Below are 143678 nucleotides of genomic sequence, written 5' to 3' on the forward strand. Positions count from 1 at the left end.
GCAGCTACACATGTGCCTGTGCACCACACCGTCACCCTGCTGCTTCACACACCCATCTACAGCATGTCGAAGGAACAGGGTGAGTTCCAGGTTACTCCACGGGGGTCTGATCACTGGAAGTGATGACTGCAGGACTCAAAGCGTCACATCGAATGTTCATCGGCGACTGGACAAGGAGCCGACATGTTCGTACTGCGGGTAAGAAATGAACTCGCTGTTGTTTCTGTGTTTGACACACTGGACATTGAGGAGCCCTGGTGCTCAGAGGTAGAGAAACTCATCAAGATGCTCTGATGTTCTTCTAAGGCTCCCCTCTTGTTTTACTGTGGTACAGGAAGTAAACTGATCTGTGGTCAAGAAAAAAGGACACAAATGCCAGGAATAGGAAGTATCATGCAGAGCATACACGCGCACAACAACAATGTGAAACAACAATATAAAATGCAACCACTTAAGTATAAAAACAGAAAATGGAACAATTTAAACAAAATACAGTAAAACAGAAAGACAAACAATAAAACCAACTTTTGAAGTACATGTGCAATGACATGTATTATGTGTGTTTTTAGGAGGTAAAAAACCAGGCAGTGTTCAGCTCCTCTTCTACAGCTCTGGGGAAGAAGCTGTTTGTCACGCTTGTGGTGTGTGAGCGAACGGCCCTCTATCGCCTTGCGGAGGGGAGCAGTTTAAAGAGGTGGTCTGCAGGGTGAGTGGAGTCCCTCATCGTGGCGGAGGTTCTGCTCTGACATCTGGACGGACGAACGTCCTCGACGGCCGGTTGCCGCGTGCCGATGATGTTCCGAGCCGTCCCGATGACCCGTTGCAGAGCCTTGCGGTCTTCTCTTGCGCAGCTGGCGTACCGTGCTGTAACGCGGTACGTCAGCACTCTCTCCGCTGTACGTGGGCAGAAAGTGACGAGAAGGTCCTGGGGCAGGGTCGCTCTCCTCGGTCTTCTCAAGAAATAGAGGCGTTGTTGCGCCTTTCCGATCACAGCGGAGGTGCGTGTGGCCAAGAGAAGAGTTGCGTGATGTTCACTCTCACTGGGGACTCTCTCCACAGCCTCGCCATTAATGAGCGCAGCACTGAGGTCAGTCATCCGTTTCTTCCTGAAGTCCAGCACAGTCTCCTTTGTCTTCCTGGTGTCAAGAGCGAGATTGTTGGCGGAGCGCCGGGCTGTCAGGTTTCGTACTTGTGTACATTTTGTACCAGCGTCTGAGTGGGTTTTCTCCGGGTGCTCTGGTTTCTTCCCATACTCCAAAGACGTGCTGTTCAAGTTTACCTATAGTGTGTGAGTGAGTGACAAAGAGAGAGTGTGTGTGTGTTCCACTGATGTATAGATGAGTGACCACGGTGACTAAAGTGTGTGGGCTGGTAACGCTACATGAGTTCATCTGAAGTCGCTTTGGAGAAAAGCGTTTGCTAAATAAATAAATATAAATGCTCATCTACTTCTGCTCGCTTGGTGGTCCCGCGCACGAAAGGCAGAGCTCGGAGGTTCTCGGTTCTGGGTCCGTTGTGGTGGAATGACCTTCCCCTGTCACTCAGAACTGCGAAAACTCTGTTTTCAAGAAGGTCTGAAAACCCACCTTTTCCAGATCCACTTCTCCCAAGATCCCTCCAGATCATCTATGCTGTAATTGTTCATGTATCGTAACTCCATAAGCATCCCCAGATACAACCTTTATTTAGCCATTATTCTGGCATTGTACTTGCTTGTTTCTGTTTTTTTCATTATTTAAAAAAATTGGTGGGAGGGTATCAGGATTTGTCTGTCTTATGCACGTACTCGATCGATGAACCTCGGTGTAGCAAGTGGTAGGTAACAAACTGGGATTACTTGAAACTTACAAGTCTGCAGCTATGTTTCCTTCTCTTAATGTAATGCATAAATTGTACTTTTGCTGAGATGTATGTCGCTTTGCACAAAAGCGTCTGTTAAATGAGTAAATGTAAATGTAAATGTTTGAGAAGCTCTGTCCACCAGAGGGCACTGCCACTGTGGACATTCACTGTCTCTTCTCTATCCCCAAGCAGAGAGTCACTTCCATGTTTCACTTCAGGGCTCCTCTGGGGAAGGAAATACACACACACACACACACACATACAGGGTTTGGCTTCTTTACAGCCCAGTTGCTGGTGATGGGGTCACATCTCTTGTTTTGACCCCTGTTCCACAGTAACTCCATGGTCCAGGCCCACTTCTACAATGTACAGAGGTTACTGCGGTGTGGGTGTTTACTACAGTCCTCCTGGTCAGAGTAGTTAGGCCATCCGCAGCAACGCACCCTCCAGGAAGCAGGAACACACCTGGCTCTGCTGGAGATTCAGGAAGTGTGTGTGTGTTGGAGGGGTGGGCGCTGAGGGTAGGGTTAGGGTAAAACCCTCAAACCACAAACCATTAACAGCCAGATTGTCTGATCACACAGTGTGTTGTGTGTGTGAGGGGTTTTTCATGCTCTGTAAGGGTAAGCAGGTACAATATATGAAGGATCCAGGTTCACCTCCCTACTCTGTTACCTTGGAGAAGGGTACTTACCCTGAACTGGAACTGCTATACAAACCAAACAGCTGGGAACAGCAGGTAAAGGTAGTAAAAAGCACCAGGTGCAGCCAATGAGCTCATGAAGAACTATGTTCCTACTAAGTGTCAGATGGTGAGACGTGGAGGAGAAGATGGAGGTTCTCATATGGGTGGTAGATGCATGGACTCCTCCCTCGGCCTGGTCATTGTCTCCCATGGATTCAAATACCCAGCTCTTCCTTTCCTTTCTAGCTGGAGCATCAGACATCTCTGCATGCATTGCTGCCCGCCTGATGGATATCTCCTTGTGGATGTCTGATCACCACCTCCAACTCAGCCTCTCTCTTCACCTCCCAGCTGGCCTGTCCTCCTGTCACTATCTCTCAACCAAACTGGAAAACTCACTCATTTTCCAACCTCCTTAGCTAAGAGTCTGGGAGTGACAGTTGACTCGGGTCTGTCTTTCTCTCAGTCCATTTACATTTATTCACTTAGCAGACACTTTTGTCCAAAGTGACTTACAGTGGATACTATGTAGTGTTTCTAGCCCACACACCTTATTCACCAAGGTGACTACATTGCTAGAAACACTACTTACAAAGGGTTATTCATCCATGCATCAGTGAAACACACTCACTCTGTGACACTCACACACTAAGGGGGAACCTGAACAGCATGTCTTTGGACTGTGGGAGGAAACCAGAGCACCCAGAGGAAACCCACACAGACACAGGGAGAACATACAAACTCCACACAGACTGAGCAGAGATCAAACCCACGTTCTCTCGCACCACCCAGGCACTGCGAGACATCAGCACTACTCGCTGTGCCACCGTGCCGGCCTCAGTACATCAAACCCACAACCCAGTCCTGCAGATACATCCTGCATAACATCCGCAGGATCCGTCCTTACCTCACAACTGAGTTTTCCCAACTACTTGTCCAGGCCATGGTGACATCCTGTCTGGATACTGCAACTCTCTCCTGTGTGGCCTTTCTGCTACTGCCACCAAACCTCTACAGCTGATACAGAATACCACGGTACAAATTGTGTTTGATTTGCCAAAGTGGTCCCATGTATCTCCTCTACTTGTTTCTCTGCACTGGTTTCCTATTGCTGCCCAGATTAAATTCAAGACCCTGGTTACTGTGTACAAATGCATCAGTAGAACTGATCCCAGATATTTACAAAACTTGATCAAACGGTACATCTCAACCAGACCCCTTTGCTTGTCTACTTCTGCTCGCTTGCTGGTCCCGTGCAAGAAAAGTAAAGCACGGAGGTTCTCGGTTCTGGCTTCGCTGTGGTGGAATGACCCCCCCCCCCCCCCCCCCCCCCCCACTGGAAACTGCTGAATCTCTGTCCACATTTAAAAAGGGTCTGAAAACTCATCTTTTCCTGACTCACTTCTACCACGATCTCTTAAGATTATGTAGGTGTAAATGTTCATGAAGATGCTCGGATCAGTCCTTTAAAGAGCCACTGCTACAATGTAACATCAATGTTTATATGCATCTCAAAAAAAAAAATTTAAGTTTTATGCAGCTACTTGTGTGATGAACACAAGTGCAAATGGTGGAGGAAACAAATTAACCGTACTTAAGAATCACGTGTCTGCAACTATGTCTCTCTTGCTCCCAATGTAATGAACACATTTTATTTTCTATGAGATGTTTGTCGCTTATGAAAAAAGCATCTGACGAATGAATAAATGTAAATGGTGGTGTGTCGCTCTGCCCCCTGTACTGGATTTGTGTTACTTGTCCTTATGAAGTGTGTGAGGGAAGAAGTAAAGGTGTTAGAAATCCTGCCTCTGCTGTTCCCAGCCTGGTCTCCACCTCAACTCAACTCACTTCCACGGTGTTTACAGCTCCGGTCTGCTGTGCAGTGTCCACATGAGGAGCGATGCTCATGTTCAGGGGATGAAGCCATCAGTCGACAGTTAGCGCTGGATATGAGTTTGCAGAGATCATGTTTTGCTTTTGCTCAAGTTCACTTTCAAAGCACTGAATTCACACACACTCAAGACACTGAGTTCACACACTGAACGCACAGCGACGCACACAGAGACCTTGTGGAGCCATTCGCTGGACAAAGGTGTGTGTGTAAAGAACCCCGATGACATAATTACCCCCCCCGACAACAGAAGGTGCATCTCGCCACACCAGGCTGGAGGCTCTGAAGAGGGTAGTGAGATAGAAAGTGTGTCCTGGAGCCTCGGCCGTTTCCCTTCCTTCCTGGGCGCAGTCATCATGAAAGTAAAAGTCCCCGAATTAATTAAGAAAAAATGCAAGGCTCGGGGTGCCTTGCGACGGACTGGCGTCCCGTCCTGGGTGTGTCCCCTCCCCCTCCGGCCTTACGCCCTGTGTTGCCGGGTTAGGCTCCGGTTCCCCGCGACCCTGTATGGGACAAGCGGTTCTGAAAACGTGTGTGTGTGTGTGTGTGTGTGTGTGTGACCTGACACTTTTCTACAAAGCAGCTCACAGTTATTGATCCATTTATACAGCAGAGTAATTTTTACTGGAGCTATTTAGGGTAAGTATGCACGTGTATTTATGGGTCTTTCTGTGTGTGTGTGTGTGTGTGCGTGTGTGTGTGTGTGTGTGTGTGTGTGTGTATGACCGCATTCTGCCCTGGATTCTCTCTTTAAAGTCGAACTCTTCCTCCCAGACTCACTGCAATGAAACACTGACACTGCAGGCCGATGACATGAAGAGAAAATAAGACAATGAAATATTAATGCGCAAGAGCAGCTCTGACACCGTCCTGCTCCTGTGACTCACAGTGACACAAGGAAACACTGAAATACTGTGTTCCCTGCGTGTCCAGGTGAGCGACACTCGCTGTCTCTGTCCATGTCACACACTGCGCCTCATGGTCATGTGTGTTAAAGAACCTTCAGGTAAAATGTTTGCAATTTCCCTACATTTTTGGCATCATGTTCATGTTTCAAAAATACTCCAGTACATTATGTCCACGTTGATCGTTGATTTGAGTCCGACGGCAAATATGAATATGGTTCCCGCGACACCTGGGGATACAGAATCAATCTGACTGCACACACATACGCACGCACACACACACACGGTCACACATTCCGCTCATTCCCACACACCCCTCAGAACCAGTGAGTTGTTGTATCTGTGGATCTGCAGCTATCCAGCAATGCAATGTGTCCGCCGAGGGGTCGCGACCCTACGAGAGACCGGTAACGGCACCGAGGCCGCGGAAGAGGAGGAGGCCGAGCGCGAGCGCCGGAGGCCCGTGCTGGATGTGACCCCCTGCCGAGTTTCACAGCTCCGCCCACGGGCCCTTGTTGTTCGCTGCCGTGACTCTCGACCGCATCTCCAGGCGCGATTGTCTCTGCCGCTGCTGCGCTCAGACAGGAAGGAGGAGGAGGCCGTGCACCGAGCGCGCTGAGAGTGAACTCACACCGCTTACAGAAAGCGCCCTGGTGCTGGGGGATCTGCGGTGAGACGAACCTACAACCAACCGGGTTTCAGTGAAAGCTGCATCAGCAGGACCAGAACTTCAGTGCACTGTGGCACTTTATTAATGTATGCAATAATAGTTCTTCTTCTTCTTATTATTATTATTATTATTATTATTATTAATCAATCTATTAGCAGTAACTGTTTGCCCAGTGCAATTTAGAGCCACTAGTTCACCTGAAATACATCAGTGGATTGTTACTGTTTTTTTTAAATGTGTATCATGTTATATAGCATATAAATAAATAAATCAATAAATAAAAATAAATAAACACATCTATATATGTATATAAATAAACATATGCATGTTTTTTTAAAGGAGCAAATGTTTTCAATCTTTCAAAGTTTGTGTTATATAAGAAAAGCTGTGGAAGTGCTTTGACTCACAGATTTACTCCAAACATCCTGAAGTTGACAGAAGGATACTTATTATAACTCACTTTCTGGTAACTGGACACCTTTATCCAGACCAGTTTGCAATAATAGACAAAATGTACACTGATTTACACATTTGGATTATTTTTACTGTACTGAGCAGGTACAGTGGACAGATGCCCAGGGGAGCCGTCCCAAACCCAGAAGGGGCAACGCGGGACACTGGACGCATGAAATTTTATGAAAGAAATGTGGCTTGTTGCTTGAACATAAAAATATTTTTTTAAAAATACTACTTTTCAGAGTGAACATATGAAAAGCAGGTCCATAAAATATGTTTATTTCTAAATGTGCATCCTGATCAGGATGGTGAATAACAGGTATGCTGTATGTGATTAAATATTTCGCCAAATAACTCAAAGCATAGTGCAGCATACATTCAGGTGATACAAACTGTCAAAAATACAGGGCATTTTCTTACATTTCTGCTTTTTAATGAATTTATAAACGCATGTATGAAAGTATAAATGGCACCTATAAGTATCTGTATGGCACTGCAGGAGAAAAAAAATAGCAATTGCGAAATTTAAATATTTAGTTAAAAGTTAAAATATTTATTTTAATTGGTGTTCCTAAAAACGCTGCTTCGCATCTCAAGGCTGCTTGGTGTTTCCACACATCGGTTTCTCAGGGCTCAGGGAGAAAAAGGTAGAAATGAGCGAAACAACAAAGAGTGGGGTTTGCAAACAGTTAAAGAGTGTGAAGAGCAGCTACTTCTTCTCAGAGTGAACAAGCGCTGCTCTCCGTGACGACTGGCGGACCCTCTGGTTCGAACCACGACTGCACCGGTGTCACCGCTCTGCGACGGACACCGTGGCTCTAACTGCGGTTGCCGTGGACACTGGTCACTGAAGAAGGGTCTGGAACCCATCTCTCTGAGAGCCACTTCTCTCCTGATCTCCTGAAAGCTCCATCGAAGAGTCCGACACCATCTATGATTAACTGTGTATTTGCTGTTTGAACGTCACTTCTATAGGAGCCGCTGGAGGGATGCGAACCAGCAATACGGTGGCGTCACACACACAAGCGTGTGTCCATCATCCGGTGTGTGTGTCTAAAGCTCTTTGTGGGTTGATGATGCACTTTGTTTACTCTGATTTGCACGTCACTGAGGAGGAGAGTTTGCTGAAGGGAAATGAATTCATAAGTAACTCTTTCTGTAAATGAAATGGGCGGTTCTGGGGTCGCTGGCCTTCTCGGTAGCGCACGTTCGCGGCCTAGCGGTTGTGCCGGGGCGCCGACTGCCTCGGCCTGGGTCGGGGTGGCGGCTGCTCCTCCGCCCCGTCCTCGGCGGGCACCGGCGGCGGTCTGGAGCGGGGTTTGCCTCTCGACCTGGGCGGCGCCGGCGTCTGTCCGTCTCCGTTCTGCGGGTGGGGGCAGGGCGGCGCGTGTCCTCGCGGGGGCGCCTGGTGCCGGTGCTGCCCGTGCGGGTGCGCGTACGGATCCTGCTCCTGGTGCCGCTGCTCCTGCCGCTTCTGCTGCTGCTGCTGCTGCTGGGTGACGGCGGCCAGTCGGAGCTCCTCCTCATCTGCGGGGAGATTCGACGGCGGGGTTTGCTCACAGCCCGACACCTCGGCCCGTTTTACACACCGCTCGGGTTACATGAGCGCTTGTTTGCTCTCCTTGCGTTTGTTGCGCTGACGCTCCATGGGTAACACACCACCTGATACACACGCACACACGCTGTCTGAAACTGCTCGTCCCAAAGGGGGTCGCAGCGAACCGGAGCCTAACCCGGCAACACGGGACACAGGGCTGGAGGGGGAGGGGACGCACCCAGGAAGGGACGCCAGGCCATCACAAGACACCCCAAGCGGGACTTGAACCTCAGACCCCTTGCTACGTTATAACTGCTATATTTAACACACACACCACGTCCCCCATCTTTAAAAAGCTGCAGTAACACAACGGTGCTCTTTTGCGCACCACGGACAGCAGCTGTCATCGCACCCTAGTGTCCCCGAGTGGCGAGCGTCTCCGCCGCCCCGTTCGGACTCTCCGTCCGCCGGAATCCTCGTCCCCGTCTCACGCCGGGCGACGACCACTTGCGGGTTTGCGCGGGAGCCGATCGGGGTGTTCGCAGGCCGTACGCACGTCGTGTCTGGGAGTGCGGGAGGGGGCTAAACGCCGACTGAATTTCGGCGACAGAAGTGAAGCACCTGACACTGTTCGCACGCTAAACTACACGACTGAGCGACGGGGCAGCGCTGAACTCTGTCGCCTGAGCTCTTCACACACTGGTGTGTCTTTATCGACTCGGATTCAGCCGACCGATGATGAGTAGAGCGTTACGATTTGGAGAATCGTAACACGGACTTCGAGGACGTCATGAAGGACTTTGCCGAAAAGATATTTGCTTAGGAAAAGCCTAGAAATTCCAGAATTCGATTTTTCAAATGTAACTTTTAAGTTGTATTTGCATCAAATTCCTGCCTCACAAATTCTTCCCTAATCTGTTCCCTCCTTTGTAGGTCCTAAAATCGTCACACGGCGTCTGCGGTGCCTCATGGGAAATAGAGCACTGGCCTTGCGCCCGAGCTGCAGGAAGAATCCGACACGAGAGATGTGTGGACTCCTCCTCCTCTTGGTTTGCGCTGCTCTAACACACACACACACACACACACACACACACACACGCACACACTCACACACACGATTTCTCCGAATCAGATAAGACATGTGAAACGCCTCATTCTGACTCATTCCTTCCTGCAGCCACAGTTTCTTTCTGCCGTCTCTAAAATGACACCATCTCCGGGCTGCAGCTCAGGAAGCGTAATCACTCTTTTGTGAAAAGACTCTTTACCATAAAAGAGTAATTGTGTGTCTATTTCTGCGGCTCCACAACATGACGTTTCGCATTCTCGAACGTGTGGAACAATACAGACACGACGGGATCTACCTAAGAGGAGTAACTGCGGTATGTGCCGTAACAAAGGGTGTAACAGCAGCACACCTGTGGTTGGTCGAAGGGACCGCCCCCCAGCCGCTGCGCCCCCTGCCGGGTCGCGCCGCGGCCCTCATAGAGCCCGTTCCTCCGCAACCGACGCTCCTCCGCGTCACGTCGGGAAGAGCTCGGTGCCTCCGCATCTGCGGCTCGGAGGCGGAGGACAAAGAACTGCGCAACGTTCCGCTCGTCACTGCTGGAGGCGGAAGCCGGCGGGACGAGGCTCGAACCCTCAGCCGCCCGTGTCGTTGCTGCCGCCACTGCGGCTTGCGGCCCACATGAAAGACCTGCCTGCATGAGACCTTTGGCAGGAATGAGCTCCACGTGTGTGTCTTCACACACAGTGTTGCTTAATACAGTGGGCTGTGTTTCCGTAACTCTCGGCGTGTTTCGGTCCGCAGTTCCGGCACCGATAAGGCCGGGTGTCCGTCAGCGCTTGCCGGGCCGGGCCGGGCCGGGGCGCGAGGCCGCACGCGGCAAATGTCCCGAACCGCCGCTTGCGCGTCGCTAAACGGGCCGAGGACACGCTTGCCATGGCGACGGGCCCCGCTCCTACCTCTGAACCGGTTCTTGTTCTGCCTGTAGCGGCGGAAGCAGCAGAAGACCAGGACCCCGACGAGGATGAGGAACAGGCCGCCTCCTCCCGCGAGGATCGCTATCATGATGTACATGTCCAAGCCGAAGAGTTTTCGTTCTGAAACGCAAAGAAGGTTCAGCGGAAGCTGCTGTGGATGCTGTTTTCTAAATCCTGCGTGTGACACATAGAGAGCGCAGTAAAGCGAACGTGGACCAGGAGACACACCTGGAGTGAGACCTGGACATGACACCTTGACGGCGTCGCTCTGCGCCGAACGGATTTTGTTTGAGATGCTGCAGGAGAATTCATCAGCTGCCGTTATTTCGGCGAGCTTCAGCGTCAGAGCTGTGCCCGTCTTCTTCGTCTCTTTGTTGTTCTTCAGCCACACGATGTCCGAGCTGGTGCCCTGCGCATCGCAGGTCAGTTTGACCGAGGAACCCGAGCACGTGAACGAGGGCTTGCCGGGTTTCGAAACTTTCTCTGGAAAAATGAAGATATGAAGATGAGCATGATGAACAGCACAGTGATGGTGATGATGATGCTTAATAATATTGTTGCCTTAAAATATAGCAGGAGACACTTAATGTCATGATCTCTGTCAGTTGTGTGAAAACGCAATACAAAGTGTGCAAAATTACTGCGTTTTTTACAAAAGGAGAATATCACAGTCCGTCGGAGTGTCCATGTTCTGCTCCCCTCACCTCTCACGCACAAGTTCTTCGTTACTGAGTACACCTGTTTTCCACCACTGTTAAACACTTCAGCAGAATATTCTCCTTTCTGCTCCATCGTCACATTGTGCAGGACAACGGATCCATTATCCTCTACATCTCCTTCTTTTCCTGTTACGAGTTTTCCTTTCTTTTGCTTAATGATTGTCACTGTGCTGCGTTTCCAGACCAGTTCATCTTCTGCTTTGGTGTACGGATAACCCAGATCAATGGGCACCCTGTCTCCAACCTCTCCGCTCACATCGCACTTGGCGTCGGCTGTTACTGCAGGAGGTAGAGAAGGTCAGGGAATTAATAAGAGACGCATGCAATGCTGGGAGAAACACCCAGTGACCACATGAACGCTGACCACAACACAAGCACAGATCATCCACACAGTTATTGCATTTAGTGACCAAAAAGTTGTACAGCAGGTGTTTTTTTGTTTTCCTCTCCTCAGCTGCCAGCTGCCTCATCCTAACAGACAGCAGTGACTGCAGCTCCCCTGTGCTGTGTCTTCATACTGTGTTCTGTCTCTTCACGGAACGATTTGACTCAGAAAGATGGAAAGAGCTCAGAGGACCACCGATTTGGACGGAACGGTATTTATTGGACCGGCTGCGGACAAACAGAGCAAGAAGTTGAACCCGCAGCCTTTTCGTCCTCGGCTTCACGGTAAAAAGTGCGGAGGCCTCTCTCCCCAACACCGGCTTTCGTTTTTAGAGGTACTCGAGCTGCGGAGGAGGACGGCGCACAAAATGGCCGCGCTGCGCTGCCGCCAGCTGTCTCTCCACCGGCCGCCCGTGTGGCGTGTGGCGTGTGGCGCCCTTGTGTGTTTCACAAAGGTCAACGAGGAGGTCGAGTGCCGTCTTCATGTGAGAAAACGAAACGGTCCCCACGTGTCCCCAAGCGTCCCCAAGCGTCCTCCCATCCAACTGGTCACCTCTCGGTTCTGAGGGACACCATGAAGGTTATTTCTAAGCAGTGCAGATATTTACAGATTATCAATCTGCAGTCACATGTTCCCCACATTACTGCACTCACAAATAAATAGAAAAATATTTTTTTAATTTATTTTTAAAACTTTCAGCTTTTATAGATCTTTCTCAACTTTCTAACTTTAAAAAATTAAGTTTTTTTCACATTTCCCAAGTGATTTCAGATGTCTACAATGTTCTTTGTACTGACACTAAATTGCACTTTGAAGATAAAAACCAAAACAACTGATTATTGTTTTCAAGAAGCTTCTTGAGCTTGTGAACAATTTAGTGAGGGGAAGTGAGAACTTCATACTTGAGGAAGTTCATTTTTTCCATTTGTGGAAAAAACAAGTTTCCTTATCAAGCACAATCTCTGACTTTTATTAGTCTCTTAAACCAAAATACATCACAGATTTTGCCTCTTTTTTAAAATTCGTTTAAATTCTCGTCCTTCATTTTATACCGCCATATACAGTTAAATTCCATTAAGACCACACTGTTTTCACTGTCATTTATAGCACTTACTGGTTCATCACAAATTTAAAAAAACTTAATCTTATTGTAGAATCACAGTCCTGCACAAACTGTCACACCTTTGCATGGATTTACTCCTGATTTATTAATTTCAGCAGAAAATGCGTAAAAACCTTTTCGGAACAAGAGCTCCAACTGAGGTCAGAAAACCAGCGAGTCGCAGAGCAGGAAATGAGCACGAGATTTTAAAGCAGCTCAAATGGTCCAAAAGGTTGAGAAATTTATGTACATGAGTTCAACAGACAACTGGGTGACTTTTCCACACTTACCTCCGAGGATGAAGGTGGTTGAGCAGAGGAGCAGCACGGAGAGGATGGTGGCCCTCATCGTGTCCCCGTGTGCATGTGTGTGTGTGCGTGTGTGTGTGCGTGTGTGTGTGCGTGTGTGTGTGTGTGTGTGTGTGCTGGGCTGAAAGAGCGGTCAGGGCTGCGCAGTCCTCTAACACACCGCACTTCAGACAAAGCGAAAGAGGCGCGCTGGTGAGTGGGGAGGATGACCTGAATGAGCGGCACGGAGGAAGTGCCGTCCTCCTCTCCTCTCCTCTCCCCTCCTCTCCACCAGCTCGAACCCGCCGCCTGCCTGGGGCCTGTACGCAGCAGGCTCCCTTTGCTCACGGTGTCGTTGCACGGGCCACCTGAGAGGCCCCGCGAGCCCCCGTCCTTCACGCGCAGCTGGGGGTTTGGCGCGTGCCGCAGGATGCGCTTATCGGCTAGATCCTCCTGTGGTCGTCATGGAAACCAGGTGTGTCTCAGGCAGCGCGGCGGGACGCTGGATGTCCGGGGGGGTCGTCTCCCACACGCTCGCGGTGCCGCACTGTGGTCGGCTTAGACGAGATCTCTGTAGAAATTAGTCAAAACTTGACATATAAAGGCTTTTAAAGACTCGACTGATTAGAAAGTTAAGGAGAGCTCTCAACCATCAGCGCTGCGTTTACTACAGCAACGTTTGTTCACCGCCTTCCTGGATCTGAGAAACAGCGAATGGAATTTATTTGGCTTTTTTTTATTTCATATGGATATATTTTCCATCATACATTTGACAGTTAAATCAGAGAAGTGTTTCTACTGCAATAACAAGTGTTAAAAGATCCAGGTGAAATTTAAAGCATGTATGAAATCATAAAAGACACACAACAGCTTAGTGAGCTGAGCAACTTTCACAACACACACACACACACACACACACACACACACACACACACACACACACACACGTGCGGCAAAGTAGCTAAAAGCACGTGAAATATTTTCAATATAGGGCACTTCCTGACTTTGAAACTGCTGAAAATATGACAGCGGGAAACCTGTATTTGCATCTGCACCTCGACAAAGGAAACGCCACATTGCCAGGTCTTTATCTGTATCCCATAATGCACTGCAGGGCCCACGTCCCACTTTCCATAATTCATAGCGCACTGCACGTTACACGTCCATATAGCGCATCCCTCTCATGATGCAGCACGCTGTAAGTGAGGACGGCAAGTTCTCTACATGTTTGTATATGTTTTTAAAAAATTATTAGGAGGAAATTGGATAAAGTTTTATGCAGCTACTCGTGTGAGGAACATTGGTTCAAAGGGTGGAAAGAAAAACTAACTGTCCTTAAGAATCACATGTCTGAATCTAAGTGTCTCTTTCTCCTACTGTAATGAACACATTGTATTTTCTATGAGATGTTCGTCTCTTTGGAGAAAAGTGTCCTATAAATGAACACATGTACAGGTAGATGTAAATGAGCGGTAAGTGTACTTTTGGGACAGCTCACCCGTTGAAAAGGAAACGCTGGCACTGCGAATACGAGGCTCCGGTTCTCTCTCTGGATGGACGAAGTTTTGAGAGTTTCACCGTTCTCACAAAGAGCTGGGAAATTTCTGAAGCAGTAAATCTGTGTACAACTTCTTCTGGTAAACTGTAAAAAATGAAAAAGTTAATAATTTAAACATCAGAAAATATGTGGACTTTATCTGACCATAGTTTTGGTAGTTAAGCACTTAGAAATGTTCTGAATTAGAGAATTTTAAACATGGAGCAGGTCTTTAGAAATACTCCGCTGTTGAGAATGAGTGCAGTGTTCTTTACGAGACTCTTGCAAACCACCGCTGGGATCCGGACTCCATCTAGAGTACTTTGTACTGAACTCCCCAGCAGCTCTTGGGTGCTCTTGGTGCTTCACACACACGGTCTGAAACCACTTGTCCCAAGTGGGATCAGGGCAAACCAGAGCCTAACCTAGTAACACAGGGTGCAAGGCTTGAAGGAGAGGAGACACACCCAAGACAGGATGCCAGTCCGTCGCAAGGCACCCCAAGCGGGACTCAAACCCCAGACCCACCAGGGAGCAGTACCCAGACAAACCCACTGTGCCACCTGCCACCCGCCCCCCTGAAATTGTAAGCTTGTACAAGACATAAACTCCACTTCATTCAGCCGTTTTTTTTTTACTAGTTCTTGAAACTGTATTATTTCTTTAAATATCTAACAATATGAATGTGTTTACCCAGTTTCAAAAGTGTCACAATCAGTGTTGCTTTACTGCTTTATGCACACAGGAATTTGACAGGAAAAAAGTGTCCCCTCTCGCTGCCACGTGGTAATCGTAGAGAAGCCACTCCCGTTCCTTAACCACTTTTTCAGGTCAAGGTCACGGGGGTCTGGAGTCTATCCTGGAAGCACAAGGTCAAGCCCAGATAGCACACTCCCTGTGTACAATACACACATTGGCACATGGTGGACAGTTAAGAGACACTTGGTCTAAAACTCACTCAGACACACGGGGAACACAGTGTTCAGAGCTCCTGCTTTCGCACCCAAGGATCACAGGTTTGAATCTCACCTCCAGCTGTCAGACCCTTGATCAAGGCACTTACCTTAAATTGCTCCAGTAAAATTACTCAGCACCGGTGCTGTGAGGCAACTGTCCCACTATTATGAAAGTAAAAAGGTAATTTTCAGTAAGGTTGTATCTTGCACACTTTTAAATCGTGGAATTAATTTTCTCATATTAAATACAGGCTGACACACCATCTGTGTGCTGTGTCTCGCACCTCAGACCCATAATAACTACGATGATGTGGTTGAGTTTACGTTTAAATGCGCGACGTATTTTCTGTAGCAAAATGTGTCAGGAGAAGTGGCTGGTGTCCTACTCAGACTCTGGACAAAGAAAGGGAAAAAAGCATCACCACTGTGTGTGATCATATTGGGGGGGGGGGGGGGTTCAGGAGGTCTCTGCGTGTTTTTTGACTCCAGCCCAGTAACATTGTGTTGATCGTGGGAAATGTACTCAGAAAAAAGTGAGTACTGGCACATTTTCACTGGGAATCACCATAATGAGCTCGAGAGAGGACATGGACATTGACAAACAGAAGGGTTTTGGACAGGAAAAGTAGCAAGACTGGGCTGCACTCTGTCTCCTCACCTTCTCTGCTTGAGCACAAAACACATCCTGGGAGAAAGCGGCAGAAGAGAGATGCAGATGAAACTTCGGAAGAAGTTAAAATTCCTGAAAGCGCAGAGTTAGAAAATGGGAACACGGTTACATGTGAGGGAAACGGTCGCTGTGGACGGAGGGGACACGAAGTAGGCGACACGTCCTGCTCTTGGCATCGGGGACGAAGAAGTAGTGGTGCAGCAGCTGGGAGGTAGGCTGAGCACCAGCAGTGAGGAGAGAGGAACATCTGGAGAAGGTGCTCAACATGTGCTGATGGAGCCACAACTGCAGAGAATAAAGCTGTTGAGTCAGAGCTTTTTCTGTAACATGGGGGGGCACGGTGGGTCTGGGGTTCAAGTCCCGCTTGGGGTGCCTTGCGACAGACTGGGTGTGTCCCCTCCCCCTCCAGCCTTACACCCTCCGTTGCTGGGTTAGGCTCCGGTTCCCTGCGACCCTGTATGGGACAAGTGGTTTCAGACTGTGTGTGTGTGCTCTGTAACATTGCAGCACGGGAGAGGAGAACGATGGACTCCTCTGGACTGTGCTCTTCTGGGAGACCTGTGAGGACACCGTGGACATATGGCTGAGTGTCCAGTTAATGTCGAGTTCAACCGTGACAATAAAAACTTAGTCGCGAGCAAAAAGCGACACCCTAGATTAAAAACCTGTTTAATTTCCATTGTAACAACAATAGCACCACCTGGCGGTTGCGTCGTTCGAACTTCCGTTCTCTCTCTCTTATGTTTTAAAATATGGGTGTGGGTGTAAAAAATGAGGCGTGACGTCACCCCACAAACCGGAAGAAACGGAACACAAACCAATGAGACCGAATTCCATTTTTTTAAAACAAACTTTACTGACAAAAGCAGTAATCACAAAAGTCTGGATCATAAAAAACACGGAACTGGATCGAAATATTACAACAAACAAAAATGCAAGAGGGAATTAACAAAGAGGAGAACCTTTAAAAGTAAATACATTTGCATTTATTCGTTTAGCAGATGCTTTTCTCCTAAGCGATGTACATATCAGAGAAAAATCAATAAATAAAGACACTAAACAAGCAAGAAATACAAAAATATAAATATGCAGAAAATAAAGTAAAGACTTACTCATCACAAATATGTTAAGGGGTCAGTAGAAGTAGGAGGGGCATCATACCAGAAGTCTGGGGGACCCTGGTGCAGGTTAGGGTTGGGGTTGGGGTTAGGGTTAGGGTTAGCTTAGGGTTAGGGTTAGGGTTAGTGTTAGTTGTTAGGGTTAGGGTTGGGGTTGGGGTTGAGGTTAGGGTTAGCAGTTAGGGTTAGGAGTTCAGGTTAGTGTTAGTTGTTAGGTTAGGGCGGCTCCCTCACAGTACAAATCAGTTTAGTCTGTGTGGGTTTCCTCCATTAATAATAATAATAATAATAATAATAATAATAATTTAAGTATTCGGAAAGATGAAGAATAATTATTTAATGAAAAGAGCCTGTGTTACATTGCAGTACTACAGGAAAGTGCTATGAAGTAAAAAGATAATTTTTGTCGCTTATTGTCACACATGTTCAAATTGGGCAAAACACATTTATACTGAATACATTTGCAGAAATAACCTGAGGTGAGAGAAGACTGGGTAATTCATCAGGTGAAATTTAGATCCTGATGGAAGCTGACAAACAACGAAAAAATCGAGTAAAACTTGAACAGACAGGAGAAATATTTTAGGTATGAAAAGTACTTGTTTCTTTAAAATGAATTATTGTCATGACTATGAGTAAAATAATGAGAAGATGAAATGTGGTTATATCTGTCTTTGCTTTGGAATCTCTTGTGTCATTTCCCTTTAAATGTGAAGCTAAATAGGAAGAGGTGGAATTCCAAACTGCCTTCACTTTCACTTTTACTGAGACTCACAAAACCAGGATGGAAGGAAAACTCTTAATATACAGTCATATCCTCTTTATTCTCATGGATTTGACATCTGGTGAGTATTTTATTGGCCTTTTTAGTGCAATTGAATAACAAAGTGCATTTTCTCTGCTCAGTCACTTGTCATTTTCATATATGAATTACTGTACATGTAGCAGGAACTTGGCCTCAGTCCACATCTACTGTAAATTGTTATTTTTAATAACATTTATGTTTGAAATTGAGAATGAGAGTTTTGCCGATTCAGTTTTTCTGTGCCACCCCATTACTGTTCACACTTATGATTACTGATCTAGCAAAAACTCTTATGAACAATAAGGACGTATCTGGTATGAGAGGAAGGGGGAAAGTACCATGGTATTTCTCTGTACGCTGGTGATACCTGAGTAACCCTGAACCACTGGGTCCCAGCAGTACTCAAGGCCGCGTCCTGTTGTGTGGAGCACGGTCACGGTGCCAATGGGGATATGAACACACACACTAGTGTTTTCCATAGTGCAGCCTTTACTGAAACACAAGGCAGTGGCGAGGAGAACTTTTTATTGCTGAATCACAATGGACCACCAAAACAGCATGTGTCCAGACTGTCCATCATGTCAATTCTAATCTTTTGGTTCATCACATCCCTTTATTGAATAAATTAATACATACATTTTGTTATGCGTTACCTAAAATCACACACACACACATTTTCAGAACCACTTGTCCCTTACGGGGTCACGGGGAACCGGAGCCTAACCCGGCAACACCGGGCGTAAGGCCGGAGGGGGAGGGGACACACCCAGGACGGGACGCCAGTTCACCGCAAGGCACCCCAAGCGGGATTCGAACCCCAGACCCACTGGAGAGTAGGACTGTGGTCCAACCCACTGCGCCACCGCGCCACCGCGCCCTACCTAAAATCAATACAATAATAATAAAACTTCACAGTAAAACCAGTAAATGTATCAGCTGCAAGGTGGGACCTTAAACCCAAACGAAAACCACACCCCAATGCTGCAATATTTATAAGTGCATATTAGTGTGTACAAAAGCCCCTTATGATGACTATTAAATCAAAGTTTTCGTTTACCCCGCCCGGTATGGGGTCCCACCCTGGAGCCAGGCCTTGGGGGGCGGGGGAGCTTGCATGGGAGCGCCTGGTGGCCAGGTCTATGCCCACGGGACCTGGCCGAGCTCAGCTCGAAGCCATGACGGGGAGCCGCTCTTCGGTGGGCTCACCACCTGCCAGAGAGACCGTAAGGGGTCGGTGCGCCCAGCTGACCCAAACCTCGGGCGCCAACTCTGGTTTTTGGGACTTGGAATGTCACCTCACTGGCGGGGAAGGAGCCTGAGCTGGTGCAGGAGGTTGAATGATACCGTCTAGATATAGTCGGGTTCACTTCCACTCAGAGCTTGGGTTCTGGAACCACTCTTCTCGACCAGGGGTGGACTCTCCACTATTCTGGCTTTGCCCAGGGTGAGAGATGGCGGGCTGGTGTGGGCTTATTAATAGCCCCCCAGTTCAGCCACCACATGTTGGAGTCTACCCTGGTGAACGAGAGGGTCGTCTCCCTGCGCCTTCGGGTCAGAGAACGGTCTCTCACTGTCGTTTGTGCTTATGCGCCTAATGGCAGTGTAGAGTACCCGGCTTTTTTGGAGTCCTTGGGGGGCGTGCTGGAAAGCGCTCCCACTAGGGACTCTGTCGTTCTACTGGGCGAGTTTAACGCCCACGTGGGTAGCGACAGTGACACCTGGAGGGGCGTGATTGGGAGGAACGACCTCCCTGATCTGAACCCGAGCGGTGAGTTGTTATTGGATTTCTGTGCTAGTCACGGTTTATCCATAACAAACACCATGTTCATGCATAAGGGTGTCCATCAGTGCACGTGGCACCAGGACACCCTAGGTCGGAGGGCGATGATCGACTTTGTAGTCGTTTCTTCTGATCTTCGGCCATATGTCGTAGACACTCGGGTGAAGAGAGGGGCTGAGCTGTTAACTGATCACCACCTGGTGGTGAGTTGGATTCGATGGCGGGGGAAAAAGCTGAATAGACCTGGCAGGCCCAAACGCATAGTGAGGATTTGTTGGGAACGTTTGGCAGAGGCCCCTATCAGAGAGGTTTTCAACTCCGACAGAGCTTCAACAACCAGGTCCCAAAAGAGACTGGGGAAATTGAGTCCAAATAGACTATGTTCCACACCTCCATTGTCGGGGCGGCAGTCCGGAGCTGCGGCCGTAAAGTCTCTGGCGCCTATCACGGCGGCAATCCCCGAACATAGTGGTGGACACCGGAGGTAAGGGATGCCGTCAAGCTGAAGAAGGAGTTCTATCGGGCCTGGCTGGCTCATGGGACTCCTGAGGCAGCTGACGGGTACCGGCCGGCCAGACGGAATGCAGCGCTGGCAGTCGCCACAGCAAAAACTCGGGCTTGGGAGGAGTTCAGCGAGGCCATGGAGGAAGACTTCCGGTTGACCTCAAAGAGATTCTGGCAAACCATCCGGCGGCTTGGAAGGGGGAAACAGTGTTCCGCCAACACTGTTTACAATGGAAATGGTGCGCTGCTGACCTCAACTGAGGATGTCCTCGGGCGGTGGAAGGAGTACTTTGAGGATCTCCTCAATCCCTTCGACACACCTTCCGTACAGGAAGCTGAGACTGGGGACTCGGAGGGGGACTTGTCCATTACCCTGGCTGAAGTTGCTGAGGTAGTCAAAAAACTCTTTGGTGACAAGGCTCCAGGGGTGGATGAGATCCGCTCCCAGTTTCTCAGGTCTCTGGATGTTGTGGGGCTGTCTTGGCTGACACGCCTCCGCAGCATTGTGTTGAGTTCGGGAACGGTGCCTCTGGACTGGCAGACCGGGGTGGTGGTCCCTCTTTTTAAGAAGGGGGACCGGAAAGTGTGTTCCAACTATAGGGGGATCACACTCCTCAGTCTCCCTGGGAAAGTCTAAGCCGGGGTACTGGAGAGGAGAATCTGACCGATAGTCGAACTTCGGATTCAGGAGGAGCAATGCGGTTTTCGCTCTGGCCGTGGAACACTGGACCAACTCTATACCCTCACTAGGGTGCTGGAGGGTTCGTGGGAGTTTGCCCAACCAGTCCATATGTGTTTTGTGGACCTGGAGAAGGCATTCAACCGTGTCCCTCGTGGCATCCTGTGGGGGGTACTTCGGGATTATGGGGTTCGGGGCTCGTTGCTACGGGCTGTTCGTTCCGTGTATGACCGGAGCAGGAGCTTGGTTCGTATTGCCGGCAGTAAGTCAGACCTGTTTCTGGTGCATGTTGGACTCTGCCAGGGCTGCCCTTTGTCACCGATTCTGTTCATTATTTTTATGGACAGAATTTCTAGGCACAGCCAGGGAACGGAGGGTGTCTGTTTTGGTGGCCGCAGGATCTCATCTCTGCTTTTTGCGGACGATGTGGTTCTGTTGGGTTCATCAAATCAAGACTTACGGTGTGCACTGGAGAGGTTTGCAGCCGAATGCGAAGCGGCGGGGATGAGAATCAGCACCTCCAAATCCGAGGCCATAGTTCTCAGTCGGAAAAAGGTGGATTGCCCCCTCCGGGTTTGGGGGGAGTTGCTCCCTCTAGTGGAGGAGTTTAAGTATCTCGAGGTCTTGTTCACGAGTGAGAGAAAAATGGAGCGGCAGGTTGACGGACGGATCAGTGCGGCGTCCGCAGTAATGCAGTCATTGTACCGGTCTGTTGTGGTGAAGAAGGAGCTGAGTCGTAAGGCGAAGCTCTCAATTTACCGGTCGATCTACGTTCCTACTCTCACCTACGGTCATGAACTCTGGATCATGACCGAAAGAATGAGATCGCGGATACAAGCGGCAGAAATGAGCTTCCTGCGCAAAGTGGCTGGGTGCACCTTAGGGATAGGATGAGGAGCTCAGTCACCCGGGAGGAGCTCGGAGTAGAGCCGCTGCTCCTCCGCATCGAGAGGAGCCAGTTGAGGTGGCTCGGGCATCTGTTCCGGATGCCTCCTGGACGCCTCCCTGGGGAGGTGTTCCGGGCATGTCCCACTGGGAGGAAGCCTCGGGGCAGACCCAGGACACGTTGGAGAGACTACGTCTCCCGTCTGGCCTGGGAACGCCTTGGGGATCCCCCAGAGGAACTGGAGGAGGTGTGCGGAGAGTGGGAAATCTGGGGGGCTCTGCTTGGACTGCTGCCCCCGCGTCCCGGCCCCGGATAAGCGGAGGAAGATGGATGGATGGATAATGTGCACAAGTAGCTCCAGCACTGAGAGAAAGGCATCCCCCATCTCCGCACAGTGCTGCCGAACCCCTGACCTGCTTGTCATTGGGTTTTTACTCCTTACCTGTGTTTCGGAAATGTTTCCACTACAGGTGTGACCTACAGCAGACTGAATGGAGACGTCACACTCACACCAGCCATCAGGGACACTTGCGAAGAGATCCTCTGGAAACACAACAACGACAAAGTCATCGAGTTGGTCAGAGGTCAAGGAATCAGGGAGTTCGGTAAATTGAGAGGGAGGACGACGCTGAACCAGGAGACAGGAGAACTCAGAGTGAGGAACCTGGAGAAGAGACACTCTGGACGGTACACAGCCGAGGTGCTGGTGGAAAAGAGGCTCCAGTACTTCACGTTTAATGTGATGGTCATTGGCGAGTGTGCGGCCACACTGTTACGCTGTGAGGTTGAGCACCTTTCTTAATGTGGTTCGGCCTTTGTACAGTGTTTACTACTGCGCCCCCTGGTGTGTGACTCTCTTCACCTGTGTGTATCCTGTGTAGACGCTGTGACCCGACCAACTGTGCAGTGTGAGCAGAGGGATTCTGTAGGGATTCTACGCTGTCACAGCGAAGGAGAGATGGGAAAGTATCGGTGGGAGGGGCCTAATGATTTATTAAGGAACTGGACCGATCAGCCAATAGAACTACAGGTCAGCAGCTCTGACTCCGCATACACCTGTGTGGTGAAGAACCCTGTGAGTGAGGAGAGCAGTGAGGCCTTTCCTGCTGAACGCTGCTTTAAAGGTGAGCAGAGATCCAGCTGCAGCCAGATGTTTGACTCGGAGTCCTAGAGACACACTCTTCTGAGTGTTTCCACATGTGCGGTAAGAGGTGACACAGCAACACTTTTCCTCTCTTTCTTTTCTAGAACGTTCTGCTGTCGGTGCTCTTATTGCTGCTGTCGTTGCTGTCGCTGTTATTGCTGCTGTTGGTTTGATCGCTGGGGCTTACTGTGTTTACCGCAGAAGAGCAACAGGTACCTTCCTTTCACACCATGTTATAGTGTATTTGGGTGTAAATAAACATGTTTAGGGGTAATTAGCCAAGTGTTTTGCTCTGTGGTCTCCATGTGCTGAATTGGAACAGTGTTGCGTCGTCACCTTTTACCATCTCTGCTTTATGTGGCCCAGCTTTTGCTGACCAGGAGGAAGGGAGGAAGCTACCGGAGCGCATGGGGCCTCTGTGCCAGCGGGGGTGGAAACGTATTTGGGAACCAGGTCAGAAACGTGAATACATTCACAGCTGATCGGGAGGAGGGTCCTGGGGCTGGACGCCATGTGGGGAGTTCAGGAGATCTGGGCTGTCTGTGTCTACACTCCTGTGGAGGCCTCGTCCCACACGAGTCCTTTAGAAGAGCAGGTCCCCTTTAGTGTCACAAATATACACTTAATTCTCGGAGGGAACTTCAGCATCTTCTTACACAACATGGGACTTAAATATTGTAAAAGTTTTATCTGGATGTTTAATGTCATTGATGGTTTTAAGGCAGAAGCTGGTGGAACAAAGTGTGGCCATGTTACCTGTGTGATCTGATAGCACTGTAGGGGTTAAAGTCCTGGGTGAAAAGACAGAAACTGGTCTGATCTCAGCGCAGACCCTAAGTGGGACTCATTTTGGTATTCCATGGGGTAAACTGAGCTATGGTCCATATCAAGAAAACATATATAAAATAATGATGAATCATTCTAAGTTTAGAAAGAAAACAACCAGAAATTACATGTGGAATCTTAAATCACCGGTGTTGGAATTGATCTTTTTTGGCACTCCAGAAATGAGGCACAGCAAGCTCAGAAAGTCGGTTTATTACACTTCTCACCAGGTGTTCTCCATCGTGGATTCACACATCTACACATCTCTGCGGTGTCCTTTTGTACTACTCAACCTGTATTACCTCCTCGTACCAGAGACAAAGGCCTCCCAAGGTCTTCTTCTTCTTCAGCCATTCCCAGTACAGTGTAATTTTACCAGTGGCAAAAACACTGTTCTAGAAACTTCTACAGCAGGTCATATTACACACACGAATGAAACACATACAGAGGTGAAAATTATGTGATGAAAAATGTGAATAATAATAATAAGATAAAAGAGAAGTAAATGTAAAAGTAATGAATTCTGGAATTCTGTACATTTGGTGTCTGAAAGAATTGTGTCTTTGTGTGACATTTTAAGATAAAAGCCAGTTTTAATGTGGAACTTATTAATTTCAACATTAAATATTCAATATTCGATAAAGATATTTTGGAAAAAAATCACAAGTTGGGAATGCATTTTGTTCAGGTCTGAAAGTGAAATATACATAATGAATTATGTTTTAAAAAATGTTTTAAGATGCTGCTGTTCCTCTGTCCTCGCAGACCAACATGTAAAAGATGAAAAATTGATGGATGAGGAATCAGCTCCACTGAAGACTAATGAAGGTAATTTGGTATTATCGGAAACCAATGGCTATGGTGGGATTTTCATGGGTCATGTTACTATCAATACCCTAAGAGTCAGCTAGAGCAAGGATGGAAGATAATTCATGGGTGGATATAATGGTTTCAGACCTTGGCGTGAACTTGACCACGAGCAGGGGGAGAGGCACGAACATAACCACGTATTTACGGTTGGAGGAAAGTGACTTCAGTGAGAGGCTTAAGAATACATCAAGGCAAGAAGAAATGCTTGGGGGAATGAAGGCAGGGACCCCACATTGATCACCACAGCCTACAGAGCGGTTCAAATAAGTCGGGTGAAGTTCAGTGGGAGGTTTCACGCCAAAGTCCACAGGACATCGAAACCTCTGTCTTAGACGAGACAAGACCAAGCACGGATACACAAGGCAGCATCGATCATGGGGAGGACGTGGGGCAGTCGATATTTAGGCAGGTATGGAAGGAAAGGTGTCGAGAGCAAAACCTAAGATAAGATGGCCAGGTGCAGCCAAATGCAAAGAGTGGACCCCCATTCATGACAATTTAAGAGGGATTTTAGATTGTTGGAAGGGTAGGGCTGAAAGTAAGATTAACCAGTTAGGTGAGAACGTTTATGATTATGGAATGAAGAGATTTGGGGTGTATCAGGAGAAGAGAAAGGAGTGCAGGTTATGCCGAGGTCAAGACGGTAGGTAGAAATTGAGGGACTGATTTGAGAAAAAAGGCAGTTAGAAGGACTTTGGAAACGAGCAAATGAGGAGGGGAAGAGAGGTATTAACAATCTGCAGGAAGAATTGAAAGGTAGGTTTTTGTGCTGAGGAGAGCAGAGAGGCTTAGGTGAAGGGGGAAGAAGAAAGCAGGCTAGAGTAGTGGTTTTTAAGAACTTGTTTAAATTTGTGAAGTCGTTGCTTAAGCAGGAGAAGTCCGGTTGTTTAAATGCTGGAAAGCAGGAGCTGGAGAGTTACCTGCAGGAAATGCACACCGATGGAGAGAGAGGGAGAGTTTTTGAAGTGCCTGCAGATATTCCTTCACTAGAAGAGATTGTAGTGCAAATGAATGAATGAATGAAAGAATGAAAGAATGAATGAATGAATGAGCTTTATTGCCAAGTATGTTTACACATACAAGGAATTCGTCTTGGTGACAGGAACTTCCACAGCACAGACAGAATGACAGTGACAAGACACAGTTAATAAAAGTAGAGTGGGCTAATAGAAGATAAAAAAAAAAATATATAAAGTACACAATATACAAAATAGACACTAGACATTATATGTTTGGGTGTGAGTCCCCCAAGGTTGAAAGAGGTGCAAGAGGTGGTTCGTTGTGCAAGGGCAACATCTGCACCGGGACCTAATGGGGTTCCTTATCAGGTTTACAAAGGCGCCCCGGATGTCCTAAAGTCTTTGTGAACGCAGATGGTGGTTGTATGGAGGAAGGGAATTACTCTGAAGACATGGCTGAGAACGGGAGGGGTATTTATAGCCAAGGAAACTGTTGCTGCAGAGATATGGCAAATCAAGCCTTCTTAATGTTGAGGAAAAGATAGATTTTAGTGTAGTGGTACAGAGATTGTCTACATATTTGTTAGCAAACAATTTAATTGACACATCTGTGCAGAAAGCAGGAATTGTGGGATTTTCAGGATACCTAGAACATTGCAGTATAATCTGGGCTCAGATTAAGGTAGGTAAGACATTACAGCATATATGGACAACATGATCATGCTTCCTAGTACTGTTCTGTGTACCTGTCACTTACTAGGAAAGCTAAATGACAATCTTAAGTTAGCCAGGTTGAAAGCGAAACCTAGTAAGTGTAAGAATTTGTCAATTGTTAAGGGTTAGTTATTGCAGAAGAACTTTCAGAGTGATGGATAAAGGATTCTGTTGGTGGTTGAAAAGCCAATTAAGAGCTTGGGTAGATGGTATGATTCTTCCTTCAGCGACAAGGAACAGGGAAAAGGACGTAGACAGGATGTTCTGCAGGCATTTAATACGATTGACAAGTCCTTTTTACTTGGGATGCTGAAGGTTTGGTGTCTGCAGTTTGATATATTGCCTCATATTAGGTGGCCACTTGTCATGGTCGCCAAGGTGCAACAGACTCAAGGGCGGCTGCACAAGCTCGCCAAATGCGGAAGCCGAGTAGGGGCAGACTGAAAGGAGAACCATGGGGCAGGCAGGAGATCTTCGATGAGCAAACGTCATTTGTTGGAGGATCCAAAAGTTGAGGTCAGGAGACAGGCGAGAGTCAAGGGGCCAGGGAAGCACAGAGATGGGGTAGGCAAACGTGGAAACAGGGAAAGCGAGGTAACCGTAGGAAGCGCTGGGCATGGAAGTGTCAAGTGAGTGTCGAGTCTCGAGTGTCAAGCCTGTGGACTTGATGGTTTGGGTTCTAAATGGGGTGACGCACAAGATTGGAAGTTAGTTGCTGATGTAGGAAAACAGCTGCAGATGCCGCAGTGCGTTGCAGTTACGGCTCTGAGACCCGATTTTGTACTGTACTCCGAGGCCGCACGAGTAATGTACTTCAACGAGTTAACAGCACCTTTCGAAGATGCAATGGAGGACGACTTTGAGAGGAAGAAGTTGAAGTACGCTGATTTGGCTGCTGAGGTGAGGGAGCAAGGCTGGCAGTGCTTTATTAGACTGGTGGAAGTAGGCGCAGGAGGGTTTGTTGCAAAATCAACCACGTCGCTGTTGTTGGACTTTGGTTTTAGGGTTTAGTCGTTAAAGGCAGCGGTAAACAACTTGTCTGAGGTAACGGAAAGATCCAACCAGTGGTTGTGGCTTAGGAGGCAGCAGAATGCTTGGGGAAAGCAGACCTAAGCCTGGGGGTATTTGCTTACGTGAATGGTGATTGTTAGGTCTTGTTGTCACCTCCATACGCTTAATGTGGTGTGTTGGTTGTGTGGTGGTTGGAGGGTGGTTAACGGGTGGTTGGAATGGAATATTTGTCTCTTCTGTTTCAAGTTTATTGTCATAGGTACAAGTACCGTGTACAAGTATCATGAAATTCTTTTTGAATGCTTCTCCACAACCTAGGGGGTGCGGTGGTGCAGTGGGTTGGACCACAGTCTTCCTCTCCAGTGGGTCTGGGGTTCGAGTCCTGCTTGGGGTGCCTTGTGATGGACTGGCGTCCCGTCCTGGGTGTCTCCCCTTCCCCTTACGCCCTGTGTTGCCGGGTAGGCTCCGGTTCCCCGTGACCCTATACGGGACAAGCGGTTCTGAAAATGTGTGTGTGTGTGTGTGTGTGTGTGTGTGTGTGTGTGTGTGTGTGTGTGTGTGTGTGTGTGTGTGTGTGTGCTTCTCCACAGACTATTGACAAAGAGAAAAGAAATACTGCAAAAAAACAAAACAATGACAGTGTTTAATACAACAGCAATAACAATAACACCAGTAGACAGCCAGAGAGCTCATAATGTGGGAATGCTTAATGTGACAGTGTAATGTACCAATGTGTTTGGAGGGAACAGTCCAACTCTAGTTACTAAAGGTGGCACATTGGTTAGTGTTGTATAGTCTTAGAGCAGTGCGGTAAAACCTGTTCCTGTACCTAGCTGTGCGGGTTCGAATAGACCTAAGCCGTTTTGTAGATGGCATGGAAGAGAGAAGTGCCCGTGCGGGGTGACTATGATCTCTCATGATGCGCATCGTCTTTCTGAGGCAGTGTGTAGTGTAGGTGTTCTCGAAGGCTGGTAGCTGTGTGCCGATTTCCTGAGCTGTTTTCACCACCCTCTGTAGGGCTTTCTTGTCCTGTATGGAGCAGCTGCCACCCCAGGATGTAATACACCCTACTGAGGACGGACTCCACAGCACACCTGTAGAAAGCGGTGAGGACTGTAGTGGGGATCCTGGGTTTCTTCGGACGCCTGAGGAAGTGGAGGCGTTGATGGGCCTTTTTGATGGTCGATGCTGTGTGTTCAGTCCATGTGAGTTTGGCAATGAGGGTGACCCCTAGGAATCTGAAGCTGTTGACCCTCTCTGCCGTGTCTCCTCCTATGTAGATGGGTGCATGAGCCATATCCTGTTTCCTGAAGTCAATCACCAGCTAAAAGATGAAGCAGGAGGTACTGTGATTCTCTCACTGCTCACATGAGATACACATCAAACAGATGGTCATGAGCACAGTGAAAATCATTTTTCAGGAAAGAATGCAGGTATGTTAGGAAGGACATTTGCTAACTGGAAACAGTAAAAGAAAGTACATGTGCTCTAATTGTATCTGACGGTGTGTCTCTGCACTGTCTGTCAATCAGGAGATCAGTGACTCGTTGTTGCTCTTCAAATTTGAGAGTAAAAGATGGTGTGAAAGAAAACAATGAGGAAAGAAGCCCTTTCATTGCTTTACTTTTCTCACTCTGTGCAGTAATTCTTTTTGGTTCTCTTCATAATGACTTGTTCCTTTAAATGAACTTACAACAAAAAGGCCCCCTTCTTAGGAGCACAGGGGGGACCAGAATGCAGCCTGGACTCGGAGCGCCTGGGTGCTCCAAAAGGCTGTGGGTTCCATCCCCCCTCTGTCTGTGTGGTGGTTTCATGTTCTCCCCATGTCTTGCTGGGTTTCCTTCCAGAGCCTAAAGACATGCTGTGTATCTGAAAAAACCTTCCAACATCTGGTGACATGTGCTGGAAACCAGTTTTTTGTCTTCACAAGTAATGACAACAGTTTTTCATCATATTAACCTCTGGATGTTCACTTCTAATGTAGTTGTTCATGAAACGTTGCTTTACTGATTGTTCACATAGTGCTGTTTTCTGGTGCCCCACAGATGTAATCGTTAAACCTGTAAGTGAAAGAAAGAAGCGGTTTGAACCACCTGCATGTAGCCCAAATAATGTAAAGCATGAGCGCAGAAGTATTCAACAGAAGGACAAGAAAAGTGAGACTGAAGCGCTATAGTGCTATACAGGAAAAAGTCATTACTTGTTGAATGATGAATATATTAATAAATGAAATTTACTGTAATCAACTGCTATGAATAGTTGCTCAGCACAGCTTGGCAGATTTAAAAGCCCATAGAAAACTTCACACTGGCAAAATTAACACACACAGTTTCTGAACCGCTTGTCCCTTATGGGGTCACGGGGAACCGGAGACTACCCGGCAACACAGGGCATAAGGCCGGAGGGGGAGGGGACACACCCAAGACGGGACGCCAGTCCGTCGCAAGGCACCCCAAGCTGGACTTGAACCCCAGACCCACCAGAGAGCAGGACTGCGGTCCAACCCACTGCACCACCGCATCCCCGAAATTAATACTTAACATCTAAATATGTTTGCAGAAATGAACACACATTCATCCAACCAAAATGAGTCACACGCTGGTGGTCCGACAGTGGGACGCAGTGATTCACCAACAGAGACCAATGAGAAGGAAGGAGAAAAAGAGACGGATAAAAAGCAGGAGAGCAGAGTATCAGGTACTGAGATGGTGTCATTGTTCAGGTGGGGTACAGGCCAGTGAGACAATGTTCGACATGATTGTTCTTATTTTCTTTGCTCACATGATGAGGAATATTCAGACTAACAGTTTCATCCGGAAATAATCAGAGATTCTACGTACAACTCTGAAAAACCCCAAAGCATTTATTACTTCAGTTAACAGAGTAGTTTTGATTTAATTTTTTGCCTGATGGTTCCTCTTCAAGTCCTTCCTGATTTTTATCAAAACAAAGTGCACAGTACAGTGTTAGTTCTGCATCACAATGTCTGCGTGACACTGACAAATAGCAGGAGTAATAAACACATCACATACATATACAGAACTGTGCACACATCTTAGGCACTTGGATATTTCACAGAAATATTTCTTTTAGTGAGGGGGTGTGGTGGCGCAGTGGGTTGGACCACAGTCCTGCTTTCCAGTGGGTCTAGGGTTCGAGTCCCACTTGGGGTGCCTTGCGATGGACTGGCGTCCCATCCTGGGTGTGTCCCCCTCCCCCTCCGGCCTTACGCCCTGTGTTGCCGGGTAGGCTCCGTGACCCTGTATGGGATGAGCGGTTCTGAAAGTGTGTGTGTGTGTGTGTGTGTGTGTGTGTGTGTGTTTCTTTTAGTCTGTTATTTAATGTCTTCTGCATTAGTGTCAATGGGAAAGAACATATTTTAGATTTCCAAGCATTCCTTTTGCAAAAAGTTACAGTATTACAGTAAGGGTTTTGTATGTTAAAGAAACAAAGTACACACACGCACACAGAAATCACCTGCAGCCTCGATGTGCAACACGGTCTTCTGAGAAAATCACCGGTTGGACACGGAACTCTATGAAACACACAACCGTCTCATAGTTAAATTTTCATAGTGACTGTGATGTGTTTTTTTTTTTTTTACATTATTGTCCAGCCTTAGGAAAACAGAGTGAGTGTGATGAATCGATTTGACACTGGCCATGTGACACTGTCAGTGTTCACACTAAGAGTTTCATTCCGAGAGAATCACAGGTTGGACCTGCAATTTAAAACCTCAGATGCTTTTAAAAATAAAATTATCATGCTGGTTACATTGTTAAATTAAGAGTTAGTCTTGATAAAGATTTTTTCGTACCCAAACACAGGTGAGTCCAGCACAAATCAAAAGACGGCTGAGACGGAAAATCTGGATCAGAACGACACACAGACAGGGACTGATGTGACACAAAGTGCTGGAGAGACAGATGGCGAAACACAGTCAGAACGCAGAGATACAGGTACTGTGATGATGTCACTGAATTGATGGGAACTGGTGTGAATTAAATTTAATCAAACATGAATGATGGGCTGAATTATTATGAATTTAAAGTTGTTCACATAAAGCAGTGTTTTGGTAACAACTCGTTTGGTAACCTGTGTTTGCATGGGTTTCCTGTGGGTGCTCTGGTTTCCTCTCACAATCCAAAGACATGCAGTGCAGGTGGACTGGTGTTGCTAAAGTGTCCTGTGTGTGTGTGTGTGTGTGTGTGTGTGTGTGTGTGTGTGTGTGGTTATCCTGGAATGGACTGGTGTTCCATCCAGGCTTCACCCCCTCAGCCTTATCCCCAATGCTTCAGGGATAGGCTCAGGATCACCAGGACCCTGCTCAGGACCAGCAGTAACTGGAACCGGGTGGATTAACGTCTTGGTCCTTCAGGATGTTCAGAATCAGCTATGAGATCCAGGAGACAAACACACATGCCAGCACAGTTAATTCACAATAATAATAATTTCTACTTTTAATTACAGTTTATTTTCTTTGTGTCACCACTGAACAGTGTGTTACTGTAGCTGTATAAACTGGAGAAATGTCTGTATCTGCAGAAGAACAGTCTTACATATTTAATATACTGGCCTTAAAAAGAGATGTTAATATTTTACCAGATTAAATCACAACCAAATAATTACTTTCTCAGAATAAAAAAAAAATTACTAAATAATTGCTTTTTCAAAGTAAACACCACTATATTTCTCAGGTATGTAGGTAAAGTTATTTGTAGGACTTTGAGTTTAACCTGTGTGTCTGTGTCTCACAAACTCTTTACTCCACAGCAGATCCACAGCATCAGGGGACAGAGGGAGGGGAGGAGAGCTGTGACCCTCAGTGCAGAACGGAGGGACAAGGAGGAGGTGGACAAAGGGGGACCGACAGGCAGGTGGACAATGAGGAGCAACGAGGAGTGTTGGGAAGGACAGATGAGACAGAGGGCGATCACTGACCACAGCACACAGTGACATGTCGGACAAAATTTCATAGACACACACACACACACACAGGAAAGCATATACAGAGGTACATAGGACACCGCTGATAGTGCAGTGGTTAGAGCTGCTGCTTTTGGACCTGAAAGTTGCAGGCTTGAGTTTTGCCCTCAGATGTCATACCCTTGATCAAGGTACTTACCCTGTATTACTCCAATAAAATTACCCAGCTCTGTAAATGGCAAAGTAGCACTTTACATCACTTCGGAGAAAAGTGTTCGCTAAACAATTAATCACTCAAAGTTTTACTTGTCAAATGCAAGAAAATACAGTGTACAGCAGTGGTTGCTGGCAATGAAATATGTTTTCTGCAAGCTCATGGGGGGGGTGTGAGTAACAAAATACAGTAAGGATACAGTGAATAATACGTTAAAAACAGATCCCAAAATAGAACACAAAAGGAACTGAGTAACACTAATAACTATTAAAAGTATTTAATGGAAAGCAGAGGAGCTGCTGAATTCGGATCCTGCTTGACTTTTCAGGAGTCTAAGAACCTGGAGGTAGAAGCTACTCTGAAGTCTGTGTGATTTTCATTTGATACACTGGTAACGTTTGCACGCTGTGTGTGTGAGAGACAGTCAGGACTCTATGCATCTTACCACAGTTAAACGGTACCGTCCAAAGTGAGCAGCTGAGACACTGAAGAACTGCTGAAGGTGCAGAGTCCTGCTGTAACTGTAATATTTCAGCGTAATTTTGTGAAACACTGTATTTATGTACTTGTTTTTTTTGTCTGTGCTGTAATTGTAATTTGTGTTGATTTGTATTTAATCTCAGTGTAAATGTAATTTGCACTGTGTTTATAGTCACTACAATGTTTATTGTACTGCAGCTGAGCCTTTGTTTTGTTCTGCTCATTTCCCACCGAGGTCTTATCATGCTTGTGACTCCATAACGATGGTAAATTATGGTAAATACTTGTCTTGTACTGAGGTATAATAATAAACATATACAACAAACATTTTGCGTGACTGTACAGTTCCGTGCAAATCAAATCTAAGTCAACATGAACAAGTGAACAGTTTTTCCCTTATTTTCTCCCTCTTTTTTTGTGTAATATAATAGTGATAATAATAATGCAATTACTGGAATGAGCACAAAACATCACTAGGGGTCATTCCTAAGGCCTGTGGATCATTGAGGTTCTGATCAGTAGGACGGACTGCTGTCTCGTCCACAACCACCGACACCGACACCGACACCTGTACGGCCAACGCGGACGGAGCGCTCCCACGCATGCGCACTCGCACTCGCACTCGCACACCTCTTACGTCACACGCATCATCCCGGCGCAGCGCTGGGGTACAGAACACAGTGATAATGCAGTAATTCAGAAGTGTAACTAAGAGGGACTAACAGAATAAACACAAAGGTAGCAACAACAACAACGTACAGTAACGTTTAAATAAATAATACCGAACGCCGGTATACAATAATAACAATAATAAAAACCGAGTCGGGCCGCGGACACGACCCCACCCACCCACTCACCCACCCACTGTCACGCAGTCAGTGTGTCCTTCACTTTACCTGCGACAGGACTTTTCCAGGGAAAAAACACAGTAAATGAAATGTATTGATAATCGCGATGCCACACACGTGACGTGTAGAAGTACATGATTAGTGACGCGTCGCATATTCGTACAGCTTTTTGACAGACAGGTGGAGAAGAAGCGCAGCCGCGGACTGTTGTTTGTCAGTCCGGTTAGAGACGGAATTCATGACGGAATCAAGAAATTCCTGCTGGATCCACATGATGATGATGATGATGATGAACTCGGAGAGAAAACGGAACCGAACACAACAATCGGCCCGGGTCATCATGAAATGATCAACTCAAGTCATTCTCATCATTTGTCACACATGAAATCATGGTACTGAACTTAGTCGTTTTAAACTATATAGATGTAGGATTATTTCAATGAATAAAACAAGTCAAGCGCGCTGCCGCTGCGCTGGTGACTCATCATCATCAATTAATTATTATTAAGAGCTCATGATCGCGGTACGAACTGCTTTGTAAGTTTGTTTCACTTTCGTTTTGCTTCCCGGGAAACGATCCGATCGGGATCATGGAGGGAAAAGTGTGGAAATTCCTTCTCCTGCTTCTTCTCACTAAACACACATTTGGTGAGTGTGTTTTTTCGCTTATTCTTGATTCTTATTGGTGTGATGGATGGGTGTGTTTCCATATGAATGCTGCTGAAACGCAGGTAAAATCAGTGTAAAACACTGTAATGCGCAGGAAGGCCAATGACACGGACTTTACGTCATTAAACCGAATTATTACAGGTAAACGGACAAATTCTGTGCCTCTAAAACAACTGGAGTCTCTTTCTTTGTTGCATGATGTCTATAGTGGAATTAAATTATTACCGCGGTGATTTACTGTGATATCTGCTGTGTGTGAGATCTGTGTCGCTGTGACGTTACTGTATTAATACATTTTACAGACACTCTTCTCCAGCCCTGAAGTGTACAGCTGATGTAAATTACTGTGTCTTCACTGCATTTCAATAATCATGTCCGTGTCGCTACTCAGTTTTTACTACATTGACTGTGAAGCTGTCAGTAACACAGGAAAGAGCTGCTCATTCATTGTGTCTCTCATATGAATATTAATACTTCCTCGGTCACTTTGTGCTTCTGTACAGCCCAGGCAAATACTGTATAACCCTCAGATATGAAAATATACCTGATGCAAGTCATCCAGCAGTGTAGAGGCCCACGCTACTCAGCGACGTCCCCTAGGGAAGAACGGGGTTGAACTGTAATAGTGTGTGTTGGTGTGTGGAAGATGTAGATCAGTTGTATTTTTTGAAGCCAGGAGGGGATCTTTTTTTGAGCTTTGAATGTTTGTTACTGGAGAGAGACTTTGTGTGACTGTATTGTGACAATGTATTTCGTGAAAAGATCTCTTAGTTAGTTTTGCTGATCCACCGTAAAAAATGTAGTTGTTTTTAAATTTGGTTAGTTGTTAATTAGGGGGTGCGGTGGCGCAGTGGGTTTGACCGAGTGCTGCTCGCCTGTGGGTCTGGGGTTTGAGTCCCGCTTGGGGTGCCTTGCGGCGGACTGGCGTCCCGTCCTGGGTGTGTCCCCTCCGGCCTTACGCCCTGAGTTGCCGGTAGGCTCCGGTTCCCCGCTACCCTATATGGGACAAGCGGTTCTGAAAATGTGTGTGTGTGTGTTTTTAACTGTGTGTAATATTAATAACTTTATTCTAATAAAGTTAAAAACAAAAAGCAAAACTGTAAATAGTTCTTGTGAACAAGAGACTTTTGGGAAATATAAATAATTTTGCAACCGTGGAGGGGACTGTGAGGGACTCAAATGGGAGAAACACCTGTGTGGTGATGTTTTTGTACCAGTAGTCAGACTGTAAATAAATTGTAGCTCAGCACTGGGTGTGGTGGTCCCAACCCTCAGAGTTATCATGCCGTTGCTCTGGCGCTGTTGTAGACATTGCAAAAAAACAAAAAAAACAAACATATTGTATTGTACAGCTTCTGAATAAGTGGCCTAACTGGGTAACTAAAATAGTCCATCTTATATAAAACATATTGTATCTGAGAGCAGGCAAAGTCCTATAGCTACAGTTATGATTTTGGAAGCTCACCCACTTTGTCCACTAACATCTCAGTCTGAGATACACCCTGAATTTATTGCCTTTCATTTACCTGATGTGTTTCGCCAAAGCAACTTAACAGTTTTAAGATCCCTGCAACCTTTTACACGGCTGGGTAAACTTCATGCAGCAGTTCAGGGTAAGTACTTTGCTTAACAAAGCTCAACTTTGCTCAGGTACTACAACAGCAGGTTAGATTAGAACCAGCAACCTTTGGACCCAACCACAGAAGCCCAACCCACTACACTATCAGCGTATGTCATGTATCACACATCTGCCAAACCGGTGGGCGGACTCTCTGTGGACAGCAGGGTCCTTCGGGGTTGTGGTCAGTGCCGTGGAGTCGGACTTCACCGCACTTTTTGCCAGCACATATTACACAAGTTGGGGCATATAGAAGTGATAGGGAGCACATCTTTTTAAAACACATAATGCAGTGACCCACTTGGGCCGTTCTTACCAAGGGGGGAATGTGTGTAAGTGACTGATCCCTGCGTTCTTCGTCTCTGGATTGTGAACACAGTGAAAACAGTCAAACTCTGCTCCTACTGAGCTGGACTGAAACCGACACCCAAGCAAACAGCTCAGGAGCACTGGGGCACCAGCATCACCTGCTGTGCCACCGTGCCTCTGGGCATGAGCTGCACAAACGATGAAGGAGCACATTGCATAGGTGATCCCCCCACCATAAAACTTGGGTAACATTGTTTTCTATGAGCTGCCATTTGCTTGAGCAGCACAAAGAGTACAAGTTACCATAGTACTTTACAGTTCTCACCTGCTGTGTCTTTAACCAAGAATCAGTTGGTTATTACTTTGACACATCTTCCTCTGCCGTTTTACTTTTACTTCCTGCTTTTTGACTTCACCTGTCAAATATGTTCATGTCATTCTCAGACTTTTACATGTATTCATTTATCAGACACTTTTCTCCAAAGCAACATAAATCCATCCATTGTCTAGAGCCGCTTGTCCCAAGGAGGGTCACAGTGAGCTGGAGCCTGAGCTGGCAACGCGAGGCGTGAGGACACGCTCAGGACAATCGCAAGGCATCCCAAGCAGGGCTCGAGCCCCGGACCTGCCACACAGCAGGCACCGGTCAAACCCGCTGCGCTACCGCACCCCCCCAGCAATGTGCACCTCATAGAAAATACAATGTATTCGTTACATTAAGAGAAAGAGACACTTAGATGCAGACCCATGATTCTTAAGTACAGTTAGTTGCTTTCCACCATATGAACCAGTTGTTCATCACATGAGTAGCTGCATAAAACTTGATCAGAATATCAACGATTTCTGATCACCTTCCTAGTAATTTTTTTTTAGATGTATATAAACATGACTTTTGTTCATATTTTATTTTTTAACTAGTTTGTCCCTGAATGTCGCAATGCACGTGTGTGCTGCAGAAACATCTCAAAGTACGAAACAGACTGTTTCAAAGTCTGAGAGAGAAAAAGAGGATGTGTCGCAGGTTCCGACCCCACAGCCGATTTCCCTCTGTCCTTTAGCCACAGACTGGGAAATATACCCCAAAATATGAAAGTGGGATGCGGTACCGTCACCATGTGATCATTAGCTGACCAATCGAGATTCAGTTTGGACTGTTACAGTCTGAGAAACGCTGTTCCTCCTTGCCCTGATTGAAGTGGTCAGTCAGCGTTCTGTCCACTCAGTCAAACCCTGACCGGCTCGGTGGGGACAATCCTGCCACTCCAGCACTGCTCCCCTCTGTGCACCAGTTCATTCACTGATGTAAAGTCCAGTACAACCAGTGTTGTTACCTTCAGTCCAGTCAGTGTTGTTAAACTGACTCACACACCCACCTGATCACTGACCGAGTCCCTCTAGATGGACCTCATTCTCACCCCTTGTACCCGCAGTCTGACTATTGTGGCCGTAGCTGAGGGTGAAGATGTTGACTGTGATGCAGGTGTAAACTGTGCCTGAGGACTCAGCTCAGTGTCTTCAGTGCTGCAGCTGGGAGAAAATTCAATCTGTGGATCAATGACAAACACTAAAATTCACAATTTTCCTCCTGGATCTGAAGGTGGATCATCCAGCACTTGTTTGTAGACTTGCCTCTAGTATTTATACGATGTTCAATACTTAGAGCACACTCTGCAGTGCCCTTTTTTAAAGATGGGAACGATACTTGACCCACCAGCCCCACCCCCACCCCACACTCCACCAGGTAGGTGGTGACTCCAAAAGGTACTTCCTCTTCATCTTTTGTGGTCATGACCAACAGGACTGTGCTGGTGTCCAGCCTCCAGGCAGTCACTGTGAAAAGCGAACACGTTCCACCATGTTCAAGACATCCGCTGTCATGGAGCTCAGTCCATTCAGTGGTGTACACTGTATTTTACACCTCACTGGTGTTCACTGACGTGCTGAGACTCTTTCACCGATCACTGTGGACAAGAGCTTCACTCATCTAATCAAATCAACATTTAATCTGATTGTGTGTTAAGAACAACTTTATGTGCTCCTGAAAGAACCTCTGATATCTGCAGGTCAGCATGTGATGTACAGCAGACGAAACGGAGAGGTCACACTGACCCCAGCGGTTAACGGAACTTTTGAGGAGATCCTCTGGAAGTGGAACGGTGACAAAGCCGTTGAGTTTGCTCCTGATGAAGGACTAACAGAGTACAGGAAATTCAAAGGGCGAACGACACTGAACACTCAAACGGGAAAATTAACGATCAGAAACCTACAGAAAACAGATTCTGGAAGGTACAAGGCCGAGGTGCTGGTGGGCGGGACCCTTCAGTACTCTGTGTTCGATGTGACGGTCCTTGGTGAGTCTGCTGATCACTGTCCAGTTGTGGAAGGAGGGGTGCAGATCATGGGAGGAGTCTGGGTTCCATTAATGTATCATATAGTGTGTTATACTGTTACACTTTTTAACACTTCAAACCAAAACAGTTTCTCTGAACACCACGTTTCATTAAGGCCATTATATACATATTTATGCATAGTTCTGGGGCTTAAAATGTTTCACTTCCATCTCTGCTGCCAGACTGTTACTCTGTGAGGTTGAGCACCTTTCTAATTATGGTTCGGCCTTTGTACAGTGTTTACTACTGCGCCCCCTGGTGTGTGACTCTCTTCACCTGTGTGTATCCTGTGTAGACGCTGTGACCCGACCAACTGTGCAGTGTGAGCAGAGGGATTCTGTAGGGATTCTACGCTGTCACAGCGAAGGAGAGATGGGAAAGTATCGGTGGGAGGGGCCTAATGATTTATTAAGGAACTGGACCGATCAGCCAATAGAACTACAGGTCAGCAGCTCTGACTCCGCATACACCTGTGTGGTGAAGAACCCTGTGAGTGAGGAGAGCAGTGAGGCCTTTCCTGCTGAACGCTGCTTTAAAGGTGAGCAGAGATCCAGCTGCAGCCAGATGTTTGACTCGGAGTCCTAGAGACACACTCTTCTGAGTGTTTCCACATGTGCGGTAAGAGGTGACACAGCAACACTTTTCCTCTCTTTCTTTTCTAGAACGTTCTGCTGTCGGTGCTCTTATTGCTGTCGTCACTGTTACTGCTGCTGTTGGTTTGATCGCTGGAGCTTACTGTGTTTACCGCAGAAGAGCAACAGGTACCTTCCTTTCACACCATGTTATAGTGTATTTGGGTGTAAATAAACATGTTTAGGGGTAATTAGCCAAGTGTTTTGCTCTGTGGTCTCCATGTGCTGAATTGGAACAGTGTTGCGTCGTCACCTTTTACCATCTCTGCTTTATGTGGCCCAGCTTTTGCTGACCAGGAGGAAGGGAGGAAGCTACCGGAGCGCATGGGGCCTCTGTGCCAGCGGGGGTGGAAACGTATTTGGGAACCAGGTCAGAAACGTGAATACATTCACAGCTGATCGGGAGGAGGGTCCTGGGGCTGGACGCCATGTGGGGAGTTCAGGAGATCTGGGCTGTCTGTGTCTACACTCCTGTGGAGGCCTCGTCCCACACGAGTCCTTTAGAAGAGCAGGTCCCCTTTAGTGTCACAAATATACACTTAATTCTCGGAGGGAACTTCAGCATCTTCTTACACAACATGGGACTTAAATATTGTAAAAGTTTTATCTGGATGTTTAATGTCATTGATGGTTTTAAGGCAGAAGCTGGTGGAACAAAGTGTGGCCATGTTACCTGTGTGATCTGACAGCACTGTAGGGGTTAAAGTCCTGGGTGAAAAGACAGAAACTGGTCTGATCTCAGCGCAGACCCTAAGTGGGACTCATTTTGGTATTCCATGGGGTAAACTGAGCTATGGTCCATATCAAGAAAACATATATAAAATAATGATGAATCATTCTAAGTTTAGAAAGAAAACAACCAGAAATTACATGTGGAATCTTAAATCACCGGTGTTGGAATTGATCTTTTTTGGCACTCCAGAAATGAGGCACAGCAAGCTCAGAAAGTCGGTTTATTACACTTCTCACCAGGTGTTCTCCATCGTGGATTCACACATCTACACATCTCTGCGGTGTCCTTTTGTACTACTCAACCTGTATTACCTCCTCGTACCAGAGACAAAGGCCTCCCAAGGTCTTCTTCTTCTTCAGCCATTCCCAGTACAGTGTAATTTTACCAGTGGCAAAAACACTGTTCTAGAAACTTCTACAGCAGGTCATATTACACACACGAATGAAACACATACAGAGGTGAAAATTATGTGATGAAAAATGTGAATAATAATAATAAGATAAAAGAGAAGTAAATGTAAAAGTAATGAATTCTGGAATTCTGTATATTTGGTGTCTGAAAGAATTGTGTCTTTGTGTGACATTTTAAGATCAAAGCCAGTTTTAATGTGGAACTTATTAATTTCAACATTAAATATTCAATATTCGATAAAGATATTTTGGAAAAAAATCACAAGTTGGAAATGCATTTTGTTCAGGTCTGAAAGTGAAATATACATAATGAATTATGTTTTAAAAAATGTTTTAAGATGCTGCTGTTCCTCTGTCCTCGCAGACCAACATGTAAAAGATGAAAAATTGATGGATGAGGAATCAGCTCCACTGAAGACTAATGAAGGTAATTTGGTATTATCGGAAACCAATGGCTATGGTGGGATTTTCATGGGTCATGTTACTATCAATACCCTAAGAGTCAACTAGAGCAAGGATGGAAGATAATTCATGGGTGGATATAATGGTTTCAGACCTTGGCGTGAACTTGACCACGAGCAGGGGGAGAGGCACGAACATAACCACGTATTTACGGTTGGAGGAAAGTGACTTCAGTGAGAGGCTTAAGAATACATCAAGGCAAGAAGAAATGCTTGGGGGAATGAAGGTAGGGACCCCACATTGATCACCACAGCATATAGAGCGGTTCAAATAAGTCGGGTGAAGTTCAGTGGGAGGTTTCACGCCAAAGTCCACAGGACATCAACACCTCTGTCTTAGACGAGACAAGACCAAGCACGGATACACAAGGCAGCATCGATCATGGGGAGGACGTGGGGCAGTCGATATTTAGGCAGGTATGGAAGGAAAGGTGTCGAGAACAAAACCTAAGATAAGATGGCCAGGTGCAGACAAATGCAAGGAGTGGACCCCCATTAACGACAATTTAAGAGAGATTTTAGATGGTTGGAAGGGTACGGCTGAAGGTAAGATTAACCAGTTAGGTGAGAACGTTTATGATTATGGAATGATGAGATTTGGGGTGTATCAGGGGAAGAGTAAAGGAGTGCAGGTTATGCCGAGGTCAAGACGGTAGGTAGAAATTGAGGGACTGATTTGAGAAAAAAGGCAGTTAAAAGGACTTTGGAAATGAGCAAATGAGGAGGGGAAGAGAAGTATTAACAATCTGCAGGAAGAATTGAAAGGTAGGTTTTTGTGCTGAGGAGAGCAGAGAGGCTTAGGTGAAGGGGGAAGAAGAAAGCAGGCTAGAGTAGTGGTTTTTAAGAACTTGTTTAAATTTGTGAAGTCGTTGCTTAAGCAGGAGAAGTCCGGTTGTTTAAATGCTGGAAAGCAGGAGCTGGAGAGTTACCTGCAGGAAATGCACACCGATGGAGAGAGAGTTAGAGTTTTTGAAGTGCCTGCAGATATTCCTTCACTAGAGGAGATTGTGGTGCAAATGGATGAGTCCCCCGAGGTTGAAAGAGGTGCAAGAGGCGGTGCGTTGCATCTGCACCGGGACCTAATAAGGTTCCTTATTGGGTTTACAAAGGTGCCCCGGGTTCTTAAAGTATTTGTGGAGGCAGATGGTGGTTGTATGCAGGAAGGATATTATTCTGAAGGAGTGGCGGAGAGCGGGAGGGGTATTTATACCCAAGGAGACGGTTGGTGCAGAGATAGGGCAAATCAGGCCTTCTTAATATTGAGGGAAAGAAAGTTTCTAGTGTAGTGGTGCAGAGGTTGCCTACATATTTGTTAGCAAACAATTTAATTGATACATCTGTGCGCAAAGCAGAAATTGTGGGATTTTCAGGATGCTTAGAAGACTGCACTATGATCTGGCATCAGATTAAGGTAGGTACCTTAAATACCTGAAATACCTTCACGTGGTATTTTTGGACTTGGCAAATGCTTTTGGTTCAGAGCCACATGATCTCTTGTGGACGGAATTAGATTTTTTTAAAAGTCCCAGAGTGCATTGCAAGACTGTTTAAGGTGTGTTTTGAGGACATTCAGTTTTATTTTTGCACCAAACAATACACCGCATCCTGGCAGTGGCTGGGGATTGGCATAATGGCTGGATGCACAATCTCACCATCGGCTTTTACCATGGCCATGGAGGTGGTAATAAGATCTTCGAAATGGATGGTTTGAGGTATGAAGTTGAAGAAAGGCACCCGCCCCCCACCAATTACAGCATATATGGACAACATGACCATGCTTCCTAGTACTGTTCTGTGTACCCGTCGCTTACTAGGAAAGCTAAATGACAATCTTAAGTTAGCCAGGTTGAAAGCGAAACCTAGTAAGTGTAAGAATTTGTCAATTGTTAAGGGTTAGTTATTGCCGGAGAACTTTCAGAGTGATGGAGAAAGGATTCTGTTGGTGATTGAAAAGCCAATTAAGAGCTTGGGTAAATGGTATGATTCTTCTTTAAGTGACAGGGAACAGGTAAAAGGACGTAGACAGGATGTTCTGCAGGCATTTAAAACGACTGATAAGTCCTTTTTACTTGGGATGCTGAAGGTTTGGTGTCTACAGTTTGATATATTGCCTCATATTAGGTGGCCACTTGTCATGGTCGCCAAGGTGCAACAGACTCAGGGGCGGCTGCACAAGCTCGCCAAATGCGGCAGGCAGGAGGTCTTCAATGAGCAAACGTCGTTTGTTGGAGGATCCGAAAGTCGAGGTCAGGAGACAGGCGAGAGTCAAGGGGCCAGGGAAGCACAGAGATGGGGTAGGCAAACATGGAAACAGGGAAAGCGAGGTAACCGTAGGAAGCGCTGGGCATGGAAGCAGCAGTGTGCTCTAAGAGGTTCTGTGACTGGAGTTGGCTGGGTGCTGTGCTTTTATGCTCCTGTGCCCTGATCTGCTACAGGTGCGACCGCTCCATGCGAGAGCGTGACACCTCTGACTGTGTACAAGGTCTCTATATCAGAGATGGAAAGATTAGATGGATGTTCCTCATTATTTGAGTGGTGTGGCACTGTATGGAAAGGGGGTCCTGGAGTTGCCACTGACTAGTGTGGTAGAAGAATTAAAGTATGTCAAGGTTGGCTTGGAACTGACGTTGTCAGGCACAAGGGACACAGTGGTGAGATCTGCACCTATAAGATTAAAAGCAGGACGTAAGTGGAATCCGCAGGAAGCGGTGGCACATGGCCAGAGAGCGCTGGAACACAGAGATGTGGTTGGCCAGGTGCAGGTGGGTAGGGCGGGGCTCGGCACAGGTGATCTGATAAAGTTATGGAGTAAAGCTAAGTTGCTTGTTTGGCTTGTTTGTTGGAAGCAGAATGAATTGCGGCTAACGCTCTCCTGCGATGCAGGAAAAATAACACAATTTCTTTTGTGCTGGAGGGGAAGAGCATTGCGTGTCAAGCGTGTGGGCGCAGTGGTTTGGGTTCTAAATGGGGTGAAGCGCAAGATTGGAAGTTAGTTGCTGATGTAGGAAAACAGCTGCAGATGCCGCAGTGCGTTGCAGTTACGGCTCTGAGACCCGATTTTGTACTGTACTCCGAGGACGCACAAGTAGTGTACTTCAACGAGTTAACAGCACCTTTCGAAGATGCAATGGAAGACACCTTTGAGAGGAAGAAGTTGAAGTATGCTGATTTGGCTGCTGAGGTGAGGGAGCAAGGCTGGCAGTGCGTTCTTAGACCAGTGGAAGTAGGTGCAAGAGGGTTTGTTGCAAAATCAATCACGTCACTGTTGTTGGCCTTTGCTTTTAGATTTGGTCCTTGAAGGCAGCGGTTAACAACTTGTCTGAGGTAACGGAAACATCCACCCATTGGTTGTGGCTTAGGAGGCAGCAGAATGTTTGGGGGAAGCAGACCTAAGCTTGGGGGTATTTGCTTACGTGAATGGTGATTGTTAGGTCTTGTTGTCACCTCCATATGCTTAATGTGGTGTGTTGGTTGTGTGGTAGTTGGAGGGCGGTTAACAAGTGGTTGGAATTGGAGGCTTTTGGCAGTCGCCAGGACTGTGCCTCAAGCATGGAGGGGGGTGGGTCTGGGATGCCAAATCTTGCCTTTGAGCCTACTGGAGGTGTCGTGGGCTCAGCTCAATGAAACATCAACGAAGAAAGGTGTCCACTTGACAACCCCAACGAAGTGCTCGCGGTGATCCCTGGTGAGGAGGGTAGTGCCCATCCATAATGTGTGCTCGTTTGAAGGTGGATGGAGATATTCTGCAGAGGTGTGGGTGGTATACAGGTGTTGAGAAGGAAATCAGTACTGGTGGCATGGTTGGTTTGTGTCCAGCCCCCATAATTTTAGCACAAGGGTTTTAACATCTTTTCCTGTGTGTAATTGTATGGTGAAGATACTGGGTTTGTTTAGCTCTTCTGTTCTTGTATTAATATATCTTTCTTCCCACTGTTCTGTAAATGTCTGGATTGTATTTTCATTTAATGTGCCGCAGGGGTGATTCCAGGATTTTTTAAGTGAGGTGGCATGGGGGGTGGGGGAACCAAGAACCAGTCTGGGTAGGTCCATGGACAGGTGGGGGTTGGAGGCACCTCAGCTAATCTAAGTAGCAACGTAATAATCCAATAGCGTTGAGCTCTGTCAGATTGACAGTACTCTGGTCAAATGGCATTGGGGGGACCGGGGGGGGGCGGTGTCACCCCATGTCACCCCTTGAGACACACCCCTAAACTGCACCGTAAGTACAGTTATTCTATTAAATTCAGAACAAAGTTTCATACATTATGTATTTTAATAATAAAACTGAGCTCAAGTCTGAGGGTCAGTATTCAGTTTGTAGGCTGAAAATTAACCAACTTACAAAATTTCAGAAATTGTCATATTTCTTAAGTGACACTTTTCCCTTCAATTAATGTGTTTACAGAAATAAATACAGGTTCATGGAGCAAAAACACATTAGAGGATGACAGTAAGACAGTGAGACACCTTAATTCACCAGCAGAGACTCTTGAAAAGGATGGAGTAAAAGTGAAAGAGAATAAGTCGAAACAGAAGGACAACAGTAAGAGTTTGGAGCAGAATGAGCAAAAACTAAGAGATAATGAGAAGGAAAGTGAAAAAGTGATGGATTTGAAAATGAAGCAGGAGAACCAAGTATCAGGTACTGTGATGATGTCATTTCATTATTATTAATGAACAATTGTCTTTTTACATTATTGTACTGAGAGAGTCAAAGTGAGTGCAATGAATCAATTTGAAGGGTACAGTAAAGATCTCTAATACATTTTAAATTCTACAAAATAAAGACTTAAAATGTGTGTTCACAGACACAAACACTGAGATGTGCAGTCAAGATAAATCGATGGTGGGATCCATTAATACAACAACAGGGGCTAAAGAGAATGAAGCCACAAAAATGACGGATGTGGATAAAACGGAGAGAAAAGGATCAGCAGGTACTGTGATGATGTCATTGTATTATTAATGAACAATTGTTGTGACATTGTGTCCCTAAGTGCTATACAAGAAAATGTGAGTACTTGTGTAAATGATGAATAAATTAATAAATGAAATTTAGTGTAATAAGCGGCTATGAATAGTTGCTCAGCACAGCTTGGCCTTACGCCCTCTGTTACCGGGTAGGCTCCGGTTTTCCGCGACCCCGTATGGGGACAAGCGGTTCTGAAACTGTGTGTGTGTGTGTGTGTGTGTGTGTGTGTGTGTGTGTGTGTGTGTGTGTGTGTGTGTTTCCAGAAACAAACCCGGAGCAGGGGAGTCAAAATCTGTTGGTGGATGGTAATAATATACAGGAACACAGTAAATCAGGAGCAGATGGAAATGAGGAGGAAGGTGGAAAAGGACAGAAAGAGAAACAGGAAAAGAGAGCAGAAGATCCTACGAAGGACTCAGTGATGGAGAGAAGTGAACCTGCTCCAGGTACCGTTCTTAGTGCTCACAGCGAGTGTCTCTGTGCTCCTCACATACTGTCAGTGTTCAAGTGAACAACAGGTTCGGACAGAAATCACCTGTAGCCTCGATGTGCAACACGGTCTTCTGAGAAAATCACCGGTTGGACACGGAACTCTATGAAACACACAACCGTCTCATAGTTAAATTTTCATAGTGACTGTGATATGTTTTTTAAAAAAAACATTGTCCAGCCTTAGGAAAACAGAGTGAGTGTGATGAATCAATTTGAAGGGTACAGTAAAGATCTCTAATACATTTTAAATTCTACAAAATAAAGACTTAAAATGTGTGTTCACAGACACAAACACTGAGATGTGCAGTCAAGATAAATCGATGGTGGGATCCATTAATACAACAACAGGGGCTAAAGAGAATGAAGCCACAAAAATGACGGATGTGGATAAAACGGAGAGAAAAGGATCAGCAGGTACTGTGATGATGTCACTGCTCAGGTGGGATGGAGATCATTCACACAAAGTTCTCTCAGGCCATGTGACGCTGTCAGTGTTCACACTAAGAGTTTCATTCCGAGAGAATCACAGGTTGGACCTGCAATTTAAAACCTCAGATGCTTTTAAAAATAAAATTATCATGCTGGTTACATTGTTAAATTAAGAGTTAGTCTTGATAAAGATTTTTTCGTACCCAAACACAGGTGAGTCCAGCACAAATCAAAAGACGGCTGAGACGGAAAATCTGGATCAGAACGACACACAGACAGGGACTGATGTGACACAAAGTGCTGGAGAGACAGATGGCGAAACACAGTCAGAACGCAGAGATACAGGTACTGTGATGATGTCACTGAATTGATGGGAACTGGTGTGAATTAAATTTAATCAAACATGAATGATGGGCTGAATTATTATGAATTTAAAGTTGTTCACATAAAGCAGTGTTTTGGTAACAACTCGTTTGGTAACCTGTGTTTGCATGGGTTTCCTGTGGGTGCTCTGGTTTCCTCTCTCAATCCAAAGACATGCAGTGCAGGTGGACTGGTGTTGCTAAAGTGTCCTGTGTGTGTGTGTGTGTGTGTGTGTGTGTGTGTGTGTGTGGTTATCCTGGAATGGACTGGTGTTCCATCCAGGCTTCACCCTCTCAGCCTTATGCCCAATGCTTCAGGGATAGGCTCAGGATCACCAGGACCACATACAGAGGTGACAATTATATGATGAAAAATGTGAATAATAATAATAAGATAAAAGAGAAGTAAAAGTAAAGAATTCTGGAATTCTGTATATTTAGTGTCTGAAAGAATTGTGTCTTTGTGTGACATTTTAAGATAAAAGCCAGTTTTAATGTGGAACTTATTAATTTCAACATTAAATATTCAATATTTGATAAAGATATTTTGAAAAAAAATCACAAGTTGGGAATGCATTTTGTTCAGGTCTGAAAGTGAAATATACATAATGAATTATGTTTTAAAAAATGTTTTAAGATGCTGCTGTTCCTCTGTCCTCGCAGACCAACATGTAAAAGATGAAAAATTGATGGATGAGGAATCAGCTCCACTGAAGACTAATGAAGGTAATTTGGTATTATCGGAAACCAATGGCTATGGTGGGATTTTCATGGGTCGTGTTACTATCAATACCCTAAGAGTCAGCTAGAGCAAGGATGGAAGATAATTCATGGGTGGATATAATGGTTTCAGACCTTGGCGTGAACTTGACCACGAGCAGGGGGAGAGGCACGAACATAACCACGTATTTACGGTTGGAGGAAAGTGACTTCAGTGAGAGGCTTAAGAATACATCAAGGCAAGAAGAAATGCTTGGGGGAATGAAGGCAGGGACCCCACATTGATCACCACAGCCTACAGAGCGGTTCAAATAAGTCGGGTGAAGTTCAGTGGGAGGTTTCACGCCAAAGTCCACAGGACATCGAAACCTCTGTCTTAGACGAGACAAGACCAAGCACGGATACACAAGGCAGCATCGATCATGGGGAGGACGTGGGGCAGTCGATATTTAGGCAGGTATGGAAGGAAAGGTGTCGAGAGCAAAACCTAAGATAAGATGGCCAGGTGCAGCCAAATGCAAAGAGTGGACCCCCATTCATGACAATTTAAGAGGGATTTTAGATTGTTGGAAGGGTAGGGCTGAAAGTAAGATTAACCAGTTAGGTGAGAACGTTTATGATTATGGAATGAAGAGATTTGGGGTGTATCAGGAGAAGAGAAAGGAGTGCAGGTTATGCCGAGGTCAAGACGGTAGGTAGAAATTGAGGGACTGATTTGAGAAAAAAGGCAGTTAGAAGGACTTTGGAAACGAGCAAATGAGGAGGGGAAGAGAGGTATTAACAATCTGCAGGAAGAATTGAAAGGTAGGTTTTTGTGCTGAGGAGAGCAGAGAGGCTTAGGTGAAGGGGGAAGAAGAAAGCAGGCTAGAGTAGTGGTTTTTAAGAACTTGTTTAAATTTGTGAAGTCGTTGCTTAAGCAGGAGAAGTCCGGTTGTTTAAATGCTGGAAAGCAGGAGCTGGAGAGTTACCTGCAGGAAATGCACACCGATGGAGAGAGAGGGAGAGTTTTTGAAGTGCCTGCAGATATTCCTTCACTAGAAGAGATTGTAGTGCAAATGAATGAATGAATGAAAGAATGAAAGAATGAATGAATGAATGAGCTTTATTGCCAAGTATGTTTACACATACAAGGAATTCGTCTTGGTGACAGGAACTTCCACAGCACAGACAGAATGACAGTGACAAGACACAGTTAATAAAAGTAGAGTGGGCTAATAGAAGATAAAAAAAAAATATATAAAGTACACAATATACAAAATAGACACTAGACATTATATGTTTGGGTGTGAGTCCCCCAAGGTTGAAAGAGGTGCAAGAGGTGGTTCGTTGTGCAAGGGCAACATCTGCACCGGGACCTAATGGGGTTCCTTATCAGGTTTACAAAGGCGCCCCGGATGTCCTAAAGTCTTTGTGAACGCAGATGGTGGTTGTATGGAGGAAGGGAATTACTCTGAAGACATGGCTGAGAACGGGAGGGGTATTTATAGCCAAGGAAACTGTTGCTGCAGAGATATGGCAAATCAAGCCTTCTTAATGTTGAGGGAAAGCTACGTTTTAGTGTAGTGGTGCAGAGATTGTCTACATATTTGTTAGCAAACAATTTAATTGACACATCTGTGCACAAAGCAGAAATTGTGGGATTTTCAGGATGCCTAGAACATTGCAGTATAATCTGGGCTCAGATTAAGGTAGGTAAGACGGAAGGTAAAGACCTTCACATGGTATTTCTGGACTTGACAAATGCTTTTGTTTCAGAGCCACATGATCTCTTGTGGAAGGAATTTGATTTTTTTAAAATCCCAGAGTGCATTGCAAGACTGTTTAAGGTGTGTTTTGAGGACATTGAGTTTTATTCCCAACATTCATGAAACGTTGCTTTACTGATTGTTCACATAGTGCTGTTTTCTGGTGCCCCACAGATGTAATCGTTAAACCTGTAAGTGAAAGAAAGAAGCGGTTTGAACCACCTGCATGTAGCCCAAATAACGTAAAGCATGAGCGCAGAAGTATTCAATGGAAGGACAAGACAAGTGAGACTGAAGCGAAGGTGGACGAGCAGAAGGACAAGGACACAGATCAGGAACCCAGAGCAGCAGGTACTGTGACCTTCCTACCTGTCAGGTGAGGTAGAGGATGGCCAGGTAACACTGACTGCTCAACATACTGTATGTTGCTCTCATGTCTTCATTTATTCTCCATCTTCAGTGGAGAAAAAGGTGAGTTGAGAAGTGCAGGCTGGAAACGAGGACGTGACAATTTGTTAGAAGACCTTTCTCTCACTTCTATGGAAGTTTACACATTTATTTTTACAGTTATGCCGGAAACTTACAGGACGTACCCAGCACGAAAATAAAACTTTGTGTCTTTTACCATTTTATAAACTCCTCCTTTTTTTTTTTTAAAGAGTGACTAGATGACAACAAATGTGTTTCTGTAAGGAACTGATTGTGAAAAGCTGAAAAAACTCACATTAGTTCAGGGATAGAAACACAGATTAGGAGAGAAACGCAGGTCAGATTCACTCAGTGAGACTCATTTCTGAATGAAGTGAATTCAAGTATTTTAGGGTAAACAATTCTCCCCGGTTCTCTGACTATTTTTACATGGAATTAGAGTAAAATGAACCCCATGTCCTGCTGCTGGTTAAACTCGGTAACTTTCCACCGTTGAGCTGAAACAAGGGGCTCAGTGATATGTGCTACTCTGCTGTTTCAGTACCAGTTCCTATGTAACAATTGTTGTTACATTGTGTCCCTAAGTGCTATACAGGAAAAAGTCATTACTTGTTGAAATGATGAATATATTAATAAATTTAAAGCACTCTTATCCAATAGCGTTGAGCATTGTCAGATTGACAGTAATCTGGTCTAAAGGCATTGGGGGGACCAGGGGGCCAATCATATTTTGGGGGGGGGGGGTCACCCCATGTCACCCCATGTCACCCCTTGACACACACCCCTACACTGCACGGTAAGTCCAGTTATTCTATTAAATTAAGAATAAAGTTTTATACATTATGAATGTTAATAGGGGGCGCGGTGGCGCAGTGGGTTTGACCGAGTGCTGCTCTCCTGTGGGTCTGGGGTTCGCGTCCCGCTTGGGGTGTCTTGTGATGGACTGGCGTCCCGTCCTGGGTGTGTCCCCTCCCCCTCTGGCTTTGCACCCTGTGTTGCCGGGTAGGCTCTGGTTCCCCGCGACCCCGTCTGGGATAAGCGGTTCAGAAAGTGTGTGTGTGTGTGTGTGTGTGTGTGTGTGTGTGTGTGTGTGTGTGTGTGTGTGTGTGTGTGTGTGTGTATTTTAATAATAATACTGAGCTCAATTCCAAGAGTCAGTAATCAGTTCGTAGGCTGAAAATTAACTAACTTACAAAATTTCAGAAATTGTCATATTTCTCAAGTGACACTTTTCCCTTCAATTAATGTGTTTACAGAAATAAATACAGGTTCATGGAGCAAAAACACATTAGAGGATGACAGTAAGACAGTGAGACACCTTAATTCACCAGCAGAGACTCTTGAAAAGGATGGAGTAAAAGTGAAAGAGAATAAGTCGAAACAGAAGGACAACAGTAAGAGTTTGGAGCAGAATGAGCAAAAACTAAGAGATAATGAGAAGGAAAGTGAAAAAGTGATGGATTTGAAAATGAAGCAGGAGAACCAAGTATCAGGTACTGTGATGATGTCATTTCATTATTATTAATGAACAATTGTCTTTTTACATTATTGTACTGAGAGAGTCAAAGTGAGTGCAATGAATCAATTTGAAGGGTACAGTAAAGATCTCTAATACATTTTAAATTCTACAAAATAAAGACTTAAAATGTGTGTTTACAGACACAAACACTGAGATGTGCAGTCAAGATAAATCGACGGTGGGATCCATTAATACAACAACAGGGGCTAAAGAGAATGAAGCCACAAAAATGACGGATGTGGATAAAACGGAGAGAAAAGGATCAGCAGGTACTGTGATGATGTCATTGTATTATTAATGAACAATTGTTGTGACATTGTGTCCCTAAGTGCTATACAAGAAAATGTGAGTACTTGTGTAAATGATGAATAAATTAATAAATGAAATTTAGTGTAATAAGCGGCTATGAATAGTTGCTCAGCACAGCTTGGCCTTACGCCCTCTGTTACCGGGTAGGCTCCGGTTTTCCGCGACCCCGTATGGGGACAAGCGGTTCTGAAACTGTGTGTGTGTGTGTGTGTGTGTGTGTGTGTGTGTGTGTGTGTGTGTGTGTGTGTGTGTTTCCAGAAACAAACCCGGAGCAGGGGAGTCAAAATCTGTTGGTGGATGGTAATAATATACAGGAACACAGTAAATCAGGAGCAGATGGAAATGAGGAGGAAGGTGGAAAAGGACAGAAAGAGAAACAGGAAAAGAGAGCAGAAGATCCTACGAAGGACTCAGCGATGGAGAGAAGTGAATCTGCTCCAGGTACCGTTCTTAGTGCTCACAGCGAGTGTCTCTGTGCTCCTCACATACTGTCAGTGTTCAAGTGAACAACAGGTTCGGACAGAAATCACCTGTAGCCTCGATGTGCAACACGGTCTTCTGAGAAAATCACCGGTTGGACACGGAACTCTATGAAACACACAACCGTCTCATAGTTAAATTTTCATAGTGACTGTGATGTGTGTGTTTTTTTTTTTTTTTTTTACATTATTGTCCAGCCTTAGGAAAACAGAGTGAGTGTGATGAATCAATTTGAAGGGTACAGTAAAGATCTCTAATACATTTTAAATTCTACAAAATAAAGACTTAAAATGTGTGTTCACAGACACAAACACTGAGATGTGCAGTCAAGATAAATCGACGGTGGGATCCATTAATACAACAACAGGGGCTAAAGAGAATGAAGCCACAAAAATGACGGATGTGGATAAAACGGAGAGAAAAGGATCAGCAGGTACTGTGATGATGTCATTGTATTATTATTAATGAACAATTGTTGTGACATTGTGTCCCTAAGTGCTATACAAGAAAATGTGAGTACTTGTTTAAATGATGAATATATTAATAAATGAAATTTAGTGTAATAAACTGCTATGAATGGGTGCTCAGCACAGCTCAGGAGATTTAAAAGTCCATGGAAAACTTCACTTGCAAAATTAATACTTAACATATAAATGTGTTTGCAGAAATGAACACAGATTCATCCAACCGAAATGATTCACACGTTGATGGTCAGACAGTGGGACGCAGTGACAAACAGAAAGAGAAACAGGAAAAGGGAGCAGAAGATCCTAAAAAGGAGTCAGTGAGGAAGAGAGAAGGATCAGCAGGTACTGTGATGATGTCACTGCTCAGGTGGGATGGAGATCATTCACACAAAGTTCTCTCAGGCCATGTGACGCTGTCAGTGTTCACACTAAGAGTTTCATTCCGAGAGAATCACAGACTGGACCTGCAATTTAAAACCTCAGATGCTTTTATGAATTAAATTATTATGCTGGTTACATTGTTAAAAATGTAGGGGGTGCGGTGGCGCAGTGGGTTGGGCCGCAGTCCTACTCTCCGGTGGGTCTGGGGTTCGAGTCCCGCTTGGGGTGCCTTGCGACGGACTGGCGTCCCGTCCTGGGTGTGTCCCTTCCCCCTCTGGCCTTACGCCCTGTGTTGCCGGGTAGGCTCCGGTTCCCCGTGACCCCGTATGGGACAAGCGGTTCTGAAACTGTGTGTGTGTGTACATTGTTAAATTAAGAGTTAGTCCTGATAAAGATTTTTTCGTACCCGAACACAGGTGAGTCCAGCACAAATCGAAAGACGGCTGAGATGGAAAATCTGGCTAAGAAGGACACACAGACGGGGACTGATGTGACACAAAGTGCTAGAGAGACAGATGGCGAAACACAGTCAGAACGCAGAGATACAGGTACTGTGATGATGTCACTGAATTGATGGGAACTGGTGTGAATTAAATTTAATCAAACATGAATGATGGGCTGAATTATTATGAATTTAAAGTTGTTCACATAAAGCAGTGTTTTGGTAACAACTCGTTTGATAACCTGTGTTTGCATGGGTTTCCTGTGGGTGCTCTGGTTTCCTCTCTCAATCCAAAGACATGCAGTGCAGGTGGACTGGTGTTGCTAAAGTGTCCTGTGTGTGTGTGTGTGTGTGTGTGTGTGTGTGTGTGTGTGTGTGTGTGTGTGTGGTTATCCTGGAATGGACTGGTGTTCCATCCAGGCTTCACCCCCTCAGCCTTATCCCCAATGCTTCAGGGATAGGCTCAGGATCACCAGGACCCTGCTCAGGACCAGCAGTAACTGGAACCGGGTGGATTAACGTCTTGGTCCTTCAGGATGTTCAGAATCAGCTATGAGATCCAGGAGACAAACACACATGCCAGCACAGTTAATTCACAATAATAATAATTTCTACTTTTAATTACAGTTTATTTTCTTTGTGTCACCACTGAACAGTGTGTTACTGTAGCTGTATAAACTGGAGAAATGTCTGTATCTGCAGAAGAACAGTCTTACATATTTAATATACTGGCCTTAAAAAGAGATGTTAATATTTTACCAGATTAAATCACAACCAAATAATTACTTTATCAGAATAAAAAAAAAAATTACTAAATAATTGCTTTTTCAAAGTAAACACCACTATATTTCTCAGGTATGTAGGTAAAGTTATTTGTAGGACTTTGAGTTTAACCTGTGTGTCTGTGTCTCACAAACTCTTTACTCCACAGCAGATCCACAGCATCAGGGGACAGAGGGAGGGGAGGAGAGCTGTGACCCTCAGTGCAGAACGGAGGGACAAGGAGGAGGTGGACAAAGAGGGACCGACAGGCAGGTGGACAATGAGGAGCAACGAGGAGTGTTGGGAAGGACAGATGAGACAGAGGGCGATCACTGACCACAGCACACAGTGACATGTCGGACAAAATTTCATAGACACACACACACACACACACAGGAAAGCATATACAGAGGTACATAGGACACCGCTGATAGTGCAGTGGTTAGAGCTGCTGCTTTTGGACCTGAAAGTTGCAGGCTTGAGTTTTGCCCTCAGATGTCATACCCTTGATCAAGGTACTTACCCTGTATTACTCCAGTAAAATTACCCAGCTCTGTAAATGGCAAAGTAGCACTTTACATCACTTCGGAGAAAAGTGTTCGCTAAACAATTAATCACTCAAAGTTTTATTTGTCAAATGCAAGAAAATACAGTGTACAGCAGTGGTTGCTGGCAATGAAATATGTTTTCTGCAAGCTCATGGGGGGGGTGTGAGTAACAAAATACAGTAAGGATACAGTGAATAATACGTTAAAAACAGATCCCAAAATAGAACACAAAAGGAACTGAGTAACACTAATAACTATTAAAAGTATTTAATGGAAAGCAGAGGAGCTGCTGAATTCGGATCCTGCTTGACTTTTCAGGAGTCTAAGAACCTGGAGGTAGAAGCTACTCTGAAGTCTGTGTGATTTTCATTTGATACACTGGTAACGTTTGCACGCTGTGTGTGTGAGAGACAGTCAGGACTCTATGCATCTTACCACAGTTAAACGGTACCGTCCAAAGTGAGCAGCTGAGACACTGAAGAACTGCTGAAGGTGCAGAGTCCTGCTGTAACTGTAATATTTCAGCGTAATTTTGTGAAACACTGTATTTATGTACTTGTTTTTTTTGTCTGTGCTGTAATTGTAATTTGTGTTGATTTGTATTTAATCTCAGTGTAAATGTAATTTGCACTGTGTTTATAGTCACTACAATGTTTATTGTACTGCAGCTGAGCCTTTGTTTTGTTCTGCTCATTTCCCACCGAGGTCTTATCATGCTTGTGACTCCATAACGATGGTAAATTATGGTAAATACTTGTCTTGTACTGAGGTATAATAATAAACATATACAACAAACATTTTGCGTGACTGTACAGTTCCGTGCAAATCAAATCTAAGTCAACATGAACAAGTGAACAGTTTTTCCCTTATTTTCTCCCTCTTTTTTTGTGTAATATAATAGTGATAATAATAATGCAATTACTGGAATGAGCACAAAACATCACTAGGGGTCATTCCTAAGGCCTGTGGATCATTGAGGTTCTGATCAGTAGGACGGACTGCTGTCTCGTCCACAACCACCGACACCGACACCGACACCTGTACGGCCAACGCGGACGGAGCGCTCCCACGCATGCGCACTCGCACTCGCACTCGCACACCTCTTACGTCACACGCATCATCCCGGCGCAGCGCTGGGGTACAGAACACAGTGATAATGCAGTAATTCAGAAGTGTAACTAAGAGGGACTAACAGAATAAACACAAAGGTAGCAACAACAACAACGTACAGTAACGTTTAAATAAATAATACCGAACGCCGGTATACAATAATAACAATAATAAAAACCGAGTCGGGCCGCGGACACGACCCCACCCACCCACTCACCCACCCACTGTCACGCAGTCAGTGTGTCCTTCACTTTACCTGCGACAGGACTTTTCCAGGGAAAAAACACAGTAAATGAAATGTATTGATAATCGCGATGCCACACACGTGACGTGTAGAAGTACATGATTAGTGACGCGTCGCATATTCGTACAGCTTTTTGACAGACAGGTGGAGAAGAAGCGCAGCCGCGGACTGTTGTTTGTCAGTCCGGTTAGAGACGGAATTCATGACGGAATCAAGAAATTCCTGCTGGATCCACATGATGATGATGATGATGATGAACTCGGAGAGAAAACGGAACCGAACACAACAATCGGCCCGGGTCATCATGAAATGATCAACTCAAGTCATTCTCATCATTTGTCACACATGAAATCATGGTACTGAACTTAGTCGTTTTAAACTATATAGATGTAGGATTATTTCAATGAATAAAACAAGTCAAGCGCGCTGCCGCTGCGCTGGTGACTCATCATCATCAATTAATTATTATTAAGAGCTCATGATCGCGGTACGAACTGCTTTGTAAGTTGTTTCACTTTCGTTTTGCTTCCCGGGAAACGATCCGATCGGGATCATGGAGGGAAAAGTGTGGAAATTCCTTCTCCTGCTTCTTCTCACTAAACACACATTTGGTGAGTGTGTTTTTTCGCTTATTCTTGATTCTTATTGGTGTGATGGATGGGTGTGTTTCCATATGAATGCTGCTGAAACGCAGGTAAAATCAGTGTAAAACACTGTAATGCGCAGGAGGAAGGCCAATGACACGGACTTTACGTCATTAAACCGAATTATTACAGGTAAACGGACAAATTCTGTGCCTCTAAAACAACTGGAGTCTCTTTCTTTGTTGCATGATGTCTATAGTGGAATTAAATTATTACCGCGGTGATTTACTGTGATATCTGCTGTGTGTGAGATCTGTGTCGCTGTGACGTTACTGTATTAATACATTTTACAGACACTCTTCTCCAGCCCTGAAGTGTACAGCTGATGTAAATTACTGTGTCTTCACTGCATTTCAATAATCATGTCCGTGTCGCTACTCAGTTTTTACTACATTGACTGTGAAGCTGTCAGTAACACAGGAAAGAGCTGCTCATTCATTGTGTCTCTCATATGAATATTAATACTTCCTCGGTCACTTTGTGCTTCTGTACAGCCCAGGCAAATACTGTATAACCCTCAGATATGAAAATATACCTGATGCAAGTCATCCAGCAGTGTAGAGGCCCACGCTACTCAGCGACGTCCCCTAGGGAAGAACGGGGTTGAACTGTAATAGTGTGTGTTGGTGTGTGGAAGATGTAGATCAGTTGTATTTTTTGAAGCCAGGAGGGGATCTTTTTTTGAGCTTTGAATGTTTGTTACTGGAGAGAGACTTTGTGTGACTGTATTGTGACAATGTATTTCGTGAAAAGATCTCTTAGTTAGTTTTGCTGATCCACCGTAAAAAATGTAGTTGTTTTTAAATTTGGTTAGTTGTTAATTAGGGGGTGTGGTGGCGCAGTGGGTTTGACCGAGTGCTGCTCGCCTGTGGGTCTGGGGTTTGAGTCCCGCTTGGGGTGCCTTGCGACGGCCTGGCGTCCCGTCCTGGGTGTGTCCCCTCCCCCTCTGGCCTTACGCCCTGAATTGCCTGGTTAGGCTCCGGTTCCCCCGTGACCCCGTATGGGACAAGCGGTTCTGAAAATGTGTGTGTGTGTGTGTGTGTGTGTGTGTGTGTGTGTGTGTGTGTGATTTTAAATACTGTATAACCCTCAGATATGAAAATAGGCAGTAAAGTGGTGTTTTATCCTGTTTCTACCACAGTCATCAGTTACTGTTGTTCTACATTCATGGTGCGATGTTTTTACATCACTTTTGAACTTTAGTTGATGTAAGTTTACCATGATGTTAGATATGTTTGTGGATTCAGTGGATTACTCAAAATCAGTGTATTTTACTCCTCACTGCTGTTCACGGAGATGTTCCCATTGACCATCTAACCATCTTGTGTTCAGCCTTGTGGGCAAGAGATTCTCCTGTTTAATCACATCAACATTTAATCAAACTGTGTACTGTGAAACTTTTTGTGTCCTGAGAGCAACTCACTCCTGTATGGCAGGTCAGCTGTTCAGCAGACGAAACGGAGAGGTCACACTGACCGCAGCGGTTAAAGGAACTTTTGAGGAGATCCTCTGGAAGTGGAATGATGACAAAGCGATTGAGTTTGCTCCTGATGAAGGACTAACAGAGTATTGGAAATTCAAAGGGCGAACGACACTGAACACTCAAACGGGAGAATTAACGATCAGAAACCTACAGAAAACAGATTCTGGAAGGTACAAGGCCGAGGTGCTGGTGGGCGGGACCCTTCAGTACTCTGTGTTCGATGTGACGGTCCTTGGTGAGTCTGCTGATCACTGTGTCCAGCTGTGGAAGGAGGGGTGCAGATCATGGGAGGAGTCTGAGTCCCGCTAATGTATCATACAGTGTGTTATACTGTTACACTTTATAACACTTCAAACTAAAACAGTTTCTCTGAACACCACGTTTCATTAAGGCCATTATATACATATTTATGCATAGTTCTGGGGCTTAAAATGTTTCACTTCCATCTCTGCTGCCAGACTGTTACTCTGTGAGGTTGAGCACCTTTCTAATTATGGTTCAACCATTGTAGAGTGTTTACTACTGCGCCCCCTGGTGTGTGACTCTCTTCACCTGTGTGTATCCTGTGTAGACGCTGTGACCCGACCAACAGTGCAGTGTGAGCAGAGGGATTCTGTAGGGATTCTACGTTGTCACAGCGAAGGAGAGATGGGACAGTATCGGTGGGAGGGGCCTAATGATTTATTAAGGAACTGGACCGATCAGCCAATAGAACTACAGGTCAACAGCTCTGACTCCGCCTACACCTGTGTGGTGAAGAACCCTGTGAGTGAGGAGAGCAGTGAGGCCTTTCCTGCTGAACGCTGCTTTAAAGGTGAGCAGAGATCCAGCTGCAGCCAGATGTTTGACTCGGAGTCCTAGAGACACACTCTTCTGAGTGTTTCCACATGTGCGGTAAGAGGTGACACAGTGACACTTTCCCTCTCTTTCTTTTCTAGAACGTTCTGCTGTCGGTGCTCTTATTGCTGCTGTCGTTGCTGTCGCTGTTATTGCTGCTGTTGGTTTGATCGCTGGATTTTACTGTGTTTACCGCAGTAGAAGAGGAAAAGGTACCTTCCTTTCACACCATTAGTTGGGGTAAAAAGCCATATGAAGAGGGTGGTAAACCAGGTGTTTTGCTCTGTGGCTCCGTGTGCTGCTTACACTGTACCTGTAAAGACACATTGACACTGTTGGTGTGAATCAGGAGGTCAGTGACTCATTGTACTTGTCGCTGTTCCTCTGTCATCACAGAGCGGCCTGTAGAAGATCCTGGAGAAGCGAAGGAGGAGGAAACAGCTCTGCTGTACAGCACTGAAGGTACTAGAATGTTCTCTGCTTCTGGTGGTTGTGGTCGGTTTCTCAGAGCTCATCTTGCTGCTGTACAGACAGTCGACTTCTTTGACACTTCAGTTCTTACACTATTTAGCATTTTTCTGTCCTGTAAAATTCACACCTTTGGGCTGTATTTCTGTCTGATGCTCCATGAAATTACATACGAACGAAAATGTTTACATATCACACGTTAAATAACAATAAGCTCAACTTCAAGAGTCAGTATTCATTTTGGGGGCTGAAATCCCTACTGAGAGCACAGAATAGAGGTAAGAACAGACCAAAGTTTACTGTTATATTTACTGAACTGACACTTTTCCACTGATTTACCCATTTACATGGCAGGGTAATTTTTACTGTATCAGTTCATGGTAAGTACCTCCATCAACCTGGTTCCTTAGAGGACAAGGGAGCATTGTACCCACTGCCACACCTGCATCACTGACACTCATGATGATCCATGATGTTCATGAGCTCTGCCCTGTGTTACTATCAAGGTGTTACACTGTGTTTTTATCGTATTCATCATCAATCAGAGATCTCTTAGAGAAAAATGTCAGTGTGACCTTACACTGCTTTTTACCACATCTCTCTGTGGATTCACTCCTACTGTACATCTGTGACATTTTTCTGCTACACAAAAAGCAAAATATTAATTTCTCAAATTGCTATTAATTGAGTGATAATGACATTGTGTCCTGCAGAATCAGGTCAGACGGAAAGAGAAAGGAAGGAAGGAAACAGAGCAGATAAACTGAAATACGAGAATGAGAACGGGAAACAGAACGAGTGTGAAAGTGCAGAGAATGAGAATGAAGGAGAGAAAGAGACTGAAGTGGAAGAAAAGGTGGAGAACAGAGCATCAGGTACTGTGATGATGTCATTGCTCAGGTGTGTACAGGTCAAACATAATAAATAAATAATAAATAAATTTAATTAACATACTGTACTGTTTTTCAGAATTAGACACTGGAGATGGAAGAACGGTTTCAGAAGAGGACAAGAGGAGCTCAAAGACACAGGATGAGAACAAGAGTTTGGAGCAGAATGAGCTGAAAGCAGATTCTCCTGAGAAGGAAGGAGAAAAAGTGACGGAAGTGGAAGGAAAGCAAGAGAACAGAGTGTCAGGTACAGTGATGATGTCATTGTTCAGGTGTGTACAGATCACACAGGTAACGATGTGATTGGTTACAGTGAGTGTCTCTTAGGTCTGTTAACAAGACCTAACAAGACCTGATGGTGGTTGGTAGTGTAACACTTATAGCTGCTGCCTTTGGCCCTGAAGGTTGCAGGTTTGAGTCCCACCTCTAGCTGTAGTACCCTTGACCAAGGTATTTACCCTGAATAGCTCCAGTAAAGTTACCCTGCTATATAAATGGGTAAATTATTGTAAGTAACTTAACACTGTATGTCACTTTGGAGAAAAGTGTGAGATGAATGTAAACCAGAGGCTGGATAAGTGACAACATCCCATGTAAAAAGTTCACAGCCCAATAAAGACTCACAGCAGTGTCCATGTGTTGTGTCACTATGAATTATAACTGAAAAATAATGTGTTTACAGACACAAACACATGTTTGATGGCCCAAACTACACCAATGGATGAGAGTAAGAGACTAGAAGACAGTGAAGCAGCAGCAGCGTCTGAAGAGAAGGAAGGCAAAAAAGGGAAGAACAGTAAGAAGGAGAAGAAGGACAAGAGGTCAAGAAGTACCGAGAAGAAGGAGCCAACGTACAAGACAGGTAAACATGGTCCAGTTACTGTTCTGAGTGCTCAACCTGTTAACAGTGAGCAACACTGGGACACACACTTGTTGATCTGTGATCCTTTAGCAGCTGGTGGCCTCTTTCCACCCGTCTTTCAATTTCATAATAACAGGTTACAGTGGAAAATATAGAAGCACAAGTGACAGCGTTTCCATGACTGAACGCTGAGGGAGGAGACAGCGGGGCAGCAGCACGTCATTGTTCAGTGTCTCCGCTCCACCAATAGGGGCAGCACTGTTCACATAAACAATAACGCTACTTTTCTGTAGTGCAGAATTTCTGTCACTGACCCTTCATTCACATATTATATCACTCAGAAACCCCCTGTACATCTACAGTCTGAATGAAGAAGTTAGAGACTTGAGTGAATGACAGTCCAACCACATATAACACAGTGACTGAGATGCATCAATTCAACAGTACGGTGATCATCCATAATACTGGCATCTTGCTGTGTGTCCTACAGAACTGGGAATTAAAGAATCGAAAAGGAGCCCCAAAGACCTGGACCTTAGTGTGAGCAGCACAAATAAACAAAAGGAAAACATTGAGATGTTTAGACAGAAAGGCTCAAAAACAACAGCTAATGAGAAGGATGAAGTTAGAAACATGGATGGGGAAGAACAGCAGGAAACCAGAGCAGCAGGTACTGTGATGATGTCACTTTTCAGATGTGCTAGAGCTCAGACAGACGATATTCCTCTCGATCCTTCTGATTCTTTTAGGTCATTTAATAGTGTCAGTACTCAGAGCAACAGTTTTATTATGAGAAAATCACATTTGATGTGCAACTCTTTGAAACTCCAAAGCACAAATTAATTATGTATATTCCCATAGTAGTAATGATTTTACTGCTGGCTTATTGTTCCTCTGCAATTTCTGACTTTTGTTAAGAGAACAAAGCCCACAGTACAGTGTTAATTCTATACCACAGTGTTAGTGTCAGTTTCATGGTACCAAGTTAGTGTCACTTACAGGTGATTAGTCTGAACAACACAACATACTGTATACATGTTCAGTCTGAACAGAAAAATCGGAGTCCTTATCTTTGTATAGCACCCTGAAAGTATGTAGTTAATTCAATATATACCCATGATGCCATTTTCTTACATTGCATCCTACAAGATTTAAAATCAGAATGTGCATTCACAGAAAGAAACTCCAAAACTGAATCAATCAATCGTAATAAGATACAGGAGCACGGTAATGCAATGCATGTTGTTCAGTAATACCACAAAAACCCATAATGCACTTCTTCCTTTCCATCCTACAAGGCTTAAAAGCAAAAAATGTCTTTCCAGAAACAAACCCGGAGCTGGGGAGTCGAAATCAGCCGGTGGATGGTAATAAGATACAGGAACACGGTAAATCAGGAGCAGATGGAAATGAGGAGGAAGGTGGAAAAGGACAGAAAGAGAAACAGGAAAAGAGAGCAGAAGATCCTACGAAGGACTCAGTGATGGAGAGAAGTGAACCTGCTCCAGGTACCGTTCTTAGTGCTCACAGCGAGTGTCTCTGTGCTCCTCACATACTGTCAGTGTTCAAGTGAACAACAGGTTCGGACAGAAATCACCTGCAGCCTCGATGTGCAACACGGTCTTCTGAGAAAATCACCGGTTGGACACGGAACTCTATGAAACACACAACCGTCTCATAGTTAAATTTTCATAGTGACTGTGATATGTTTTTTTAAAAAAAACATTGTCCAGCCTTAGGAAAACAGTGAGTGTGATGAATCAATCTGAAGGGTACAGTAAAGATCTCTAATACATTTTAAATTCTACAAAATAAAGACTTAAAATGTGTGTTCACAGACACAAACACTGAGATGTGCAGTCAAGATAAATCGATGGTGGGATCCATTAATACAACAACAGGGGCTAAAGAGAATGAAGCCACAAAAATGACGGCTGTGGATAAAACGGAGGGAAAAGGATCAGCAAGTACTGTGATGATGTCATTGCATTATTATTAATGAACAATTGTTGTGACATTGTGTCCCTAAGTGCTATACAAGAAAATGTGAGTACTTGTTTAAATGATGAATATATTAATAAATGAAATTTAGTGTAATAAACTGCTATGAATGGGTGCTCAGCACAGCTCAGGAGATTTAAAAGTCCATGGAAAACTTCACTTGCAAAATTAATACTTAACGTCTGCTTATGTTTGCAGAAATGAACACAGATTCATCCAACCAAAATGATTCACACGTTGGTGGTCAGACAGTGGGACGCAGTGACAAACAGAAAGAGAAACAGGAAAAGGGAGCAGAAGATCCCGAAAAGGAGCCAATGAGGAAGAGAAAAGGATCAGCAGGTACTGTGATGATGTCACTTCTCAGGTGGGATGGAGATCATTCACACAAAGTTCTCTCAGGCCATGTGATGCTGTCAGTGTTCACACTAAGAGTTTCATTCTGAGGGAATCACAGACTGGACCTGCAACTTAAAAACTCAAATGCTTTTATGAATTAAATCATCATACTAGTTACACTGTTGGTTATTTTTGTGTCACTCCTATGGTAAAATCATCACAATGGAGAAATCAGAGACCTCTGAATGAAACATTAACCTTAAATGACCCAGGGAGTGTGATACATGTAGTTAATAGTGCAATGAAAACACATGATGTACTTTTCTTGCTTTGTATCCTACAAAATAAAGACTTAAAATCCATGTTTTTGCAGTAATAAACACAGATTCATGCAGCCAGAACAGATCTGAAGGTGACAGCAATAGAGAGGGAAACATTGTCTCATCGGCAGAGACCAGTGAGAAGAAAGCAGAATCATTAATGGATAAAATACAGGAGAACAGAGTAACAGGTACTGTGATGATGTCATTGCTCAGAGAATAATAGCTCGCGATCTTTGTTCAGGTGGGTTACAGATCAAACAGGTAAATGAATTAATTCAATTAACGTACTGTACTATCATATAGAATTAAATGCTGAAGAGAGAAGAACAGTTTCAGAAGAAAACAAGAGGGGTGGAAATAGGCAGAAGGACGACAGTAAGAGTTTGGAGCAGAATGAGCAAAAACTAATAGATGATGAGACAGAAAGTGAAACAACGATGGATGTGGAAACTGAGCAGAAGAAAAGAGTTTCAAGTACTGTGATGATGTCACTGCTCAGGTGGGGTTCACAGCAAACAGGTAACATTCTGATTGGTCACAGTGAGTGTCTCTTATCCATGTGTGATGAGTCAAGACTAATTCATCTGAAAAAGTCCTGTTGTTGATCAAAACAAAATACACCAAAAGTTGTTTAACATGAAATAAAACAAATATATAAATTAAATATATTTCATTGAAAGCATTTCATTTTGTGCCGTGTGTGTTACAGATTTACAGCGGACCAGAAAAACAGCGAGCAGCGAAGAAAGAAGTGGTGACGTGTTCCACCCTCATGGAGGGAAGGATGAGAACATGGACTGGACACCTACAGCTGATGAGAAGGAAGGTGCCGGAAACAGGGATGTGGAAATGGAGAAGAGAGGATCAGGTACTGTGATGATGTCGTTGTTCAGGTGGGCTGGAGGACGGACAGGTAACGACCTGATTGTCACCGCGAGTCTCCGGACTCCTGTGACGCTGTCAGGGTTCAAATGAAAAGGCGGTTTGCAAGAAATTAACTGCAGACTGGATGCGTCACTGTGACGGGTTGTGTGTTTGTGGACTCCAGTGTAACACACACTGACTCAGTGAGGGTTCCCTCCTGTCTGCATGAAAACAGAGTCCAGTGTTCAAATAAACAACCAACACCAGGGGTGCGCAGTGCAGAATAAATGACGTGAACATAATTTTACTCTGATTTTAATCTCACAGGTATAAACCATGTAGGAATGAAGCAAAGGACATTGCATTATAAATAACAATATGCTGTACTGTGAACATGTGCACACAGTAAACACCAAATAAAGACACTGAAATACACTGTGTTTGTACAGTACTTTTTAACTAAATAATGAATCACTAATTACGTAAATGACTAATGGATACACTGACTTGGCTGAATAAAGGTTTGCAAATTGCATTAAGTTTTATATTTTTTTATACAAAAAATCATGGTAAATTAGTGTAAGCAACTCAGTGTACAAAGTGCGCACTGTGAGTCACCTTGAAGAAAAGTGTCAGATCAATAATGTTTATTAATAATCATCTGAAATAAAAAAAAGTGTGTTGTCAGTGTTTCCAGCTTAGTTACTCAGGCAGATAGGTGTGTGTGTGTGTGTGTGTGTGTGTGTGTGTGTGTGTGTAAACAAGGTCAGTGGATAATATATATTTTAATTACTGGTTTCTATTTCTATCCCTCCACAGACTCTCACATAAAAAGAAAGAGATCTGCAGAACCCAGGAGTGACAGGTTCCCCACTCATAAAAAGCACTGTGGCCAGATCCTCACAGCTGATGAGGAGGAAGGTGGAGAACACATGGATGTGGAAATGTATTAAGTGTCTTCATAGAGATCTGTACAAGAAAATATCAGTAGTTTTTCATTCTTTTATTTATTGAAGAATACGCTACTATATATTTATATATTCTGGAGAAATGTCTAATTGTATGTTCGGAGGTTCAGCGTCGTATGAAGGTGCCGGCCTTCTGAAGATACAACTTTTTTTCATTCACTTTTTTAGATACTGAAATATTAAACTTGACAGATCCATAAATAGAGTGATTTGTGAGTCCAGTCCCTCACGTGTACCTGTGTCTCTGTGTGACTCACGGTTCCAACAGCCTGCAGCAAATTGAGAAGAAGTAGGAGAAACGGGAGGAGGAAAGACAACGGATAGAGAGAAAAGAGGACGAGAACAGACCTCTGCAAAGAGGAGGACGAGGAGGAGGAGCAGAAGAACGTGGAGAAGCAGACAGATCTTAGATGGAGAAGCAGGAGTATATTGTAGAAGGACAACAGTGACATGGAGAAGGAGCACCTGGAGACCCCTGAAAGGACATGTGTCACAGAGGACTTTGTCAGTGACCGCAGCACTAACTGGCATCTTGTTCTACCATTAATATCACACACACACTGTGCATCTGTGTGTGTGTGTGTGTGTGTGTGTGTGTGTGTGTGTGTGTGTGTGTGTGTGTGTGTGTGAGAGACAGCATCTTGACAGAAGATGACTCAGTCCAAGGTAAGGAGCTCAGGTACCTCAGGTAACTGTATGAGGTCCAGTTAATATCTGTTAGAGCAGCAGGGGAGGAGAAATAAAACTGTGAATTAAAGTCATCAGTGGAATGAAAAACTACTGTATTTAGTTTTTTTGTACACTGGCAATTTTTATGTGTCCATTCTGTTTGTGGTTTGTTTTATTCTGTACTTCTGTAAATATTTCTGTGGAAAGATTTTTATATCTTTTTGTGTCCTTTAAAAATAATCACTGTGCTCATGATGTGCTGTTTTTATAACACCATGAATCTTTTTTTTTTTTTTTTTTACTGTGGTACAAGAAACATACCACTGTATGTTCACTGCTGTTGAACCTTTTTCAGTTTTTGACATTTCAAAATGTTCTTTCTGAGAAACTTTACAGTCTGTATTGTTGGTGTTATGTATTTTATATTATACTGTATTCTTGGTATTATCATTATATAGTATTGTTTTTAATATGGATAATACCTACATTGTCACAATAAATACTTGTCAAAATGAGCTGCATGACTTTGCTGCCCCAAAATACATACAGACAATAACAATGGAGTAGTAATTTTTCTTATAATATATTTCTTTAGTTTTATAAACAGCACAGGGTCACAGTTACATAGAGAGAAATTGTAAATATGTCCCCATTCATAGAGTGAGGGCTCAAGGTGAAAAGGTGACAATTTACCACAGGTATGATAATGTCACACATTTTAATAACTTCCAGAAGGGTCTCCAGATATTCCGGAATCCATTTAGATTAAGTTTCTCGGACTGTGGTGTAAACCCCAGTCCACCGAACTGCTATTTTACCACATTCCCAGAATGAATGTGTGTGAGCGCCTGGAGAGGATGAGTGCTGAAAACACAGCTGAGAAGAAGATCCTGTGAAGGTCACCTGCAGGGAGGGACATTCTGTCAATGAACTTGAAATTTTGCTCCTGATGTCGCAGCCTGCGGTTGGGCAGTAGCACCACGTTTCACACTGACCACCACCAGGAAGAAGCTCCCAAAGTCCTTTAAGTGCAGGGCGGTGGTTTACTTTATGGAGCGTTTATTGAGTGACCCATGAAGGGTCTGTCCAGGGGCCGAGTGTCGCCTTGTGCCCCGTGTTGCTGGGTTGGGCTCCGGTTCGCTGGGACAAGCGGTTGTTTACGATGGATGGATGGATGGATGGATGGATGGATGGATGGAGGGAGTAGCTCAACTATTACAATATTGTGTAAAAAAAAAAGGTTTATTAAAACTGTTATGATTATGATACATGAAAGCCTGAAGAGGTTATAAATATGAGGTATAAATTAAGAGCATAGGAGGATCAATAAGCACTGTAGTAATATTTACCATGCAGATCTAGCAGTTGAAGACATTAAATATATTTGTTGTAGCAATGCTCACCGTTTAAAATATGACAGGTGCTGATCCACTGGCAGAAAGAAGAGGTTTCACAGCAGCCATGGATCCTCATCAGTGACTTGAAAACTGCGAATAACATTTTACAATTTTCATCCACTTTAAAAACTGGAAGAAAACAAATATTTTGGTAACACTGCTATTAAAATCAATATTTAGAGGTACAGAGAATGTTCAAGAGTTTAAAAAATAAAAAAAAAGCCAACCCTGCTGGTGACACTCTTGTGTTGTGTGTGTTTTACTTTTTTTTCTTTTCAACTGTTGTTTTACAGAATAAATGGAGTTAAAAATCCTCACGCACTTGTTTCCTGCCTGGTCACGCAACGGACCTCACACACCCTAACGCGCCACACAGTTCTTTCGCTGATACACTGGTCAAGATATGTGTACCTTGATGTGCAGAGAGAAACTATAATGATATAATAAATTAAAGTACACACACACACTTTCTGAACTGCCTGTCCCGTACGGGGTCACGGAGAACCAGAGCCTAACCCGGCAACTCAGGGCATAAGGGCCGAGGGGGAGGGGACACACCCAGGACAGGATGCCAGTCCATCCCAACGCACCCCAAGCGGGACTCGAACCCCAGACCCACCGGAGAGCAGGACCCGGTCCAACCCACTGCACCACCGCGCCTCCCTAAATTAAAATATTCTAAGAAATTTAAAAAATACAACATTGAGGTGTCAGTGATTAGTAGAGGGAGCAGCTGAAGGAACATTAGATGAAATATGTTCAGCATGAGGCCGTTCCTGCGCCGGAACCTGTTGGGAACCTGTATTTACACCTGGGACCTGAGAGAGGAAATACCAGAGTGACACCGATGGGCCCTTTTCCAGGATCCCATAATGCACCGCAGGGCCCACGTACTCTGAGCGGGTAGGAGGGACAACCATGGTACGGCAGGGTACTAACCCTGGTAAAACCGCTGTGTGACACAGCTACTGTACGTTTGTTACCGTCTGTGTAGAATGAGAGGCGCGGAGTTTCGCTTCCTCACACTGACCGAGCTCCAGAGAGGGTCGCCGTGTCCGGTGTCATCTCAACGTCCCATTTCACAGGCAGTGTTACGCGTTTTACCGTGGTTTTCTGCCTTTCTTCTGAAACTGTGAACAGGTTTTGTTTCCTTCAATGTGAATTTAATAGAATATTTTCCACGCGTTAAAAAAATAAAGGGAAATAAATAGAAGTGCAAAGCAGGTTTCTTCGTTATTGTTCGAACACAAATAATTTGCTCCTGGGCTGTAATGCTGACAATCATGTCAAACCGGTTCTTATGAGATAGCATACCATAGTAAAAAAACAATAGTGGACGTTTTTGAAAATGCAGTTACTCACAAAAATAAATCAGACGATCTACAGAAACACCATGATATACCATGGTACACCCTGGTACGCTCATTTACGCTGTTGTCAGACACTTAACCACAATAAACACATTCCTTCTGATGGCTGTTGACAGAAATAAGCTCAGTGAAAACCAGCCTCCTATGAGTTAAACAGGGTGTGAACGGTGTAGTACAGTGTACAGCGTACACTACTGAAAAAGCGTCACTTTAAACGTGTCAGTAAATGTGAAGCAACGAAATTCCCAACTCGTTTCACTTTCAGATTCCAACACCCAGAAGACGACCATGGAAGAGCAGCTCTTTAAATACATTCATACCCTCTTTATTCTGACCCCACTGGTGTTTGGTGAGTGTTTCCATCCTTGTATCACTGAGTGTCTGGTGTGTCTTTTCATACAAATACATGAAACTGAAGAGAAAACAGTGAAAACCAGGTTACGCGGAAAAGTCGGTGACAATGTCGGTAATGTCAATAGAAATATTAATTGTTATGACGTGTAACAGTAGTGTTTTTATACAGCCCGACTGGCTCTTCAAACAAGTTATTGGAAAATACAGCGTCACCGAGTATCTTCTGACTGACCTGATAAATCACGTTCCGTGCAGGGATGTACAGTGCCGTGTACTGCGGTGTAAACAGGGTCTTTTACTCCTTCCTCTGTGCTCTTACTGACATGTTCACCCTGATCATGTGCTGTAGGCACTGACACTCACATATTCAGTGAAATCAAACAGTGACTCAACACCGGACGCTGTGCGCCGCAAAACTGCTTTGCGTGTTTGGGAAAACAAGTGACGCCTGCATTGCAGGTGAGATGTACCGCAGACCAAAGGAAGGGGTCTCGCTGACACCAGCCCTCAAAGGCCCTTTCGAAGAGCTCCTCTGGAAGTACAACGAGAACAAGGTGGCGGAGTATCGAGCAGGAGACGGAATCAACGTGTTCGGTCAGTTCAAGGGGAGGGCGACCCTGAACACGAAAACAGGACAATTAATGGTGAGAGACCTTCGGAAAGCAGATTCCGGACGCTACACGGCGGAGGTGCTCATGTCCGGGACAATGCAGGACTCTTCGTTTGACGTCAAGGTTATTGGTGAGTACGGTAGTGCCTCCTGGCCCCTTCCTCATCCTAAATGACATTTTCGTTCACACTATTGTATTTACTAAACATCTGCTTGTTTTGGGTCCTATTGTTTAGTTGTACCAATTATTATTATGGTTCCACCACCAGTTATTATGCGTTGTATGTGATGGTTTGCGTCTCGCTCTTTTTCTTCGCCCCCTTTGCGTGTGTCTCCAGCACAGGGTGCTACATAACTTTAAATAAATAAATTGCATTGAAATAGTGTGTTCAGCTTCTGGAGCAGGGTGTGTGACACTTGAAACATCGCACTTCTCAACACATAGAGCTGGACTTTGGCTTGGTGAGGTTGAGCGCCTTTCTCGAGGTTATCGAGCTTTTCGGTAGTTGCTCCCGCAGCCCCAAGGATACAAATGAGCTCCTTCCAGCAGCACACAACGCTCCAGGGGGTGTTTTTATTATGGATAATATCTAGTCAGGGTGGAGCTGAAGGTGAATTGTCTTCACTGCGCAACGAGGATGTTGAGAAGATTCATTGACAAGAACTCAGTTCTGTGCCACTGGGGACGGGCTGTTGTGAGAACCAAACCCCCACGTCACGCTCCAGTGGCACCGAACTGAGCCACACCACTGATAGACCACGTGGAGACATATGACATGAAAATTAATTTTAACACTGAGGTAAAACAATCACAGTTGTAAGTCCAGCTGTTCAGGTGAGTCAAGTGAGGCTTCTTGCCCATAGTTGTGTGTGTGTGCTCCAGAAAAGAGCTCTGACAAAACACACTTTGACATAAATTTTCAGTGCAATGTGATGTAACTGAAGGACCGCTGGAACTACAGGTGCATCAGTCACAAAAACTGCACTATAATTATTTCGTGTGTCACCAGTGTCAAAAACAATGGCAGCATGTGGCAAACAGTGACAAAGTGCATCGACAAAGAGGAGCAGTGGTCACAAGTCAAAGGTCACTGACAGGGACAGACAGACACTTCACAGGGTCGTTACTAAACGCCCCAAAAGTATAGGCTCAAAAATGACCAGAGTACTGAATCAGTACCTCCGTGACCCAGTGCCGACAAAAACTGAACACAGAGCTGGAATTTAGAGCACCGCGTTCACCTTTTGGACATCACTTGTGTCCAAGGCCAACGCAAAAAAACCGGCTGCTGTTAGAGCACGAATCCTGGACCCCAGAGCAATGGAAAACAGTAATATGATATATTACATATTATATAACAGTAATATAATATAATATTGACGGCTGGACCCAAGTGCAGTAATATGGCCTCATGAGTCGTCTTTCACCCTATTTCCTACACCTGGAGGGCTTATATTCCGAGAAAGCCAGAAGATGCCTTCAGCTCACCATGTCTGTGACCAAATGTTAAGCAAGGATCTGTAGCAGTTTGGAAGCCATCGGCTAGAGGTTGTTAGGTCTCATGACTGGTCTACATGGCCGTGTAACGGCCGAGGGATTTGAGATCATTTTGCAGGACCAGGTGCACCCTATGGTCCAAACACTGTTCCCTCACGATGTTCCCACATTCCAAGATGATAATGTTACCATGAATAGTTGGATGATTTCAGAACTTTCATAGCCTTCATGAGAAGTTCAGAAACACAGAGTGCACAATCGATCTCCACCTCCTTCACTCTTCAAAGAATTAGAAGCTTTTTTCCTTGGATAATGGTGACAAATCACAATGTACCCAGGTCAGCACTTGTGTGACAGCATTCCAACAAGGACTAAAACCATTCTGCTGACAAAGGTGGGATAATACTTATTAAGTCCTTGAAATCCATACTTTGTTAAGTGTTTTTGTTATTGTGTCCACCCTCTGTACAACAGCAGTTTCGCTCTGTGATTTGAACTGTAACCCCCCCAGTGTCTGACTGTTCACCTGTGCGTATCCTGTTTAGACGCTGTGACCAGACCAACAGTGCAGTGTGAGCAGAGGGATTCTGTAGGGATTCTACGCTGTCACAGCGAAGGAGAGATGGGACAGTATCGGTGGGAGGGGCCTAATGATTTGTTAAGGAACTGGACCGATCAGCCAATAGAGCTACAGGTCAGCAGCTCTGACTCCGCCTACACCTGTGTGGTGAAGAACCCTGTGAGTGAGGAGAGCAGCGAGACCTTTCCTGCCGAACACTGCTTTAAAGGTGAGCATCTCACCTGTGTGTTGCTACAGAGACCCAGCGGTGCGGGCGGTCGAATCAACGTCCATGATGAGTGTACCTGCCAGGTGTGTGTGCGCACAGGAAAATATTCCCACGTGAGGATGTAATCGGAGCAGCGTACGTCCAGCACATGTACAAAACTGGGGTCGCTCTCCATGTGGCAGCATTAGATCCTGTTCAATACTGTACATTATTGTACTTTGTGAGCCCACACCTTGCTGGGCACTTCCAGGTGTTCAGTACCTGCAGGTGGAACAATAACGCTTCATCTTCATATTCTTAGGGCTCTTTGCTCACCATGGTGCTGTTGCTGCCGTTGTCATTCTTGTGTCCGTCGTTCTCTCCGTTTCCGGTTTCCTCATTGGAGCCCATTGCATGCGCCGCAACAGCAGGAGGAACGGTAGGTCTCCGGAAATGTACATGTATACCTGTACCTACACTTTTTTTACAGTAACGGGTTCTTCCCATGTTATGGTGGAAGATACGAGCGCTCTGGTCATACCTGTACTTGTCGTAAGACTTACCTGTGACACACCAGGGTGTGCTGAGTTCACGCTGTGAGCTGGAGTGGGATGGCAAGGGGTCGTCTTACAGAGCATTTTATCGGTGTTACAGCCACTAATAGCTGTTAAACAAACAAAATATTTTGAAAAGATAATGAACTGAAGGAAAATGGATTTTCAGCTTCATTACAGTACAAATCAGGGACAATGAAAATCCATCAAACATTAACACAAACAGGAAGTAACTGATGTCAAACTAAACTCACAAAACAATAAAATTGGGTTTTTAATGTAATGTATAAAAATTTAAACTCTGAAACTGGCTCTTAACTCCAACTGTCAGACTGTGGATTTAATTCCCCCCCCCCCACTCACTCTTTAAAGAGTCTTTATGTGCCTTCACTGACTGTATCTGTGGGGGGAGGGGTGCAAGTAAATCAGAACACACACACACACACACTTTCTGAACCGCTTATCCCATTCGGGGTCGCGGGGAGCCAGAGCCAAACCCAACAACATAGGGCATAAGGCTGGAGGAGGAGGGGACACACCCAGGACAGGACGCCAGTCCATCACAAGGCACTCCAAGCGGGATCGAACCCCAGACCCACCAGAGAGCAGGACCTGGTCTAACCCACTGCGCCACCACACCCCCTAAATCAGAACATTTTCCCTAAAAATAAATATAAAGCAGTAAAATATAAAAGAACACACACACACATTTTCAGAACCGCTAGTCCCATACGGGGTCACGGGGAACCAGAGCCTAACCCGGCAACACAGGGCGCAAGGCTGGAGGGGGAGGGGACACACCCAGGACGGGACGCCAGTCCGTCGCAAGGCACCCCAAGCGGGACTCGAACCCCAGACCCACCGGAGAGCAGGACTGTGGTCCAACCCACTGTGCCACCGCACCCCCCTATAAAAGAACAAAAAGTTACATTTCATCTCTTTTTTCCCTGCTGAGAAAAAGTAAAGTAAAACAAAGTCCGTCCTGCACACCCAGGTCTGCGATGTGATCATGTAGGAAAGAAGGACGAGGAAACTGGACTGCTGCAGCATTATGAAGGTAATACCGTGGTCTTACTGGTCAGGTGAGGAGCACGTTCTATAGGTAAAGCTCTGGGTAGTCACAGCGAGTGGACGGATGGTGTTGTGGTCAGGCTTTACGGGGGGTGGGGAGGTAAAGATTATTGGTTCAAATCTCATCTACTGCTCTAATCCCCTTGATTGATGCACTTACCCTGCTTTGGTATAGCAAAAATTACTCTACTATAACTAGGTGTATTACTGTTGTTGGATGAGTTTAAATGATACAGATGTTGTGTGAAACATGCTCATTTGTCAACTCAGCTCCTATAGTAACTTTTATTTAATTTCTGTTCATTTTTGTGTCTCTGTTCTTAGTTTACGTTTCCTCTATAAGTCCACATTATTCCCTGAAGTTCTTAATTTTTAATGTTCATAAATGATATTTATAAACCTCTAAGAATGAAAACCCAGTCTAATGTTTCACAGTATATGTTCTACATAAAGTTTAGAACCATAAAAACTCAAATATTTTTTGTTTCCTACAAAATTTATACTTGAAAGAAAAAATAAATGTAGTTACAGAAAAAAACAGAGAGTTGTGCAGTCAAAATCCATCGGAGGACGACGGCAAGACGGTGGGACACATTGACTCACCTGCAGAGACTCAGGAGAAGGAAGGAGAAAAAGTGGCGGAAGTGGAAGAAAAAGTGGAGAACAGAGTATCAGGTACCGCGATGATGTCATTGTTCAGGTGTGTTACACATCAAACAGGTGACATTGTGACTGGTCACAGTCAGTGTCTCTTCGGTCAGTTAACACTTTTGTACCAGTAATACTGCAGTTAGTGCTGTAGTGGTTATAACTGCTGCCTTTGGTCCTGAAGGTTGCAGGTTTGAGTCCCACCTCCAGCTGTAGTACCCTTGACCAAGGTATTTACCCTGAATATCTCCAGTAAAGTCACCCTGCTGTATAAATGGGTAAATTATTGTAAGTAACTTAACACTGTAAGTCACTTTGGAGAAAAGTGTGAGATGAATGTAAACCAGAGGCTGGATAAGTGACAACATCCCGTGTGAAAAGTTCACAGCCCAATAAAGACTCACAGCAGTGTGTTGTGTCACTATGAATTATAACTGAAAAATAATGTGTTTACAGACACAAACACATGTTTGATGGCCCAAAATACACCAATGGATGAGAGTAAGGGACTAGAAGACAGTGAAGCAGCAGCAGCAGCAGCGTCTGAAGAGAAGGAAGGTAAAAAAGGGAAGAACAAGAAGTCAAGAGGAATTTTTGCTATAAGGAAGCCGAAGAAGAGAAATGAATCTGCTCCAGGTACAGTGAGTGTCTCTGTGCTCCTCACATACTGTCAGCGTTCAGGGTTTGGACAGAAAACACCTGCAGCCTCGATGTGCAACACCGTGAAACTCACCCGTGTGTGTAAATATGTATCTTGGCTCTTATTACTCATCTTCATCGTTTAATTTCTTATTTCACTTCAGCAGGATTTGTGTTGAATCTTTATCCTTGTTTGCACAACACAGTGTTGGATTTGATGGCGTTACTCAATAGGAATGTAAATGAGCACCAAATTGAGATTTTAATGACGGCGTGAAATATTAACATGAGGTAAAGGTGCCACCGATGCATCACAGGAGAACAAAATGCACAGTACGGTAGGGTGTTAGTTCAGCGTCACACTGTGTGTCTCAGGTCTCATGGGACCAAGTTAGTGACACTTACAGGCAGTCAGAGCAACAAACTGTCTGTGTTTGCAGTAAGAAACACGAGTTCATGCGGCCAAAACACATCAGAGGACGACAAAAAGACAGAGGGACACATGGACTCACCAGCAGAGATCATTAAGAAGGAAGGAGGAAAAGCAGCGGATGAAAAGCAGGAGAACAGAGTACCAGGTAGAGTGATGATGTCGTTGTTCAGGTGGGGTACAGATCACACAGGTAACGTTCTCATTGGTCACTTAGTGTGATAATGAAAATGTTCAGGCCAAAAAGTGTTTCATTCGGCGGTATGAAAGTGACCTTTAAAATTCTTTGAGACTCAAAAACATTTTCTTAATGTAATTAATATATTAGTTCCTCTGTGATAATTTCCAGATTTTTGTTTTCAATTCATGCTGTTAGTTTGGGCAACATGTTGTACCTTGGAGCCAAGAACTATTTTTTCTTTTTCCTCACCTCTCTCACCTTTGGTCTTTTTCCCCATAGTCATCTTTACATTTACATTTATTCATTTATGACATTTTTTCCAAAGCAACAAACATTTCATAGAAAATAGTGTGTGTTCATTACATCAGCAGACACATAAGTCTTATGTACAGTTAGTTTCAACAATTTTTTCCATTTATTTAGCTGACACTTTTCACCCAAGTGACTTACAATGGGAGTCCCTCTACAATGATTTATCCATTTGTACAGCTGGGTTATTTCACAGGACCAATTAAGGGTAAGTACCCAGCTGAAGGACGCTATTGCTGGGATTCAAACCTAGAACTTTCAGAGGCAAAGGCAGTTATACTAACCACTATACTACTAGCTCTCCCCTATGACCCATCTTCATCACACAAGTAGCTGCATTACAGTTTATCCGAATATCAACGATTCCTAATCACCTTCCTAGTATTATTTTTTCTGAGATACATATAAACATTTACGTTACATTAGAGGAGTAGCTGTGTAAAGGTTTATCCAAGCATGAACATAAAGTTACAGTGAATTAGCATTTATACCTTACATGAACTTAAGAGGTAATGGGAGAAGTGATTCTGGAAGAGGAGAGTTTTCAGACCCTTTTTAAATGTGAACAGAGATTCAGCAGTTCCGAGTGACAGAGGGAGGTCGTTCCACCGCGACAGAGCCAGAACCGAGAGCCTCCGTGCTTTACCTTTCGTACGCGGGACACCAAGCAAGCAGAAGTAGAGGAGTGTAGCAGTCTGGTTGGGGTGTAGCGGTTGATCAAGACTTGTAGATAAGATCTGGTTAATACTCAAACAGCTGAACCAAACTGAATTAAACTGAATTAAATGTTAATTCTTTAGTACACGGGAATGGCAGGTCTGTCATGTAATACTGAGATGTTTACCAGTTTGGACGTGAATGTGGAAAGAAAGCCCAGAGTGCAATGTTCCGTATCACACCGCCTGTGTTCACCTCATGGTACCAGGTTAGTGACCATTATGTGCGGTCAGTGTAATGAACATATCCTATACTGTATAATGTGAATGTGGAAAAGGCACAACTGTACAACTAGTGTTGTCACCCAGAGAGCGCAGTGTTCACTGTTAATAACTCCATCGCTAGTCACTGTTTTCTTTTGCTCATGTCTTCTTCAGATTCCACACAGATGTCAGCAGATACAAGCTTTGTTGAGGACAGACCAGCCAACAAGAGCAATGAGGGCAAGGGCATGAAGCAGAATATCCCGGAAGAAAGAGGTGAGATGGAAGGTGTGGAAGTAAAAGCGGAAAAGGGAGGCGCAGGTATGGTGATGGTATCATTGTTCAGGTGGGGTTCAGATCAAAGAGGTGACATTGTGACGGGTCACACCGGGTGTGTTTTGGGTCTGTTAACAACATTTTTGTATGGATAGAACCAGAGGCTGGATAAGTGACAACATCCCGTGTGAAAAGTTCACAGCTCAATAAAGACTCACAGCAGTGTCCATGTGTTGTGTCACTATGAATTATAACTGAAAAATAATGTGTTTACAGACACAAACACATGTTTGATGGCCCAAAATACACCAATGGATGAGAGTAAGGGACTAGAAGACAGTGAAACAGCAGCAGCAGCAGCAGCGTCTGAAGAGAAGGAAGGTAAAAAAGGGAAGAACAAGAAGTCAAGAGGAATTTTTCCTATAAGGAAGCCGAAGAAGAGAAATGAATCTGCTCCAGGTACAGTGAGTGTCTCTGTGCTCCTCACATACTGTCAGCGTTCAGGGTTTGGACAGAAAACACCTGCAGCCTCGATGTGCAACACCGTGAAACTCACCCGTGTGTGTAAATATGTATCTTGGCTCTTATTACTCATCTTCATCGTTTAATTTCTTATTTCACTTCAGCAGGATTTGTGTTGAATCTTTATCCTTGTTTGCACAACACAGTGTTGGATTTGATGGCGTTACTCAATAGGAATGTAAATGAGCACCAAATTGAGATTTTAATGACGGCGTGAAATATTAACATGAGGTAAAGGTGCCACCGATGCATCACAGGAGAACAAAATGCACAGTACGGTAGGGTGTTAGTTCAGCGTCACACTGTGTGTCTCAGGTCTCATGGGACCAAGTTAGTGACACTTACAGGCAGTCAGAGCAACAAACTGTCTGTGTTTGCAGTAAGAAACACGAGTTCATGCGGCCAAAACACATCAGAGGACGACAAAAAGACAGAGGGACACATGGACTCACCAGCAGAGGTCATTAAGAAGGAAGGAGGAAAAGTGGCAGATGAAAAGCAGGAGAGCAAAGTTTCAGGTAGAGTGATGATGTCGTTGTTCAGGTGAGGTACAGATCACACAGGTAACGTTCTCATTGGATGCGGAGAGTTTCTCATTTTTCCCTTTTCTTCGCCTGCAAGTTTGTGTTTTTCTCTCCTCAGCTGCCAGTTGACTTAGTTGCTCTTACTGTAGGTGCAAACAATCAGTTGTCTTGTTTTTGTTCTTAAATCCCTTTTGTGCCACTTGTGCCCAGCCGTTCAGCGCTCTTCATCAGTCGGCTGGGACAAGTACTCTAGAAAAATGAACCGAGTGGAACCGAGTGGAATTGAATATCGCAGACCTCTGAGTGTCGGTTTAACAGTGAAAACAGAGTCGATAACACCGAAAACCCACAATGTTCTCCTTGCCTTATTCCGTACGGAATTATAATGTAACAATACTGTGTTCACAGAAACAAGCACAGATCGGCTGTCCCATAATAATTCAATGGGTGAGAATAAAAGACCTGAAGACAATGAATCAACAACAGCCCCGAATGAGAAGGAAGGAAAAAAGATGAAGAAAAATAAGAAGAAAGAGAAAAAAAGCAAAAAGTAGAAAGTTAACATGGAGGAAAATGAAAAATCAGCCAGGTAACATTCGGAAATGCTGTTTACACACGGTTTCTCATCTGTAACCCCACAAAAATTCAATAAACAATTACAGAGTTTTAAACAAGCATTAAACAATTCAATGGATAAAACATTAAAATTAGAGTAAATAGTACCTACATTTAGTGTGTGTGTGTGTGTGTGTGTGCATGAAGGCAGAACCATTTCTTGATTTTTAATTTCCTTTTATTTTACAATTTTATTATTTTCTTATGCTGTTAATGTTAGTAAGACCCGTATGAAGTAAGAATGAAACTCAAGAAGGAAAGAACTGTTTAAAGCAAAATGTGAAATGATGCCACACTCTTTCGGACTGAAGGTGATACAGACCAAGGGGGAGGAGCTCCGGTACCGAAATAGTCTCTAAGATCCAATTAATGCCAGTAGAGACACAACTGTGACCTGTAGTCGCTTGTTACAATGTTTTGTAGATCTTCTTTAATGTATTTAATTTTGCACCTGTATGACAAGCATGTGTTTGTCTGTCTACGGGATTTTGTTCACTATAATAAATATGGACACTTGTCCAGGAGAAAGACGCGTCTCTCGCCGCTGCCTCAAAATATGCACAGAGAGCAAAACGGACCTTTTCCTGCACACACACGGTTCCTGGACATGGATATTAAAATATGTACAATTACACCTGGTGTTACAGAAATCTGACTTACAAGTTTTTGGAGATACAAATATTTAAGTTTATTTATTTTAAAAGCACGTTATTTGTGTCTGTGTTTGTATGGTTGTGTAGTGTTCAGGGTTTTGGTTGATTTAAATAATTCCTATTACTATTATTATTATGAGGGGTGTGGTGGCGCAGTGGGTTGGACCGCAGTCCTGCTCTTCGCTGGGTCTGGGGTTCGCGTCCCACTTGGGGTGCCTTGCGAGGGACTGGCGTCCCGTCCTGGGTGTGTCCCCTCCCCCTCCGGCCTTACGCCCTGAGTTGCCGGGTTCGGCTCCCGTTCACCCCGACCCCGTATGGGACAAGCGGTTCTGGAAATGTGTGTGTGTATTATTATTAGTATTATTATATCGCTTGTATATTTTTTCAATATTTTTAATTTTTCACCAAAACTTAGAAGGTTTATTTGCTAACATCTAAAGCACTTTAAATTTCTTTAAACTTTTTACAGGTTAAATTAAATTAAAAAACTATCAGCACAAAGTACTTAAACAAAATGAATGAATAAAATGAAAAACAAGGACTTGAGGATAAACCTAATTGTTTAAGACACAAGTCAACTTCAAATAGCTTAAAACACATCATAAAACATGTAACAAATCAAATGAAATTAAATCACAGCTTTTGGATAATGATGATATAACTATTATAAAAATTATAGATGTTATAACCCTTCATTCACGGACACCAACAGTTTTGCTAGAAGTTCAAGTTACTTTGTCTCACCAAACTCATTGTTCTTGTTTTGGGCCTTGAAGAGAAACACAAGTTTTGCCCCATTTCCTCTTCCACTCCTGGTCCTAAGTTTACACTGGATAAGTGGACAAGTGGACAAGTCCATGTGTGCGAAAGACACACTGTGCGTCCGCACAGGATCCAGTGGCAGAAAGAAGAGGTTTCACAGCAGCCATGGATCCTCATCAGTGACTTGAACACTGTGAATAACTTCACATTTTACAATTTTCAACGCACCACACAGTTCTTTCGCTGATACACTGGTCAAGATATGTGTACCTTGATGTGCAGAGAGAAATTATAATGATATTATAAATTAAAATATTCTAAGAAATTAAAAAATACAACATTGAGGTGTCAGTGATTAGTAGAGGGAGCAGCTGAAGGGACATTAAATGAAATATGTTCAGCATGAGGCCGTTCCTGCGCCGGAACCTGTTGGGAACCTGTATTTACACCTGGGACCTGAGAGAGGAAATACCAGAGTGACACCGATGGGCCCTTTTCCAGGATCCCATAATGCACCGCAGGGCCCACGTACTCTGAGCGGGTAGGAGGGACAACCATGGTACGGCAGGGTACTAACCCTGGTAAAACCGCTGTGTGACACAGCTACTGTACGTTTGTTACCGTCTGTGTAGAATGAGAGGCGCGGAGTTTCGCTTCCTCACACTGACCGAGCTCCAGAGAGGGTCGCCGTGTCCGGTGTCATCTCAACGTCCCATTTCACAGGCAGTGTTACGAGTTTTACCGTGGTTCTCTGCTCGTGACAAACAGCAGAAAACAAAGCGAGCGAAAGGGGTTCGGAATACGAGCCATGAAGAGGAACGTGTGGCGGGGGGAAAACATGGTAACAGTAGCAGTAACGCACACATTTTCAGAACCGCTTGTCCCTTACAGGGTCACGGGTAACCGGAGCCTACCCGGCAACACAGGGCGTAAGGCCGGAGGGGGAAGAGGACACACCCAGGACAGGACACCAGTCTGCCGCAAAGCATCCCAAGCAGGACTCGAACCCCAGACCCACTAGAGAGCAGGACTGTGGTCCAACCCACTGCACCACCGCACCCCCTGTAACAGTAGCAATGTAGAGTTAAGTGAGTCCACCTCATACTGAGAGCAAAGAGCACATTGTAATAAACAGGAGATACACTGTAGCTCTTTCACAAAAACACAGAGACACCAGAGTGACGTCTCGTGTCGCTCAGTTACCGGTTGGTTACTGGTTCGTTACCAGTTGGTTTCTGGTTTGTTACCAGTCGGTTCGTGCGCTTATGGGCTGTCAGACAGACACTACAGACAACTGGTGTAACTAACTAAAAGCTCCATCTATTTACTAAACGGAAGTCCCCTTTTGTCTGTTTTTTCCACAAAAAAAAGGAGAAAAAGGAAAAATCTGAGAGTTGCGAGGGAAAGGTCCATATGGTGCAGCTCTATTATTATTATTATTATTATTATTTGATGTTTTTGCAAAAAACAGTGCAATGACACTAAAGAAAAATCTGGTCACTTTACCATGAGTTTTAGGCACTTTTTAGACACTTTCACACGCAGAAACTGAAGGAAAAAGTGGAGTTTTAACAGACTGGAGCTGAACTCGAGTTCCTGCTGGAATGTGAACTGAAAGATGAGGAAGGACCAACAGAACAAGTCTGATCATGATCAAATATTTACTTTCACAAACCTGTTGAACTGCGTATCTCATCGTGTGTCTGCTGTTCGGACGACCTTGAACAAGGAGACAGGAGAACTAAGAGCGAGGAACCTGGAGAAGACAGATTCTGGACAGTATAAGGCAGAGGCCCTGGTGGCCAGGAGACTCCAGTACTCTGAGTTTGATGTGAGTAAAATACTGTGCTGAGCTGTGGAAAGAGGGCTGCAGTTCACAGGAGACACTTTACTCTGAAATGAAGGGAAACACCATTAATGCCGCACAATAGTACATATTCTGTACGTGTCCTTATATATTACAGCCTCACAGAAACCCCAGCGGTGCTAAAGGCACTGAACTGAACAACTTCACTTTCAGACCGTGTTCAACTGCAGTTTCCCAAGCTAGGATTTTAACTGTTAGGTTGCAAATCGTCCTTCACTACCGCGTCCCCTGGTGGCCAGACCTGTAATAATTCACCTGTGTGTATCCCGTGTAGATGCTGTAACTTCACCGAAAGTGGAGTGTGAGCAGAAGAATCGTGCCGGAATTCTCCACTGTCAAGGGTTAGGGTTAGGGTTAGGGTGACTAAGTGACTAAGAAGAGGGGCAGGACTTGAGCTCAGGAGGGTCTCGTGTAAAACCCCATTGTACTGTCAGCAGCCCTGCAGCGCTCTCATCCACACACACCTGACAGCACACTGTCCAACACACAGGAGACACAGAGAGAGGAGGGGAGGGAGGAGGACGATGGACAGGAGCAGGAGGAAGAAGAGGAGAACAGGAGTCCTGAGAGCAGGGAGGAGGAAAGCAAGGAGAACGAGCAGTGAGTGGAGAACAGGCTGAGAGGAAGGAAGGAAAAGAGACGGAGGACAAAGTCGACACCAGACTGATGACGGACACATGGAAAAGGAGGATAAAAAGGAGACACCAAGAATGTTGTAGTAACGTGTTGTGTACCAGAGTAAAACAGAGTCAGTTTCCAACATCCTCATTTTGTGACCGCAGTTCCTGCTTTTTCTGTCTTGAGGAGTTTGACCTGTTGCAGATGAACTCGTTCGGCTGCCTCCTCAGTTCTGACTTACTGAGTCGATGGTGTTTTAACATCCTCCTGTATCCAAACGTCTCGAAAGATGTTCATTTTCATCACTTTTCCGAACAGACCGTGATTCATCGCCCAAACTTTCGCTCAAATTTAAGTCTTTTTCATGTGTACAGTTTATAGACATCATTTTGTCACGTCTTTATTTTCATATTTTCATTTTTCTATTATGTGCTGTTGTCTAATTACAAAATATAAATTAAATATTAATAATTGCTTTTATTTCTTTTTTGTATTCTTTCTGTTGCATTATTTCCGTTCCAATTTTTCAATTAATACTAGTTGAAATTCTTTGCTCAAAGTAGCTGTTCACTCCAGGTCATGTGCATGTGTGATAGTGGTGATATACTGATTATTTATTTTACTTTCTTTCTTTTTTAAGTTTTATGTTAAAAGCAGTGGATGGTTTTGGGTTCGCTGAGATTACAGCTCGTCCAGTGTCCAGTAGTCAGTACTGCACCCTCTTACAGTCATATTATATTAACAGTAACTTGATGTAATGAGATTTTAAGCGTTAAATATAGCTTAAAAATGTAATGAGACGGTGATGAATGTTTGCATTGGTCTCCGTGAAGAGAGAGCAGCTGAAGGTAAATTCAATTAAATGTTCAATATGAGGCAGGTACTGCACTGGAAACTGCTGAAATATGACAGGTGAGAACGTGTATTTACACCTGGGGCCAGAGAGTTAAAATACCACAGTGACACAGGTGGGGCTTTTTACTATCCCATAATGCACTGCAGGGCCCATGTACTGTGAGCTGATAAGAGAGGAACCGCGGTACATTGCGGTACTAAACCTGATCAACAGGTTCCCAGAAGCAGTTTTGCAACATGTTTCATAGACGGAGAAAATAAGGTGATCGTTTTGGTTGAAAACCAAGAATGTGGTGTACTGTGGCTGAGCGGAGTGTCGACAGGAGAGAGGAGTGGAGGGACAGACATGGAGTAACAGCATGTCAGCTGTTGGGGGACAAAACATAGTAAAAATCACCATTGTTATTATTAATGTTTTGACTTTTTTATATTTGTTGCACACCACCTTATTGACAATTATTGTCATTGTTGGTGTCAGTGCCGGAGGATGTGGGTTCTATCCCCACTCGGCCTGTGTGGAGTTTGCATGTTCTCCCCTTGTCTGCGTGGGTTTCCTCCGGGTGCTCTGGTTTCCTATCACAGTCCAAAGACATGCTGTTCAGGTTCCCCCACACTGTGTGAGTGACAGAGAGAGTGTGTTCTACTGATGTATAGATGATTGACGCAGTGTAAGTAGTGTTTCCAGCAGTGTAAGTCACCACAGTGAATAAGGTGTGTGAGTTCATTGAAGTCGTTTTGGAGAAAAGTGTCTGATAAATGTAAAAATTGTTCACTGTAAGACGTCTTGGAGTGTATTTATAGTTTGAAAAAATAATAATCCCTGTTATAGACCCCATTCCTCGTTCCTTTTTGTAACTGTCCTCACTGCATCCACGCCGCTGTTCTACATGACTGAGCTCCGGTCTGCAGAGTCCCTGGACAGAGAAACACAGAAAGTACTCCTGTTTCTACCTGTACTCCACAGTACTAAGCACAGTATTGTACAAATGTGGTACCGTCGCTAAATTACACTCGAGGACAAAACAGAAGAAAAACTTTCACTTAATAGGACTGTTATTATCACTCATAATACTATTAATACTCACTATTATCACTTATTATCACGTATACTTTTTAAACAGGATTAAACACAGCCACATTGATGGATCTCAAAACTGAGCTGAAAACATGACTTCACTTCTCATCTGAAACTCCTGAGCCAATGTGATAAAAGTATGCAAATAAACATGAAACACAAAGAGGTGAAATAAACACTTGAAATATGACACTTGACTCTGTTATAGAGAATATATGAATTTACTACTTTCTCCCCGATGGGGTCCAGATGGGCTCTTTTCCTTTAAATCTGTGGTTTGAGATAAATATCAACCAAAGTCCAAACTGCTTTCACTTTCATTTGTTTTGGGATTCCGAGAATAAGGATGGAGGGAAAACTCTCCATAAACTTCCATATCCTCCTTATTCTGGCGGATTTAACAACAGGTGAGTCCCGAACTGGGCAAGAAAGTGTTTTTACTCTGCTCTGTGATGTGTTTCCATGTAAATACTTGTGATTTCAGAGGAAAGAGAGTCACCTTGTTTCACTGACAGGTCTCTGGCACTGAGCTGCCATTCACTGTTTTGTTTAGTTCTTACACATGATCTTGATCAAATACAGTGTATTTGTGAAACTACATGAACACAGGAGTTTCTTTAAATGGAATTAAACTGTATTAGTTTGACAGCTGCAATGTGAATGTGAGCTGTGTTCAGTGATCCCTGTTACAGCTCACCTGGACTACATAAAGCACAGAGAGAAAGTATTAAAGTCATAAACACCACATCAAAATGTGTTTATTACTGAAACCAGTGTCCTCGGTACAAGGTTCGAAGTCACTGTGTTCACACAGCAAAGCGACTGAGCTCTGTGTTTCAAAGACATCTTACATTGACATTTATATTTACGTGTATTCATGTATCAGACACTTCTCGAAAGCGACGTTCTTCTCATAGAAAATACAATGCGTGTTTTATCGTACGCATATGAACCTACACGTGTTTTTTTATTATTCATTTATTTATTACACTGTGGACATTTCCATTGCAGGTCTGATCTACAAGGCACAAAATGATGAAGTTACACTGAAGCCAACAGTTACAGGTCTTTTCACTGAGATCCTGTGGAAACATAATGGTGACAAGGCAGTGGAGTTCATCACACCTTATCCAATAAGGGAGTTCGATAAATTCCTGGGACGGACGACCCTGAATACGCAAACAGGAGAATTAATAATCAGAAACCTGGAGAAGACAGATTCTGGACAGTATAAGGCAGAGGCCCTGGTGGCCAGGAGACTCCAGTACTCTGAGTTTGATGTGAAAGTCATCGGTGAGTAAAATATTTAGTTCAGCTGTGGAAAGAGGGTGCAGATCAGGTGAAGCAGCTAGTGAATGGAGTTGTAAATAAACAGCATTGGACTGAGCACCTGTATTAACCAGCAGAGCCAATAGATGTAGGAGTAAAGAACTCCCTAACAGGATGGCAGTGTGGGGCCGCATGAAGTCAACTCATTCCCACAGTGTTTACAGCTCAAGTCTGGTGTTATTGAGTACAGATTTTCATGTTGCTGAACAATGACCCTGATGGGATGCGGTGGTGCGGCGGGTTTGCCCAGTGCCCGCTCTGGGGTGGGTCCGGGCCTCGGCTCCTGCTTGCGGCGCCTTGTGAGAGACTGGCGTCCCATCCAGGGTGTCTCCCCTCCCCCTTCGACCCTTCGTCCTGTGTTGTCGGGTTAGGCTTCGGCTCGCCGCGACCCCACTCGGGACAAGCGCTTTTTTGCCATTGGTTGGTTGGTTGAACAGTGAACCTGTTCATGAGATTAATCAATAAACAACTGGAATTTCCTAAGACTTTGGAGAGATCATATTTTTATTTTCAGGCATTTTAAGTTAAGTTTAATTTCAGTTTGTAAATATACACTGATCAGCCACAACATTAAAACCACTGACAGGTGAAGTGAATAACATTGATTATCTCGTTACAGTGGTACCTGTCAAGGGGTGGAATATATTAGGCGGCAAGTGAACAATCAGTTCTTGAATTTGATGTGTTGGAAGCAGGAAAATGGTCAAGTGTAAGGATCGGGCAACTCTGACAAAGGCCAAATTGTGATGGCAACACAACTGGGTCAGAGCATCTCCAAAACAGCAGGTCTTGTGGGGTGTTCCTGGTATGCAGTGGTTAGTACCTAACAAAAGCGGTCCAAGGAAGGACAACCGGTGAACCGGCGACAAGGTCATGGGTGCCCAAGACTCACTGATGCAAATGGGGAGTGAAGGCTAGTCCATATGGACCGATCCCACAGAAGAGCCACTGTAGCACAAATTGCTGAGAAGCGTAATGCTGGACATGATAGAAAGGTGTCAGAACATACTGAGCACCACAGCTTGCGATGTGAGAGTGAGCTGTCAGAGAGCCCACACTGACCGCTGTCCACTGCCGAAAGCGCCTACAATGGGCACGTGAGTGTCGGAACTGGACCATGGAGCAACGGAAGAAGGTGGCCTGGTCTGATGAATCACGTTTTCTTTTAGATCATGTGGACGGCCGGGTGTGTGTGTGTGTGTGGTTTACCTGAGGAAGAGATGGCAGCAGGATGCACTACGAGAAGAAGGCAGTGTGTTGCGCTGGCCAGTGTTCTGCTGGGAAACCTTGGGTCCTGGCATTCATGTGGATGTTACTTTGTCACCTACGACCTAGCTAAAGATTGTTGCAGAGCACATACGATCCTTCATGGCAGTGGTTTTCCCTGATGGCGGTGGCCCTACCACACTGCAAAAATTGTTCAGGAATGGTTTGAGGAACATGACAAAGAGTTCAAGGTGTTGACTTGGCCTCCAAATTCCCCAGATCTCAATCTGATTGAGCATCTGTGGGATGTGCTGGAAAAACAAGTTTGATTCATGGAGGCCCTACCTCGCAACTTACAGGACCTAAATGATCTGCTGCTAGGCAGGTGGTTTTAATGTTTTAGCTGATCCGTGGATATGGATAATAAAATACGTATATCTGAGAACTTAAGCCGATGGGGGATTAAGTGACATTCCTGTTCATCTTTCATTGACTCTGACTTTTCACTAGAGGTGACTAAGTGTTCCTACAGCGAGTCACTCATTTGTACAACAGTGGAACACACTTTCTCACTCACACACCATGGCCAATTTAGAGTCACCAAGTCACGTGAAACACATGTCTTTGGTCGGTGGGAGGAGACCAGTGGAAAAGTTTTGCTGGAACAAAGTGACAGACCTCCAGTCCCTGTTGTGTTTGGCACTGAGTGTATTACATACTTGCTGTATATTGTACAATTTCACACATGTTGGACTTACTGTGAATGTTTCCTACTCTAGGGGGATGCGGTGGCGCTGTGGGTTGGACCACAGTCCTGCTCTCTGGTGGGTCTGGGGTTTGAGTCCTGCTTGGGGTGCCTTGCGACGGACTGGCGTCCCGTCCTGGGTGTGTCCCCTCCGGCCTTATGCCCTGTGTTGCCAGGTTGGCTCTGGTTCTCCACAACCCTGTATGGAACTAGTGGTTCTGAAAGTGTGTGTGTGTGTGTGTTCCCTACTCTTTACTCCATTATGGACAGCTTCATACTGAATCTTTCTAAGGGTATGTGTGTTTCAAAGAGGAGAGCTCAGCATGTGGCCTTTTACAAATGAGTCTGTGCTTAAAAAGTGCTCTTGTTGCACCAGCTGTTACTGGAACTGCAGCCCTCACTGCTGGTGTGTAACAGCTCACCTGTGTGTATCCTGTGTAGATGCTGTAACACCACCAAGAGTGAAGTGTGAGCAGAATAATCGTACGGGAATTCTCCGCTGTCAAAGTGAAGGTGACGAGGCACAGTATCGGTGGGAGGGGCCTAATGATTTGTTCACTACCTGGACCGATCAGCCAATAGAACTACACGTCAACACCTCTGACTCCACCTACACCTGTGTGGTGAAGAACCCTGTGAGTGAGGAGAGGAGTGAGGCCTTTCCTGCTAAGAACTGCTTTAAAGGTGAGCACCTCACCTGCGTGGGGGTGGAGCTGCGAACGTTCCTCACACCTGCACGGTCACTCAGAAGTGGCGTCACCGTTGCTGCGGAAACATTTGCTCAGGTGTGTTATTGCTCAGGACTCTGCTGATGGCCCTGTCCTTTAGAAGAGCTGTATTCCCACATCTGTGCCAGACAACACTTCCCCGCATTCCCATAAGTACAGTAACAAACTGCTGGATCATTTACTCTTCCTTTCTGTTCTCAGGACATTCCACTTTGACCTGGGCTCTCGTTACAAGTGCTGTGGTTGTTGTCCTCATTGCCGCTCTTTCAGCTTTCCTCATTTGGGTTTACTGTGTGCATTGCAGGGGAAGCTCTGAAGGTAAGAAAGTCCAGACCGTTAGTGACCATGATTAACCACAGCTTTGGGTTTTGGTGGTACCTGCTGTGAAATGTGTTTGTTTGCACGTTTTATTTCATGTGCAACTATTTGTGGCTTTTTTTTCTTTGTGGCATAAGAGCAGGCATATAACAAACATTTTTAATTACATTACGGCAATTCCAGCTATAAAAACCTTCCCTCCTAATTGAATTTAAACCGAGACGAATCCCGTCCTCTCTCTGCCATGCTACCATGACACCGTGTAACTAATTTCCTCTGTTGATCTGAATCAAGGTTATTAATATTACTTATTGCTGCTCCAGCACCTGACGGAGGTCGAGGCTTACAAAGTAATGAAGGAGAGAAGGGTGAAGGACAACCACTACTGCAAAGGAACAAAGGTAATGCAATGTTTCCACAGGTCACATAAGACACAGGTCATTAAGCGAACAGTGTAACTCATTCATCCAGCTGATGCTTTTCTCCAAAGGAACTTACAATGTTAAGTTTATTTACAAGGATAACTTCATACCCATTTATACAGTAATTTTACTGGAGCAATTTTAGTGTAAGTACCTTTCTCAAGGTGGGGATCCAACCTACAGTCTTTGGACCCAACGGTAGTAACATGAACCACTACAATACCAATTGTTCTGCACGTTCCTCTGAGATCATTTGAAACTGAAACTGAGTTGGCTGTTCTCATGTTAGATTTGATTTATCACGTTAATGGTCTTGTTTTCATCTTTTCTGCCTCTGTGTTGTACTTATATGTGGACAGACATCTCCATAACTACTGGTGTTATTAAACGAGTCTGTTAATGGACTTCTGTGAAAGAGACCACTGAGGGTCATGTGCATTATGTACAATGTCACTGCTCAGGTGGGATACATGACAAAGAGGAGACTGTAGGTTTCTCTGTGGCCTTGTGACTTTGCAGGGTTCAGGATGGCTAAACATTGTTAGGAGAGAAACGCAGGTCAGATTCACTCAGTGAGACTCATTTCTGAATGAAGTGAATTCAAGTATTTTCGGGTAAACAATTCTCCCTGGTTCTCTGACTATTTTTACATGGAATTAGAGTAAAATGAACCCCATGTCCTGCTGCTGGTTAAACTCAGCAACTTTCCACTGTTGAGCTGAAACAAGGGGCTCAGTGATATGTGCTACTCTGCTGTTTCAGTGTTAGTCCCAGGTGGAGAAGATGCTGTAGAAGAAAACCGTGGGAAAACAGGAGAACGGCCGAGTGATGAAGGTAACTGTAACACTTCTCTGATTCTTCTCATGGGTTGTTGAACTGAGTAGCAGGTTCTGTCTGAGGGATACAGGACTGGCACAAACGTCCAGGGAAAAGGGCAAATCTGGAGTAGACTCTTCAGAACTCAGGTTTCTCTCTTTCTCTCAGCCTGTCAGTCACCTTCTTACTCTCAACTAGGGGTTTAAATGGGAAGATTGGAAGTTATGGTAACTAGGAGTGTGTTTACTGTAGCTCAGTGTGTGTGTGTGTGTGTGTGTGTGTGTGTGTGTGTGAGGGAGGCATGGAAACAGCAGCTAGGTGCGGTGGTGCTGGTGTGTTGGTGCCACAACAATGCAATGTTTTTGTTGGATTCATAAATCAGAGACTATTAAGGTAACATAATAACTGCTCCTGGTAGGTTTCTCTGAGGTCATGTGACACTGAAACGAGATTGGCTATTGTGTCCATCCTAGATTATGGTGCGTAATCCTTTGCATGAAATGGGACAAACAAAGTTTTAAAAAGGAGTTGAGTACTAGACAACATCCTTCCATTGGTAACAATTTCACTCACTACAGTTAATCATTTGTCCAAATGCATCACCACGGTGGTCAACAGCCCATCGAGAAGCACATGGTACTGCTCTAGGCAGGTACACGTACCCAGGACAGAAAACAGGAAACCAGCAGCCTGTGTGGGACATATTCATAGACCATGTGTCATGGTTTCGTTCCACACGATGACGGACTCAAGTGCAGAGTTCTTCAAATCGATGTTTATTACATCAGACAGACGTAATGCAAGAGAGAAGTCGGGGGCAGGTGAAGGTCGAGCGATCGGCAAACAGGATACACAGGACAAGGCGATAATCGTTGTCAAAGAACAAATAGAGGTCAGGGTCGAAAGGCGTTACAGGTAACACAATCAGGAACACAAGAGAAGTCGCCGAACAAGATTCCACATCTTCATCTCCTCGGCGTCCCTTTTTATCCCTGTTCCCATTAGGGAAAGCAGGTGTCGCCGATGTGCTGGTTGATGGAGACGTGACACCATGGCAACTTAGACTCACCCAGCTATGGTATCAAATCAGAATTTACAGAATCTGAATTTTCAAAACCCTTGAAGTTTCAAGTTTCACATTTCAAGTGTCAAGTTTATTGTCATAGGGTCAAGTACCGTGTACAAGTATCATGAAATTCTTCTTGAATGCTTCTCCAGAGACTATGGAGAAAAACAAAGAGAATAGAAATACCGCACAAAACAAAACAATGACAGTGAGTAATGCAATAGCAATAACAATAAATAATGGTGACAATAATAACAATAACACCAGTAGACAGCCAGAGAACTCAGAATGTGGGAATGCTTAATGTGACAGTGTAATGTACCAATGTGTTTGGAGGGAACAGTCCAACTCTAGTTACTAGATCTGATATTGCACACACTTCACACCACTCTGGCTCACCTGGACAATGAAAACTGCTATGCAAAGCTATTATTTGTGGACTATAGCTCAGCATTTAACACCGTCATCCCAACCAAGCTGATCCACAAACTACTAGGGCTGGGACTGAGTGGCGCAATCTGCAGTGGGTCCAGAGTGTCTGGGATGGTGTCCTTAATGTGTCGCAGCACCAGCCTCTCAAGGCATTTAATTACAACGGGGGTCAGTGCCACTGGGCGATAGTTATGAAGGCAGCTCACTTTATTTTTCTTAGGAACTCATACTCATATTTTTTTATATATCACATTATATTTTTTTCATATATTTTTTATATTACTCATATTTTTGATGGGGGGGGGGTGCGGTGGTGCAGTGGGTTGGACCGGGCCCTGCTCTCCAGTGGGTCTGGGGTTCGAGTCCTGCTTGGGGTGCCTTGCGACGGACTGGCGTCCCGTCCTGGGTGTGTCCCCTCCCCCTGCAGCCTTAAGCCCTGAGCTCCCAGGTTAGACTCTGGTTCCCCGTGACCCTGTATGGGACAGGCGGTTCAGAAAGTGTGTGTGTGTGTGTGTGTGTATATTTTTGATGGGTACTCAGTGTTTTTTATAAGTGTGCAGAAAGGTTTACTTCGTCATAAACAACCGATTTGTATCTGGAAAACATGTACGTGTGTCATGTGAATTGAAATCTTGATCATTAGTATTTTATGAAGTATTGTTCATGATTATTGCTGATTTAATGTTAGATCAGGGGTGTCCAAACTTTCTTCACTGAGGGCCACATACAGAAAAAAACATGAAGGGCTGGACCACTCACTAGAGGTGAGGTATATCGCCTCACCTCTAGTGTATTAATGTTAGCAAAATCAATCAAATGTAGGTAAAATATGCTCGATAATTGAATGCTTATGCTTAGAGAAAAAAAACAGCCTACATCACAGCTTTCCACTAATGAGTTTTCATTTATTTAGTTACAAGAAGGGTTGGCAGCTCATTGTCAAAACAGCAGCCTCAGATTGCTTCCTACTCAGGATGGTGATCCCCCTTCACAGCCCTGTATAAAGGGGGGATGGGTATATTTCAAGCTTGTTATGCAAATAAGTTACTGGGCTTGCTAACACATCAACTTACGTTTTTTTAGAAAATGTCAGCAACTTTAACTGACTGAATTTATCAAGTAATTGGACTTTTCTGAACACACACACACATTTTCTGAACCGCTTGCTTTTTCTTTGATTAATCTTGTTTTGTGGAGAAGCTGCCTTGTTCAAGACAGTAGTCAAGTCAAGTCAAGTCAAGCTTTATTGTCATTCCACTACATGTGTGGACATACAGTGGGACGAAATGTCGTGTCTCGCAGGACCACGGTGCTGCGTAAATAAGCATAAATATAAACATGCAACACTAGACCTAAGGACAGCTTTTAGACCTACATAACTAATTTACTAAGTCGATAATCTGAAATTAGTGCAAATATACATATACTATAAACAGTTAACTATACAATACAAGTACTTACATAATAACTGTGCAGTAGAGGTATTTAAGAAGGAATAGTGCAATATGATTTGTAGTGCATTCACAAGTAAACATTTGTGTTATCTTGTTAAGTCCTTGTAACATTGGAGGTTTTATAAGAAAGTGTCTGGTGCATATAGAGAAAAGAAAAAGCAGTTGGTTTGCATATGGAAAGGAAAAGAGTGTGTTTCCACAGGAGGTATCCAACAGTTTACATGTGGTGCGTGTGATGTGGTGGGTTGGCGGGGGGGGGAGAGTGGATCCTGGTTTCAGGAGCTAAGGTTGTGGATGAGGTTTCAGAGGGTGGCAAGGTGATTGCAATTGAGGGCTCTCACAGCCTGGGGGAAAAAGCTGTTGAGCAGTCTGGCAGAGCGGGCTCTGATGCTCCGATACCATCTTCCTGATGGCAAGAGCTGGAAGAGACTGTGAGAGGGATGAGTGGGGTCTTTCACGATACTGGTGGCCTTTCTGGAGCATCGTGCAAGGAAAATGTCCAGAATGGAGGGGAGAGGGGCACCGATGATCTTTGCAGCTGTGTTCACTGTCCGCTGTAGGGTCTTGCGGTCTGCTGCACTGCAGTTCCCGTACCAGACAGTGATGCAGCTGGTTAGCACACTGGTCCACCTACTGTTAAAAAAAAAACTAAGAAGTACAATGCAGTTAAGCGCAAGCTTCATGTGCGGGTCATATTCCAGTATATTTTTAGAATTTGCTGCGGGCCAATTAAAGATGGACTACGGGCCGCAGTTGGGCCGTGGGGCCGTAGTTTGGACACCCCTGTGTTTGATGTTCACTTCTAACGAAGAGTTTTTTTGTAAGAATTTCCTTTATTGATTGTTCACATAGTGATGTTTCCTGGTGCCCCACAGATGTATTCGGTAAACCTGTAAGTGAAAGAAAGAAGCGGTTTGAACCACCTGCATGTAGCCCAAATAACGTAAAGCATGAGCGCAGAAGTATTCAACGGAAGGACAAGACAAGTGAGACTGAAGCGAAGGTGGACGAGCAGAAGGACAAGGACACAGATCAGGAACCCAGAGCAGCAGGTACTGTGACCTTCCTACCTGTCAGGTGAGGTAGAGGATGGCCAGGTAACACTGACTGCTCAACATACTGTATGTTGCTCTCATGTCTTCATTCATTCTCCATCTTCAGTGGAGAAAAAGGTGAGTTGAGAAGTGCAGGCTGGAAACGAGGACGTGACAATTTATTAGAAGACCTTTCTCTCACTTCTATGGAAGTTTACACATTTATTTTTACAGTTATGCCGGAAACTTACAGGAAGTACCCAGCACGAAAATAAAACTTTGTGTCTTTTACCATTTTTTTTTAGAAAGAATGTCCAGATGCTGACAAACGTGTTTCTGTAAGGAATTGATTGTGAAAAGCTGAAAAAAAATGTACTTTAGTTCACAGAAAGAAGCACAGATTAGGAGAGAAAGGCAGGTCAGATTCACTCAGTGAGACTCATTTCTGAATGAAGTGAATTCAGGTATTTTAGGGTAAACAATTCTCCTTGGTTTTCTGACTATTTTTACATGGAATTAGAGTAAAATGAACCCCATGTCCTGCTGCTGGTTAAACTCGGTAACTTTCCACCGTTGAGCTGAAACAGGGGGCTCAGTGATATGTGCTACTCTACTGTTTCAGTACCAGTTCCTATGTAAAAATTGTTGTTACATTGTGTCCCTACGTGCTCTACAAGAAAAAGTCATTACTTGTTGAAATGATGAACATATTAATAAATTTAAAGCACTCTTATCCAATAGCGTTGAGCATTGTCAGATTGACAGTAATCTGGTCTAACGGCATTGGGGAGACCAGGGGGCCAATCATATTTTGGGGGGGGGGGGGGGTCACCCCATGTCACCCCATGTCACCCCTTGAGACACACCCCTACACTGCACTGTAAGTACAGTTATTCTATTAAATTAAGAACAAAGTTTTATACATTATGTATTTTAATAATAAAACTGAGCTCAAGTCTGAGGGTCAGTATTCAGTTTGTCGGCTGAAAATTAACTAACTTACAAAACTTCAGAAATTGTTGCATTTCTTAAATGACACTTTTCCCTTAAATTAATGTGTTTACAGAAATAAATACAGGTTCATGGAGCAAAAACACATTAGAGGATGACAGTAAGACAGTGGGACACCTTAATTCACCAGCAGAGACTCTTGAAGAGGATGGAGTAAAAGTGACAGAGAAAAAGTCGAAACAGAAGGACAACAGTAAGAATTTGGAGCAGAATGAGCAAAAACGAAGAGATAATGAGAAGGAAAGCGAAGAAGTGATGGATTTGAAAACGGAGCAGGAGAACCGAGTATCAGGTACTGTGATGATGTCATTGTATTATTATTAATGAACAATTGTTCTTACATTGGGGGGTGCAGTGGCGCAGTGGGTTGGACCGCAGTCCTGCTCTCCGGTGGGTCTGGGGTTCAAGTCCCGCTTGGGGTGCCTTGCGACGGACTGGCGTCCCGTCCTGGGTGTGTCCCCTTCCCCCCTCTGGCCTTACGCCCTGTGTTGCCGGGTAGGCTCCGGTTCCCCGTGACCCCGTAAGGGATGAGCGGTTCTGAAAATGTCTGTGTGTGTGTGTGTGTGTGTGTGTGTTCTTACATTGTGTTCCTAAGTAGTGTACAAGAAAACGTGATTACTTGTGTAAATGATGAATAAATTAATAAATGAAATTTAGTGTAATAAACTGCTATGAATGGTAACTCAGCAGAGCTCGAGAGATTTAAAAGCCCATAGAAAACTTCACTGGCGAAATTAATACTTAACATCTAAATGTGTTTGCAGAAATGAACACAGATTCATCCAACCGAAAGGAGACACACCTTGGTGGTCAGACAGTGGGACGCAGTGATTCACCAGCAGAGACCAATGAGAAGGAAGGAGAAAAAGAGATGGATAAAAAGCAGAACAGAGTATCAGGTACAAAGACAGCGTCATTGCTGAAATGAGGTACAGATGAAGCAGGTAATGTTGTGATGGAAATGAGGAAAGATGCCATTTGTACATTACAGATTATCTGAAGTAGAACAAAGCCCACAGTACAACGTTAGTTCTGTATCACTCTTCTGTATGTGTCAGTCTGATTCCTCACAGTAAATGAGCTGCTTGGGCACAAAGTTGGCTCAGTCTGTGTGGATTTTGCATGTTCTCCCCGTGTCTGTGCATATTTCCTCTGGGTGCTCTGGTTTCCTCCCACAGTCCAAAGACATGAAGTTTTGTTGGATTGTGAAGTTAAATTAACCTCTGTGTATATGTGTGTGTGTGTGTGTGTGTGTGTGTGTGTGTGTGTGTGTGTGTGTGTGAAAGAGAGAGAGAGAGTACACTGCAATGATCTGGTGTCCTGTTCAAAGCGTGCCCCCCTCTGCCTCGCACCCAGTGCTTCCAGAATAGACTCCAGATCACTACGACCCAAATCAAGACAAGCGATTACTGAAGATGGACAAAAGACTAAGAAACACATCATGTACAATAAAAACAGAGAAATTTAAATGGAAAATCTCAGCAACTGAAATTATAATAAAACACAATAAGTACAGTGTATGTTCATAAAATTCTTGTGATAATATGTTGTTCAGATTTAAAATCTGACGAAACAACAAAGACGTTACAAGCTGATACAACCATTGCGGAGGGCAGCGAAATGAACAGTGAGAACAATGGGAATGAGACCATGGAGCAGAACATCCCGGAGGTGACGGATGTGGATACAATGGAAGGAAAAGGATCAGCAGGTACTGTGATGATATCACTGCTCAGGTGGGATGGAGATCATTCACACAAAGTTCTCTTAGGCCATGTGATGCTGTCAGTGTTCACACTAAGAGTTTCATTCCGAGAGAATCACAGACTGGACCTGCAATTTAAAACCTCAAATGCTTTTATGAATTAAATTATCATGCTGGTTACATTGTTAAATTAAGAGTTAGTCTTGATAAAGATTTTTTCGTACCCGAACACAGGTGAGTCCAGCACAAATCAAAAGACGGCTGAGACGGAAAATCTGGATCAGAACGACACACAGACAGGGACTGATGTGACACAAAGTGCTGGAGACACAGATGGAGAAACACAGTCAGAACACAGAGATACAGGTACTGTGATGATGTCACTGCTCAGGTGAGATACATGAAAAACAGGAGACTGTAGGTTTCTTTGGGGCCTTGTGACTTTGCAGGATTCGGAGAGAAATGCAGGTCAGATTCACTCAGTGAGACTCATTGCTGAATGAAGTGAATTTTAGGGTAAACAATTCTCCCTGGTTCTCTGACTATTTTTACATGGAATTAGAGTAAAATGAACCCCATGTCCTGCTGCTGGTTAAACTCGGTAACTTTCCACTGTTGAGCTGAAACAAGGGGCTCAGTGATATGTGCTACTCTGCTGTTTCAGTGTCAGTCCCAGGTGGAGAAGATGCTGTAGAAGAAAACCGTGGGAAAACAGGAGAACGGCCGAGTGATGAAGGTAACTGTAACACTTCTCTGATTCTTCTCATGGGTTGTTGAACTGAGTAGCAGGTTCTGTCTGAGGGATACAGGACTGGCACAAACGTCCAGGGAAAAGGGCAAATCTGGAGTAGACTCTTCAGAACTCAGGTTTCTCTCTTTCTCTCAGCCTGTCAGTCATCTTCTTACTCTCAACTGGGGGTTTAAATGGGAAGATTGGAAGTTGTGGTAACTAGGAGTGTGTTTACTGTAGCTCAGTGTGTGTGTGTGTGTGTGTGTGTGTGTGTGTGTGTGTGTGTGTGTGTGTGTGTGTGTGTGTGAGGGAGGCATGGAAACAGCAGCTAGGTGCAGTGGTGCTGGTGTGTTGGTGCCACAACAATGCAATGTTTTTGTTGGATTCATAAATCAGAGACTATTAAGGTAACATAGTAACTGCTCTTGGTAGGTTTCTCTGAGGTCATGTGACACTGAAACGAGATTGGCTATTGTGCCCATCCTAGATTATGGTGCGTAATCCTTTGCATGAAATGGGACAAACAAAGTTTTAAAAAGGAGTTGAGTACTAGACAACATCCTTCCATTGGTAACAATTTCACTCACACACACATTTTCTGAACCGCTTGTCCCACACGGGGTTGCAGGGAACCGGAGCCTAACCCGGTAACACAGGGCGTAAGGCAGGAGGGGACACACCCAGGACAGGACAGGACAGGACACCAGTCCGCTGCTAGGTACCCCAAGGAGGACTTGAACCCCAGACCCACCGGAGAGCAGGACCTGGTCCAACCCACTGCGCCCCCGCATCCCCCACAATTTCACTCACTACAGCTAATCGATTGTCCAAATGCATCACCACGGTGGTCAGCAGCCCATTGAGAAGCACATGGTACTGCTCTAGGCAGGTACACGTACCCAGGACAGAAAACAGGAAACCAGCAGCCTGTGTGGGACATATTCATAGTGTTCATGGCAACTTAGACCCACCCAGCTATGAAATTTGCATTTGAAAATTGGTGCAGTTGCTGTAGTTTCTGGAAATGCTCTACAGAACCACGGTGGAGAGGGAGTTGAGTCCTAGGACTGAGTTTTTCATTGACCTCTGAGTTCAAAACCCATCCTCATCAACGGTTTGTGTGGTGACCAAAGGAATAAGAGCACAGGAAAAAGTGGCTAAATGTGGTTCTAGAGCTATATCGTCTCCTATCTTCTGTTTAAAATATCGAAAACTTAAGGCGACAAAATATTCCCAAATGACCGGTGCTGTGGTCGAGCCACTTATGGTCACTGAAGGTGAACATTAGTGGAAAATGTTCTCCAATACGGTGTTTCTTTATCAATATTTATGTTTTGTGCTGAAATTTTTATTGAGATCACGTATTACAAGGTAAAGTACTGACAAACAGAAGAATTTAAATTTGTTTTCTGTATTTGTGATTTTGATGTTCCTGATTATTAGAAAAATCTCAGTTCCACATAGAACTGAAAATATGGCAGAAGTTTGAAACAATAACTTTTGATATCATACAAAAGGAAGGGGGTGGGATGGCGCAGTGGGTTGAACCACAGTCCTGCTTTCTGGTGGGTCTGGGGTTCAAGTCCTACTTGGGGTGCCTTGCAACAGACTGGTATCCTGTCCTGGGTGTGTCCCCTCTCCTTACTCCCTGTGTTACCGGGTAGGCTCTGGTTCCCCGTGACCCTGTATGGGACAAGCGGTTCTGAAAATGTGTGTGTGTGTCATACAAAAGTCCAATTATACTTGCTGTACACCACTTTTTCTCATAATTGACACGACAAAGTTTAATGTCATGTAAATTTATGAAAACAAAAACATTACAATGTGCAAAAACAGTATCAAAGCAATTTTTCAGAAAATTGCCTGTAAAATTCTCCAACCAGTTGTACTCATATTTTTGATGGGTACTCAGTGTTTTTTACAAGTGTGCAGAAAGGTTTATTTTGTCATAAATGACCGATTTGTATCTGGAAAACATCTATGTGTGTCATGTGAACTGAAATTTTTATCGTTAGTATTTTAGAAAGTTTTGTCCATGATTATTGCTGATTTAATGTTTGATGTTCACTTCTAATGAAGAGTTTTTTTTGTAAGAGTTTCCTTTATTGATTGTTCACATAGTGCTGTTTCCTGGTGCCCCACAGATCTATTCGGTGAACCTGTAAGTGAAAGAAAGAAGCGGTTTGAACCACCTGCATGTAGCCCAAATAACGTAAAGCATGAGCGCAGAAGTATTCAACGGAAGGACAAGACAAGTGAGACTGAAGCGAAGGTGGACGAGCAGAAGGACAAGGACACAGATCAGGAACCCAGAGCAGCAGGTACTGTGACCTTCCTACCTGTCAGGTGAGGTAGAGGATGGCCAGGTAACACTGACTGCTCAACATACTGTATGTTGCTCTCATGTCTTCATTCATTCTCCATCTTCAGTGGAGAAAAAGGCGAGTTGAGAAGTGCAGGCTGGAAACAAGGACGTGACAATTTGTTAGAAGACCTTTCTCCCACTTCTATGGAAGTTTACACATATATTTTTACAATTATGCCGGAAACTTACAGGACGTACCCAGCACGAAAATAAAACTTTGTGTCTATTACCATTTTTTTTAGAAAGAGTGTCCAGATGCCGACAAACGTGTTTCTGTAAGGAATTGATTGTGAAAAGCTGAAAAAAAACGTACCTTTGTTCACAGAAAGAAGCACAAAGTTACGCAGCCAAAACACATCAGAGGATGACAAAAAGACAGAGGGACACATTGACTCAGCAGCAGAGATCATGAAGAAGGAAGGAGAAAAAGTGACGGATGAAAAGCAGGAGAGCAGAGTACCAGGTACAGTGATGATGTCGTCGTTCAGGTGGGGTACAGATCACACAGGTAACGTTCTCATTGGTCACTGTGACTTTCACTTGGATCATGTAATATCAATATTTGGGCCAACAGGTGTTAGAGAGAAATAGGTTCCATAGGTGACACTCAGGTGAGGCTGCATTTCCCACTGCTTTCATTTTTTCTTTTTTTTTTTGCACGATTCAACTGTTTATATCAAGTAGCCCTTTACACCGAAACGACTCTCACAGCACTATATTAGTATGAGGCTAAGATGCCATTAGGCCTTCACAGTTTAAGAAAAGGATAAAGAGCCTACAGTACAGTGTTAGTTCTATACCCCATTACAGTATCCGTATCAGCGCAACTTAGTACCATGTACAGGTAGTCAGAGTAATAAATACACTGTATCATGTACATCTAAAGTCTGAGTGGAGAGAAATCTGTGAAAAATAGACTAACCCTGTATAACACAGTAAATATCAGACTACAATGGAAATCCAAAATGCACATTTCATACCTCGATTTCGACTGAATTAAGAGTTACAGTCTTGATAAAGGTTTTTCGTACCCGAACACAGGTGAGTGCAGCACAAATCAACAGACGGCTGAGACGGGAAATCTGGATCAGAACGACACACAAACAGGGACTGATGTGACACGAAGTGCTGGACACACAAGTGGAGGAACACAGTCAGAACACGGAGATACAGGTACTGTGATGATGTCACTGCTCAGGTGAGATACGTGACAAACAAGAGACTGTACGTTTCTCTGTGGTCTTGTGACTTTTCAGGGTTCAGGATGACTAAACATTGTTAGGAGAGAAACAAAACTTGGATGTTCACAGCAACAGTCATTCATAGATGAATGAAGACATGTTTGAGTAAACACCCCTCAGTCAGTTTTTATAACCCCTTTTAACTGAAATTAATGCAAAAACTCTTCCCGGTTTCTGCTATTTCAGGAGGTTCCGCAAATCCAGCAGGACACCCCGACACTAACAGTGACACTGAGCAGCCTGTCAGAGTAACGCCTGATGCTCCGCAAACAGTCAGAGGGGATGGGCGAAAGGAGGAGAAGCAACAGCAGGAGGAGAAAGAAGACAAGAAGGATCCAGACAGCAAAGTGGAGAAGAAGTAAATGGAAATCCAGCAAAGGACAGAACAAGAAGAACAGACGGAAAAGAAGGAAATGTAGGAAATGTTGGGAGACTGGCACTTGGATGGGGAAAAAAAAACATTCTGTTTCAGAGAAACGACAGAGTGAACCGGTGGAGAGCTTGGAGGAACCTGGAGAGCCGGACGAACACTGCCAGCTTGTGTCCCGAGCTCAGTGAGAGGAAACGGGACAAGAACGACACAGCTGATGGTTGTACATTTGGGTCAAGTTTCGTTTTTACACTTTGCGAGATACATTGTTTTTACCACATTAACACTATGTGTGAAGGCACTGTGAATTGATCATCGCAATAAATGACAATAAGTAGAAGGAATGTATTAAAACCTGTGCTGAACATGTCACGTTGTAAATGTGCAGTACAGTGTAAATCAGTGGGATCTATTACTATTTTTGAAGAATACAGGATGTGAACCTGCAGGTCCGTTCAATAGCATTGCTCCTCGGCCTAATTCCAACACATTACCAATAAAACTTGCCTTAAAACATGTACACTATAAGTATAGTAAGAGGTAGGGTTCATTTTTTACTGTCCTTCAGCTGCCTTCAGCTGGTTTGTCCTGGTGTGCTGAACATACAGTATTCCGGGGGGGAAAAAAAAACACAGTTTGTTTACATAGAGGGGGTGCGGTGGCGCAGTAGGTTGAACCACAGTCCTGCTCTCCGGTGGGTCTGGGGTTCGAGTCCCACTTGGGGTGCCTTGCGACGGACTGGCGTCCCGTCCTGGGTGTGTCCCCTCCCCCTCCGGCCTTACGCCCTGTGTTACCGGGTAGGCTCCGGCTCCCTGCGACCCTGTATGGGACAAGCGGTTATGAAAATGTGTGTGTGTGTGTGTGTGTGTTTACATATATAAACTTTTAACTCATAACGATCAACTAACTGTCGGCTGTGGTCCTTTGACCACTGGACTGGAGGAGCTATGAGGAGAACCAATGAAAAAGGTGCTTTATTTCAGTGAAATAAAATCTGTAAAACTGTAAACTGCTCATTTGATTTTCCATAAAATTGTCATCAAATAAAATATCTGGAGGATCCTGAAACTGTGTATCCTAGCTGACCATGAAATCTGTGTATTTTTTCAGTGATCTGCCCTCCCTCTAAATGTTACTTTTTCATTCACTTATCTTGAATTATGCATTAAACAGAACAGCCTAATTTTTCATTGGTTCCAAATGGTCTTTTTTCTTCAATCTACTTATTCACTCTTCAATGCTGCGTAGTAAAGCGCTTGAACTCCTGCGAATCTTTTTTGCCCCGGCTGAGATCTTAATTTCCGTAGTTGGGTTTAAACGAATGCAGCACAATGCAATGATTAGAGAGACGCACAGATTTTCCAACCTGGACGGACTGAGCCATCTGCACAGAGGGAGGACGTGGGTCTGGCAGTCTGGAGGAGGCAAGTGATTTTCCAGCCTCCTGGATACCTGAGAAAGGTGCATATAAGATTGTTTTGCTGTCTGGAACTGCTTTTCCTAAGGCAGCTTGGAAGTGACTCTGTTGTTACATTTATTTGATTTGTTCACTTATGATGTGGGTTTTTGCTGAAAGCAGCAGTGGTCTCTCCCAAACGTCACACGTTTACACACACTTTCTAAACCACTTGTCCCCTACAGGGTCGTGGGGAACTGGAGCCTAACCCGGCATAATGCTGGATAGGGAGGAAACACACCCAGGAAAGGACACCAGTCTGTCGCAAGGCACCCCAAGCAGGATTCGAACCTCAGACCCACCAGAGAGCAGGACCCGGTCCAATCCACTGCGCCACTGCACCGCTGTGCCCTCCCTCACACATTTACATTTAAAGTTAATTCAGGGTTTTTACTTTTTAATTTCAGCACAATGCCGTATCTCAGCCTGTGGTAATAATCTGAAGGGAAATTATAAGAAACTCTTTATTATCACTTATTATCACACTTTTTAAACTGTATTAAACACATTTATACTAATGGATATTTACACAAGTACCATGAAAACTCAACTTAATTTCTCAACTGAAACGCTGAATTCCTGTTGCAGTGGGATATTTACCACAAATATTCAGGTCCGATTCAGAATTCCAGGGGAAAATATGCAGATCTGATAATAAAGAAATATTTCAGAAAGCGGTGACTGTAGCAGCTTGTTGTATGAAATATGAATGTAGTAAGACATGGACTAAATTCAGACTGACTGTGTTGTCAGGACGTTTTACATTTACCTGCTTTTCCTGTAAATCTGTAGTTAAATGTAAACAAATGAGAACGGAGCTGAAATCAAAGTCCGAAGTGGTTTTACTCTTTTACGCTCCAATGTCCACACAGCCAAAATGGAAGGAGATCTCACTGTACATACTTACATCCTCATTATTGTGGCTGATTTCACTTTTGGTGAGTGTGTTATTTTTAACCAAATTACCTTTGGTGAGTATTATGATTATGTGTGTGTTCGTGTTTATGGAAGTAAATTTAGAGGGAAAGTGAATCGCTGTAATATGAATGTAACTTGTTCTCTCTCTTAATTCCAAGCACCGCTTTCATCCAGATAATAATTTTTTTAATCATGTTTTATTAGCTACTTTGTACCTCCTACAGAGATTAGTAATGTCAGGAATACACAAATGAGCTATTACATGTTCCATGTGCACCTACTTACTTCCTTGTCAATCTATTAATCAATCACTAAGCTATTACAAGTGTGTGTGTGTGTGTGTGTGTGTGTGTGTGTGTGTGTGTGTGAGTGAGTGAGTGAGTGAGTGAGTGAGTGAGTGATCGATCACTGCAGTTCGATTATTCAGAATATGAGGTTTGTGTGAATAATATAGTTTTTATTTTTTTACGGTGTGGTACATCCTGCAGTCTTGACAAAAATTAATTCCCTTGTGTAAATTGTCAGGTGTTCGGCTGAGATCATCCAGTGATGCTCAGTTCAGTTCCCAGTGTGTCAGTGTGTCTCACACTCAGTGCTCTTACACTGAAATGTTCACACTGACCATCTGACCATGAGCAGGGCTGCACTGTGGACAAAACATTCACATGTCAGATACCAAATAAACTGTCATTAAATGCTAAACATTGTGTTTCAAGACCTCTTCTTATCAAAAACCACATATACAATTTTAAATTGGATGTTTTCATTACTCTTCGTGTTATTTGCCTTTTGTGAACGTTTCCACTACAGGTGTGACCTACAGCAGACTGAACGGAGACGTCACACTCGCACCAGCCGTCAGGGACACTTTCGAAGAGATCCTCTGGAAACACAACAACGACAAAGTCATCGAGTTGGTCAGAGGTCAAGGAATCAGGGAGTTCGGTAAATTGAGAGGGAGGACGACGCTGAACCAGGAGACAGGAGAACTCAGAGTGAGGAACCTGGAGAAGAGACACTCTGGACGGTACACGGCTGAGGTGCTGGTGGAAAAGAGGCTCCAGTACTTTACGTTTAATGTGACGGTCATTGGTGAGTGTGCGGCCGCACTGTTACTCTGTGAGGTTGAGCACCTTTCTAATTATGGTTCAACCATTGTAGAGTGTTTACTACTGCGCCCCCTGGTGTGTGACTCTCTTCACCTGTGTGTATCCTGTGTAGACGCTGTGACCCGACCAACAGTGCAGTGTGAGCAGAGGGATTCTGTAGGGATTCTACGCTGTCACAGCGAAGGAGAGATGGGACAGTATCGGTGGGAGGGGCCTAATGATTTTTTAATGAGCTGGACTGAACAGCCAATAGGACTAGAGATCAGCAGGGATCAGAGCTCTGACTCCGCCTACACCTGTGTGGTGAAGAACCCTGTGAGTGAGAAAAGCAGTGAGGCCTTTCTTGCCGAACGCTGCTTTAAAGGTGAGCACCTCACCTGCCTCTTTAACTCCATCATTAGACCCTTTTTAGGGTCCCGTTCCTGTTCCTGTCCTGTCGAGCACCTGGACCAGTGAGACCTTCCTTCTCCCCTTTCCAGGACACTCATCTCATGGTAGTGGTGCAGTTATTGCTGCTGCTGCTGTTGTTACTGCTGCTTTTATTGCCACTGTTTCTGGTTTGATCATTGGAGTTCACTGCGTGCGCCGCAGGGATGCCCTAACAGGTACATTTTTACCGTATTTGAAGGGTAAATTAGCATATTATTTATACAGTAGGTCTGTAGAGCTGAAAAGTGCTGTTTGTGCTCAAAAACCTGTAACAATTGCTGAACTAAAGCACACACACACACATTGTCAGAACCGCTTGTCCCTTACGGGGTCACGGGGAACCAGAGCCTACCCGGCAACACAGGGCGTAAGGCCAGAGAGGGAAGGGGACACACCCAGGACGGGACGCCAGTCCGCCACAAGGCACCCCAAGCGGGACTTGAACCCCAGACCCACCGGAGAGCAGGACTGCGGTCCAACCCACTGCGCCACCGCACCCCTGAACTAAAGCAGTTCTGCACTAAGAAGTGGGTCAAACATTCCTCCACAGTGATGCGAGACCTTGATCAGTGTCTACAGCCATGTTTAGTTGCAGTCATTACAGCTAAAGGTGACAAAACTACTATAACTGACTATGAAGAAGCAATTATTTTTTCACACTTATAATGACATTTCATTATTTTTCACACCAAGGAAACGACATAAAACAACAGTGGTGACATTTTTTGCTCAGGATCCATTTATATTGTCCACAAATTACCAAAAAGATCTGATCAAACTGTCAACAGCTGCAATAATAAAGAAAATTTGAAAGGGAGAGAAAAACTTTATCTACAACATTGTTTCAAAAACCGTAGGCTTCCGCGGTTATAGTCAACTGACTGGAGGTTTTGTTCTTCTGGATTCCCATACGCGGTGTAATCCAGAAGAAGAAAAGCTACAACATTGTTTCCACAATTTGAACAGAGATACATATGTTTAAGAAAACTAAGGCCTTATATACTGTAGTACAATGAGTCCATTTTCAAGACCCACTCATCCAGCACAGGATCTGAGTGACCGAGGAAGGGTACTTTGTAAGGGAGGGTACGTCCATCACAGGGCGGCACGACTCACTCGCTCATGTGTGCTGAGGGTGACCGAGATACAGATTAACCTCAGAAACATGTCTTTAAGCTGTGGGTGGAATCCTGCATGAACACGGACAGAACATGTAAACTCCAGACAGGCACAGCCAGCAAGAGACCGAAACCTGCAATCCTGGAACTCTAAGGTCACCATTAAAGCTCAGTGAGTGTATTTCATGCAGTCGATTTTACACCAAAGACATCTCACACTTTATTGTGTCACACAGAATTAAGACTTAATGAAAAAACAAAGATTTTCGAAGAAATGAACACGGTAACGATGAGCCCCAGTAATGTGATGGATGAGAACAAGATGCTGCAACAGAAAAGCCCAAAATCTGCTGCTGATGAGATGGAAGGAGTTGGAGAGGAGGATGAGGAAGCAAAACTGCTGCAGCGTTCCGAGGTAACGCAGTGTTCGCTCTGGTCAGGTGAGATACATGTTCATCAGGTAAAGTTCTGATGGGTCACAGTCACTTTCTCTTGTGTGACACTGATTGTCTTTGTATCTGTGATCCTTCAGTTTTCTGCTTCTCTGTTATTTTTGGTGCCTTCAGTATTTGGCAGTGTTTGGTAAGCATTATTTATCATAAATGTGCTAAGAGTAAAAAACGCGATCAAGTGCTGTTCGTGTTCAAGTTTGGCTGTGATCATGACTGTGATCAAGGGCAGCGTTTACAAACAAGGAGTTATAATTGCAAGTAATTCTGTGTTCAAGTGTCTTGTCCTTAATCATCTGTAATGTCACAAATTCATTAAAAAAGATGCAGTTAGTAAAAATGTTAGTGTATATTTAAGAATTGCACTTGACATTTGTTAAAAACACAGATTTTTCTTAAATAATGGGATCATAATCCAGAGAGGACAGTGATACATTGATCCACAACCGTTCCCTGCTATTATTACATCATATTCATTCCTCCTGTAGTGCTGGGGTTTATTTTAAATCCTCTGAGATTTATTTCTAGACTTCAACAGCTTTGTGTCAACTTGCATAGATGCACTGCATTAAATAAATTTCAAATAATTGTTGATTTCCTCCGTTGCTGCCTCGTGTCCCACAGAGGTAAGTGGTGAAGAGAAAAGAAAGATGTTTGAGAGAAACAGCAAGTACGTCTGCAGCCCTAATAAAGTGATCGATGAGGATATGCGACTGGAACCAAATGAACAGGATACTGTGACAAATGAGAACAAAGATGTAGAAGAAGAGGAGGAAGCTGAAGGACAGCATGTCAAAGGTACTGTGATGATCTCGTCGGTGAGGAAAGGTGGCGGACGATCGGGTAGCAGTCTTACTGGTCATTCGAAGGGTCCCGTGAGGTCATTGATCAGGATGAATAGAATGCGGACAGATGGAATCACAGGATGGACAAGGAACTCTGTGAACCTCCACTTTTACAGAATGAATCAGTACATGTTTGATGGTAACTAAGGACAGACACCTCCAATCTCTTTACAAAGTAAATGTCATGTTTGCTCTCATTATTTTAGTTGCCTTTCACAACTATTGATCATCATCCTCAGTCACAATCATGAACACATTATTATTTGCAATAAATACATTGCATTGATTAATGGGGGGTGCGGTGGCGCAGTGGATTGGACCGGGTCCTGCTCTCCAGTGGGTCTGGGGTTCGAGTCCCGCTTGGGGTGCCCTGCGACGGACCGGCGTCCCGTCCCGGGTGTGTCCCCTCCCCCTCCGGCCTTACGCCCTGTGTTGCCGGGTAGGCTCCGGTTCCCCGCAACCCTGTATGGGACAAGCGGTTCAGAAAGTGTGTGTGTGTGTGTGTGTGTGTGTGTGTGTGTGTTGCTTAATGTATCCATCCACTTTCAGGAACAGCTGGTCCAGCAGAGGACTGTGGTGCTTCAGCATCTCTCCTAGAAGTGCAGGGTGAGAAGCTGGAGATGGCAGGGACACCCTAAGGCATGTGCTGTGTGTGTGTGTGTGTGTCACAGGTCACACTGACACAGTATAGTGGCCCACAGGGACACACAGAATGGAATGTGCTCCCAAACACATGTGTCTCTGTTGTTCTCTGTAACGGATCATGGTGGACATTTCTGGAACCGCAGACTGTGCAACTTGACAGTAAATATCTGTCCATCCATCACTTTAAATCTTTAGAAAGAAAACCATTAAATCCCTGATTCCTTCACTAAAATATACACAGTAAAATGATTTAATAAAACCACACACACACACACACACACATTTTCTGAACTACTTGTCCCATACGGGGTCGCGGGGAACCGGAGCCTACCCGGTAACACAGGGCGTAAGGCCAGAGGGGGAGGGGACACACCTACCAATAAAAATATGACATGACAGATACTGAAGTAAATACTAAAAAAATTCCTCAAGGCTCAAAACTCAACGGTCCAGTCGCGGTCGAACATGAGGAAAAAATTAAAATGCTGCTTGATTCACCAGCCGACAACGACTGAACAAAGTTTTTTGTTTGTTTTTGTTAATGAACAACAGAACTAAATAAATGTAGGCTACAAATTCACTGCACTGTTTCCAGAGTCCTGTACACAACTGCACATGTATTTTTTTAGTAAACCATGCCGACTTAACAGAAAAATAAAGAAATAAATAAAAATGTACTGGAAAACTGTCACATCTCCAGAGTTTTGTTTTTAACTTAAACTTTATTGGAATCAAGTAATTTAATATTATGCACAATTAAAATCTAAACAAAATGTAAAAACAATTGAATCAGATTTCCAATCAGCAGTGGTCATGAAAAAACTTTCTAAAAGATCTTTACATGAAACACATTGTTACTGGAACCGAGTGTTCCTGCAGGTTCGCCTAGACGCTCAGAGGTCAAGAAAATAACAAAGGATACCCGTCAACAGGGGGGTGCGGTGGCGCAGTGGGTTGGACCGGGTCCTGCTCTCCAGCGGGTCTGGGGTTCGGGTGCCTTGCGACGGACTGGCGTCCCGTCCTGGGTGTGTCCCCTCCCCCTTCGGCCTTACGCCCTGAGTTGCCGGGTTAGGCGCTGGTTCCCCGCAACCCCGTATGAGACGAGCGGTTCAGAAAGTGTGTGTGTCTGTCAACAAGGTCAAGTCCAAACTTTTCCCCAGTTTTATTGGATGCAACACAAGTGAAATTTATAAGCACTGACTGATGCACGCCACTGCACATGTACAAAATCCACCTACGACAAGCCCCGAGGGAAGAAACTTTCCAAAAACTACCGGAGAAAATGTGACAGTGAGACATTGTGACAGACAGGTGGACAGAGTGAGCCACCAGGGGGCGCTACAGTTAAAGTCAGAGCTGGGAAACTGCTGTGGTCCGTGGGCTGTAGGTGATGGTTCGGTGTGGTGCTGCTGGGGGGGGGGGGGCGTTAGTTCCCACCACAGACTGTCCCCAGTTTGACACACAGACCTGCCACTGACTCTTTAACTACTTATTAATACCCCACATGAACTCCATCACTTCCTGTTTCAGACCAACTACAGTTACACCTCTTCATTCATCTGGCACCTTTCTCCACAGTAACAGCACTGTAATTTTTGCTGGATCAGCTTAGGGTAAGTCCCTTGATTAAGGGATTCGAACTTTTTGAGCCCACAGGGCAGCAGCTCTAATCTTTGCGCCACCTGCTGGTCACACGCTGTGAAGCTTCCTTTCTCAATGAACATGAGGTGCTGAGGAAGGTGCTGAGCAGGACTTGACCACACTGAGAGGCTGGAGCAGGGAGGACTGATCTCCAGCCACTGGAGGAGTGAACATCAGCAGTGACTTTTGGAAGAGCTCTGAGGGATGCAGAGAGACACAGAGGGACACAGAAAGACGTGTAGCACATTGACTGAGCTCACAGTTCTCCCCAGCGGGTCTCACAGCACTATTTACCCCTGACTTCGGTAAAGTCTGCCGGCTCATTTCTACTCCTCGAACCCGGGGTAAATACCACGCTCAGTGGTCCTGCAGCAGAAGATGGACATTCAGTTCAGTGTATTTTTATAAAGCTCTTTTCACACAGTGACACGAAACGTTGAACAAGGGGTCAGAGACAAGATACAAATAAAAGGTTGGCTGTACACTAAATTACTATGGTAACTATGTTATTATACAGTATAAGTGAGTCTTCTGCCCACGGAGGAAAGGAGACATAAAAACTCTGACCTGAAAGGCAAGGGAGAAAAAACCCTACGGGGGTCCAAGTGCTAGTGGCTTTCCCCCACCTGCCAATGGAGGTGTGTGTGTGTGTGTGTGTGTGTGTGTGTGTGTGTGTGTGTGTCTGTAAATAGCCTGTTTGGTCACTGTATGGTGTCATGACAGGGACATCAGGGACAGTGTTAGAGTGTTTTGTTTAGCTGCAGTACTAATGAAGGGCCTTTGGCCTGTAAATTCAGGTCCTTCTCTGATCCGGTTGGTTGGTCTCTGGAACTAAAGGGAAATACACACACACACACGGGGAGCCGGAGCCTACCCGGCAACACAGGGCGTAAGGCCGGAGGGGACACACCCAGGACGGGATGCCAGTCCGCCACGAGGCACCCCAAGTGGGACTCAAACCCCAGACCCACCGGAGAGGAGGACTGTGGTCCAACCCACTGTGCCACCGCACCCCCTCTAAAGGGAAATATACATTTTTAATTAAACATTCAAATTTTTTTGGCAACAAAATGGCAGCGCGGTTGCACACAGCAGCCACTTCTGGTCCTCAAATATTGAGCATGTTACATTTACAGGACCAATGGGCACGGTTCCTGCCATGGGCCGAGTATGCCCACAGTTTTCTCTTCCAGGTCTCTCCCCATTCCAGTGTCTCCTCAGGTATCAACCTCAACCTCCCCTGTTCCCATGGCACCTTGGTTCCTCTGATGTCCCTGCTGTTCATTCCTGGTTGCAGAAAAGCGAAGAGGCCTGGCTTGAGGTTCAGGAGCACCTGCCCAAGTATCCACCACTGCAAACAGCAGACCGACAAACATCGCCGCACCCTGACCTTCCAACCAGGACAAAGGTTGTGGCTATCTACCCGTGATATCCACCTTCAAGATTCCCTCCGGAAAACTCAGCCCCTGCTACACTGGCTCATACAAGATCCTTCGACACCTCACCCCCATCACTTACCAGTTGCAGTTGCCCCCACACTTACGTATATGTCCCATTTTTCATGTCTCCCTGCTCAAGCCTTACAGCACCTCCCTGATCCAGGTGTCCTGAGGAGACCCGACACCCCCTCTTGTGGAGGTGGATGGGGCACCAGCCTACGCCGTCTGTGCCCTTCTGAATTCCAAGCGCCAACGCGGGATCCTGTGCTACCTGGTGAACTGGGAAAGGTATGGGCATGAGAAGTGCAGCTGCATTCCAAAACGCAACATCCTGGATCAGTCCCTCATCACCGACTTCCATGAGAACCATCCAGTCCGGCCAACACCCAGTCCCAGAGGTCACCCTCCTTCCAGGGGTCACAGGGCAGCAAAAGCCCCCTGTGAGGCAGGGGGGAACTGTCACGACTACACCAGCATCTCAACCAGCTGCACCTGGCCCCGATTAAGCACCTGACCTCAGCTGGAGCATTTGGCTACAAAAACTACCACTGGACCCCAATTGCGGAATCTCTCTTGAGACAACCGTCCCCTCTGCGCCCTCAAACTTACCTTGCCTTACGTACTCCACCCGTGTTAGTTATCGTTCCCCAATTCCACTCCATGTCCCTCTGGTAAACAACCATTTCCCTTGTTCCTTGACCACGACTTCAGCTCCTCACTTCTGTCCTGTTTACTGATTGACCGACCATTTGCCCATCCCCAACCATGAGAACAAGTCTGATCATGGGGTGGCATGGTGACACAGTAAGTAGTGCTGCTGTCTGACAGCACCTGGGTGGTGTGAGAAGATGTGAGTTGGATCCCCGCTCAGTCTGTTTGGAGTTTGCATGATCTCCCTGTGTCTGAGTGGGTTTCCTTCAGGTGCTCTGGTTTCCTTCCACAGTCCACAGACATGCTGTTCAGGTTCCCCCACAGTGTGTGAGTGACAGAGAGAGAGTGTGTGTGTTCCACTGATGTATGGATGAGCGACCCATTGTAAGTAGTGTATCTAGCAGTGTAAGTCACTGCGGTGAATAAGGTGTGTGGGCTGATAACACTCCATAGAGTTCATTGGAAGTTGCTTTGGAGAAAAGTGCCTGATAAGTGAATAAATGTAACTGCTGTTCAGTGATCTGCTGAATACAACTTTATTAGCTGTGTGGTGTTGTGTTAATACAATTCCACAACACCAGTAGCACAGCTGACAGTATAATGCCTGTTGTCCTGAGTGTAGTAAACTGGAGTGAAGGGCAAAAGTCAGGTGATAGCTGGAAGTGTAAGGGTTAAAGCTACTGTTTTTGGACCTAAAAGTTACAGGTTTAGTCCTCACCTCTAGCTGTAGTACTCTTGAGCAAGGTACTTACCCTAAATTGCTCCAGTAAAATTACCCAGTGGTATAAATGAGTAAATGATTGTAAGCATGTAAAAAACTGTGACCTTAACATTGTAAGCTGCTTTGGTGAAAAGTGTCAGCTAAATAAATAAATGTAAGTGTCAAAGCAGAAGAGTGGTGAAGATCTGGAAAGACTCAGACTGCTGTTTCCTAGGCATTCAAGAATGAAGGGTGAGAATGTGGAAGTGCTGCTGGGTCAACAAGTGAAAGTCACTGGGGGGGATGGGAGGTTGAGAACATTGAGGAAGTCTAGCTTGTGGTTCTTCTCCATTTTAGATACATGGAATAAAAGCAGGAAGTTGGAGCTCAAACTATGGATTTCGTAGAGACCTCAGCAATGGCAGCACCAGTCTGGGGGTCAAGGGTGGGACTGAGGTGCAGCATCAGACCTGATGTTGCGTTTTCAGGAGGATCTACCCCAATACAGTATGTGCATTTACATCTATTCATCTAAAAGGTGCTTTTCTCCAAAGCTACATACATCTCATAGAAAATACAATGTGTTCATTATATTAGGAGAAAGAGAGCCATAGATACATATGTGTGATACGAAAGTACAGTAAGTTTCCTTCACCATATGCGCCGATGTTCATCACACAAGTAGTTGCATAAAGCTTTACCAGAATAGCTATGATTCCTGATCACCTTCTTAGTAGTTTTTTATTTATTTTTTGGGGAGATACATATGAACATTTACCTTACATTGCAGGAGTGGTTCTGTAAAGGACTGATCCGAGCATCATCATGATCATCATGAGTGAGAGGGGGAGGTCATTCCACCACAACGGAGCCAGAACCGAGAACCTCCGCCCTTTACCTTTCGTGCTCGGGACCACCAAGTGAGCTTAAGTTGATGAGCGAAGGGGTCCGGTTGGGGTGTAGCAGTTGATCCAGTCTTGTAAGTATCTGGGATCAGTTCTTTTGATGTATTTGTAGACAATAACCAGAGTCTTGAATTTGATCCGGGCAGCTATAGGAAACCAGCGCAGAGAAACGAGTAGAGGAGATACATGCGAACGCTTAAGGGAGTCAAACACTACTCATGCAGCAGCAGCAGCATTCAGTATTAGCTGTAGAGGTTTCATGGCAGTAGCAGGAAGGCAAGACAGTTTTTGGTGATCTTTTCATTGCTTCTCCTTCATTGGACAGCTGTAGGGCAGACACTCTTGTGCTGGTGACTCATTGGGAGAGAAAGTTCATGAAGTTTAGAATGAAAATCCAGTAGCTTGGCCCTGTTATTGAAGGCATCACTCACTAATTCTTCCAAGACAGGATGAAGGTGATTCTGTCCCTGCACTGAGACATATGAAAACCTTTCTTTCTTAGGATATCTGGTTACTGCACACTGCAGGTGCTGGACTTCGCTGTTCAGACCAAACCTGTGCTGACATCAGTAGAGCCTCCTGCCCTGACCCATTGCAGTGTTCTGAAGGATCTACTGCATCTTCTGAGCTTCCTAAACAAGCACTGGCTTCTGCTCCGCCTTGCCCTTCCTCATTATTCTAAACACTTCGCTCTGCTTTCTCCAGAAACAAGAAGCCTTGCACAAGCAGTGATGACTCAGCAAGTGGCACCATGACCCTGCGGTTTATTACAGCTCTTCTTCAGACCTGGTTGTACTTGGACTTCCATCCTGTGTAAGAGATATCAGAGCTGCTGAGGTGGCAGTTCAAGCTTCTTCTTCTCTGGTTCTTGGTTTCTCTCTGACTCTCATGGCTCCTCATGCAGTGGAGACTCTTCTCCTGCACTGCGTCTCCCAGAACCTGTCTGCTTCTCACACTACCACCTATGAACTGACCTTATTGTCTGCTTCTCATATGACTAATATTTCTAATATTGCCCGCCTGTGAACCCGGATACAGTGCTGCCCCGTCCACATGATGGTGAACCTCACGACCGTAAATCAGGCAACAGACCGCTGCTCAACCCACACTGTTCCCTCTGTGGATGGCTCCTCCTCACACGTTCTGGATGGTTCCTTGGAAGCAAATTGTGCTGTTTGCTCTGATAACGAAATCATAAAAAGTTCTAAACTGCCCTCTCATTGCTCCACCCACAAAGTAGAATTGTTTTGTCCAGAGCCTATTACCCTGGTAAATGAGGTAAATCTGTAACTACTCATATAGACTAAAGGTGTGTCTTTGGTGGAGGGGTGCGGTGGCGCAGTGGGTTGGACCACAGTCCTGCTCTCCGGTGGGTCTGGGGTTCGAGTCCCGCTTGGGGTGCCTTGCGGCGGACTGGCGTCCCGTCCTGGGTGTGTCCCCTTCCCCCTCTGGCCTTACGCCCTGTGTTGCCGGGTAGGCTCCGGTTCCCCGTGACCCCGTATTGGGACAAGCGGTTCTGAAAATGTGTGTGTGTGTGTCTTTGGTGTGGTACATGACTGTGGTTACCTGTGGAAGCAGCAGGGCTTTTCACACTTAGAGTTTTTCCAGCGATGTGTCTGCTGTTCCATCTCTGAATGATGTGGCTTCGGTAAAACTAGGCACATTGCACCTTTAAGACTCACTAATACCATGTTTTACATTTAGCAAACATTTTTCTCTACAGACATTTCCAGGGAACACTGTGTAGTGTTATCAGCCCACACCTTGTTGACCAAGGTGACTTACACTGCTAGATACACTACTTACAGAGTCACTCATCCATGCATCAGCAGGACACACCTTCTCTCTATCACTTACACACACACACACACACACACACACACACACACACTATGGGTGATATTTTGAGCAACCAATCCACCTGAACACCATGGACTGGACTGTGGGAGGAAACCAGAGCACCCAGAGGAAACCCACAGAGACACAGGGAGAACATGCAAACTCCACACAGACTGAGTGGGATTTGAACCCACGTCCTCTCGCACCAGCCAGGTGCCGTGAGACAGAAACATTACTCACTGTACTTGTGTTTTCACTGCTCTGGATACATTGTACCTTTTCTCGTGTTTTTTTCTTCTGACTCTTTATTTTTTTCCCTTCAGGCGCTTTTTACCCTGTTGTGGAGAGACAAGTAACTCAGGTTTATGGTTTGATACCCATTTGTGTGTGAGTTCAGTATAAATTCATCAGGAACAGACTTGTCTTTTCAGTTGTGTGTGGAAAGTTCCCTCATGGTTCACTTTACTGTGCTTTGGCTCCCATTGTGGTAACTTTAGGGGTATATTTGCAATGTCTATTTATATACATTATTCAGAACTCAGAGCCATTTACTGTCAGTATAGATCATACTGGAATTAGTTGTGGTTCAGCACCAAACATGAAACATTATAACAATTTGCAGCCAGTGAAAGACAAGATGTTAAAAATATACACAACAATAACAATATATCAAACAGTCATCATGTACTAATAAACAACATCAGGATTGCCAACCCAAGCAGTGGTGCAAATCACAGTTGTACTGAGAACAGTTTGGAGATGATGACTGCAGTGTGCAAAGAGGAGTGCAGTTAAGAGATGCAGTGTAAATATTGACAAGATTTAGGACATGACCAGAAGTGGTAGGGAAGGTGCACATCATTTGATTCAGGAGGTGAATTGTTATATGAAAGAACTTGTGGAGATGACATGAAGTCCAAGTGTGAGGGACTTGTCCCACTTCTGACATGACAGTTTGGGGAAGAGGTAACTGCTGGGAAGAGTGGGATTTATTGATGGTAGCCTGGTCTAGGAGAGTGTGGAGGTGAGGGATAGTAGATGGTGGGCAAAACACTGTTAACGATGGTTGAGTAGAAGTTCATCAGAATGTCGTGTGAGATGCTGAGCTTCCTGAGCTTGTGAAAGAACAGTCTCAGCTGGAGACTGATGATGGTGATGTGCTTGTCCCACTTCAAAGTGTTGGTAAAAGTGGTCCACAGGGATTTAAATGACTCCACTAAAGATACAGTTTGGCCATTGATTTCCAAAGGGGGTGTGCAGGAGGTTGTCTATGAAAGTTGACCTGGACCTCCTCTACCTTGATGGTGTTGAGCTCAAGGTTACGGTGAACACACTACAATGCTACATGGTCTCACAACTGTTGGAGATGGGGCCTATTATTGTTGTATTGTCTGCAAACTTTACGATGTTGGTTTATTTATTTGTGGTGGTGCAGTCATTTTTGTAAAATAAGAACAAGAGAGGTGAGAGAACACAGCCTTGGGAGATGCCTGTACTGATGGACATTGGATTGGACAGATGAGGGCCCAGTCTCACGTATCGCTTTCTTCCTGTTAGAAAGTTGGCAATCCACTGACAGGTACTGGGGGTTCATACTGCTGGGTTAACTTGTTGTCCAAACAAACGATGCTGACACAGGTGTTGAAGGAGTCCAGATGTTAAGGGATGTGGTGGTCTGCCCAGTAACAGAGGATTATAACAGTCTAACCTAAAACAAAAGCATGAACCAATTTCTCAGCATCCTGTCTATGTAAAAATCACCTTAATTTAGCTATATATATTAAAAGCAAGACCTAGTAAATGTAGCAACATGAGACACAAATGACAAGTTTCCATCCAACAAAACATCCAAATTCTTAACACTTTCTGTATAGCCGATGCTCAGTCCATAAGTGGTAAAGACTGATGTGACTGTGTCAAGAATTTCAGCCCCACCACCCTTACCTCTGTGCTACTGGCATTCAGAGATAAATAAAAGTATCACACACACACACACACACACACACACACACACACACACACACACACACACACACACACACACACGCTTTCTGAAGCGCTTGTCCCATACAGGGTCACAGGGAACCAGAGCCTAACCCGGCAACTCAGGGCATAAGGCTAGAGGGGAAGGGGACACACCCAGGATGGGACGTCAGTCTGCCACAAGGCACCCCAAGTGGGACTCAAACCCCAGACCCAGCGGAGAGCAGGACCTGGTCCAATCCACTGCACCCCGCCATAAATAAAAGTATTATTCATCCATAATTTTAAATAGGTAAAGCAGATTGGTAAACAAATAATTGAGCGTCATCAGCATATCAGTGAAAACTTAAATAATGCTTACAAATAATATCACCCATTGTAACGTTCATATCAGGAGTAATACCTGCACTCCATGTTGATGGAAATTGATGACTGTGTGCTATGGTGGACCTGCATGTGGACAAAACCTGAATATGTGAACTGGAACATGAACTCATCAATTTATTACCATATAATTAATAGTAATGTTATAAATAGCTGTTTAAGTAATCTGAAAAAGTCCTTTTCTATCTACAATACCCAGGAGGGGTGATCAGCCACTGGTGCTTGGAACACCCCGCCAGTTTTTTTTCTTCTCTTCCCTAATGAGCCCTTGCCTCTAATAATATAACGTAAAGTCAACCTTTTATTATTCTTATGATCGCCTATCTTCTGATCTTTAGTTCAGCGCTGTGTGTCACCGTGTGACCAGGGCTCTCTAAGAATACATTTAATTGCGTTGAACTGAACTGAACTGAACTAGAAAGGGGGGTGTGGTGGCGCAGTGGGTTGGACCACGGTCATGCTTTCCGGTGGGTCTGGGGTTCGAGTCCCGCTTGGGGTGCCTTGCAATGGACTGGCGTCCCGTCCTGGGTGTGTTCCCTCCCCCTCCGGCCTTACGCCCTGTGTTGCTGGGTAGGCTCTGGTTCCCCGCAACCCTGTACAGGACAAGCGGTTCTGAAAATGTGTGTGTGTGTGAACTGAACTAAGTGTATAAAGACAAGGTATTTTGTGTTTTAGTAAATCAACTACATTGTTTTTTCAAAGATATATGGTTATTCTGAAATTTATGCCTGCAACAAAAGAGGAGACAACTCTGTCCACAAAGGGAATAGTGGGTATTCTGGGAAAGCTGTACTGTCCTGTTGTTATGGTGAGACAACATGCGGACAGGAATCGTTGGACCCAGAAGCAGGTGTTTATCCCGTATCCAAAAACCAAAGGGGCAGGCAGAAGTGATGTCGGGGACAAGCAGTGGTCATCCGAGGAACAAACGTCATCACCGGGGCAAACCAGAATCCGAAATCCAAAACTGACAAAAGCGAAGGTCAGAAAGCCAAAAGACACGATCCGAGGGAGGCGAGGATGAAACAAGGGACCGGGAACAAAGGGGCTGGCAAAGGAACAAGGAGATATGGCGCACAGCACAACACGCTGCAGGGGGAACCAGCAGCTCTAGTGAAGTTCTGCGAACTGGTGTGGCTGGACCGCCCTTTTATGCTTCGTCTCCTTGATGCGCTGCAATTGTGTTCAACCCATCCAACGTCGGGGGTGTGACACCTGTGATCTGTATTCCAAGAGATGTTGGTTTGTCTTGCAGATGCAGATGTCACTTACAGACAAGCCTACAAGTGGATGATGGAGACAGAAAATAGAGGGGAATGAGGCGGTATAATGTTGGACAGCTGTGGTGGACTGGAGTATTTTAATACTGGTGCAAATAATCAATCATTTCTATCCAGAGAAGCTTCCTTTGTGCCAGGTGTGCCAAGGTCAGGGGCACACAGGTGATGACATGAAAACGGTCTGGAACTGGACAACAAACCTTCCTATTTGGACATCCTGTCAGGAGACAGTGAAGGAGACACAGAGACACAGGGTCTAGCAGAAGGAAGTAGAGAAGAGATGGAGGTGGAATCAGAGGCTGAGACGGCACTGAAGGACAGAAGAAGATTCCGGAGAAGGGGAGGACCTTCCAGTAATGGTCCCGATCCCTGTCCTGGCAGAGGTTCAAAAATGTAGGAAGGAAGGTCCTACACTTCTGTGGAAGAAGAACAGGGGAAGAAGGAGGAGGCTGATCCACCAGAGAATGGACAGGTACCAGCAGGCTGAGCGCAAACAATGTCCTCGAACCTCAGCCTGCGGATCGATAGTTTAAAGATTTTAACATTAAATGTCAGAGGATTAAGAATTTTTTGGAAATATTAAACCAGCTATCATTGTCCCCTTTTTACCTCCTATTTTTAGAGGAAGTTCACCTGTGGGACCAGTGGGATGGGGCCCAACTGGAAGATGGGAAGATCCTGCGGAGTGGAGGAGACAGTATCACCTTTGGGGAGTGTGTGCGCATCTGAAATATGCCCAGATATAATAACACCTCTGTTCTTCAGTCCTGCCTCCTGAGGCCTAATTCCATAACGGGTTCTTACAGTGAATCCGCCTCTCCCCCAAACTCCCACGGTACTGGCGAGGTAACAGAAACGGTTTGGTATGGTACTTATTTGGCTTTTCATCTGGCAGTAAGTTCTATTTTATTAATTAACTGCCCCCCGCTGCACCCTCCTGTCTAATAAACGCTGTACAATGGAATCATGCTGTGTGCATTTTTTAAAGACTTTATTGAATTTTAATTGGGGGGTGCAGCGGTGCAGTAGGTTTGGCCAGGTCCTGCTTTCTGGTGGGTCTGGGGTTCGAGTCCCACGTGGGGTGCCTTACAATGGACTGGTGTCCCATCCTGGATGTGTCCCCTGCCCTTCCTGCCTTGCTCCCGGTCTGCCACGCCCCTGCTTGGGACAAGCGGTTTCAGTCAGTGTGTGTGTGAGTTTTAATTAACGAATATTTTTTAAAAACACCAAATACAGAACTCCAGAAGAGACATCATGTAAAAAATGATGACCACAGTACAGAGTGTTCAAAGCATATTGATAACACAGAAACGGTCATTGTCATCATCTTCATCATCATCCTCCTCATCACTGTGGACAAGAATCAAAGAGATTGCAGTGCTCGTGTTCTGTTATCACACACAAACACACACACACACACACACACGTCCGTCACTCCGTGTTGCGGCGCGAGACTCACTTTTACTTTCGCTTCGACACGGAAAGGCGGCGCTTTCAAGTGACACGCCGCTCCATTTCCCTTCATATTGCAGTACTATATCTGGTGTGTCTGTGTGTGTTTGGTGATGAACGAGACGAGTGTGTGAAGATGGGCTCCGTGCGCCGCTCTCACACACCGCACATCATGATCATAGGATGAGCTTGAATGATCATCAGTGGTATGAGCTTATTAATGCCATCATACACAGCACCTAAGTGCTTCTAGAACATTCTGTACATCAATAGAAAATACGTTTTAAAAAAGACCATATGAAATGGCGAAGCTCTACAAACTTGCTATGAACGGATAACCGCAAGAATTCTTAATGATCTTCTTGCAGTTATATAAGAGGACCCGAAACCTGAATTACATTAATGACAAGCCACTTTCCCAAACAGCTCATTGTCTTAACACGGAACAACATTTTTTGTATCAGCCCTCAATCCAATCACGTTAAGGACAACATGTCCCCAATTATCACTATATATTTTTTTTGTGTGTTTGTCTGAAGTACAATGCAATTTGGCGACATGTTGTCCTTAATGTGATTGGATTGAGATGCAAGGAGTGTAGGGCGATACCCCCTTCGGACAAATAATTTACAGAATTTTTATTCTGATTATTTCTAGTTCATGAACAGTTCTCTGAGTTTTAAAATACTACATTTATTATATAATGACACTGCAATAAGGAAGGCATTATAAGTATTGTAACATACATTAATACTTGCATTATAAACTTACAACTCACTGTTTTACAACATGAAATTATTTGTACTGTTATATAAAAAAGCATAATTAAAAGAACATCATATCATAACTTCCTGAGAGTAGTGTTCTTAGGCGAGCGCCTGGTGGCCAGGCAGCCTACGTAACCTGGCCAGGCTCAGCCCGAAACGGCAACGTTGGGGGTCCATGTGGGCCCACCACCCGCAAGGTCCAACATGGGGGTTGGGTGTGATGTATACTAGGTGGCAGGAGAGGGCAGGGTGGCGCATGCCGTCATGACCCCTCGCAACAGAAACTGGCTCTTGGCACATGGAATGTAATCTCACTAGGGGGGGAAGGAGATGGAGCTGGTGCAGGACATTGAGAGATACCCACTAGATATAGTTGGGCTCACCTCCACTCACAGTGTTGGTTCTGGAACCAAACTCTATGATAGGGGTGGTCTCTCTCCTACTCAGGAGGTGCACAGGGTGAGAGGTGCTGGGTGGGTGTGGGGATACTCACAAGCCCCTGGTTGGCTGCCATACAGTTGGGGTTTATCCCGCTGGACGAGAGAGTCACCTCAATGCAATTTAAAGTTGCAAAGAGGAAAACTTTGACTTTTCTGTGTACTTATGCACCAAACAGCAGTTCAGAGTATTCAACCTTCTTGGAGAAGGTGGGTGGGGTTCCGGACAGGGCCCTACCTACAGACTCCATAGTCCTGTTGGGGGACTTCAATGCTCACGTTGACAGTGACTGGGAAATCTGGCGGGGGGTGATTGAGAAGAACGGCTTGTCCGATCTAAACCCGAATGGTGAAACGTTATTGGACTTCTGTACTAGTCATGGTTTGTCCATAACAAACACCATGTTCGAACACAAGAAGGGAGCGTGAGATTGGCCACAGACTGGGAGCAGCGGCAGCAGTAATGCGGTCGCTGTACCGCACTGTATTGGTGAAGGGGGAGCTGAGCCATAAGGCAAAGCTCTCCATTTACCGGTCGATCTACATCCCTACCCTCACCTATGGTCATCAACTCTGGGCGATGACCGAAAGAATAAGATCGCGGATAGAAGCAGCCGAAATGAGTTTTCTCCGCAGGGTGCTGGGACTCACTCTCCATGACAGGATGAGGAGTTCGGACATCCGGGAGGAGCTCAGAGTAGAGCTGCTACTCCTTCACATTGAGAGAAGCCAGTTGAGGTGATTCGGGCATCTGATAAGGATGCCCCCTGGGCGCCTCCCTTTGAAGGTATACCGGGCACGGCCAACTGGGACGAGGCCCCGAGGTCGGCCCAGGACCCGCTGGAGGGATTATATCTCACAGTTGGCCTGGGAACGGCTGAGGATCCCCCAGGTTGAGCTGGAGGAAGTTGCGGGGGACAGGGGCGTCTGGGCCTCTCTGCTCTCCTTGCTGCCACCACAACCCTTGTAGGGCAAGCAGACAAGAAAATGGATGGATGGATCATAACTTTGAAAAATAAAAAAAGCAATATTAAAAACATCATTGAGTGTTAAGGTTTATTTAACTTTCATTTACCACCACCTGATGCTGTGTCCTACGCCATTCAGAAATGAACCAACACAGAGAAAGACTGTAATATTTTCTAGGATTACATCAGTATTAAATTATTTAATTTATATTTTTCATCCAATTATAATGGTATTATATGACATTAAAGTGAAGAAACAGCGAAAAAAATAGGGGCTTTTGTCTTTTTTTAATTTAACTAAGAAAGTTTCATCCTACCTTGTGTTACGGGTGAGGGCGTTTTGTCCGAGGGATTTTTGTCTGCACCGCAGGAGCTCATAGACCCCTCAGACAGTTTCACAGACAAGTATCCACCCAGTACAAACACACAGACTCCCCTCAGCAGTTATACACTTATGTCAAGTGCACTTCCTGCCCTTTCTTCTTGAGTACCATCCCACACAGATTGCAGATGGACTGAAAGCTAGTGAATATCATTAATTTTCATTTTACAGTGAATGGGTTAAAGCCAGAAGAAAAGGTCATTTATATTTTTCCATTTTTCATTCAAATTGCTTATTGTGTTTATTTCTTTGAATTTATTTAATGTAAATAAAACTATACTCAGGTAACACTTTATTTGAATTAAGACAAGGTGAAATGAACGGCCCGGGGGTGCGGTGGCGCAGTGGGTTGGTTCAGTGGGTCTGGGGTTCGAGTCCCGCTTGGGGTGCCTTGCGACGGACTGGTGTCCTGTCCTGGGTGTGTCCCCTCCCCCTCCAGCCTTATTCCCTGTGTTGCCGGGTTTGCTCCGGTTCCCTGCGACCCCGTATGAGACAAGCGGTTCCAAAAATGTGTGTGTGTGAGAAACGAACTGGAACACAATATGCAGTAGCCTTTGTATTTTTAAAAAGTTCTATAAATGACTAAAGACTTGCTATATATTATTACACACACATTTTCAGAACCGCTTGTCCCATACAGGGTCGCAGGGAACCGGAGCCAACCTGGTAACCAAGGGCGTAAGGCCGGAGGGGGAGGGGACACACCCAGGACAGGATGCCAGTTTATCACAAGGCACCCCAAGCGGGACTCGAACCCCAGACCCACGAGAGAACAGGACTGTGGTCCAACCCACTGCGCCACCGCACCCCCTGTACGTTATATTTACATTTATTCATTTAACAGATGCTTTTCTCCAAAGCAGTGTACATCTCAGAGAATACAATTTGTGCATTATGTTATATAATAATGTACTGTATTTTACATCTATCACACTTTATAGTGCACAAGGTCCAAACACTTGGGGTGTTTTGGCGACAGAGTGTATCTGTAGTTCTACTCTGGAAGATGAGAGAACTGAGAGTACTCGGGTTTCCTCTCACAGTCCGGACACATATTTTAGAGTGAACTGGTCACTCTACAGTATCTTATTTGTGAAGAGAGGGTGTGTTCCACTGGTGTATTGATGAGTGACTCACTCTGTGTTGTGTATCTGGTACTGCAGGCCACCTTGGGTGAGAAGGTGTGGGGTAAATACTACAGTGTTCACTGTGCATCACTGTGGAGAGAAGTGTCTGCTAGATGAATAAATATAAATGTAGCGAAGACTCTGAGACCCTCGATCAGCTGTAACAGCAGTTGTGTGACAGAATCCAGCTCGTCCAGCATGTGATCCTTGAATATGAACAATTTGTCTCATACCACAGTATAAACCAGTGTACATTACACAAGTAGCTGGGTTTTTTTTAATTATTAAACAAAAATATTACATGTTTATTGAGCACTTAGGTGCATGACATCAACAGAGATATTTGGATGCAGACATGATTTTAGAGTACTACACTTTACAGCTGTCTTCACTTTGGTTTCATTTAATAATGTAAAACAAGTGATGATGTTGTCACGCGGAACACAGGGAGCCGAGACGGCTGAACCCAAGTGCAGCGTTGTTTGTTAGACGTTGAGGGAAGAGGCAAGGTCTCAAAACCAGGGACAGGCGAAGGGTCGGTCGATTGGCGAACGGGACAGGAACGAGGATCCATGGACGTGGTCGGAGAACGAAGCAAGGAGTCAAAAAACCAGAGATCGTGGACAGAGCAAGAGTGTAGTAACACAAGGAAGAGTGGTTGTCCCAAACGAGATTCCGCAACGGTACAGGAGCTGAAGAGGGTCTTTATAGGGTGAGCGATTACTCATGAGCTAGTGCGGAGTCAGGTGTTGTTGCTTGTGTTGTGGGCATGGGCGTGGACGTGACAGATGTGGAGTTTGACACACTCATTGCAGATTTATCTCTTTCTGTGGGGTTTTTTTGACTTTTGCTAAGTTTTAATTCCTGTTCCTGACAGATATTTAACAGTTTTTTCAGTTATTTAACACAGAAAATGCAGAAAGCAAAACCACACATTTAACACTTCAATAATAACCTTAGATCTAAAATAACTGTTCTAATCAGTTCATTACTTTTAACATTTATTCATCATTTGGACCTACATGTACATGTATTGGGAGGCACAATGGGGTAGTGGGTTGGACCGGGTCCTGCTTTCTGGTTGGTCTGGGGTTCAAGTCCTGCTTGGGGTGCTTTGCGACGGACTGGCGTCCTGTCCTGGGTGTGTCCCCTCCCCCTCCAGCCTTATGCCCCGTGTTGCCGGGTTAGGCTCCAGTTCCCTGCAACCCCTGTATGGGACAAGCAGCTCAGAAGATGTGTGTGTGTACATGTATTTGTTTATCAGATGCCCCAGAGTGATGTACATCTCATAGAAAATACAATGTGTTCATTACATTAGGGTAAAGAGACACTTAGATGCAGACACATGACTCTAAAGTACAGTTTGTTTTTTTTCACCATACACTGATCAGCCACAACATTAAAACCACTGACAGGTGAAGTGAATAACATTGATTATCTCGTTACAGTGGTACCTGTCAAGGGGTGGAATATATTAGGCGGCAAGTGAACAATCAGTTCTTGAATTTGATGTGTTGGAAGCAGGAAAATGGTCAAGTGTAAGGATCGGGCAACTCTGACAAAGGCCAAATTGTGATGGCAACACAACTGGGTCAGAGCATCTCCAAAACAGCAGGTCTTGTGGGGTGTTCCTGGTATGCAGTGGTTAGTACCTACCAAAAGCGGTCCAAGGAAGGACAACCGGTGAACCGGCGACAAGGTCATGGGTGCCCAAGACTCACTGATGCAAATGGGGAGTGAAGGCTAGTCCATATGGACCGATCCCACAGAAGAGCCACTGTAGCACAAATTGCTGAGAAGCGTAATGCTGGACATGATAGAAAGGTGTCAGAACATACTGAGCACCACAGCTTGCGATGTGAGAGTGAGCTGTCAGAGAGCCCACACTGACCGCTGTCCACTGCCGAAAGCGCCTACAATGGGCACGTGAGCGTCGGAACTGGACCATGGAGCAACGGAAGAAGGTGGCCTGGTCTGATGAATCACGTTTTCTTTTAGATCATGTGGACGGCCGGGTGTGTGTGTGGTTTACCTGGGGAAGAGATGGCAGCAGGATGCACTACGAGAAGAAGGCAGTGTGTTGCGCTGGCCAGTGTTCTGCTGGGAAACCTTGGGTCCTGGCATTCATGTGGATGTTACTTTGACACCTACGACCTAGCTAAAGATTGTTGCAGAGCACATACGATCCTTCATGGCAATGGTTTTCCCTGATGGCGGTGGCCCTACCACACTGCAAAAATTGTTCAGGAATGGTTTGAGGACCATGACAAAGAGTTCAAGGTGTTGACTTGGCCTCCAAATTCCCCAGATCTCAATCTGATTGAGCATCTGTGGAATGTGCTGGAAAAACAAGTTTGATTCATGGAGGCCCTACCTCGCAACTTACAGGACCTAAATGATCTGCTGCTAATGTCTTGGTGCCAGATACCACAGGACACTTTCAGAGGTCTTGTGGAGTCCATGCCTCCATGGGTCAGAGGTTTTCTGGCAGCATGGGGGGGACTTACACAATATTAGGCAGCTGGTTTTAAAGTTTTGGATGATTGGTGTATGAACTGACATACATCATGAGAGTAGTTGCATAACACTATCTGAATATTGATGATTCCTAATCACCTTCATAACAATATATGTTTTTAATAAATAAACATATATGTTACAGGAGTATCTGTGTGAAGGTTTATCCTTTGTTTAACAGGCATGATCTCAAAGTTAGAGTGCATGAACATTTACACAATAAATATTAATGTCATTAAATTCTATAAAACCTGCCATTGTAAAAAAAATTCCATGAAATTGTATAAAACATGTTACTTAGGTGCAAACTAATAAACCTGTTAAGAACTTTTCTGTATGAAAATAGAAAGAGGAAGAGGATGAAGGTTAGAGGAAGATGGAAGTGCAAATATCCATAAAGGTTTAAAATCATGGTTGATATACAATCCAAACCAACAATAAAACATACACTAGCGTCACAAAAAGTACAAAAACAGAGACACACAGTTCAGTAAGGTGTTGATTCCTTTGTGCACACACACTGTACACACTCCTGTAGGTGTTTACTCTTTTTCAACTTAACATTGACTCGACTGTCTGTAACTCTCTTCTCTTGTCTCCGTCCCACAGCCCAGCAGTGTGATGTGACCACTAGGGTCGGAGACCCTGTGACCATTGACCTGCAGTATCCTGGGTTCACAGAAAACAATGAGTTGATCTGGAAACATGGAGACAAAACAGTTTTTGAGAAGAGCAAAGGAACAATTATAATAGGCAGTAAAAAAGATGTAACCAGCAGTGGATCCCTTATCCTGCACAGTGTACGGATGGAGCAGGAAGGACCGTATTCTGCAGAAGTGCATCACAGTACATCAGGAGAAGAACTGCATAAAACATCGAAGAACTTGTGTGTGACAGGTGAGTGGAGTGAAATATTGAAACAAGAAATAAAGGTTCTCAGTGTTTACAGGTTTGTTAACTGTCAGAATTATTTTGCACCCCTTTACGTTCTGAGTTTTTGAATCAGGTAATGAAATTTTTTAAACATATTTATTAGAGCAGGCAGAATATTGTTTGAACCTTGTTATGAATGCCATGGAAATTATTAAAAGGTGAGTACATGAGGAGGACATTTCTGTGACATGTAATAAACTCTTTGCCCAAGATCTCTCCAGCTCATGTATGGTATAACTTTAACCGTAACTTTATGATCATCCCCAGATAAACCTTTACTCCTGTATTGTATGTGAATGTTTGTGTACCTCATAAAAAAAAAAAGTAGGAAGGCTATCAGGAATTGTGTATCCTGAGTTTTATGCACCTACTTGAGCAATGAACATCAGTGCATCAATTGGAAAGTAACAAACTAGGTTTACTTAAGAGTAACACGTCTGCAACTATGTCTCTTTCTCCTAATGTAATGCACAAATTGTATTTTCTCTGAGATGTATGTTGTTTTGGAGAAAAGCATCTGCTAAATGAATAAATGTAAATGAAAATAAAGCCAATTTAGGGCTATCAAATATCTCCAAATATGTCATACAGCAGTCATGATTGTTTATTTACTTAGTCTCGTTTCCAAATTGTGTTGCCTTTGTATAAACTTACACGCACAAAACAGAAAAGTAAAATAAAGAAATTAGATTAATAAATTCATGTGATGTTCAGCAGTATTTCAATGAGTTCAGTGACTCGTGTTCATAAATCACAGCCTCGTGAGTCTCAGAAATGAGTCTTTATGACCAACATGTTCAGTGTCTGGTGATCAGTACAATATGATGAAAGAACACACTGTACTCTATGTTATTACACAAGGCAGCAGTGAGAGGATGAATGGAACTCCAGTTAGTGAGAAGCGACACCTCCAGACTGACACACACACACAGTATAAATGTACAAATCCTTTTCCTGACAGTAATTAAAAACATTAATATTTCATTGCATAGAAATGGTAAATGGTACAATATTTTTGGAATAAAATTTTCAATTCAGGACTTGTGGTTTAGTAAAAATCACCTATTTTTAGTTCTCACACACACACACACATTTTCAGAACCGCTTGTCCCGTACGGGGTCACGGGGAACCGGAGCCTACCCGGCAACACAGGGCGTAAGGCCAGAGGGGGAAGGGGACACACCCAGGACAGGACGCCAGTCCATCACAAGGCACCCCAAGCGGGACTCGAACCCCAGACCCACCAGAGAGCAGGACTGCGGTCCAACCCACTGCGCCACCGCACCCCCTTTTTTAGTTCTCATAAACAGTGTAAAAGTGTTGATGGTGTTGAGAACATGTTCAGTTTCTCTGCTCAAACACAGACTGTTATAGACACTTATAAAGGCCTTTGGCTAAAGAAATTAAAAATGGTGCAATATGAATAATAAAGAGGATGAGCGCTGTGCTGTATTTCAGTGTGACACCAGTAAAACAGCACCGTTAACAGCTCTGTCTGCACTATTATATTATATTATATTATATTATATTATATTATATTATATTATATTATATTATAGTGGGGGGGTGCGGTGGCGCAGTGGGTTGGACCGCAGTCCTGCTCTCTGGTGGGTCTGGGGTTCGAGTCCCGCTTGGGGTGCCTTGTGATGGACTGGCGTCCCGTCCTGGGTGTGTCCCCCTTCCCCCTCTGGCCTTACGCCCTGTGTTGCCGGGTAGGCTCTGGTTCCCCGTGACCCCGTAAGGGACGAGCGGTTCTGAAAATGTGTGTATGTGTATATTATAGTGATGAAGAGGTGATGATGTGCAGCATAGAGAGAGAGATTAGATTCCAGATTTACCTGTTTTTCATATTTTGTCCTAATTTTGTGTCACTTTCCATAAGTTTACAATTCCTGTTTCTGACAGACACGAACATTTAACACTTTGACTATTAAACACAAACACTGCGGTAAAACTGACTATTTACTGTCACACTGTGATTTTATTACTTTATTAATGTAAAAGTACTTTTACTGTGTTTATGTAAACTGGGAGTTGAAGGTTCGAGATCCATTTTCTCACTAAAGATAAAGATGTAAACAGGTGATTGTAGTCGGTAAGATGTGTTTAACTGTTATTGTTCTTATGTGTTTTTCATTTCTTTCTGCGTTTCTTACCTGTGCAGATGAAGGAACTGAACTGGTCTATGGATTAATAGGAAAAGAGGTTCAACTGGATCCTAAAGTGACTGAAACCATCAGCAGCATCACATGGAAGAAACAGAAAGACAAAATAGCCGAGTGGGACGGAAGTGGTAAACCAGAATATTATGGCAGATGTTCAAAAGACCAGTGTGACCTGAATCCCATCACTGGGGTGTTAGTAATAAAAGGGTTAAAACCAGAAGATGAAGAACAATACTTTGCTGAAATAAACAATAAAGGACCTGCAGTGGAATTTCAGCTCATTGTACTCAGTAAGTTTCAGTATTTTTGTTATTAGTGCAGTAAACAGGACTGAACGCAGTGATACACACACAAGTATAAATACTGATACTGTACAGTGAACTTCGAGCTGCACACACACACACCATCGTGTCACATTAACTGTGGAACTCAGATGAATGAAAGCGGCTCTGGGTTTGTTAGAACTTCCACTGTTTCCCCAAGGCTCTTTAAACACTCAAGTGTCTCCAATTTTACTGTGATCAGTGACCAATACATATAATATTTTGGTTAATAACAGCTGAGCTCCTCCTTAGTACACATTTCTGTGGGAAACACACACTTGGACTGGAGACTCCACTGTGTTGCTGCTGCTGCTGCAGGTGGTGTGTGTTGACCAGCAGGAGGCGCCGTTCACTGTAGAGCCAATGAAAGAGCAAAGTGGCAGAGTAGTGAAGGGGACACTCTACTCTAGAGAGTGTTGCTACTGTCCTCGTAGTGACCATTAAACAGTCAGTGTTCTTACTGAAAGGACAGGACTGTTCACTGCTCATCACACTGATGCTCCGACACACACATCATCTTCATCATCATCACCTGGACAATAGATGGTCAAAGTGGTCAGTCCATCAGCCCTCTGGTGTCCAGTGGAGGAAAAAATACAACAATCGGAATATCACTGTGACTTGAAGAGTCTTAAGAGGCACAGATTTGCTCATGTCCATATTTTACCTTGTTTACCTGAGCAGCTCTTTTCCTCTGCAGAACCTGTGTCCAAACCCAGGGTGACCACGTCCTGCAACGAGACCCAGTGCTTGTTGGTCTGTAAGGGAAAGGACACAGAACACACCAAATACTCCTGGAAAGAGAACAGTGACACTCTGAAAGACATAAATGAAAATGCCTTGACAGTTCAGAAGAGTGGAGAGCAGAGTAAAAGTTACACCTGTGTGTTCAGTAACCCTAAGAGTGAGGAGCACAGTGACCCCCTCACTCAGATGGACTTATTTCCAGGTCAGTGGTTCAATACAGTGTTTTTCTCTTTTATTATTACAGTATCTTCATACCACAGTGTGGATGGTGGTACAGCTGTGGGTACAACTCCTGAGTGGTAAAGGAAGGTAAAAGATGGTATCTGTGTTTGATGAGCTTCATCCTGCTGAAAGTTGTTCAGAGAATCAGGAGCATTTAATATTATAATGTGATAGATGTGCAGTGATTTGTCAGGATTTACTCACCATGTTCATCATGTTTTAATCTCTATTTCAGCCAAAGGTTCTTCAGTTGCTTCCATCGTTGTTGGTGTCTCTATACCACTGTTCCTCATAGTGGTAGCGGGAGGAGCTCTGATTTAGTGACGCAAAAAAAACATTCAAGAGGTATGAAAAACTAGGCATGTAAAACACTTTATTGTGTTGAGAATTTCTGTTCCTCCAACATGACAGGAGCTGAACTTTGACTCAAGTGTGTTGATTGTACCTTTATTGAAATTGGGTTCAGGTGTCGGTGCTCCAGCTGCACAAGGACACACTGACCAACTACAGTCTGAATCCCCTGTTGTTATAGTACCACAGAACACGGTACTTACCCTAAATTATATTTTCCTGAATTGGTGCTTGTGATTGGTCCAGAGTGTTAGTGTGATCTGAAGTAAATACAGTATTTGGTTTCATACATCTTACATCCCTGTCCAAGAACATCCATTACAGTGAAACACTGTACTCAGTCCTGTATGGATACAGATACATGAGATATAGATACATTTATCAATTCACATTTACCATATGAGGCTGGATTTTTAGCTCAAGTAAAGGAACGAGGCAGCAGTTTGGATCGTGGTCTGTGCAGCAGGATTCGTGTGGAGTCTGACATGGGAATTTACTCTGTTTTGCTCCTTTCCTACATAGAACTGTAAAGCACAGCAAAACACCACGCGGGGGGGGGAAGAGCAGAGTCTGAAGGACAACAACTAAAGACTGAAGATGGAGCCACTGCTTAAGTCCATTGATCTTAGTGGACATTCGCTTTCACACAGCAGGCAGTTCAGGGCGGAAAACATGGTAAAAAGGTGAACTGGTCACGTTTCACTGATTGTGAGTTTAGCTCAGACTGAACAGTTCAAATCCAGTGGAATATGAGTCCGACGTTTCACCTCCACTGTGACACACAACCCGACTCGTCACCTCCTCGCTGAACACTTCACCTTCTTACCATAGTAAACATCGTGTACAACTCTGATTTGTAACATTTACAGGGCAGAATCAGTTCTTTGGCATTAATAATAATCATACTTATGATTTTCATTGTCATAATTACACAAGGACTTGTGTGTTTAAAGTGACTCTTGTCTTCAGGAGCAGTTTGTACTGTGCTCTACTGTACTGTGTTGTTGCAAGAAGAACATCCTGGGTTCGAATCCCCTCTCCTGCTGTATTATACTGAATCAAAGTATTTTCCCTGAATTACTGCAGTAAAAATTCTCTGCTGTATAAATGGACATGATTTATTCCAGGAACACTTTGTAACAGTCCTTGTCTTCAATTAATGGGAAAAGGTCATCTGATGGACCACTTTTGTGGACCAGATTGTCTCTTTGGAGGGAGTCGAGTGTAAAAATCTTTGAAAGACAAGTTTATATTGTTGTTATTTAGCTTAAAAGCACATTAAGTGCTGCTTGTTTTTCCACACTGAATGTTCACCTTGTGTGTTGCTTTAAATCTCTTTAATTAATGTGTATTAAAGTAAGATCAACTAAACTCTTCTATGTGTTCAGTCCTTAGTTAAAAAGAATAAATAGTGAAGATCAGAAAACAATGAAACATTCAGTTTAACACATTGAACACGAGGTTTGGGTTTTGAACTAAACTTCACGATTGTTTATTATGTATGAAAAACACATTTGTTTTCGCACAATCCATTCTGTGTTTATTTGTTTAAAACATCCTTCAGTTGAAGGCAAACTGGTAAATCAGTGTAAGGACTGCAGTGAGAGCTGCTCTTCTTGTACAACATTTACCAGGTTTACTTTGAAATCACTGTGAAATGAGAAACTCGCGGCACTTAGTGTGAATGTGTGTGTTTTTACCGCGGTGCCAGAAGAACCAGAGAAAAGTCCCACAGTGTGGAGCCCCGTACTCACCTTACGCTTGGTGGTGTGTGTGAAACGAGATCCTCCTATCGTGCTGCTCGCTGGTGTCCTCTTGAGGTGTCCTGTTGGACGCACTTGTGTGGTGTGGAGCAGGACGCTCAGTTCCTCTACTTTTTACTTCCATATACTCTACATACATGGTAAATAATGCTTGCAGTGTTGTATCTTTGCCGCACGTTGGTTGGGAGAGTCGTCCTCACTGGAGGGTAAGAAGGTGGGCTTCCGGGGTCCCTTGTGGTAATTCATGGTAAAACACTGTCAGTCTCAGACATGTAGCCCAATACATCCTGATACATCCTAAGTGCTGCTATTCAGGTTGACTGCTTACACACACACACACACACTTTCCGAACCGCTTGTCCCATACGGGGTCGCGGGGAACTGGAGCCTACCCGGTAACACAGGGTGTAAGGTCAGAGGGGGAGGGGACGCACCCAGGAGCGGACGCCAGTCCATTGCAAGGCACCCCAAGCGGGACTCGAACCCCAGACCCACCAGAGAGCAGGACCCAGTCCAACCCACTGCGCCACCGTGCCCCCTGACTGTTTACAGTTTATGGTAAATTTGTGTCAATGTGACCACATTCTTTACTGTATTGCATTGTGGAACAGTAGTGTCTTGTGTTTTCATTTACCACATTTACCACATTGACACCTCAGCAGGCTCGTTGGGCTCCAGCTCATTTCTAGATTATTTGATGAGAAGGGTGATGTAACACTTTTATCTCCTTCATCCCCCCAGTTTTCTGTTTATCACACTGTCACTTCTGAGTGAGACAGAAAGAAGAATTTGCCATCTCTGCGGTGTGTCGTGTCCTTGTGTCACTTTTACAGCGTTCTGCTGGACAGGAACAGAGAATATTGCGGTAAAAAGGCGGAGGAGGGACAAGGTTTTTTACCAAGAGGGAGGACAGTATAGTACAGTATGGTGCAGTACAGGAAAAGATATTTTATTAATCCCTGCAGGGAAATTCACACACAGCAGCTCATCATGACACATCAAAGTGTAAAAACTGTGTTTTACTCTGTCCTGTGGGGATGTGACCCGGAAGTTCATCTTCTCAGGTGGACGGTCTTTTACCTGCTTTTGTTAAGTTATTCACCTTAGAGGGAGCGTTTGAGGAACCCCAGCAGCTGTGTGAACATTTACAGTCAGTGATGAGTAGAGGCCAGTCGAACCCCTGACCCACTGGGTGAGGAACACTGAAGCTTGGGGTAAAAGACAGTAAAAGTAGCAGTGAGCAGGTGCATGTGGGGAGCTCTGGTCCTGACTCATGTCCCGCACAGAGTCACAGACCCTGAAGCCCGAAGCTCTCGCTGTCCTCTGCCTGCTGTAGCGCCACCCAGTGGTTCCCTGCAGCACCAGCAGGAATAGGAAGGCCCACACTGGAGAAGCACTGAGCTTCTACCTCCTCTTTGTGAGCCCTGCTGCAGAAGGGTGTAAACAAGGTGAACCATGGACCACCCCCACCTCCGACCCCCCAGGGCTATTCCTGAGTGTGGAGCAGCACAAACTGTCCATCAGAAGAGCCTTTAGAAGCCCCTTGATTGGTGTCACTGTGTCTGAGGAGCATCATGTGGCCCCGGTGTCACCGTCACCTGCGTTCACTCTCTCACCTGGATCAGCACCTCCATATCATATGGGTTCGGGAAGGAAGGATGAGAATGTGGAAGTGCTGCTCGGATTGAGTGGTTAGAGCTGCTGCCTTTAGACTAAAGGTCACAGGTTCAATCTCCAGGTGTAGTACTCTTAAGCAAGGTACTTACCCTAAATTGTTCCAGTAAAAAAATTACCCAGCTATATAAATGGGTAAATAACTGTTACCTTAATACTATAAGTGGTTTTGGAAAAAAAGTGTCAGGTAAATGTGCGGCAGGTCTGGTGTTTGAGTCCTGTTTGTGATGGACGGGTTTCTTTCCCTTCCCACAATTGCACAGCATCAGCACTTCAAGAAACCCTCGGACCTCAACAAAGCACTCATGATCTTCAGTTTCTGCCATCAATTTCATATATTAAAATCAAACTATAAATAGAGAAAACTTAATTAAATACAATAATAATACATTATCAATAAGCAACAACACTCTAACAAGGTATTGAACATCAACAAATACTAAAATTCAATAAAATCCAACTATCCATCCATCCATCCATCCATCTTCCTCCGCTTTATCCGGGGCCGGGTCGCGGGGGCAGCAGTCCGAGCAGAGTCCTCCAGACTTCCCTCTCCCCGCACACCTCCTCCAGTTCCTCTGGGGGAACCCCAAGGCGTTCCCAGGCCAGCTGGGAGACATAGTCTCTCCAACATGTCCTGGGTCTGCCCCGAGGCCTCCTCCCAGTGGGACATGCCTGGAACACCTCCCCAGGGAGGCGTCCAGGAGGCATCCAGAACAGATGCCCGAGCCACCTCAGCTGGCTCCTCTCGATGCGGAGGAGCAGCGGCTCTACTCCGAGCTCCTCCCGGGTGACTGAGCTCCTCACCCTATCCCTAAGGGTGCGCCCAGCCACTCTGCGGAGGAAACTCATTTCTGCCGCTTGTATCCGCGATCTCATTCTTTCGGTCATGATCCAGAGTTCATGACCATAGGTGAGGGTAGGAACGTAGATCGACCGGTAAATTGAGAGCTTCGCCTTACGACTCAGCTCCCTCTTCACCACAACAGACCGGTACAATGACCGCATTACTGCGGACGCCGCACCGATCCGTCTGTCGACCTGCCGCTCCATTTTTCCCTCACTCGTGAACAAGACCCCGAGATACTTAAACTCCTCCACTTGAGGGAGCAACTCCCCCCAAACCCGGAGGGGGCAATCCACCTTTTTCCGACTGAGAACCATGGCCTCGGATTTGGAGGTGCTGATTCTCATCCCCGCCGCTTCGCACTCGGCTGCAAACCTCACCAGTGCACGCTTTAAGTCTTGACTTGATGAAGCCAACAGGACCACATCGTCCGCAAAAAGCAGAGACGAGATCTCGCGGCCACCAAAACAGACACCCTCCGTTCCCTGACTGCGCCTAGAAATTCTGTCCATAAAGATAATGAACAGAATCGGTGACAAAGGGCAGCCCTGGCGGAGTCCAACATGCACCGGGAACAGGTCTGACTTACTGCCGGCAATGCGAACCAAGCTCCTGCTCCGGTCATACAGGGAACGAACAGCCCGTAGCAACGAGCCCCGAACCCCATAATCCCGAAGTACCCCCCACAGGATGCCACGAGGGACACGGTCGAATGCCTTCTCCAGGTCCACAAAACACATATGGACTGGTTGGGCAAACTCCCACGAACCCTCCAGCACCCTAGTGAGGGTATAGAGCTGGTCCAGTGTTCCACGGCCAGGGCGAAAACCGCATTGCTCCTCCTGAATCCGAGGTTCAACTATCGGTCAGATTATCCTTTCCAGTACCCTGGCATAGACTTTCCCAGGGAGGCTAAGGAGTGTGAGCCCCCTATAGTTGGAACACAATCTCCGGTCCCCCTTCTTAAAAAGAGGGACCACCACCCCGGTCTGCCAGTCCAGAGGCACCGTTCCCGAACTCCACGCGATGCTGCAGAGGCGTGTCAGCCAAGACAGCCCCACAACATCCAGAGACTTGAGAAACTCGGGGCGGATCTCATCCACCCCCGGAGCCTTGCCACCGAGGAGTTTTTTGACTACCTCAGCAACTTCAGCCAGGGTAATGGACGAGTCCCCCTCCAAGTCCCCAGCCTCAGCTTCCTCTACGGAAGGCGTGTCGGAGGGATTGAGGAGATCCTCAAAGTACTCCTTCCACCGGCCGAGAACATCCTCAGCTGAGGTCAGCAGCGCACCACTTCCACTGTAAACAGTGTTCGTGGAACACCGCTTCCCCCCTCTGAGTCGCCGGACGGTTTGCCAGAATCTCTTTGAGGCCGACCGAAAGTCTTCCTCCATGGCCTCACCGAACTCTTCCCAGGCCCGAGTTTTTGCCGCGGCGACTGCCAGAGCCGCGCTCCGTTTGGCCCGTCGGTACCTGTCAGCTGCTTCAGGAGTCCCATGAGCCAGCCAGGCCCGATAGAACTCCTTCTTCAGCTTGACGGCATCCCTTACTTCCGGTGTCCACCACCGTGTTCGGGGATTGCCGCCGCGACAGGCACCGGAGACCTTATGGCCGCAGCTCCGAACCGCCGCACCGACAATGGAGGAGCGGAACATAGTCCATTCCGACTCGATGTCCCCCACCTCCCTCGGGACCTGGTTGAAGCTCTGTCGGAGGTGGGAGTTGAAGACCTCTCTGACAAGGGCCTCCGCCAAACGTTCCCAACAGACCCTCACTATGCGTTTGGGCCTGCCAGGTCTGTCCAGCTTTTTCCCCCGCCATCGAATCCAACTCACCACCAGGTGGTGATCAGTTGACAGCTCAGCCCCTCTCTTCACCCGAGTGTCCAAGACATATGGCCGAAGGTCAGAAGAAACGACTACAAAGTCGATCATCGACCTCCGACCTAGGGTGTCCTGGTGCCAAGTGCACTGATGGACACCCTTATGCATGAACATGGTGTTCGTTATGGATAAACCGCGACTAGCACAGAAATCCAATAACAACTCACCGCTCGGGTTCAGATCAGGGAGGCCGTTCTTCCCAATCACGCCCCTCCAGGTATCACTGTCGCTGCCCACGTGGGCGTTAAAGTCCCCCAGTAGAACGACAGAGTCCCCAGTGGGAGCGCTTTCCAGCACGCCCCCCAGGGACTCTAAAAAGGCCGGGTACTCTACACTGCCGCTAGGCGCATAAGCACAAACGACAGTGAGAGACCGTTCCCTGACCCGAAGGCGTAGGGAGACGACCCTCTCATTCACCGGGGTAGACTCCAACACATGGCGGCTGAACTGGGGGGCTATTAATAAGCCCACACCAGCCTGCCGCCTCTCACCTTGGGCAACGCCAGAATAGTGGAGAGTCCACCCCCGATCGAGGAGAGTGGTTCCAGAACCCAAGCTGTGAGTGGAAGTGAGCCCGACTATATCTAGACGGTATCTCTCGACTTCCCGCACCAGCTCAGGCTCCTTCCCCGCCAGTGAGGTGACATTCCAAGTCCCAAAAACCAGAGTTGGCGCCCGAGGTTTGGGTCGGCCGGGCACTCGGCCCCGACCACCGCCCAAATCACAACGCACCGGCCCCTTACGGTTTCTCCGGCAGGTGGTGAGCCCACCGAAGAGCGGCTCCACGTCATGGCTTCGGGCTGAGCCCGGCCAGGCCCCGTGGGCATAGACCTGGCCACCAGGCGCTCGCATGCGAGCCCCCCCCCCCAGGCCTGGCTCCAGGGTGGGGCCCCGGTGACCCCATACCGGGCGGGATAAACGAAAGCCTCGATTTTTCCGTCATAAGGGGTTTTTGAACCGCGCTTTGTCTCGTCTGTCATCCAGGACCTGTCTGCCATGGGAGACCCTACCAGGGGCATATAGCCCCAGACAACATAGCTCCTGGACTCATTCAGGCACTCAAACCCCTCCACCACGATAAGGTGGCGGTTCACGGAGGGGAAAAATCCAACTAAAATCACATATTAAACACAAACATGCGCACACTGTCTGAACTGCTTGTCCCCATTCGGGATCGCGGGGAACCGGAGCCTACCCAGCAGCACAGGGCGTAAGGCTGGAGAGGGAGGGGACACACCCAGGACGGGACACCAGTCGTCACAAAGCCCCCCAAGCAGGACTCGAACCCCAGACCCACCGGAGAGCAAGACCCGGTCCAACCCATTGCACCACCACCACCACCATTACATCTTAAACAATCTTTCCAAACAATGATCCCCGCCCCCCAGCTCCTAGGTGGAACCCCTCACTGGAGCCTGAAAAATTGAACCTAGGAGGGATCCCAACCCGGGACAAATCAATAACAAAAACACCTGAATGATCTGGTCCTTAGCCTTTTTGTTGGGTGCCCATCTGAACAGGTACCACCAGTGTAGTACCGGCAACATGTCCAGGCTCCCTCCTTCGTCTCCTCTTCTTCCTGGTCACCCATGAAAAACTGAAGGTGGTGTCCTCCTAACCAGGAGAGCGAAAATCTTTTTCGGCTGGAGGTCCTACTGATTTGGACCCACCAACACTAGCCATTGCAAAAACATCTCTTACCTTAGTCTCCACCACCGCTCCCATCTCAACTCCAGTGCTTGTTGATGATGGCGCTGCCTTCAGGCCATCCTATGCCGATGCCACACTGCCCAGCACCTCACTACCGCAGGGCGGCCTATGGTGGGGCAACTGCGGAAGAGATGTCCTTCTCCTCCACACTGGGAACAGTGGCAGGGACCTGCGCAGTCCCTGGCCAGGAGGCCGGACTACAAACATCGCCCCAACACAAACGACAGGGGGGAAGGGCGTCCTTGATAAAACAGGTAGTCTGTGCTGCTGCAAATGTTAAAATATGCAGGAGGGTGGACAAATCCCTCCATCCCCACAGGGTCAGGGTGAAGACATACCTGAAATTGTCTTCACTCGTTCCAAAAGCCAAGCTCATCCCCCACATCCTTCTGTCCTACTATGATGTCGACAAACTCCTTCAGAAAAGTTTCCATGGCTGCTGCTGACATGAAGGGGTCAGAGACAAGGACCGTCACGATCTTCCGGTCGTTCCTCCGAAGTGGTTCCACAAAGTAGGGGCGCAAGGTGGCATGGTCAGCGCTCTCCCTACATGTCCTCAAAGTCATCCAGTACTCCCCCTCAGTCTGCAGCGTGAGGTTGAAGAAAGACGATGGTCCAATGTGTTGGATGCAGACCACAACCTCAGTGGCCAGGAGTCGTAAGATAACCTCCCGAATGAAAGCAACTCACTCAGGAAATTTGTTGTCGTCCTCCTGGTTCCTCCACCAGAAGCGAAGAGTGTTCTTCAAGGTGGTCTGCATCTCCGGAACCGTTGTCTTCACCATGGACATCATCGTTTCAACGGATCCTCGGAGCTATCAACTTCGGCAGGAGAGCTGGACTAATTCTGTATCACCCTGCAGGAACGGCACACAAGCCACCCAAAACCCTGCACATTAGGCTCCCAAGGCTACCCAAAATAAAAAAAAAAACCCTACGAGGGAGCAGAGCTTCACCCCAGGAAAGCTGTGGTCATGCCACACACAGTCCTGAACATGACTCCACTCTGCCCCCGCTAAAATCTCCGGTACTGCACTTCAACCTTAACCTAAAGGCCGAGACGTCCCTTCCTGGGTGTGTCCCCTCCCCCTCCAGCCTTACACCCTTTGTTGGCGGGTTAGGCTCTGGTTCACCGCAACCCCGCTTGGGATAAAACAGTTTCAGACAGTATGTGTGTGTGTGTGTGTGTGCGTCCAAACACTCTGATTACTGTAATTTACTACACTAAGTCATCAGACTATAAACCCCATTACTGGAAAAGTTGGGATATTTTCTAAAATACAATAAAAACAAAAATCTTCAATTTGTAAATTCTCTTGAACCTTTATTTCACTGACAAAAGTACAAAGAAAAGAAAATGTTTTCACTGATCAACTTGATTGTGTTTTGTAAATATAAACAGATTTAGAATTTGTTGCCTGCGACACACTGAAAAACGTGGGACAGAGGAATGTTTACCACCATGTTACATCACTTTTCCTTTGAATGATATTTTTTAATCGATTGGGAACTGAGGATTCTAAGGGTTGCAGTTTTGCCTGTTGGAATTTTTGCCCATTCTTGCTCGATAAGAGACTTGAGCTGCTCAACAGTCCGTGGTCGCCGTTGTGTGGTTCTCCTCTTCATGATGCGCCAAACATTGTCAGCTGGAGCCACATGTGGGCCAGATGAGGCCTGGCATTGTCTTGCTGAACCATAACCATGGATTTCCAGGGTAAAGACGTTGCCTTGATGAAAATGTGTCTCTGTAAAACCCCAGTATACGCCTTTGTATCAATAGTACCTTCACACATATGGTACAACTGACCAATGCAGTGCTTACTGAAACCCCGTTGGTTTTGGGCTCGTCTCACCGCAGATCCCCCAGCACCAGGGCGCTTTCTGTAAGCGGTGTGAGTTCACTCTCAGCGCGCTCGGTGCACAGCCTCCTCCTCCTTCCTGTCTGAGCGCAGCAGCGGCAGAGACAATCGCGCCTGGAGATGCGGTCGAGAGTCACAACAGCTAACAACAAGGGCCCGTGGGTGGAGCTGTGAAACTCGGCAGGGGGTCACATCCAGCATGGGCCTCCGGCGCTCGTGCTCGGCCTCCTCCTCTTCCGTGGCCTCGGTGCCGTTACCGGTGTCTCGTAGGGTCGGTACCCCTCTGGGGACCCATTGCATTGCTGTATAGCAGAGCTGCAGATCCGCAGATACAACAACTCACTGGTTCTGAGGGGTGTGTGGGAACGAGCGGAAAGTGTGACCGTGTGTGTGTGCGTGTGTGTTTGTGTGTGTGTGTCTGTGTGAGCAATCAGATTGATTCTGTATCCTCAGGTGTTGTGAGAAACATATTCATAATTGACGTCGGACTCAAACGAATGTGGACATAATGTACTGAAATATTTTTGAAAGGTGGATGTGACGGGGGGCGGGGTGGTGCGGTGGCGCGGTGGCGCAGTGGGTTGGAGCGGGTCCTGCTCTCCGGTGGGTTTGGGGTTTGAGTCCCGCTTGGGGTGCCTTGCGGCGGATGGGCGTCCCGTTCTGGGTGTGTCCCCTCCCCCTCCGGCCTTACGCCCTGTGTTGCCGGGTAGGCTCTGGTTCCCCACGACCCTGTATGGGACAAGCGGTTCAGAAAATGTGTGTGTGTGAATGTGATGCCGAAAATGTAGCGAAACTGTGAACATTTTACCTGAAGGTTCTTTAACACACATGACCATGAGGCGCAGTGTGTGACATGGACAGAGACAGCGAGTGTCGCTCACCTGGACACGCAGGGAACACAGCATTTCAGTGTTTCCTTGTGTCAGTGTGAGTCACAGAAGCAGGACGATGTCAGAGCTGCTCTTGCGCATTAATATTTCATTGTCTTATTTTCTCCTCATGTCATCGGCCTGCAGTGTCAGTGTTTCATTGCAGTGAGTCTGAGGGGAAGAGTTCGACTTTAAAGAGAGAATCCAGGGCAGAATGCGGTCATACACACACACACACACACACACACGCACACACACACACACACACACAGAAAGACCCATAAATACACATGCGTGCTTACCCTAAATAGCTTCAGTAAAAATTACTCTGCTGTATAAATGGATCAATAACTGTGAGCTGCTTTGTAGAAAAGTGTCAGGTCAATAGAAAGAATTTATAATAAGTAAATATTTTTTTTAATTAATTCAGGGACTTTTACTTTCATGATGACTGCGCCCAGGAAGGAAGGGAAACGGTCGAGGCTCCAGGACACACTTTCTATCTCACTACCCTCTTCAGAGCCTCCAGCCTGGTGTGGTGAGATGCATCTTCTGTTGTGGGGGGGGGGGGGGGGTAATTATGTCATCGGGGTTCTTTACACACACACCTCTGTCCAGCGAGTGGCTCCACAAGGTCTCTGTGTGTGTCGCTGTGCGTTCAGTGTGTTCAGTGTGTGAATTCAGTGCCTGTGAGTGTGTGTGCGCATTCAGCGTGTGTGAGTGTGTGTTTGTGGAAACAGGTCCAGGTCTCTGTGCAGAAGGAGCTGTGTGACCAGTCCTTCCGTACTGTTATGACAGTAGTTTACAGTGATTTTATCCAGTAAGGAATAAACAAGAGTTTAACAAGATCCCTCCGTTTATTCCCTGGTTGGTTCTGTTAAAATCTCATCACTTTAACTTTTCTTGTTTGAACATTGAATGACTTTGAAAGTGAACCTGAGCGAAAGCAAAACATGATCTCTGCAAACTCATATCCAGCGCTGACTGTCGACTGATGGCTTCATCCCCTGAACATGAGCATCGCTCCTCATGTG

The 143678-nt window shown here is 45.1% G+C and overlaps 5 protein-coding genes and 1 long non-coding RNA gene across 25 annotated transcripts; 4 read left to right on the top strand and 2 right to left on the bottom strand.

The window, feature by feature from the left end:
• Nucleotides 1-7487: 7487 nt before the first annotated feature.
• On the bottom strand, nucleotides 7488-12758 carry LOC108926851 (T-cell surface antigen CD2-like). Its single transcript, XM_029257936.1, has 5 exons — nucleotides 12466-12758; nucleotides 10674-10967; nucleotides 10198-10452; nucleotides 9952-10089; nucleotides 7488-7976 (listed from the first exon to the last, which is right to left on the bottom strand). Exons 1-5 carry the CDS (start codon nucleotides 12521-12523, stop codon nucleotides 7666-7668), a joined length of 1056 nt encoding a protein of 351 aa, XP_029113769.1. The 5' UTR covers nucleotides 12524-12758; the 3' UTR covers nucleotides 7488-7665.
• Nucleotides 12759-17522: 4764 nt separating this feature from the next.
• Nucleotides 17523-29096, top strand: LOC114912229 (uncharacterized). Its single transcript, XM_029258179.1, has 6 exons — nucleotides 17523-17588; nucleotides 22279-22521; nucleotides 22646-22753; nucleotides 22908-22994; nucleotides 24132-24194; nucleotides 28966-29096. The coding sequence occupies exons 1-6, from the start codon at nucleotides 17528-17530 to the stop codon at nucleotides 29094-29096; spliced, it is 693 nt and encodes a 230-aa protein (XP_029114012.1). The 5' UTR covers nucleotides 17523-17527.
• A 4195-nt stretch (nucleotides 29097-33291) lies between these two features.
• LOC108926850 (spindle pole body component 110-like) lies at nucleotides 33292-102525 on the top strand. 16 transcript variants are annotated; one of them, XM_029257903.1, is made up of 25 exons: nucleotides 33292-34036; nucleotides 38048-38335; nucleotides 38670-38912; nucleotides 39037-39135; nucleotides 39290-39376; nucleotides 40514-40576; nucleotides 45016-45252; nucleotides 45419-45547; nucleotides 45846-46028; nucleotides 46360-46488; nucleotides 46717-46848; nucleotides 47529-47591; nucleotides 49505-49681; nucleotides 51016-51252; nucleotides 51419-51547; nucleotides 51846-52028; nucleotides 52372-52500; nucleotides 62531-62713; nucleotides 63044-63172; nucleotides 63405-63548; nucleotides 63919-64056; nucleotides 64172-64387; nucleotides 64578-64736; nucleotides 65552-65678; nucleotides 65969-66561. In XM_029257903.1, the coding sequence occupies exons 1-25, from the start codon at nucleotides 33979-33981 to the stop codon at nucleotides 65991-65993; spliced, it is 3687 nt and encodes a 1228-aa protein (XP_029113736.1). In that variant the 5' UTR covers nucleotides 33292-33978; the 3' UTR covers nucleotides 65994-66561. The 16 variants fall into 16 exon arrangements, with proteins under 16 accessions (XP_029113736.1, XP_029113735.1, XP_029113737.1 ...); XM_029257902.1 differs by having other exon boundaries at nucleotides 65552-65653; XM_029257904.1 differs by having other exon boundaries at nucleotides 65552-65649.
• LOC114912208 (uncharacterized) lies at nucleotides 67541-69923 on the bottom strand. Its single transcript, XR_003798149.1, has 4 exons — nucleotides 69723-69923; nucleotides 68797-68896; nucleotides 67773-67856; nucleotides 67541-67581 (listed from the first exon to the last, which is right to left on the bottom strand). It is a non-coding gene; the product is annotated as an uncharacterized LOC114912208 (long non-coding RNA).
• LOC114912201 (translation initiation factor IF-2-like) lies at nucleotides 74923-79200 on the top strand. Its single transcript, XM_029257940.1, has 6 exons — nucleotides 74923-75274; nucleotides 75718-75855; nucleotides 77292-77438; nucleotides 77670-77852; nucleotides 78296-78433; nucleotides 78848-79200. Exons 1-6 carry the CDS (start codon nucleotides 75112-75114, stop codon nucleotides 78991-78993), a joined length of 915 nt encoding a protein of 304 aa, XP_029113773.1. The 5' UTR covers nucleotides 74923-75111; the 3' UTR covers nucleotides 78994-79200.
• A 1625-nt stretch (nucleotides 102526-104150) lies between the features above and the next one.
• LOC108926879 (uncharacterized) lies at nucleotides 104151-120579 on the top strand. 5 transcript variants are annotated; one of them, XM_029257931.1, is made up of 8 exons: nucleotides 104152-104250; nucleotides 105041-105322; nucleotides 105452-105703; nucleotides 105819-105944; nucleotides 107123-107326; nucleotides 107960-108133; nucleotides 108730-108819; nucleotides 111764-112147. In XM_029257931.1, the coding sequence occupies exons 1-7, from the start codon at nucleotides 104190-104192 to the stop codon at nucleotides 108816-108818; spliced, it is 1188 nt and encodes a 395-aa protein (XP_029113764.1). In that variant the 5' UTR covers nucleotides 104152-104189; the 3' UTR covers nucleotide 108819; nucleotides 111764-112147. The 5 variants fall into 5 exon arrangements, with proteins under 5 accessions (XP_029113762.1, XP_029113767.1, XP_029113764.1 ...); XM_029257932.1 differs by having other exon boundaries at nucleotides 108730-108786; XM_029257929.1 differs by lacking the exons at nucleotides 108730-108819; nucleotides 111764-112147 and adding an exon at nucleotides 120270-120579 and having other exon boundaries at nucleotides 104151-104250.
• The last annotated feature ends 23099 nt before the right edge of the window (nucleotides 120580-143678 follow it).

The sequence above is a fragment of the Scleropages formosus genome, chromosome 14 (assembly GCF_900964775.1).
Source record: "Scleropages formosus chromosome 14, fSclFor1.1, whole genome shotgun sequence".
Taxonomy (NCBI): Eukaryota; Metazoa; Chordata; class Actinopteri; order Osteoglossiformes; family Osteoglossidae; genus Scleropages; species Scleropages formosus.

Bases quoted from the DNA above. Each gene is read 5' to 3' on its own strand.
- LOC114912229 (XM_029258179.1), top strand. From the start codon at position 17,528: ATGGAAGGAAAACTCTTAATATACAGTCATATCCTCTTTATTCTCATG. The intron at 17,589-22,278 runs GTGAGTATTTTA...TATCCTGTGTAG, and splicing joins TCTCATGGATTTGACATCTG to ACGCTGTGACCCGACCAACT. The intron at 22,995-24,131 runs GTCAGAAACGTG...CTGTCCTCGCAG, and splicing joins GAAACGTATTTGGGAACCAG to ACCAACATGTAAAAGATGAA.
- LOC108926879 (XM_029257929.1), top strand. From the start codon at position 104,190: ATGGAAGGAGATCTCACTGTACATACTTACATCCTCATTATTGTGGCT. The intron at 104,251-105,040 runs GTGAGTGTGTTA...TTTCCACTACAG, and splicing joins TGTGGCTGATTTCACTTTTG to GTGTGACCTACAGCAGACTG. The intron at 105,704-105,818 runs GTGAGCACCTCA...TCCCCTTTCCAG, and splicing joins TGCCGAACGCTGCTTTAAAG to GACACTCATCTCATGGTAGT.
- LOC108926850 (XM_029257902.1), top strand. From the start codon at position 33,979: ATGGAGGGAAAAGTGTGGAAATTCCTTCTCCTGCTTCTTCTCACTAAA. The intron at 52,501-62,530 runs GTACTGTGATGA...ATGTCTTTCCAG, and splicing joins GGAGAGAAAAGGATCAGCAG to AAACAAACCCGGAGCTGGGG. The intron at 63,173-63,404 runs GTACTGTGATGA...TTATGTTTGCAG, and splicing joins GGAGGGAAAAGGATCAGCAA to AAATGAACACAGATTCATCC.
- LOC114912201 (XM_029257940.1), top strand. From the start codon at position 75,112: ATGGCCCAAAATACACCAATGGATGAGAGTAAGGGACTAGAAGACAGT. The intron at 75,856-77,291 runs GTAGAGTGATGA...TGTCTTCTTCAG, and splicing joins GCAGGAGAACAGAGTACCAG to ATTCCACACAGATGTCAGCA. The intron at 77,853-78,295 runs GTACAGTGAGTG...CTGTGTTTGCAG, and splicing joins GAGAAATGAATCTGCTCCAG to TAAGAAACACGAGTTCATGC.
- LOC108926851 (XM_029257936.1), bottom strand. From the start codon at position 12,523: ATGAGGGCCACCATCCTCTCCGTGCTGCTCCTCTGCTCAACCACCTTC. The intron at 10,968-12,465 runs GTAAGTGTGGAA...TACCTCCTGCAG, and splicing joins AACCACCTTCATCCTCGGAG to TAACAGCCGACGCCAAGTGC. The intron at 7,977-9,951 runs GTAGGAGCGGGG...ATCTCCCCGCAG, and splicing joins GAACAAGAACCGGTTCAGAG to ATGAGGAGGAGCTCCGACTG.